The sequence below is a fragment of the Rhinolophus sinicus genome, linkage group LG13, assembly GCF_036562045.2.
Source record: "Rhinolophus sinicus isolate RSC01 linkage group LG13, ASM3656204v1, whole genome shotgun sequence".
In the NCBI taxonomy this organism is placed as follows: domain Eukaryota; kingdom Metazoa; phylum Chordata; class Mammalia; order Chiroptera; family Rhinolophidae; genus Rhinolophus; species Rhinolophus sinicus.
Window position 1 is genome coordinate 29,439,144 of NC_133762.1, and position 142,089 is coordinate 29,581,232.

Sequence of the window (142,089 nt, forward strand, 5' to 3'; positions counted from 1 at the left end):
CTATCAAGGTGACATGTGACATTAGGAAGAGGAGTTAACAATCGGCTCTCACCAGCCAGCTCCAGCACAGCCCTGGGTGAATGTGAGGCTGTGGCCTGTGGTGGCCAGTGCATCAGGGGAAATGGACCTGCTGGACATTTTCAAGTGCATCCCTTGCTTTTATTCTTTTTCAAAACAACACTTGCTTTGATGCAATTCCCCATGTCTATTTGCTCCTTATCGCTGGCAGGTTGACCAGAACAGGGCTCCATCTTGGACCCTGATGGTAGATGACAGACCTTTGGACCCTCTTGCTATTCTTCCGGATCTTTCCATCACCCCCTCCTTTATCGACTTTTACTCTCTCCACATACTGAGTAGATGGAATCAAGAGATCAGAGGTAGATTCTCACCTCTGCCTCTCAAGGAAAATCACTTCTCCAAGCCTTAGTTTCCCCATCGATAAAGTCTGGGGGGAGAGGGGAGTAACAATAATGTCTAACCTGCTTACCTCATGATGTGAAGATTAAACAACAATAATGGATATGAAAGCACTTTGCACACTGTAGAAGACTATCCGACTATTTTCATTCTTATTTCTACCACCTGAAAGGAAGAAAAGACACCCATCCAAGAACTTAGAAAACATATGTTCCATTTATTTTGCTTTATAAACTTTTGTTAAAACACACAAAGTAAGAAAAGTTTTTTGCTTCTTTTCCCTATTGGGTGGCAGTGACAGGGGCTCAGGTGTCAGCTCGGGACCACATGGTATTCACACCCACAGGAAGATGCTGATGGGTCTGACAGAACCCAGCCCATTTCCAAAATTACTTGATGTGAATTTCACAATTCATCCAAATCAGGGCAAATCACAGAGCAATTTGGCAAAAGTAATTGGCTTGCTCATCACAAGAAATCTAGGAGCATCCATTTCCAACCCTCTCCTCTCCTTTCTGTGGATTAGGAGAGCCTGTGGATTGTGGAAGCTCCTGAGAGCTGCCTAGGGAAGGGGTGACTCGGGGGGGAATGACAGAGTTCATGCTTGCCCTCCCAACCCTTTTTTAGTCCATCAGATTTTATGTTTTAGGACCATAGCTCAGGTAGACAAAAAAAATTCCAACGTGGGCTCCTCAGTTGAGAGTCGGAAAAGTAAACTTGTCTTTATTTTGTTTCCTGCATTCTAATAAAATTGTTCAAGTGGAATGGATTTCTCCTGCAGGAAGAGTTGATTTTGGCAGAAGACTGACCCTTTGCCCCAGAAAACTGCTACCATTAAAAGACACCGTTACCCTACTCTACCCCATGGGAAAGGTGTATCCCAACTCTGCTCCCATAACAGGTCTGAGCGACCCTGTGGGTAGAGGAGCAAACAGTGGGGCGACCATGATGCCCCCAATTCCCACTGGCAAGCGGCATTTTTCAAAATTTTCCCAATGCCAAGATTCTGCATGGATGAGGCGCTGGTTGTTCCATCCTGGGGTGTTATGGTTCCAGGATATACCTTGAGTTATGCTCCTCAGAGTAAGTCTCAAACCCAGACCTGCTCCCTGCGCCCACACAAGCGGTCCCAGTCCTGGAATGCCAGGCTACACTGGTCTGTCCTCCAAGAACAAGCGCCCTGAGGCCCCTTCCCCGGAGTCGGGGAGTGAGGAGAGCAAAGGGGTCCAAGAATTATGAATTCTCCTTGTTTACCAGCAAACAAGATTCCGGACCCTAACCGGACTTTAGTGTGTCCTCATGCCCAGCTTAGTCCTGGGTGTGGGCTCTTGGGAAGGATGACGTTTTGGCTCCTGAGGCTGGTGAAGGGGACAGGAAGGTCCTCAACTCGAGGAGAGTGGACAGAGAGTGTCCCCGTCACTGTGAGGACAGAAGGGCCCTTTCAGAGGAGATGTTCAGCCACCATGGTTAAGAGCTCCTGTTCTAATCCAGGCAGATCTGGAATCAAGACCTGACTTGGTCACTTACTAGCTCTGGAAGTTCCAGAAAAATCACTTAACCACTTAGATCTCAATTTCATCTTCTGTACCGATCTCTGGGTAATAAAGAGGAAGAAAGGGCCTTAAGACAGTTCTGGAAATAAGAGGCAGCTGGAGACAGGCCCTGGTGGCTAATTCCTCCTCGATATCACTCTAACCTGAGGAGTCACCCGTTTGTCTTTTCCATTCCCAAGCCTCATCTCTCCCAACTGGAATTCATCAGCAGCCCCCATCTGATCTTCCTGCTCCCCCCCAAACTTCCAACCTCTGCAGGACTATTGTCTTCAGCTTCTGAAAGCTCAATTCACTGCACAGCTACTCAACGGCCTAGGAGCCCAAGTCTCAGGGCCTCATTCAAAGTCCCCAGGCTGTCCAGCATGGCCACTCTGCTCCGGGCAGCCCTATCTTTTCCATTTCCTCCCTCCCACGCCCTTCCTCTGACCTCCAGGCCTTGCCCAGGCTGTTTGCCCTCCCTTGGAATGTCCTGTCTCACCTGCTCCACCTGCAGAATCCAACCCTTCCTGAAGGGTCTAGTGCATAGTCTGCCCCTTTCTGGATGCTTTCTCTGACCACTCCAGCCTTCCCTCCAAACTTCTGTTGCAGTTGTCCACCTCGGATTGTTCTCTCATTGTGGAAAGCCTGTAGAGAGCATCTCTCCGACCCAAGGGATCCACCCAAGGATCCCACCCAAGTCCCTGAAGGAGGGAAGAGCTGTGGTCAGAGGAGAAATGTGTCTTTCTTCTCAACAATCTCCTACTCAGTGCCCAGCCCCAGTCAGTGCTTTAAAAATGTTCCCAGAATGACTGGGGGGATTGTTGCCAAGTCTTCCTCAGCTTCTGGACAGGTGGCTTTGAGAAACTAAAATGGCGGAAGAAGGTGACTGTGGCAAGTAGAGAGGAACGTTGGAGGCTGGGACAGCAGAACAGGGGGGAGTAAGGGGTCACGATGCGACCCAGCCTCAAAGGGCCCTCTGTGTCTGGACACTGTGGAGCATGAGGAGAGAAGAAGAACCAGTCTGAGGGGGAAGGGAGTTGTATTTAAGTAAGGTCTCATGTTGCCTCCAGGCAGCAGTCTTTTGGGGGTGAAAAAGTTGGGGGTAGATATGGATGAAGGGGAAGGCAGTGGCTTCAGCAAGAGAAAAGTTGTCCAAGGCAGCAGAGGATTTTCCACATGGGGTCTCCCAAAGTTAAAGCCCCATCATCCAGAGCAGGGGTGGAGGGTGGCAATGGGATGTGGCCTGCAGCCCACGTTCCTGGGCCCTCTGCCCTTTCCATTGCTGCTCTGGGACTGGTCCTATTGTCACAGCCTTCTTCACTCTGACCAAGTGACCATCCAGGGGCTCTCTGAGGGAGCTGGGGTCCAGCAGAGCCCCTGACCCCCAGCGGCTTGCTAGATGACTTCTTGCTTGGTGATGGTCAGCTGGGGGATGGCAGAGGGGGGCTTGACGATTGTGGTGATGGCTCCTGGCAGGAGCTTGTAGGGCTCAGACCCAGAGCCACCTGGCGGTGAGGGCTGTGGAGTCTCAGGGGTGGCTGGAGGGACAGAGAGACAGACAGGGGCTGTTCAGAATTCCAGCCCTTTGAGGAATAAATGAAGAGCCCTGGGAAAGTTCTTCCCCCTCTCTGGAGCTTAGTTTCCTCTTCCATAAAATGAGTGACTAAAGCTAGATACTCTCTGAGGTCTCTTACAGCTCAAACCTTCTGCAGCCCGTATTGCAGTGTAAGCGCCACGGAACTTTCCTCTCTGGAAAGCTGTGGCTGGGCCGGGTTCTGTGGTCACAGCCTTTCCCAGGTCCTACCAAACCCCATCTCCTCCACCATCTGATACGGAGATGTGGGCTGCTTCTCCCAAACCAGGGCCCAAGTCTGATTCTCCCCAAGGACAGTGGGGCATGTGACAGGAATACCCTTCGTTGGAGAAAAGGAACAACAGTTGAGACCCAAGGGTTTGGATAACTGGCTTTAAAAATTACCATTTCTCTGATATTTCGGCAGGTGAGTAACAGACACTAATTGGCCTCACCCCCATCATAGGTTCAGAAAGTCACTTTGACCACGACCCACTTGGCCAGTTTTATTCAATGGGCAACTTTCCCAAAGAACAATCTCAAGGAAATGAAATCTCATTTCAGCGGACCGCCTCATCCCAGCGACAATCTTACTCTTGGAAGAACTTTGCCCAGTGACAAACTCATGTGAGATTTCACCTCACTGGGTGGGTGGCCATCCCCACCCCAATGAACAGTCTTACCCAATTGTCTAATGGACAGACTTACCCAATGGAGCAGCCTTACCCAATGAACAATTTTACCTAGTAGACAACGCCTAATGGAATATTCGCCCCAGTGGACGTCCTCGGCCGATAGGCAACCTCGTCAAGTGGACTCCCTCATCCCAAGGACAGCGTCACTCAGTAGAGGCTGTCCAGCACCTCGCTGACTAACAGCCTTAACAAGTGGACAGTCTCACTCCTTAGTCCCTACCCTGGAGCCCAGATACTGTTGTCTCGTGGTTCCCATCTTCTATACCCAAACTTCTCCCGGCTCCCCTCTTAGGTTCCAACCTCACCCCTTCCTGGGTAGAGCCCGAGTTGCCCACCTGCCTGCCCCCTGGGTCGGGGCCACTCACACATCTGTCCATTGCTGAGGTGAGCAGGCATCGTGTTGGCAACGATGACATTGGTGGCCATGTGTTCTTGCATCAGGTGAGGGTGCAGGGGGTGATGGGCATGAGTTGCATCACTGGAGGACCCTGCAGGGAGAGGGGATACTCAGTGAGGATGGAGAGTCTGGGATAAGGACCATGGGCCTTGAGGCACCATCTTCCTCAAGTGTGGCCGATCAACCCGCCCATCCAGTATGACGGTGCCTGTTGGGTTCCCACTCCTTATTGTGCTAAGGCCTGGTGGATAAAAGGAAGTAGAATGTACAACAGTCAAGAGAAAACCATTCCTGGCAGGAGTAACTAATGCAAAAGCCCTGAGGCAGGAGAGGTTTGTGTGTTTGAGAAAGAAGGATAAGGTTGTGAGACGGGGGGAGTTGTATGAGCTGAAGGTGGAAAGTGGGCAGAACCCAAATGATGAGCATGGGTTAGTAACCTGGGGCTTGCCGTTGCCGTCCATAGGCTCTGCGGTGTTGAGAGGCCCCAACAAACTAAGAGAACAGAAGTGATTCGAAAGAAACAAGGAGCATGTTAGGAAGCTCTGAGACCATTTAAATATTACAATGAGTAGTGTACGGACTGCGAGTTAATATAACGGATTGAATCGATGGCTCTCACAGCTCCTTGGCACGCAAGTCTTTCAACCATTTGGTCCCAACTCACCGTCCAGTCTCATCCCCACATGTCTGCTTCAGCCAAGCTGACCTCCTTACAGCATCTATGTTTCTCTGTACTTTCCTGTACTTTGAGATCGCTATGCTTTCGCTCATGTGTTGCTTCTACTAGAGATGCCTTCTCCCCCTTCCAGGCCCACAAGTCCTAATTCCAGCTCACATGTTTCCTCCTTTGGGAAGCCTCTCCAGATTCTCCCCACTCCAGTAGGAAGTAAACCTCTCCTTCCTTGGAATTCCCATAGTAATTTATCTGTAACCCATCTTTTGGGCACAACCATTTCTTCTGTCTGTGAACATTATAATTACAGGTGTATTTTTCTTCTCTCTTTGAGGGCCAAGAGATGTGTCCGGAGCATAGTAACTGCTCCTAAAAATGTGTCAGAGTGATAATACCATATAGGGTGTGGCTAAGGTCACTAATACAGCAATGATGGACACGTGGCTTGCAAGAGTCCTCTAAAGTATACGTGTCTCGATAATAGCTATTAATTATTGAGCATCTATTATGTGCCGGGTACTGTTTTACAGAACTTTTCATGTTTGACATAATTCAGTCCTCACAATAACCCTGTAGGGTGGGTATCATTATCATTCCAGTCCCCAGATGAGATTACGGGCCCAGAGAGATTACTCTCTCACCCGAGTTTATCCGGCAACAGAGCGCGAGCTCCTTCCCCACTCTGATCTCAATGACACCTGATACCTCATACCCCATATGCACAGGATCAAAGTGAAGATGAAATGAGTTACCACATGACAGTGGTTCTCAAGGGAGGGAGACTTGGGCCCCTCAGGGGACATTTGACAATATCTCAAGATGTTTTTGGTCACTGTTGGAGTGTGCTACCCATTTCATGGGTAGAGGCCACGTGGCTGGACCAACCAATGCACACAGCAGCCCCCACGACCAAGTAGGATCCAGTCCCACAGATCAGTAGTGCTGAGGGCGACAAACCCTGCCCGTGGCCATATCGTCACCAACAACGGCATCACCTACAAAATCTGAGTCTAAGCTTCTTTCCTGAGATCCCATCTCCCATCCTTCCAGCTCACTTCATCTGTTAGGTTGGTGCAAAAGCAATTGTGGTTTAAAAGGTTAAAAATAATTGCCAAAACCGCAATTACTTTCGCACCAACCTAACAGTACCATCCCGGCCAAAATTCTTCCACCCTGCTGAGGCCACCAATTCACTGACCCCCACTTTGCACTATCCATCACCCCGTCTTTGTTTCTCTTTTAGTCCAGCCGAGAGTCCGTAGTCCATCATTACAATCACTCCCTTGCAATCATCCTCAATGTCCTCCTAGCTCTTGTCCGTAGTAAAACGTTTTCAAAGGGTTGTCTACTCTTGTTCTCTCCACGTCTTCACTTTCCCACTCCTCACTCTGTAACACCTCCCAGTCTGCTTTCTTTCCCACGGTCTTCTGACACCGTGCTTTTCACAGCTGCCAAGCGCCTCCATGCTGCCAATCCAATGGACAGCTCCACCCTCCTCTTGTAGAATTTAACATCATGAAATGCTTGGTCCTCCTTAAAACACGCTCTTCTCTTGGGTTCTGGGATTTCCCTGGCTTTGCTCCTGCCCCCCTGGCTAGTCTCCTTCCAGGCACCTAATTTCTGGCTCACCATGGAGCAAGCAGCCTTTCCTCCTGAGCTTTGGGCTTGTGTTTGAGCAACAGACCTAAACATCCAACTGCTGCCTTGATAACTCAACTTGGATACCTAGTCGTCATCTTAACTTAACTAACATCTAAAATAGATCTCTTGGTTCATCTCTCACCACCACCACCATAACCCAGCCTCAAACAGGTTTGGTTTTGTTTTGTTTCCATTCTTCCCCATCTCAGCCAATTACCCCACCAGCATTCCTGTTCCTCAAAGCAAAAACAGGTTTCATCCTTCACTCTTCCCCTTCCCTCACTCCCCACATCTGATCAACCAGCAAATCCTGTGGGTTCTTCCTCCAAATAGACGATCGAGTTGGTCTCTGCTGCTAAATTTCCATGATGCCCTAGTCCAAGCCTCCATCGTCCTTCCCCTGCCTGGAGACAATAATATTCTCAGGGGTCTCCTGCCTCTACTTTCTACCCCACAATCCAGAGAGTAATCTGTTTCAAACACTCGTCTGATCTTCACTCTTCTTGCAATAGTTGCATGAGAATAAAATCTCAATTTCTGACCAGGGCCTACAGAACCATGAGCTGATCGTTTGGTTTCTGCCCCATCTCCACCGTCATCTCACACAACTCCTCCCGTCTCATAGCCTTATCCTTCTCTCTCGAACGCCCTAACCTCTCCTGCCTCTGAAATTTTGTATTAGTTATTCCTGCCTGGAATGTTTTTCTTTTGACTTTTAAATGTTCTGTTTCCTTTCATCTGTCAGATCTAAGTACAAAAGCCACCACTTCAGAGAGGACTCCCTTGGCAAATCTTTCGGTTACACTCTATTGTTTTATCTGGCTATTTGAAATTCTGTAATTACTCTCTTTATTATATACTTCATTATTGTCTGTTCCCATGAGCCCTTACACACACATGCACGCACACACACTCATACATTCACACACAACCTCCAGGAGGGCAGAGACCATGTTCTCTGCTGAATCTCCAGCACTCAGAATAGTGACTGACACACTCTAGGCTCTCAGGGCTTAAATAAATGGACGATTGTCCCCATTTTCCTGATGAGGAAACTGAGGCTCTGGTACAGGTCAAAGGATTTGCCCAAAGCCACAGAGTGAGGAAGTGATGGAACTGAGAGGTGAGTCTAGGACTGTATGAGGCTTGCGTCTTGGGGAGCCCCTGGCCCCCGCCCACCTCGCAGCCCCTCCTGGGCCCGGCACGGACCTCCCAGCAGCATCTCCTGCAGCAGGTTGTCGATCTTGGCCATGCCGAAGAGCTTGATAAACTGGATCTGCTCGATCATCTGCCAGGTGATGCTCTGCAGGGTGGGCAGCAGCAGCAGCAGCTCGCCGAAACGGCCCCGCGAGTCGTACTGGCGGTCGTTGATGTAGTCCTCCAAGCTCACCTGCACCTGGGAGCGCAGCCGCTTGATCTTGCCTGGGTCGCTCAACCCCTTGGCATCTGCAACGGGAGCGGGTGGGCAAGAGAGGGCAGCAGGGCCCAGCTGCAGCATCTGAGGAGGCAGGACCCTGACCTCCCCTGACTCCTGGGGCCCTGACAGGGGGCCTAGTGGTCCAAGGTCACATAGGGTGTCCTCAGCAGTGCTGGGATGAGAATTCGGGGTCCCCAAGAACCAGGGTACACGAGCGCAAACTGTAGCTTCCTGGACGCAGACTGAAAAGTGTCTCTGTCACATTTCCTAAGATGCAGAACCAGGAGAAGGGAGTGGGCATGGAGGGCAGGACTTCAGGAACATACCCAAGAGGGCACCTAACAACCTCCTCATTGCACATGGGGAAACTGAGGCACAAAGCAGGGAAAAGACTTGGCCCAGGTCACACATACAGTTGTGGGCAGATTTAGGATGTGGACTTGGGGCTCCTGACTCACAGTTGGGGTCCCACTGTCCAGACCTCAGCACACTCTGCTTCTGCTGCCTTCGAGTAGTCTCCCTGCTTCTTTGCTCCTTTGTCTATCATCTTATAGTCTCAGCTTCCGTTTCACCTCCTCCAGGAAGCCTTCTCCATTTCATCCACCCAAGTCTGCATTATCAGTGTCTATCTTGTCCCCAAATTTCTGTACCTCTTCCATGACTAGTGACCACACAGGATGCAATTGTTTCTTCCACTAAACTGAGCTCTGTGCAGGTAGACATATGTCTCATTTGTCATTTGAAACCTAGCACCATGTATAGAATAGATAAATAGATAAAGGGATGGGTAGATGGATGGAAGGATAAATGAGTGGCAAAAAATATCAGTGGATAAATTCTAGATCCTTAACCTCAAGAAGGTCATCCAATAGATAATCTCAAACTTCATGGAGGTAATGCATTTATATCCTAAAGTGAGTGGCCGAAAGAGAATTTCACCCACATTTCCAGTCCAGGGCTGTCTCCACTGAACGATGTTTGTGTAGTCTTTTATTCAGTCAATGAACATTAATCGAGCACCACCTACATGCCAGGCCCTTTACTAGATCTCTTACTCCTCCACGCCAGGTTGCTGACCCTGACTTGAGTCCTGCACATTTTACTGAGCAAGTAGTCTGTCTAACCCCATGCTGAGCACTGCAGGGGAAACAGCCTGGGCCAGGCTCTCAAGGAAGCTAGAACTAAAACTCTTACCCTTTAGAAAATGGGGAATAGTGAGTGGTGGGTAAGAACGTGGGCTTGAGCGTTGCATAGTCTGAAGTTCAAATGCGAGTTCTGCCATTTCCTGGTTGTATGACCTTGGGCAAATTAATCAATGTCTCTGTGCCTCAGTTTTCTAATCTGCAAAATGGGAATACTAACAATTCCTATCTCACAGGTATCATGTTGCAAGTAATAAATGAGATAACCCACATAGAGTGTTTAGAATGGTGCTTTGGTGAGTGTTTCACAAATGGTGCGCATCTTCCTCTTCCTTACTGTTACTACTCGAGGTGATCTGCTTGCAGGGGAAGCCTAGCACTAAGGATAGTGCCTGGCACACAGTAGGTCTTCTCTAACATGTAAGAGGGAAGGAAGCAAGCAAGGCTTTGGGGGCACAGGCATCTTGACAGTGAGAAATAAAATCAGACTTTGCACAAAGACATAACCAAAAGGGTATTTTTATAAAAATGAAGGTGGAAAGTCAGTAGGTGGAATGGAAAGAAGAGAATCGAGAGCTGAAGGAAAAGGTGGGAATGCAATACAGTAGTCCCCCCTTATCTGCGGGAGATACATTCCAAGACCCCCAGTGGATGCCTGAAACCACAAATAGTACTGAACCCTATATATATTATGTTTTTTTCCTATGCATACATCCCTACCTACCTAGCCTGAAGTTTAATTTATAAATTAGGCACAGTAAGAGATTAACAAAAATAATTAGTAATAAAATACAATAATTATAGCTATATACTGTGATAAAAGTTATGTGAATGTGGTCTCTCTCTCTCTTAAAATATCTTATTGTGTTATACTCACCTTTTCACTTAAAGGAAGCACTTTATGGCTTCTCTTTGGCATGTCTGAACTGCCAGCATCACTACGCTTGTGCTTTGGGGCCACTATTAAGTAAAAGAAGGGTTAATTGAACACAAGCACTGCAGTACTGGGACAGTTGACCTGATAACTGGGTGACCTGAGAACTAAGTGACTAACAGGAAGACAGCATATGCAGCGTGAATATGCTAGACAAAGGGATGATTCACATCCTGGCAGGATGGAGCAGGAGATTTCATCACGCTACTCAGCACAACGCATAATTTCAAACTTAGGAATTGTTTATTTCTGGAATTTTTTATTTAATATTTTCAGACTGAGATTGACCGCAGGTAAGTGAAATCACAACAAGCAAAACCGCGGATAAGGGGGACCACTGTATCTCCATCCAACTTAGTGAAGGGTTAGAAGATACAGCCTACAGTTGACAGGACAAGAAATAAAGGCATAAGCACATAACAACATTATAAAGACAATCAATAGACACACTAAAATAGCCATAAAAATATATTAAGAGAATGAGGGAGAGAGGATGGGAATGGTGGTAGAGGAAAGTGAAATTGTCCACTAACACAAGAGGAAAAATACAATCTAAAATAGATAAATCAAGAAAGAGCAGGCTTAGCTTTTTATTTAGAGCTCAAGTTAACTGCCAGAAGAAACCATTAAAAGAATCAGAATTGGTTCCCCCTGAGGAATTGGCTTTAGCAGGAAAAGTAGGGTGGGAAGGACTATTTGCATTTTTAAGTACACACAGATATTATTTTGATAAAATGTTTTGAGGAAAAGATGAAAGGAAAGGAAAGACAAGGAAGGTAGGAGGTAAGGAGAGAGAAGGAAGGGAAAAGAGGGACAGAAAAAAATCCAAGCCTCTGGAGTCAGTGTACCCTGGCAGGTCAGATCATCCCTTTGAACCTTGATTTCCCTCATCTGTTAAATGGAGCTAATAAAATGACCTTTCCCAGTTGTTGTACTAAAGAGATGAGGTTGTGAACTCAGGGTATGTAACTCAATAGAAGTTCCAGAGGGTGCGGAGCATCAGGGATGGGTGGGCGTGTGGACTGTACCTGGGTCAAAGAAGATGATGGCTTTGAGGCAGGCGTACTCATTGTCATCGATCTGTAGCTCCTGGAAAGGCAGCACCAGCTCATCGAGGATGCGCATGGACACTCGGCTCATTTCTGCCAGCTCCGGGCAGTGCCGCGGGATGATGTAGTCATTGCCTGGATGGGTTGGGAAGGAGAGGGGCTGGGGAAGCCATCTTGGGTGCACCCCTTGACCCTAGCTTTGGACAGGCCCTGCCCTTTGCAGTTACTGTGCAGCCCATGGGAGGAAATGCCCCAAGGGGATTGCCATGCCCATTTTACAGATGATGAAACTGAGGCCCAGATTTAAAGGAATGAGTTGCCTGAAGTCATTGGACTGGGCTGGATCCTGGCTTTCTAGGACCCTTTCACATCATCCAAGCTCCATTTCCAATACAACCCACAAGACTGATGACATTCAGGGCTGACTTGGGAAGCACCAAAGCATCAAGGGTAAGGGCCCAGATTCTGGAATTACACTGCCCAGGCTGAACAGTGGTTATACCACTAACCAGCCACATATATCTGGATAAATTACCTTCTTTACCTCAGTTTTTTCATCTGTAAAATGGGGATAAATAATAGAGATTACCTCCCTCGTAGGGTTGTTGCACAAAAGGAGTTAATGTTTGTAAAGTATTTAGACTAGTATCTGGTCCATAATGTGATCTACATAAGCATTTAGAATAATAAATGAACATGCCATGAAGGCATAAGTGACATAGACTGAGGTTTGTGTCGTAACTGGCTGCCTCTTATTTCTACTCCAGAAAGCACATCAGAATGCACGGTTCATTCCAGGGACAACCCTGATTGTGCTTGAACTTCAATGCTGGGAAACTTCAATTCCTTGCGTCTTATATTTCCTTGCATCTGAGTGGAGTACCCAGTTGAGAACACTAAGGACAGGGCCATTTTTGATCTGTCTCCGTCGCCCCTGCATGACACCATGGACCTCTCCTGTGCCCAGGTGGCTTCCACACTGGGCAGGTAGCCCCCTCACCTAGCAGCAGCACGTCCTTGAACACCATGGATCGCTTGGTGGCTCCAAGCAGCAGGTGTTCACCAGCATGGGCTCTGAGCAGGGCCACCTGAAAGAGAGAAGGGACGGGGTCTGGCGTCTGCACCCCTGGAAGACTGCTCCCCGCCAACTCAATGACCCTGGGCAAGTCAGCTGCAGGCTTCCCTTTGCCTTTACCTGTCTGCACTATAACATGGGCATCAGAAAACTGCTGCCTTCTTCCCATAACTGATAAAGCCAGGGACCTGGAAATGATTCAGCAGGAACCAGAAGGGGAAAGAACATGTACTCAGAGATGGGAGACCAAATGCTGACTTTGTCCTTGAACTCTGGTGTCCTTGGGTAAGTCACTGCTCTCCTCTAGTACTCCCTTGGGTGCCTGGTGAAACTGTGACAGCATTCTGGATGTGTTTTTTCAGGAGAGGCTCAAAGGCTTTCATCAGACTCTAAAGAGGGCCTATGACCCCCAAAATTCTGAAAGCTGCAGGTCCAGAATTCCTACCCATGGACCAGGTATGAAAGATTATGAAGAGTGTTTCATACAAATGCAGATTCTTAGGCCCTCCTACCAGGGACTCTAATTCTGTATATATGGCATGGGCCCAAGGATCTGTATTTAACAAGCTCCCCAGTTGATTCTGATGTGCACTTATGTTTGGGCAATCACGACTGCAAAAGATCTCTGGGTCATCTGCCCACTTGATATTCTAAGATTCTAAGATTCTGAGAGCGAATTACAAGAATTTGGACATGGATGTTGGTTCCCAAGGCCAAGGCAGGAGCACTGGTCCTTGGCAGGGGATGAGAGTGACAGACCCCTTCCCTTGCCTTGGAAGACAAGTCCGAGGTTGGAGCCCAGCCAACTCATGGGAGGACATCACCTGCCCTTTCAGAACCATCTGCTTCAGTGCTTGCGTGAGGACCAAAGGACGGGCTGGTAAAAACAGCAGGAGGCTGGAAGCCTCCAGGGTCTTATCTGCAAGTCTAGGTTAGGGGGTTTGGAGGGTTTTTAGCAGGCGACACTATGAAGTAAAAATGCTTTTGATCATTAATTCATTTGAGTGTTCATTCTTTCAATCATCACGTGTTTAGTGCCTACTAAGTGACACAATAGTGAAAGGAAAAACAAGGAGGGAGGGAGCGGAGGAGGGAGACAGAAAGGGAAGAAGAAAGGAAGGTGAGGGTTATTCGAGTATAATAAAGAGCAATGGGGCAGGAGGGACTACATTAGATGGGGAAGTTAGAGACGGCCTCTCTAAGGCACCTAGGAAGCATTCAATAAATCTTTGTTTGAAGGAAGGCGGGAAGGACTGAGTGAATGAACAAAGTACTTAACGTCCTCTCCAGATCTAGTCCCTCCTGGGCATCCACCTGTCCTTACCTCACCTGTTCTTTGTGGGGATGACAGGAAAAGAGGAGAAATGGCAAACAGCCTTGGAGGTTAGAGTCTACTTCCTGTGAGCAGAACAAAGAAAGGCCAAGGATGCTTATGACGGGCGCTTTCTATACCCCAGGGACGGGGCAGGGCCCTTGTCACTTACCCCAGTGGCTCTCAAACTGAGAGGCCAAAGACCTGGCCTCAAATCCCAGCTCCTGGCCACCTTGCTCTGTGACCTTGGGCAAATCACGTTCCCTCTCTAGGCCTCAGTCCCCTTATCCAATGCTACCCAGACTTCTAGGTTTCAACGGATTGATGTCCAGACAAATCAAGAGGCAAACAAACTTGGAAGGTCGTTCCTGGGGCAATGTCAATAGATTTGGGGTATCCTTGGGAGAACAATGCCCCCCCAATTTCGTAGTGTGCCCCACCATCTCAGGCAAGACAAGCTCCTTATACACCATGAATGGGGAGCTGGGAACCCTCCTAGCCCCGGGTCCAGCCCCCTGACATGGTGGCTATTCTGAGGGCGGGGAGGTGGAGGGGGGTGTTAATGATTGTCTTGTGTTTTTGGCCACCCATCACTGCTCTCTGAGAATGCTCTGAGCCCTAGCCAGGGAGGTTTGGGTGGGAAATCGAGGTTAACAATTGCTCAGCTTGGGGGTATCTTGTTGCCCTGCTGAGCCCCTGGGAAGGAACAGGGGGGATTAAACATTAATGTAGACTCTCCAGCAGAGGGGACCAGGGCCAGAACACGAGGAACAGGGGAGAAGGCAGGGGCAGCTCGGCCAGGATCCCTGCCCTGTCATCCCTTCCAAACCCAGAGGAATCCATGTGAAAGGGTGTCTGATCCAGCCGCCAGCGCGAGGCTGAGGACCAACCACACCAATGTTTGCACAGCGTGTCCCACTGTGAGATACTAATAGGTGTTTCAGGAGAGTCTGGGCATCAAAGGAGTTTCAGAAGCCCTGAGTCCCACAGAGTTCAACAGCTGCCTTGCTTGTAGGACTTCTCAGAAACTTTAATAGACTGAGATGTATTGCTAGTCTTTTGTGCAAATGTGCAAAACCGAGAAGCAAATGCCCGGGGCCTGTCCACTTGTGCCCCAGAGCGTCCCTCAGAGCTGAGAAGGTGACCCAGCCCCGCTATCCTTTCCCAGATAGGGAAAATGGCTGCAGAGGCCACAGGGATGCCCTGGGCAGGGGCTATCATTTGCAGTATCTCAGAAACTCATTTGTCCTCGGACTCCCCTGCCTCCCACCAGCCCCCTTGTACCCCCTGGGACATTTTTGGGATTCTGCAGAATGTACTTTGAGAAATAAAATGCTGAGTTAATCCACCTTGGTGGGATATAAGGAAGAAACTGAGTTAGGGAAGCCAGCTGTGGCCCAAGCACTGTGTAGCTGAGCACTACATGACTTACGCTTTTCAAAATGGTAATGTCGTCAGCCCTTCCAACAGCTTTCTGAAGCAGGTATTATATAATTCCCACTTTACAGATAAGAAAACAGACTCAGAGACAGGGAGTAATTTGTCTAAGATCACACAGAGAACCAGTCTTAAAACAAGGGCTCAAGCCCAAATCTCCCGATCCCTGGCCCTGGGCCCATCAACAGCCCCCCAGAGAGGGGTCCTGTGCAGTGGCACAGTGGCTAGGAGCCTGAACTTTGGAACTTGCCTGCTTGGTTCTAATCCCAGCTTTGCTGGATACTAGCTGTGTGACCTTGAACAAGTTACTTAACCTCTCTGTGACCCAGTTTCCTCACCTATAAGATGGGAATAATAATAACACTACCTCAGAGGGGTGTTGGAGGGATTAAATGAGTTAATATTTGCAAAGTGATTTAAACAAATAAAATCAAACCAGTCCAAGGTTATATCCCAGGTGGCCAGTGTCCCCCCTGCCTGCAGTCCATTTCCGCCCCTCACCTGGTCATCCAGGGGAAGCTCGCAGAATGCCGGGATGTACTTGGCCCACTCGACGAGCACCAGCAGCTGCTCCTTCATGGACTCGCACACGTCTGCAATGCTGGCAATCTTCTTGGCCCGAATGTCTCCGTTGATCCCAGAGACAGGGGAGGTGATCTGGGGGGAGACAAAGGAAAATGCTGGAGAAGGCCAGATGCTGCACAGAGCCCCCTCCCCAGATAATTGCCCTGTCTGGAAAAGGGGAGATGGGCTATGGGTGCCTTCTCAGCTCTGGGGGAAGTTCAAGGGAAAATGGACAGAAGGAAGGAGAAGACAGATGTGAGGGAGGAGGGCTCCCTTTGGGCCTTCACCTGCTGCCTGCCCCCACGCCCCCCCATCTCCTTAGAACCCCAAGGAACCCCTCAGCCCTAGAGGAGAAGCAGGGCAAAAATCATCATCCTCATCTAATAGATGAAGAAACCACAGAGAGGTACTGTGACTTGCCCAAGGTCACACAGCAAGAGCTTGGCTGAGTCCCAGTTTGCTACCCTGTCCACTTATTCACCGCTGTTCTCTTGGGGCTAAGCTGATCTCAGGCCCTCGGTGAAAGAAAAGATCCTGCTTGGCCTACACAATGCAGGCCACAGGATGACTTAGAAAGCACCCCAAAATGCCAGACCTGGGTTCATTTTGTCTTTGCTATTAAACTGGCTGTGTGACACTGGACTCAGTGTCCCTTCTGTGAGGCTCTGCTAGCTGCTGCTCCAGGACTTGGCTGGGGAGGACAGGATGGAGGTGAGACTCCTCTTCAGTGTGGGGGTTCCCCAGGTAGGTGGAGGGGTGCCCTGGTACCTGCTGGGACAGGACCTCGGCCTGCAGGAGCACATTGATGGAGGGCAGGCTGCTGTCCTCATAGCTTGACCTACGAGTGCTGATCCGGTCCCGCTCATTTTGGACGGCTGTGAGGATGGCAGAGAGAGGTGAGGAGGGAGGGCAGACGTGCAGCAGACAGGAGAGCTGCCACATAACGGATGAGGCGCGGGTGCGGTGCAAGGGGAGAGAGTTCAACCCAGAAAGAGATTCTGTGGGGCTGTTCTGCAGTGAAGGGGGCACAGTTGGAGGTGGGAGTAGGAAGGGGGACTCTAGGGGACAGAGCCCAGATGAACATGTGAGAATCAGGGCAGATAGACTCTAACCCAGCTTGAGGAAGAACTTTCTAAGTGCCAGGACTGCCCCCAACACAACGTGGTGAGTGCAGGAGTGACCCACCCGTCACTGGAGGCATGCAAGACCAGGAGGACTTGGCAGAAGGTTTAAGGTAGGTCTTGAGCATTGAAGAAGGGCTCTGTCTAGATGACTGATTTCCAAGCTCTGTTTTGGAAAGGGTTCCTTTCTTCCCAGATGAAAGTGTGTAAAACAAGCAAAATAATTCCTCTGAGTGATGCGAGATGGCTCAGGGTTTCCTGAACATGGAGGCAGAAGGCCTGGACAAGGTCTGGAGGCCCCCACCTGCCCTAGAGGTCTCATCCACCAGCCGGAGCTGCATGTGCCCCAGACTAGCCTTTTCAGAGACAGCAAGGGAAAGCTGCCTCCCTCCTGCCCCACTGCTGGGCTCTCTCCCAGGAACTCAGACATCCGGGCCCTCTGTCCACAAGGGCCCCACACCCCAGTGCACGTCCCCATCCGGGTCAGTCCTAGCCTTAGATGTAAGATGGACCTTCTGCTTGCCTGGCCCTGGCCCTTGCAGTCTGAGAGGCCTCAATATGGAACGAGGCCTGGGTACAGCAGGAAGGAGGGAGGACGAGGCGACAGGTGACCTGGTTCCTGTCCGGAACTGTCCCTCTCTCTGCATGCTGATAGGAATTACCATCTCTCTCTGGGCCTCAGTTTCCTCACCTATAAGCTTGTCCCGCCTATAAGTCTTTCCCTTCTCTGGAACAGGCAGGTTTATTCTCCCACTCCTCAACCGGAAGTCACGTTCTACCTCTATTTCTGTCACATACCACCTCTGCTCACACCCCAAATGCTGTCAGGAACCTTACAGAATCGATCCTTGGCTCCCACTCTGTCGGGGCCCTGCTTCTCTCCCTGGGAATGGTCCAGGCCCTCCTCACTGGTTCCTGTGCTTCTGGCCTTGCCCCTACCATCTGGGCACCTCTCAGAAGACAAAGGATCTGCTAACACGGAACTCAGGTCATATCCCTCCATGAAAACCAGTGGCCTCCCCATCTCACAACTCCTCCCCGTGGCCGCTCCTCTCTGGCCTCCTTCCCTCACTCTGTCCCCCAAACCTGCCCCCCCCTCCGCTGCTCCTTGGACACACCTTGTCACTCTCCATCAGGCCTTTTGCCGCTGCTGTTCCCACTGCCCGGAATCCTCTGTCACCCATGGCTTAGCTGCTTCTTCATGCCACTCTTGTCTCTGTGCAAATGTTACCTTCTCACAGCCACCCTCTCTGACCAGCCTGTCTGACGTGCCATTCCCTCCCATGTTCTGCCCTTTCTCCTGCTTTACTCTTCTGCTTGGCACAAATTGTAGAATTCTTCGTTCACGTCTTTATTCTCCCTCCCTCTGAGAAGGAAAGCTCCAGAAAGTCACAACTTCATTCCTCTTATTCACTGTTGTGGCCCCAGCGACTAAAACAAAGCGTGGAGCACAGTAGGTGCTCAATAAATATATGTTGAGAGAATGAAAGAAGGTGCTGGAGGAGACAAGCTCTAATGCCTGGGAGCACCCTCTGCCCTGTTCCTCGGGGGAATAGTGACATCCCAGCTATTCAACTTTTTCTGGATTTCATATAGTGTTGAAATCAGAGAATGAAAGTCAGACAGTCTAAATGGAGCCAGGAGTCAGTGAGACTAAATAGAACTTCCCAGGTAAGAAATCTCTCCTGAGACCCACTGCCCTGCATGGGGCCAGCTCCTGGCACCAGGGCTCCCAGCCGGAATCCCGCCCTGCCCTGCCAACACCCCTCCCACCGCGGCTGTCCACACCCGCAGGGCCGCCGAGTGGAGGCGGGCCGAATAAAAGGGCTGCTGTCAGCAGCTGCGGATTGGGTTCCTCAAGGTTAGGCCGGCCTTATCAGTGCCCGGCGCGAGCTCAGTCACGGAATGATGTTTTCCAAATGTTTGCTCAGTATTAGCAGGGTCGGGGACCTAATGTAACTTCTATTGAATATTAACCAACCTGGGCAGAGGCGGAGAGGAGGATGAGCCCGTCTTCTCAGAGAACCCCTGATGGGGGCAGGGCTTCCAAGGAAGGGTCCACCACCAACCTCCACCTCCTGCACCCCTGGCACTGCTTCCTGAGCTGGGTTTCTGATGCCAGGAGCTTGACATTTGTCCTGGCTCCACCAGCTGAGGCCCAGGTAGGTGTCAGGTTATAGGAAAGAATTCTCGGCCTGCTATTGGACCTTCTGTTGGGCCCACTGACCTCCAGATTTCTCCTCAGGGTCTGTGTCACTTTGGGGAGCCCACTTCTGACCAAGACTTACAGGCCTATGAGATTTGAAGCCCTTCCTTGTGGTCAAAAGGAACTTTCGAGAATCTGGACCCGAGAAGATGCCTCCCATGCTGGTCCCACCCAGGTTCACTCCCCAGAGCTTGGTGCCTGCCCAGCTCTAGGAACCTGAGCTCTAGTCCTGACTCCACCCTGGACCCAATCACATCACCTCTCTGGCCTTAATTTCCCCATCTATAAAGTGGGTAGATTTGATGAACTCATATATACCTGGCTGGTCTCTAAGTTTTATGTTTGCAGCCCAGGCCTTTGTGTCCTCAGGGATTACTTTCTAATTTTAAATATACATTTCAGGTGTACAACACTATACTTTGACATCTGTATACTCTACAAAGAGGTCATCCTCAAAAATCTAGGACCATCCATTTCCACACAATGGACCCCTCAGGGACCACTCTAGGGATTCAGTGCCCACATCCAACTCAGGCCCTCAAGGAAGAGAAAGGAAACCTTGTGCCAATTCTCCGGGTCCCCGAAGCTTCCACTGAGCAGCTCTCTTGGCTTTGGGAACGTGCCACCAGGCTGCAGAGGGGTGGTGGGATGATAAGACTTAGGTAGAACTAGTAGTACCCTCACTTCCCAGAGCCTGACCACCGTGGCAGCTGACACTTTGCCATCCTGGCCGATTCTCAAAGCAACCAAGCAGTACGTGCACGTGCCATGGTCCTCCCGTTACCCCAGGCATGTAAATAAGCACCAGCGTTTACCAGCCTGCACTGACTTGACATCTACCAGTCATCCTACCCTCCTGGCATAAGGCCACCTTCCCTGAGCCAAGCAGCAATGGCTTTTTTCAAGGCTAAGCTACGGTAGAATGGCCTAGGGCTCTCACTCCCCTTCCAGGGCCTGTGCCTCCTTGGCAACTCAGGGGGAGGAGCAGGGAACAAACACACATGTCCCGGTGTCTGTGGTGAGACTCACAGAGCTGGGAGGGGTCACTACTGACCCCCTCCTCCCATAGGTGGGAAACCTGGAGTCCAGAAGGGGCAGAAACGTCCCTGAAGAGACCCATGTGAAAACGACTGTGGCTGTTTAATACAAGACATGTAGAAAGACTGACGGACCAGGCTACATACAGCCTAGGAAGGCTGCCAACCTTTTTCTGACCTGCCTGTCACAAGGTGTGAAATCTTAACACGAGAGATGCATTCTCTGGAACCTAAAATCTTAGGCTGTTGGGGTAATAGAATCACTATATTAGAACCATAGACTCTTAAACTTTAGTTCTCAATCTTTCTCTTGCCGCCAGCTGTGTATCACATGCCCATTTCTAACATTTCTCACTCCAGAGTGGTTCCCAGCTTGGAGGTGAGAAAGGCTCAACCCCAGTGAACAATGGATTGGGGAGCGGTGGGGGGTATTTGCCCTTTGAAAAAAGCCCTTGCCCCACTTTGAGAACCACTGAAATCTTGAGGCTAGAATTGTGGTGTTGAGAGCAGGAAGGGCCTTGGAGAGCATTCACTCCTTCATTGGGGTCAGGAGGACCAGATTTGTCAATAGGATTCATGGGCTCAAACCAAGGCCCTGTCGGGAAAACACAGAAGGTATTTCCTAGGGAGGCGGCAGAGAAAACAGGGGCTCAGAGGCAGAGACAGGGGAGGGTTCCCCTCCTTCTCAGTTGACTCAGGCAGGCTGGGTCCCAGGTGCCTGCTGTGGGGTGGGGTGGGAGGTGCCCAGGACTGGACCAAGGGTTTGGCTGGCGTGCCACAGCTGCGGGCAAGAAGGGAAGGTCTGGGGACAGGTCCCAGAGCTGGGAAAGTTGAGTTGAGGGGAGAGGAAGACGAAGAGATTTGAAAATGAACTCAAGTTACTTTGGGAAGCAGTTAAAGGACTTTTGCTTCTTGAGCTTGGGCTGAAAACATTTTAAACGTTCCTGAGGTCTTGGAGGGCCAAAGTAGGCAGCATGGAGGTATAGTCGAACAGCAATAAGCTCAAGTCTGCAGCTCTGGATTCAAACGCCAGATCTTGCATTGATCAGCGGTGAGGCTGCGGGCAAGTTCCGGAATGATTCTGGGCCTTAGTTACTCCATCCATGAAAAGGGGGAATAATAATTGTGCCAGCCACACAGGGTTGTCAGAAGAACAAAAGGAACTATCCATCAGGGGAAAGGCCAGCCCAGTGCTGAGTGTCTGCTGGCAGCAGGAGGCCTGGAGAGACCGTAATAAATGTTGTACCCTGGTCTTCCCCTCCTCCTCCACCCAGGACGAGTCTGGTGCCTTGTTCCCGTTCTCTGGAACGTGAAAACTTTGGATCCCCTGATACTCAAGAATGAGAACTGAGGAACTGGGGCACTTGTCTCTGGAACAGGAAGCAGAGGAATAGAGCCTCCCCCCAGCCCCGCATCCATATTTGCTCCGTCTGGGTGGTGGGTACATGGATATTTGTCATGTCCTCCTCTACACTTTTCCTAACGTTTGAAATAGTAGATGAAGAAAAACCCCCCGACTTGGTCGTCTTGTAGTGGGGAAGGCAGGCAGGAGTGGAGGTGGCTGGGAACCGAGGAGCTCAGAGTGGGAGCTTATCTCTTCAAATTTTTCTCAAGACCAAGCCCAGCCCCTCCCTATGGTCAGATTTCCAGGCCCTTCCTCCTCTCAGCCATCAGCCAGTCACCTTGGGGCCTGTCACCAAGTCATAAAGTTGTGGCTGCAGCTGTAAATGACTGTGGGAGCTGTGGGTGCAGGTGGGGCAGAGGGGCGGTGGCGGGAGGGACGAGGCTCACCTTCCTTCTTCATGCCAGCCCGGAAGCACTTCTTGAGCCTGCAGTAGCGGCACTGGTTCCTCTTGTCTTTGTCCACAACGCACTGCCGACTAAACCTGGGGAGGGCTTTGGATGGTTGGATGGGGAAGGGACAGCCCACCCCTCCCATTCCCAGGATTGAGCTGGAACCCTGGCCACCTGGTGGGCCCCCAGCCTCCTCACTCTAACCCTTCATTCCAGGAGTTCTCGTGCTAACCAAAAGCAAGGCTCTATAGACTCTGTAAGAGTCCAACCCTTCCTACTGAATGTGAGGAAACTGAGGCTCAGAGGGGCCACGTGTAGACCCGGATCACTCAGCCTGGTGGTAGAGCCAAGTTGGGGATCACAGCCCTTTGAGTATCAAAGCACTGCAACTTCCACCACATCCTGTAACAGCCCAGAGTCCAGAGTGGGCACCTGGTTATGGCTCAGAGTAAACTCTTGGTCCACATGAGCCACTCTGTGGAGGGGGATATAAGCAGAGGCAATGCCCGCAGTGGTTATGGGTGGGGCCCTGAGCATCAGTAGGGTTTTGCCATTCATTCAAGCTGGGTGACCTTGGGCAATTCCAAGTCCTGTCTAAGCCACCGCTTCCTCATCTATCAAGTGGGAAAAATAATAGCAACCACCTCAGTGGGACGTTGACAGGTGAAAATGAGATAATACGCGGATGGAGATTGGCACATATCTGCACATGGCAAGTGCTCATAACTAACAGCTGCTATTATTTTATTATTGTTGTCACTCGGAACAGGAGATGCTTTGAAGGGGGGATCTCTGAGGCTTTGAGAAGCCCTTGGGGTAGGTGAAAGGGCCTGGGGCCAATGCCCTATTTGCCCTAGAAAAAGCACCATATTGGAGGATGCACCCCATCCTCCAAGGCTTCGGAGGAGCCTTGATCTTAAGCCTCATGGATCCTCATTTGCTAAATAGGAAAAATAAAATGGGGTTGTAGGATCAGTTAAATATATACATGCGAAGACTTACGATGGTGTCTGCATATAGAAAGTGCTCAGTAAAGGGCAGCTGATAGCTATATGATCAGTGAATGAGATTCCTAGAATAATTGTTCCCATCTGGATCCACAAGGCCTAAGAAACCAGAAGAGGCTTGAAGGCCTTGAAGGGCAGATGCTTCTGAGACCTAGGCAGGGAGAAGACAGACCCTGGGGAACATTAGCTTGACTGCACCCATTTTCCAGCTGGAAAAATCAAGGCCCCGAGCAGGGGCTCCTCACCTGCAGGAGTACATGTGGTTCTTTCTCACGCTCCTCCGAAAGAAGCCCTTGCAGCCATCACAGCTTGAGGCACCGTAGTGTTTGCCTGTGGCCCGGTCCCCACAGATGGCGCACAGGGCGCTGAGACCCAGGTTGTTGGTCGCGTTGAGATTGGCACCTTCTGATGGGGATGTGTCTGCATTAAAAGAGAAGAGCAAGGTCTCAGGAGTGACAGAAGGTCACCTTCCAGAGGCCCTGTTCATCTGGTGGTTTAGATTCACAAACCAATATGAGTGTTGTGGGGATCTCCCTAGGGCTTCAGCCTCAGCCAGACCTGAATGTTGTTCCAACTCCCTCAATGACCTCAGGCAAATCCCGTGACCTTTTGGAATCCCCCATTCTGCATCTCTAACTTAGGGATAGCTGTGACAGTGACTTCAGAAAGTCGTTCATGAGGGTCTGCTTCTGCCCATGGTGAAGACTGCTAGCCCAGCTTTCTCTGAGAAGTAATGAAAACCTGGCTACCTTCTAGGATGCATCCGACCCTTACAGACCCTCATGGACTGGGCAGAAGGGGCTGTGGAAGGGACAAATACTCTCCCAGTGTCTGCCTGGAATCAGGTCCTGCCCTTCATTTCTCATTGAGTGACCAGGGTCTCAGCTTGGTACCCAGGCGCCCTGCCAACTCTCCTGGGAAAGGAGAAGACATGCACTAAGGGCAGTGGCTCACCTGCCCTCCTGGGAGGGTCATGGCAAGGATTTGGGCACTTCTTGAATACCTCGTGTCCCAGAGGCAAAAGCTACTGCATCTATATAAATGTGAGGAGGGGGATAAGAGGAAGGTGGCAAAGATCTTGGATTGGGTGTTGGGGATCTTGGGTCCTGGGTGCTAGTGCTGATGCTGCCACTCACTCACCTGTGACCTTGGGCAAGTTCCTTTTCCTTGCTTCAATTTCCCCTGGGCCCGAGTTTCCCTAGCTATAAAGGGGAGCCACTGATCCACTTGTTCTTAATTTTTTATTTTTTTTTAATTTCAGCAGCCAAACCCTCTTTTTGTAAGCAAATCTTCCATAAAGGATAGACCTCTTGGAGAAGATGATAAACACTATGGCCCATCTCCCCCCACAATGCCAGCATGTCCACACCACACAAAGTCATAGACACACACACGGGTTCTCATAGAAAGCCTGAATCCGACCTTGAATTTCTAAGTTAAGAATTGGAGAGGGGCATGGCATGGCAGTTAAGAGTACAAAGTCTGGAACCCTGCTGCCAAGTTTAAATCCCAGCTTGCCCACTTCTTAACCCTGTGATGTTGGCTGCATTAGCTTACTTCTGGCCTTCATTTCCTTGCTTGTAAAATAGGGAGCAGAATAATCCCCTAGGGCTGTTTTGGGGATTCAGTGAAGTACATGGCACATGATAAGCACTTTATCAGCATTTGTGAAATAAAAACTTTTGTGCAGAAGGAAACTCTCAGAGCAGATGGCTTCCAGCCTCCATGTGCAAGCAGACACCGCTGCATTTCAACCTGCTGTCGCCTGGCTGAACATCTCCTAGACTCCTGAAGGTGCCCAGGAGTGCAGCCCCCTCCACTTGGTGAATTATTCCTGGAGATGGGGATAATTGTTAAGCCACGTTGGTGCCCTTTCTCCCTCAGCCTCACCTCCCCGGACCCCTAAGAAGAGCTGACCCCACAACTCCTGGCCATTCAGGTGGAGGCTGGGGGAAGGGGCATTTACATCCTGGGTGCTGTCAAGTGGTCCTCACCCCTGGGGTCAGCTGATCAGCCCCATTCTCCAGGTGAGAACACCAAGGCTCAGAGAGGAGAGGTGCTTGCCCAGGATCATCACACCTCTGCTAAGTAGAGGAGCCAGATTTCTGGCCCAGGAGTGTTGGATGACAGTGGCCAGTGTTACCCTTGCTGGGGTTTCTGCTAGGGCGGCTGAAACTAGAACCCGCTGCTGCTGCTGCTGCTGCTGCTGCTGCTGCTGCTGCTGCTGCTGCTGCTGAAACGGGACTGGGGAGCAGGTCAGGAGCTATCCTTGGAGGCTTCGAGCTACCAGCCCAGGATGTGTGCCAAACATAACCCCAACTCTCAGACCACTTCAAATTCCACTGGGGAACATAGACCCTTACAGATGCTCAGAGTTCCTGAGACAACCCATGTGGGTCCAGGACCAATTACCAGTGCTAAGCTCTCAGGCGCCTTGTCTTATTTAATCCTCTGATTAGCTTGGGGGAGGGGGGGTGTCAAGAGCTATTATTTATTCCCATTTTACAGATGAGGAAACTGAGGGTCCAACAGGAAAATGGCTTGCCAAGTTCACACAGGTAGGAAGGATCTACGCCAGAATTCAAGCCCCGATCTTTCTGGCTCCAGAGCTGGAACCTGTCCTGTCTTCATGCCATCCAGTCAAGGGCGTTGGCCTCTGCCTCGGGGGCACATGATCCCTGGGAGCTGGAGGCGTGGGCTCTGGAGGGGTGATACGGCCAGCCCCAGGGAGCAACCCTGGCTGGGCAGTGGCCAGGAGAGTGACAGCACACGTTGTCCCAATGGGGTCACAGGGCAGCAGCTTTTTGTTTATCATTTCCTGTGTGTTTTTCTCTCAGTTTCCTCACATGCTCCCCAGACACTCCTAAAAGCCCACCAGCGAGCAGGTTTGGGGTGATGAAACCCATTTTGTACAAGATACAGAGGCCAGCAGAGGGGAGGTGACATGGCTAAGGTCACACAGTGAGTGGCAGGGACAGGTGAGCAGCTGGTGAGACCAACCACAAGCAGTGCCCACTGACCACGGGCAGGGCAGTCACCTCTTTCTGGCTGAGCCACAAGTCTTACGGGCCTTGGCTGAAGCTGCAGAGCCATGGCAGGAAGGCAGGTGGCAGGCTGACCTCTGCTGGCTGCCACCCACTTCTCCTCTGAGGCTGACCTACCACCACTTAGGGACCTTCCCCTCCTGAAACCTCCTGGCTTCCAAACCTCCTCCTTTCCCCCACCTCCTTGGGAAATAGAACCAACATCATCCTCTTCAGATGTGCTCTGGGTGACGTGGGAGCGGAGGTGTAAACCTGGGGAGAGACACACGTGAGCAACAGAATCTGCTCAGAGTCAAGGGGACATGTTGCCGATTTGACAAATGGCAACGTCAGAACCCTGCATATCTTGTCTGCGTAACGGTGTGCACTAGAGAGCACCGGTCCCCAGGGCAGGGATGTGCACACATACACAAGCGGGTACAAGCAGGGGCACGAGACAGAATGCCCATGCAGGACATAAGGAAGGCCCGGGGCACACTCACAAATCCACATCCACAGCACATGTGTGCAAACAGCCACAGCCACATATACACACACTCACTGCCGCTTACGTAACATAAACAAGACAAACACAGGCCCCTCTGGAAACACCAGCCAACACAGACCCACTCAATGAACAAACAAATGGAAATGGACACAGAATGGGCTCACACAAATGAGCACACACATGCAAATAGTTCATGCAGGCATACGATTGCCAATACAGTACAACACCCACCTACCCACTTACACGGAAACGCATGTGTGCACAGCAAGAGGCAGCCACGATCACACACCAACACACAACGCACACACTGCTGACTGGTGTCTTTTAGTAAAGCTTCCCTGAGAACTCCATTTTCTCTAAGTGGGGCATTCACCCCAGGAAAGTCCCAAAGACACCCTGAAACACAGCTGTACCTCCATCTGCTGTCTCTAGGGTCTGGAAACACCTTTCCCTCTCTCTGGACCTATACCCAAGCGGTTCAAGAAGGAGCCATATTGGGCCCAATTACTGACACTGGATGCCGTGAGGGAGCTCACCATCACGTCCCGCTCCCAGTGACACACTGACCGGGAATGGCTTTGAGCGACGAGGGACCAGAAGGGCCTGACAGGAATACCTAGGCCCTACTTTTGCTGGAGCTCTGCCTCCTCACTCCTTCCCTCACGCAGAATGCCTCTGGTCACTGTACCTGGGCACATCCGCTTCACCTGGCAACCCCTGTGCTGGCCTAAGGACCAACCTGCCATTGTCTACCATTCTCCTCCCAACCCAAAACTGAGTGCCACCGGCCTGCTCCCGTCCCTGGGCATATGTGCCCCCAAACTGGCACACCTGGGCGCACCTGCCCCCACCTACCATTGCCCATCGCCAACACCTGCACATTCTCAAATTCCAGGGTAGTGTAGGCGGGGTCCAGCGCGGCGCTGTAGTCAGCCATGTCCATGTCCACAAGGGTTTTGGAGAGGCGCATCCTCTCCCTCCAACCTCGGCCACTCGCCCTGCCCAGGGTGCCCACTCTGCAGGCTCCAGGCCGAGCCCTGGCCCCCGCCTTCCACCCTCCCACTGCCTCCTCCCAGGTGCACTCTCTGCCTTCCTGCCTTTCAAACTGTCCTCTGGGAGGATCTCCCTGGAGGCTCTGTGAAGGGGTGGAGGCTCTGCTGGGGAGGGGTGGGGGTTAATGGTTAATCGGCCCCCCCCACTGGTGGATTGTCGGGGCGGGGCTGCAAGGATTTGGCTGTTTGTTGGTTTCTGGTTGACGCCCGGGGTGCTATTACAACTGTTGGGGCCTTCACTCACCAATATGCAGTTACTGACTCTGCAAGATGGGAAGCCTAGCTCACCAGCACGCATGTGACCCCTGACTCAGCCACTCTCCAAGTCACTGTCACCCCAAGTCAAGCATTCTAACTGACACACTCTGACACGGACAGCCCACCTCCAAGACGCCCTAATTCAATGACTTCCCAAATCACTGACTTCTACCCTCAGTGCTCCTGCAGAGATAAAACCGTCTCTGTCAGTTCTGGGATGGGGCTGGGGGGAACCTCATGGCTCACGAATAAAAACCTAAATCCCAGGCCCCAGACACCAATCTTCTGGATCCTGTTCCTGGTTGCTCCCTGGCATTTTCCCACCTCCCCTAGGGGAAGAATGGACTGGAAGTTTGGGAGGACCAGATTCACCTCTGGTTCCCCTCTCTAGCTCCCATGACCCCCCTATGGCCACCATCAGCCCGTACAGCATCCAGCTGCTCAGGCCCAGACAGACACTGTCTCCCATTCCCTGTCCCATCCTCCTGTTTCCCCACCCCACCCCGCCCCCAGAACTGGCAGAGACAGGCTTGCAACCCCACAGACCTGGGTTTACTTTTAGGTGCCTACCACCTACTAATCGTGACTTGGGATAGATGAGTCTCCTTTCTTAGCCTCAGTTTCCTCCTCTATAAAATGCACAATCAACCTCAAGGTGGTGTGAGTGTTTGATGAGATGCATCAGTAAGACCCCAGCAATGCTAACAAGCATCCTTCCCTTTTCCTGCTCCCTGGCCCCCCTTTCTGTCTCCCTCATTTCCCTCCACCCTTCAGAGTGAGCATCAGGGGGGCGCCACCTGAGCAGCAGCACAGAGCCCCACACTTGGGTCCCGTGCTTGGTTTACTGCTCTGCAGTTGCTGAAATTCTTTATGATTTCTGAATACAGGGCCCAGAATTTTCTTTTTAGACTGGGCTCTAACATGCAGCCAGTCCTGCCTGCCTTCAGCTCATGGCTCGCCCAGTTCTCACACGCTCCATTCCTCATTGCGCGCTCTGCAGACACCTCCAAGAGCTCCCAATCCGGCTGGGGAGGTAAGTAAGGGTGACAGGTGGAAGGTAGAAATCAAGGGCAGAGGTTTAGAAGGACCGGGGACTTGGAGGCCTGCGAGCCTATCCTCCTCTGCTGGCTGGAAGGACCAGGGTGGCAGGATTTGGTAACACCATGAGCAAGAGCAGGTGAATTAGTGAGAGAGTGGATTAACGAGTGAGGGGGTGAATTAGTGAGAGAGTGAATTAATGAGTGACTGGGTGGCTGAATTAATGAGTTCCCTGAGAACTCCATTTTCTTTAAGTGGGCGTTCACCCCAGGAATGCCCCAAAGACACCTGAAACACAAAGTGAGTGAATTGGAGACAGGGTGAATTGATGTGTGAATGAGTGAATTAATGAGTGGGTGAATTAGTGAAAGAGTGAATTAATGAGTGAGAAATGGGTGGGTGAATTAATGAGTGGGCAAATCAGCGGGAAAGGTGTATGTGTCTGAGGGGTGTGTGAAGGCATCCTACTCATATTCTTTCAATTATTAGAAGCCCTTTCTCTGCCCTGTGTAGCTTTGTTCTCCCCCCTCCATCATCCTCCCCTAACCCAGCTGAGATAACTGGGGTGGGGGTGAGCGGAGCAATTGTTCTGGAGGAGAAGAAAGGCTGTTTTTGGCGTCAAGAGACCTGGGTTTAGGAATTAGCTCTGTCACCATTCAGATAACTGTTTGAATCATATCTCTCTCAGGGTCTCAATTTCCCCATCTGTACAATGGGGAGCAGATCCTGACCCATTTGTTTGTTGGTCAGGACAAGACCCTGAGGGAGGGAGCGTGCCCCCCCACAATTCACACTTTGAGATTTCATAAGTGCCTGAAGTGAGAAGACTTTAACTGCTTGCTCCCATGCCCCCACCGCCACCCCTCCCTGGAACATCTGATCCGGATTCCAGCGACCTTGGGGGCTGTGCTGAGCTGGGCTGGGTACCCTACTAAAGGATAAACACAGAGGAACAGGAGGAGCAGCTCTGGGAGGGGCCTCAAAGGGCTGTCTCCAGCTCCGACCACCTGTCTGGCACCTATGACAAGCCACACACTGCAACTCTCCTCACAACCCGGCAATACGTGGCCTACACATACGGGCGTCTCCTCAATTCTAAGAGGTACATTCCACATTTCCAAAGTGAAGCGTGATTGTTGGCATGTCAGAGTTTAATCGGTAACGAAAACAACAATCTTTCCATCTCTACAGGTGATATCTTAGTTTGAATGAACTAAGGTCTCTGATCAACTTAGGTGAGCTATGTCATGCCACATACATGACCCATTGTATATAAGCACTACCAGGTGGACAGCCCACACATGACAAGCTGCCAAGTATACAAACCATGACATACACACTTAACCACGTGTACAACATGCATGACCCACTGTCTATGAAGCGCTTTCCAGAAACCCATTTCGTACCCCACTCATGTCCCACTCATCACAACCTACCCCAAGAGTAAATCTACCCACTCATGAACTCCATAAATTACACCTGTTATATACACGATTCACCCCACCCTTTGCTGACCCCAAACAATATCTTCTAGATACACGTCCCTCCTATAAACAACCCACCACCTATAAGATCTACTGTGTGTTCTCAGGCAAATTATTTCGAAGTCTGGGTTTCTCCTTCTGTAAAATGGGCCTAACTAGTCCTCCTTTCCCACCCCCAACCCCAACCTCTTAGAGGATAAACCACAGACCTAGAAATCAGAAAGATCTGGGTCAAAATCCAGGCACTGTCAACTTCCCAAACCCCGTGACCTCAGGTTCTACCTCTCTCAGCCTTAGTTTTGGCATCAGATAAATGGGTTGATACTTTCTTCACAGTGACAGTTTGGCATTAAATGACCAAGTGCAGGCAAATGGTGCAATAGTAGCAGTTGTCATTGGTGGTTGACTCTTTGACCCACAGGCCACATAATCTGTCGGAATCAGGACCCCTGCACAGGAGAGCTCCTAGAGATGGCATGCCCAGCTGTGACCACACCCTGGCCTCCATGCCATCGGCTCAGCAGCCCTTCTTTATCTCTGCCCCACCCCCTTGGGCTGTCAGACCCCAGCTCAACGTGCAACAGCTCCCAGGGCATAACAACTGACCCTAGAACTCACCTAGAGGTCCAACTCCTTCACGTTGTAGGTGGGGAAACGGAGGTCTCGACCCAGAAGGAGAGGAAGGGTGGCTTTGATAGCACTGCCCTGGGCAGCCCGGTGTCAGGGGAGGGGTTGCCGCAGACCCAGCTGTGGACGGGGAGCTCAAGCCCCTGGTGTGGACAGTGGCTCAGGGAACTGCTGCTCTGAACCACTTCATTTTTCCTTTAAATGGCAACAATGGCTAATGTTGCTGGAGAGATTCTGTGCTAGGCCCAGAGCTAAGAACTTTCCACTCTCCTCAGTTTATCTGTCCCACTTTACAGAGCTGAGACTCAGAGACTCGAAGTGACTTCCCTAAGGCCACACAGATCAGGACAGGAGAGGCTGTGATTTGACCTTGAGTCTGACTCCAGAGTTGAGGGCTTCACCCACTACATGCTACCTCCCTCCTGGAGGCCCAGAAAAAAATCCTCAGAATTCTGGAACACTGAGCCGCTGGGCCCACCATCGTGTTATTGCCGGGGAGCTCAGGGATCTGAGAAGGGAAGGAGCCTGTCCTGGGCACGTTCAAGTTCAGAGGCATCCTCCAAACCTCCTGCCTTCCCCCAGGCTGCCGGGTGTCTTCACTTCCCCTGGGTGCTCACCACCCCGCTATCTCCTGTCTCTCCTCCCCCACCCACCGCCCAGGGAACAGTGCAGGAACCAGGGACTTATCAAGACAAAGAACAAAAGTCGTGGGGGAAAGAAGCCAAGAGGCATCTCCACTCTGGGGTAGGGCCCTTCAGTTTCGCCCCTTTGAAATTTCAAATTCCAGTTTGTGGACAAAGTCCTAACTTTCTCACAATATAGGTCCCCAACCACTGACCAAACTCCAGTTCAGACAGCCAGCAGGCCCAGGGACGCCGCCTTTGGCAGCTCCCAAGATCCGGGGGGAAGGGTCCTGGGCCAACTGGGGTCTGCCAGGCTATCTCTGCAGCCTCATCCCACCCCCACAGGCACCCCTGCCTCCCCTCTGACAGGACAGCCCTCTTCCAGGAGCTGGGAGCTGACGCTCACTGATACAGACAGCGGATATCAGGTAGGCCTCCTCCGTGTCCTGGCCATCTTTTCTCCCCCTTGACCTCCTAAGACACTGCTCCTACCACCTTCCTCACCCTGGGTACAGGCCACGTTGGCTTAATCCAATCATGATCTCACAGAACTTCAAGACTGGAAAAGGTGTCTCAGCTAACCCCCACATTTGGGAGTGAAGACACTGAACCCCCAGGGGACTGGCAGCTGGCTACAGGTTGAACCGTAGACCCAGGGCCCTCGCTGAGCCCCAGAGGGTAGAAGGGACATGTTCAAGGTCACGCGGCAGTGGTGGGGAGCTTGGCCTTCACAAGGAGGCCGTAAGCTCTGAGGCCCCCTTTGCTCCACCATAGCCCTGAGGGCCCTGGCACTGCCTCCTACAGACACGGGATGCTGGTGTGTTTGTTCACTCGGTGATGGATGGCCACTAGGTTGCCATGGAAGTACTTCTGCGAGGAAGATGAGGGAGCTCGGGGCTGAAGGCCAGGGGGTTTGGAAGGAAACAACATTCATGTGGTTAACTGATAACTGAGCCCCATCCTTGGGCCTCCGAAGCCTCCTTCCTCCCTGTCCTCAGCACGATTAAGACGAACTTACCTGCCTGCTAATCATTGCTGAGCCTGTTGATTTTGCCTTAAAAAATTAACTGGGCATGAGTTTGCGGTTTGCTTCACCCCTAACCCTGAAAAGGCCGGGGTGGGCAGGAGGCCACCCGGGTTATGCAAGAGGCCGCTGTCCTCCCCACGCACATCCAGTGGCCTCCTATGCTCGCCCTCCAAAGGGGAGGTTTTGCTTAAGAGTCAACAGTCTGCTTGTTCCCCCTGCTCTGGGTCCTGAGCAAATTTGCTCTGTTGCCAAAGAGAGATAAAGGCAGCTGGGGGGAAGCTTTCCAAACAGGGATGCGAAGCGGCAGCTTTTGAGCTTGGGATTCTAGAATCCTGCAGTGTCCAAGCCGGGAGGAGATGGCCTGGGGCTTCAGACTGGGTTCTGAGGTTCCCAGGAGCCAAGGGAGTGTGTGACATGCCCCACTTTACCCAGTGCCGGCCTCTCGGGTGTGCTGCTCCTTAATATGTCATTTGAAAGGCCGGGCTGGCTGCAGAAAATGAGAACCGTGAACCGCTGGTCCAGACTCATTCCCTCACTCATTGTACAGATAGGGAGATGGAGGCCCGAGGCGGGAAGGGACTCATCCAAGGACAGAAGGTCACCCCAGGTGTCCTGGGTCTCCAGCTAGGACAGGGAAGGCAGGGGCTGTCTCTGGGACCCAGTGATGTGTTCTGGACATTAGTGAACAAGATGGCACTGAAACGCCCTCCTCCACCGTTCAGCCTCCCTGCCAGGGCTGGCTGGAAGCAGAGTAGTGCCTGAGAGCCATCGGACAGCCTCGCTCAGGGAAATTCACCTGGCCTTGTGTCCTGTGGGTCCTCCAGGAGCAGCCATGAGCTGCAAACCAGAGGCTCCAAGCTATAACCCATTTAGCCACGTTGTCTCTCTAGTGACATCAGGCCATACAGGAAGAAGCCAAGCCCTGCCCTGACTCTCGACTTCTCTGTGCCTCCGTTTCCTCACCTGTAAATTGGGACTGACAATCTCTAACTCACAGGGTTGTCGTGAGGATGAAATGGACTGAGATACATGCAGTGACAACCATGCCGATGTTTACAGAGCTGTTGGGGGCGGGGGGTGGTCTTTCCATGTGTTAACTCATTAATCCTCACAACCACTCTGTGAGGTAGGTGATGTTTTTATCACCATTTTACCGAACTGAGGCACAGAGAGGTTGAGTCATATGCCCAGGCTCACACAGCTTATAAGAAACGAGCTGGGATTCCACCCTGATCAGTCTGGCTCCAGAGTCTGTGCTCCGAATCCTGAGGTTACCCTTCCCTTCCAGGGCTGGCTCACAGCAAGTGCTCAGTGAACGTTGGCCAGTAAGACAATAAAATAAGCTTCATCCCAAGGTACATGAGGGCTTTGTGTGTGGGCTGTGAAGGCGGAAGGCAGGAGAAGGAAGACATATCTCTGGGTTGGAGTGGTCAGGTCACGGATGGATTCCTGGAGGAAGTGGCAGAGGAAACGTCCAGAAGTGGAGAACATGGTGGGTGACGGTGGAAGGGCATGGAAGCTGCTCTGGCCAGAAAGCAGAGCATTGTGGGAGACACTGACCACAGGCTCGAGTTAAAGTAGAGGGGCAGCCGGATGGCTCAGTTGGTTAGAGCGCCAGCTCTCAACAAGGTTGCCGGTTCAATTCCTGCATAGGATGGTGGGCTGCACCCCTTGCAACTAAAGATTGAAAACGGGAACTGGACTTGGAGCTGAGCTGCGCCCTCCACAGCTAGATTGAAGGAAAACGGCTTGGAGATGATGGGCCCTGGAGAAACCCACTGTTCCCCAATATTCCCCAATTGAAAAAAAAAGAGTTAAAGTAGAGAGTATGATCTGGAAAGTGACCAGGAAGGAAGCCAGAAGGACTTAGGTCTGTGTGGGCAGGGTGTCCCTGCAGGCTGCCTCCTGCCACGTGGCTTGTGACTTCTGGCTGAAGCTGTGGCTGTTGCTGTCCTGTTTATGTTCCTCGCTCCTGGTTATGATCCTGTCTTTATCTGCAGAAGTGACCTTGAGAGTTAGATGGGGCCTGCCCAGCCCCTGTGGGGCCTGAAGGATGACAGGGAGGCCCTGCCCGGCCCAGGCCCTGCTCTTGGGGGAGGGGGGGGCGTATTTTACTTATTTTCACGAAGGCTCCGTGTGAATCCTGCTCCCGCTATTTCCAGCCACTGTGTGACCTTGGGCAAGGTCATTTCCTTCTCTGACTTTGGTTTCCCATTAGAAAAGTTGTCTACCATACAGCAGAGATTCAACCCTGATGGTGAATTAGAATCACCTGGGGCCTTTCAAAAATACTGATGCCCAGGCCCATCACAGACTGATGATCAAATCTTGGGCTAGGGGTGGGGTGCGTGAGGAGCGTCAATAAAAAGTTCCCAGGTGATTCTGATGTTCATCCACTATTGAGACCCACTGTATGTAGCAGGGCTTGGAATTTGGAGCTGGAAAGGCCTAGATGTGCATCCAAGCTCTACAACTTACTAGTTTGCAATCTCAGTGAGTCTCAGTTTGCCCATCTGTAAAATGGGGACAATGACAGCGTCCTCCTAGAGTCAGAATACCAATTCAATGCGATGATATTTAGACAGTGCCTGGTACTGTGGCCGGCATGTGGGGAGCTCCTGATTCTTGGTACCAATGACCATTATTGTGCTACTGACAAAATGAGATTGACTTACACAAAAGGGCCCATGGATTCAGAGACTGGGAGTCGGGTTTTCTACACTCCTTCAGTTAAGTCCTAGTGTGTGGGTCTCAATCTTGGCTGCACACCTGTCATATTATTGAGGTATGTGTGATGATTATTATTATTTGATATTTTTTCCTAATTGGTTAAAAAAATTTAAATTTATTTTTGAATTGGTACTACATTTACATGGTTCAAAAGTCAAAACAATATAAAAGCTGCACTTTGAGCAGTCTTGCGTCTGCCTGTCTCCTGTCCACTAGTCCATTCCCCTCTTCACCACAGGTAACCAGTTCGCTTACTTTCTTACGTATCATCCAAGTTTTCTTTACATAGATGCAGAGCAGGCAGCATCTAAGATCATATATTATCACCCCACCCTAACACTGTTCTACCCTCGCTTTGCTCATGTAATAGCATAGCCTACAGATTTTTCAGTAACAGTTGCAAGCAAGCTTTGAGGAAAGAAAGGTTATTGCCCCCTTTACCAGTGAGGAAACTGAGGCTCAGATTGCTGAGTCAATGGTATTTGAACTCTCTCTCCCTGGCTCCAGAGGCAATGTTTATCCCCCTGCCCCAGTGTGGCCTTCCAGGAAGCCTGACAGAGAGCTTTGGAGCCTGGCCTAAATCTCTCCAGGGCAGGCCTGGCAGGAGGTGGGGTGGGGGTGGGCTCTCAGGGCCTCCACTATGTCCAAAGTCACAGAAGGGCTAAAGCAGGAAATAAAAATGTTTAAAGTCATCCAGATAGTAATCCAGTGAGGGGATGTCCCCTGGATGGGACAGGGAGGTCCTGGTGGCCATGCCCTCCAGCAGAGTGGACACTGCCAGGGACTCTCTGCCAGCCTCAGGCTATGCGGGTGGCAGAAGAGGGGAAGAGGGGAAGCAGGGAAGGAAGGGAAGTGTGGCTGATGGGACAGGTTGAGGAGAGAGGGGACTGAGGGGACTCCATTCTTGGAAGTCAGAGAGGAGGATGTGGAATTAAAGGCAGAGGGGACAATGACATTTTTAAGCAAATGTTTTCTGCTTGGGCCACCTCAGGTCTCCCTCTGGATTCTTGACCTGCTTCAGTACACTGACTCACTGACCTTGGATAAGTCACTCTCCCTCTCTGTGCCTCAGTTTCCCCAAAGCAAAAACAAAGGCGATTAGGTAGCTGGTCTTTAGGTGGCTTTAGAGTACCCCTAAACGACTCTGTGAGGCTCCCCCTCACCTTGTTGAGGAAATCTGAATCCTACCTTGATCAGAATGGGGTCAGCCCCATAAGGCCCTGGATATTCCAGGGGTGGGGGCTGGGGGTACAAGGTCACTATACTGCTCCAAAATCCGGACTCCATCCCTTGGTCCTGTGAGTTTCTCCCGCCACCCTGTCTTCCTCTCCAGGTAGGTGTGGAGTCAGGACCATACCTGGGCGGTCCCCGGGGAAGCCCTGGCCCCAGTCTGACCTCCTCCTCCTGGTGCTGTGGGGTCCCGCACAGGGAGCAACCTTTTCATCCTTGAGGGAGCTCCCACTGCCACCCAGGCATCCGAGACCCTGTGAGGGCTGCTGGGCAGAGTTAATCTCTTAATACTGGTCACAATGAGATTTCAGGGGTGGTGGGTGGCAGTCTCCATGGTAACTGCAGACCAGCCCCGGACCCATCCAGCCCAGGGCTCAGCAAGGGGGTCCTAGAGACCCAACCCAAATAGGAGTGGGAGACACAGTGGCCTGGACTCCTGGACTCCTTGGCCCTCCTGTTGTCTCTCTGGAGGGCTTGAGATAAACCATACGCCTCATACTGCTTCAGTGTTCTTCTGTTAAACTAGACAGCCATACTCACAAGGAGCACCCTGTCACCTTTCTTGGCCTCAGTTTCTTCATTCTCCAGTTGGGGTGATAATCCTTAACCCAGAGGCTTTTCCAGAAGAGTGCAAGCTTCAGAGTCTGTCAGACCTGAATTTGAAGCTAGGCTTTTTCCAGACTGTAAACCTAGCCCAGGCATTTCACTTCTCTGAGCCTCAGTTTCCTCATCTATACAATGGGCACAATCACTATTATGCCTGACTGGTAAGTACTGATGCTCAGTGAATGTGAGTCTCCTTCTCACCTCTTTCTGAGCCCCATCCACACTGCACATCTGCCCCCACCCCCAGCCACTTGCCACTTTCAGAATGTCACAGCCCCTGCCTTGTCTCTGGACTTTGCTCATGCCAAGCCTTCTGCCCACAGCAGCTATCACACCTGCTTCTTCAAATCCTCATCGTCTAAGTCCCACCTTAGTCTTCTCCCTTTGGGCAGTCCTGCTGGCTCAGACAGGGTCAGGGCTCCTTCTCTGTGCTCCCACAGTCCCCAGCACTTTATATCATCCAAGTTTAATCAAATGGTGGTTACTGGTTATTTGCCTGCCTCCCCTGTTGGACTGTGTCCCGTTTTACCCTTATATTCCCAGGACGCAGCTGGCACTTAATATAATGGGTTGGCTGAATAAATGAATGAATGAAGGAAGGAATTTGTCCATGCAATCATTCAACATTTTCCAGCACTTTCCATGTACACTGTTGTGGGCGTTTGAGCAAATAAAAACACAGAATACCCAATTAAATTTGAATTTCAGATAAACAATGAATAATTCTTTTAGTATAAGTATGTACCAAATAATGCATGGGACGTACTTACACTTGAAACATTTCTATTGTTTAGCCTCAAGTTCAAATGTAAGTGGTCCACCCTATTCCCTCCTTCACAGAGCTTACATTTTGATGGGGAGGTGCGGTAGAAACAGTAATTAAATAAGTTACAAGTAAGTAAATAAAAAAGAAGAGAATCTCAAATAGTGGTTAACACGAGACAGCATGATGAGACAGTGCCTGGGGACAGACACAGGGGGCATCTCGGATAGGTGATCTCTGAGCTAGTGGCCTTTACCCTCATGGGACAGCTCTAAGCTCCAGTGAGATGCTGCTCTGTAAAAGTCCTTTGAGGATCTTAGAGGGCATGGTGGCTGTTAAACTTGAGAGAAGAACTCAGAGGCGGGCAGAGGGCGCAGCCGAGGGAGGGAGGCGGGCTGCTGAGTTTCACTTGACAGACTCCACAATTTTGTAATTTGGAACGGGGCCTTCACCAACCTTCGCGAACCCGCAGCCCCACCCCTTGGTCAGCCAATGTCGTCTGCGGGGCTGAAAGCCAGAGGCAGGGGCCACAGGGGCTGTGCAGCGAAGCGTGGACACCTGGGCAGGAAGGAGCTGGGAGCCCTGGCATCGTCACCCCCACCCCTATCCCTGTCCCCGCGGCTGCCCTGGGGCGCTGCGAAGAGCCTGAGGACGTCGGGCAGAAAGCCGCCCAGAGGCGTCGCCGCACGGCGTTTCGCGTGTCTTGGGCTCCTCGTAGTGGCCAATGCAGGAAATGGCTCGCAGAAACTTTTAAAGAACCACACGTGCTTTACTAATCACAGCGAAGGTCGCATTACAATGCCACCAATCACAGGCCAGACGGACGACTTCGCTCCAAACCCAGTGGAAGACAGCTGGACATCAGCACAGATCACAACTCGCTGGGTTTAGTTAAAGGGCAAGCTGACTTCCCTCTAATCGCACACCAGCACACGGCCACTGAGCAAATCGAACGCGAGATTTAAAACCAGTTCCCCAAGGCCGGCACCTCAAGGCACCCCAAGGCCTGCCATTCCACCCATCTACGAAATTTATATCCCCAACACCCGGTAGCAACGGGCAGGACCTTTTAAAGAGGATCCCAGGCTTTATGCTGGCTCCGTGTGGAATCTCACGTTTGCATTCAGGGGCATTTATATATTTTATTATTTAATGATAGTAATAGCATTAAATAGCCTACTCCCCGTTATAAAAATTAACGTTTGATTCCGGGAGAGTGGGAAAAGTATGACCTTTGGAGTTAGACACACCTGAATTGGAGTCCACTTACTAACTTTGTAAAGTAGGGCAATTCACTAGCCTGCCTCAGTCTTTAACAGAAAAGGATAATAATAATACCTATGTTAATTGTCATATTCCATCCTCCCACATCTTGAACAGCCAAAGTCCTGGAAGTCACCATCTTTGTGTCCTTCCTCCCATCCTTCCGAGCTCAGCAGATAAACCAGTTCTTGCCACCTCTGACAGTCTCTCCAATTTTCCCCATCCTTTCATGTCCACCACAGCCAGCCTTGGCGCCCTCACCATCAACTCTCCAGGTCTGCAAAAGTCTGTTCACTTCTCTTGTTCCTCCGCTCTGGGTCCCCTACCATCCACTCTTCACCCAGGGGCCAGAGATGATCTCATACAAACAGACTGGATCAGTTGTAAAAGTTAAACTTTTACAGCTTTCTGTGCATTTATAACAAAATGTGAAAGTCAAACTTCCTATGGACGGTGAGACCTGTCTGACCTTGTTTCTATTTCTCTACATTTCCAACCTCATTTCTTGTCACTCAGCCCTACCCCAGCCACACTAGCCTTTTTGTTTGTTTTTCTTTCCTGTCTCAGGACCTTTGCGCATCTCCTCCACCCCATTAAGGAGCTAATCCTTGTCTGTTGTATTCCCCAGGGTGCACCCCACATCTTGAACAGTTTAAAATGAAACACATGGCATAATACGTGCTTAATAGATATTTGTTGGATGAATGACTGAAAAGATTTTTGAGGAGAAACTGATATAATATACATGAAACGCTGAATACATACTAGATTTTCAATGAAAAGGATTCTAGGCTTACAGCAGAAAAATTAGAAAGTAAAATAAATAGAGGAGAGTAAAAATCATATGTGCTCCGACATTTGGAAGGGATCAAACACTTGTTAACCAGGGTTTCTCAACCTTGGCACTGACATTTTCGGATGGGTAATTCTTTGTTGTAGGCACTGGGCTGTCCTGTGCATTGTAAGATGTTTAGCAGCATCTTGGGCCTCAACCCACTAGATACCAGTAACACCCCCAAGTTATGACAGCCAAAACTATCTGCACACATCGCCAAATGTCCCTTGGGGTTCAAAAATCACCCCTGATTGAGAACCACTGTGTTAGGCCTCTAGACTTACAGGAAATTTTCTCCTATAATTCTGTGTCTCAATTTTCAGCATCCACAACAATCATCTGCTATCATTATTCAAAATTTAGATGCCTCAGGCTCGACCTCCAGGTTCCAGGGTCAACAGTGGGCCCAGGCATCACACATTTAATGAGCTTCCAGGATGCTTCTGATACTTGGAGCCCTCAGACCCCACTTTGAAAACTCTTCCAGGGAGCCTCCCTGAGAACCAGATAACAGCACTGGGTGAGACCCCCATCTCCCTTAGACTTTCTCCTTGAATTTCTCTCCTTTCCAATTACCCATCTCTGGATATCTCTTCAAACTTAGTGACAGAACCAAATCCTAGCTCAGCCGAAATCCAAACTGCCTCATCTACCATCAGGGAAGAAACAAACGCTGGCCACAGTTCAGCTGAACCTGCTTATGAAATAACAGCACCCCCAACCAAAATGAACCCTGAGGTACTGCTTGGGAGAAGTATCCGCTTAACAGAATGGTGCTGTCAGACTGTCTTCTCCCTGGGGGACCACAGTCCCTTCTCTGAGAACAGGTGCTGTGGTGGGGCTGGTCACAGTGGTCAAAGACCATCCAATGAGTCATGACTCTGTCTACCTTTCTAGACCCATCTTTCAGCCTCCTTTACTCACGGTCTCTCTGTGGGCTGTTCTCAACTATTCTATTTCTCTTCTTTCAGGCACATGGCAGGATGATATTCCTACTTTCTTGTCACCTTTGAAGTTAGATGTGACCATGTGACTTGAATTGGCGAATGAAATGTGAGTAGAAACAATCTGTGTCACACCTGGGCAGAAGGTTCAAGAGCCAGTGCTGCAGTTGTGGTGGAAACAAGTGCAGATAAGGACTCACCAGGATGAGAAGAGCATCCTGCCGACCTATGACGAGCAAGTACTGTAAGTGAGCAATAAACGTCCATTGTGTTAAGCCACTGAGACTTGGGGCGTTTTGTCACTGCAGCATAGCCTCACCTAACGTGACTGAACACGGTCCTTCTAAAGGTTCACTGCTCTTCCTAGGACCATTAGGATTTCTGTCGTATCTGAAAACCACCTATGCTATTAATGTTTTTCTTACAGCAACTCACTTATTTTAGCTGAGATTTATTTTAGAAGGAAACGTTATCACTACCAAGTGAAACACCGTAAGTAGGAAGCAATGGGAAAACAAACAGAATGAAAAAACTATTATATTATATTCTGCCTTAATACTGTTGTCTTTCAAAGTCTCTGAGCCCTTGGTCTTACTTACCTCTCTTTCTTAAAATAAATAAATAAATAAATAAATAAATAAATAAATAAATAAATAAATAAGAGGTACCTAAGTGTGTGTCAATCTTTTGGATCCCAAAAAGCTGGCTGAGATTATCAGGTTTGCAGGCAGCATCATATAGAGGCTGAGAGCACAAATTTCTGGGCCTGAATTCTGGTTCTGCTATGGACTATCTCTGGGATCTTGGGCGAGTTACTTACCTACTCTGTTATTTTGCAAAATAGGGACAATAATGATGTGTATGTCATTGGGTTGTTGTGGGAATTGTTTGCGTTAAGATATAGAAAGGGCTTAGAACTGTGCTGGCACACTGAGTATTAGACAGGTGTTAGCTCTAAAATAATGCCAGCATCAAGCTCCAGATGCCTTTGGGGAGATGTTTGAACTCAGCAAAAAGGAAAGAAAAATCCCTCACATTGGTTAAAAACCAGTGTGGAGGGGAAGAGTTGCTCTAGCGACAGGAGACATGACCAAGTCCTAGAGGTTCTACTCGGCGACAGGTACCCAGACCTCTAGCCCAGTCTCCTGTGTCATTGATTGCTTTGTGGAGAAAATGTGATATACCTTACAAACCCAGCATGTAGTTGTGTTATTAACTGAATTCAAAGTACTCTCCTTTGGAAAAGAGTACTGACCTATTCTTATAGTACCAGAGCACAAACCAGGACCAACAGATGGATGTTGCAGGGAGGAAGGTTTGTGCTCAAAATGGAGACGATTTTCCTACCAAATATAATAGCTCTACCAGGGGGAAAGCTGCTCTGTTAAGTAGGGAGAACCCTATCACTGGGAGTATCAAGGCCAAGCTGAATGTCAGGGAGGATGGTGATAGGATTCTAGCAATGGGTTGGAGGTTGAATCAAAGGAGCATCTCCCAGGTGCAAGAGTCTTACATAAAATACAATCAAAACCAAATTCATGTTGACTAACTATGGTGTACACCTGAAACTAATATAATAGTGTATGTTAGCTATATTTTAATTAAAATCTTTTTAAAAAATGAAAAACAAAACCAAATTCATGCTGGGAAAACTGGATAGCCACATGCAAAAGAATGAAATTGGACTCTTAATTTACACCACATACAAAAATTAACACAAAATGGGTTAAAGATCTAAACATAAGAACTAAAACTATAAAATTCTTAGAAGAGAACATAGCAGAAAATATTTATGACACTGAATATCCAAGAGTCCTACTTCTTGGATATGCCACCAAAAGCACAGACAACGAAAGAAAAAATAGATAAATTGAAGTACATAGAAATTAAAAACTTTTTTATGCACAAAAATATACTATCAACGGACTGAAAAGGCAACCCATGTAATGGGAGAAAATATTTACAAATATATATCTGATAAAATGTTAGTATCCAGAATATATAAAACCTCCTGTCACTCAACAATAAAAAAATAAACAACCCAATTTTAAAATGAGCAAAGGACTTGAATAGAAATTTCTCCAAAGAAGGTATACAAATGACCAAGAAGGACATGAAAAGATGCATCTGTTCATCTGTCAATTGACACTTGGGTTGCTTCTACCTTTTGGCTATTGTGAATAATGTTGCTACGAAATAGATGTACAATACATAAAGCTGTAACTGCACCTTCCTATATGGTAACCACTAGCCACATGGGGCCCTCAAGCATTTGAAATGTGACCAGTTCAAATTGAGATGTGCTGTGAGTGTAAAATATATACTGTATTTTGAAGACCTGGAATAAAAAAGAATGAAAGATATCTCATTAATTATTTTTATTGATTAGATGTTGAAACGATAATATTTTAGATCTATTGGGTTAAATAGAACATTAAATAATTTTAACTGTTTCTTTTTAGACTTTAAAAAAATTAAACCTTTTATTTTGATATAATTGTAGATTCACTCACCTCTTTTTTTTAAATTGTTTAAACATGGCGACTAGAGATTGGTAAGTGGGACAGTATTGAGAGCCTAGAAACAGATCTACATGTATTTGAAAATGGGATAAATGTGACGGCATTGCACATTAGTGAAGAAACGATGTCCTATTTAATAAATGGTGCTGGCCCGATTGGCTATCCATGTGAAGAAAAATGCAATGGCATGTCTATTTCATACTAGGCACAAAACTCATTTCCTATGGAATAAAGACCTAAATATGAAAACTGAAAATGAAACATAGAAAATACTTAGCTAATATCTTTATGATCTCAGGGCACTGGAAGATTTTAAAGGCAAGATACTAAAAGCACAAACCATAATGGAAAAGAATATTACATTGAATGACCTTACTTATCATTTAAATAAAATGTAACGACATTACAGTTTCAACTTCTGTACAACAAAAGATTCTCTAAAGACAATGAAGAGACAAGCTACAGACTGATCAAAAGTATTTTCTACAAAAATAACTGAAAAAGGATTTGCATCAAGAATAAGTAACTTCTAGGGCGGCTGGATGGCTCAGTTGGTTAGAGCGCGAGCTCTGAACAACAGGGTTGCCGGTTCAATTCCCACATGGGCCAGTAGCTGCGCCCTCCACAACTAGATTGTAGATAATGACTTGGAGCTGATGCGCCCTGGAGAAACACACTGTTACCCAATATTCCCCAATAAAAACTAAAAAAAAAAAAGAACAAGTAACTCCTTCAAATTGATAAGAAAAGGTAAATAATGCAGTAGAAAAATGGGCAATGGATATAAACAAGCAGACTCACAGAGGAAACTCAAATGATGGAAGGGCCTCTCCCTCTCTAGTAACAGGAGAAATGCAAATTCTCCTTTTACACACACTCATCATCTTTCAGAATCAAGTGCTGCAACCAGAGCAACCGGATCCTAGACACAACTGACTCAAATGGTAGTTGGTGGGCAAGAGAGAGTAATTTACCAATATCTCATCAAAGTGAAGACGCCCATTGTCTGAGAGCCAGAAGCGCAACTCCTATAAAGTATCCTAGAGAAACTCTCACCCACAGGTATAAGAACATTCTTTGTAGCATTGTTTAAAATAGTGAAAAACTGGCAGCAACTCCACTGTCAAAAACCAGAATAAATGTACTTGAGATATTCATACACGGCATTTTAAATGCGTGACCTAGGGCCGGCCCAGTGGCTCAGGCGGTTAGAGCTCCATGCTCCTAACTCCGAAGGCTGCCGGTTCAATTCCCACATGGGCCAGTGGGCTCTCAACCACAGGGTTGCCAGTTCGATTCCTCGACTCCCGCAAGGGACGGTGGGCTCCGCCCCTGCAACTAGCAACGGGACCTGGAGCTGAGCTGCACCCTCCACAACTAAGACTAAAATGGACAACAACGTGAAGCTTGAATGGCACCCTCCACAACTAATATTAAAAAAGGACAACAACTTGACTTGGAAAAAAGTCCTGGAAGTACACACTGTTCCCCAATAAAGTCCTGTTCTCCTTCCCCAATAAAAAAAAAAAAAAAAAGGAAAACATATCACCATGAGAAGATCCAAAAAGCTATTATGTGAGTGAGCAAAAGGCAGTTGCTAAAGGATATGTACAACATCCCATTTAAAAATTTCCAGGTATGCAAAACAATTTTACATATTGTTTTTGTAATTATGTATAGGAAATGTATAAAAACATGCTTGCAAGTGATAGACCCCAAATGGTGACAGTAGTCACCTGTGAGAAGGGTGGCAGGGCGATGAGCTTAGGGAGGGCCACTGGGGGAGGCAACTAGTGCAATGTTTCATTTCTCATTTAAAAAAAAAAAAAGAATCCAGTAAAAATTGGGTCACGCAGTAGGATTTGACAAAACTGAGTGATGGGTACAGCAATATTCAGTATATTATTCTCTATATTTTTCTGTATGTTTGTAATGTTTCCTACTTTAAAAAAAAAGAGAAAAGAAATTATGAAAAAAAGTCATTGTCTTTCTATATACCAGAAACAGAATTTGGTAGTATAGTTTTTTAAATCATACTATTTAAAATATTGATAAGGTTCCTTTTTGAAAAACATCTAGGACTGTAGCTAAGCTATAGCATTTCTCTATTAGGGAGCAGGGAGAACTTTAATGGGTGTTAATGTTTTTCAAGGGGTTCTGTGATGAACTAATGTGGGCACCCTGGAGGCTTCTCTTGGAGTGGCCAAAGAACTGCTGCGTGTTAAGCGCTCTGAGAAATTTTCTGATAATGAACTTTGTACAGCTTTCTTTAATCCAGCATTTTTCAAATGTCTAACAATAGAATCCTTCTTGTCCGAGTGGCGTCACCTTGGAAAAGGCTGACCTCGAAGTTCCCTCCCAATTCTCATGGTCGCCATTTCTAGTTTTGGCTCTGCCACTAACTTGCTGTATGACTTTGGCCAAATCACCTTTCCTCTTGGGGCCTCAGTTTATTAAGACATGAAATGGGTGTGTGAAGTTTAGACGCTCAGATCTCTTACTTGTTTCCAGCTCTAAAACCCCAGGTGGGAGCCCAGAATTAGGATGACATTTCCACTTAATTGTATTCCTCCTTTCTCAAATAACTTTATTATTTAACTAAAGTTGGTTCATGGTAGGAGAAGTATAAAAATGCACAGAAGTAAAATTAAAAAAGAATTACATTTACTCCACGTACCTGTGGGCCCTTTTTCAAAAGGTTTGATGATGATAGATAGCATTTATGGAGCATTTTATGTACAAAGATAGGTCTATTCTTATCCTCACTTTACAGAAGAAGAGACTGAGGGTCAGATAGGAAATGTCCCTCGTGCAAGGTCATACAGCTTTCATGGTTCTAACGTATGTCTTCCTGACTCTGAACACAAGTTCTCAGCCTCTACCATAGAAAGCCTCCCCATTTGACGGGGGTCTTCATCCAGAGAAGCTGTGGATATTATCTCTTCCAAATACAAAGTCAGTGTCTTCACTGTAGCAGGGCCTGTGCCCCTCTCCGAAACTCAGTCCACCTTCACCTTATCTCTAGAAAAACTATGACTTGCCCTGTAGAGGGAGAGAAAAATAAGCCTCTCCCCACCCCAACTCCACCCCCGAAATCACTGGATTTGGGGGAAGTTCAGCAGGCTGGAGACAGAAGAATGGGTATGTATTTAAGTGTCACACAAACTATTGTCTTATGTGAATGTCTGATAAAGAAAACACAATGGCTGCACGATGGGGGCTAGGAGGTGACAATTCCTACTTGGAGTCTTCCAGAAGATAGGCCTGGAGTTTTGGAGCCTGGGTCCTTCTCACAGACAGGCAGACAACCAGAATGGGGACACCACAGGTCATTGTGGGGTGGGAGAAGACCCAGCTAGGGACACCAGCCCAAGAGGTTTGGCTAGGACTGGTCTATTCAGAATGGGAAATGGAGGCAGCATGTGTTGGCAGTGAACTTGGTCACTGCTATAGAATCCAAGGGGCTAGAACAGCACTGTCCAACAGAAATATAATATGAGCCACATATGTAATCACATACGTAGTCACATTAAAAAATAGTAAATCTGTGAAAGAGATTGCTCTCATAGACGAATTCCCTCTTGATCTTAGCAATCAGGGTCCCAAACTCAAGTGTCCTCAATGCCCAGATAGGTGACAGAAATACATGGAATGGATGGAGTATAAGCAAATTTCCCATCTTCCTATAAGGAAAACAACACAGCAAATATAGTGGTTTATGTTCTGTTCATTCATAAAACTTCAGGGTAGGGACACTAAGGAATGGTGGGGTCTGTGGCAAATTAGAGACAGCACACCCAGTCTAAGTAAGTGCCGGTGGCTTTTGCCTCATGGATATGGGGAATCGGTGTTGCTAGAACTTCGATTTTTTTGAAAGAAGCTGGGATTTTTAAAGGTTAGCAGTCAATTCAAATTTTATTTTTAAAAAAACAAACAAATCAAAACTGAATGGGCTGAATCTCAACCTCTGATCTCCTTTAAACCCTTGACCCTGTTTTACAGAAGAGGAAACAGAGGTTCCGAGTGGTTAAAAAATGTTCCAAACTCACAGCAAAGACAAAGAACTGGCTCTTCAGGTCATTTCTGTTACGTCGGCCAATACTTTTCACTTTCCTTATTGAAAATTTACTAGGTGCCAAGTTCTGTGCTGAACACGTGATACCATGAAGGCAGTACTATTTATGATGCCGGATTCAGAGAGGGGAAACACAGGCCCAGAAAGGTGGCGTAATTGCCTAAGATCACACTGTGGGGCTTCAACCGGGGTCTATATTTGATTATAAGACTCTAGATGCCTCCTCTGGCTACACTCCGTTTCACCTCACTGCACTGAAGAATCAACCTCAGAGACCAGAAAACCTGTGGGTTTTCATCCTGAGGCGAGTCCAAAGGGCCTGGGGCTGCAGACTGGGCAGCTTCCTGCACCTCCACACTTCCTTTACCCCCACTGCCTCCATCGTACCATCCCTGTACAGAATTGGCTTCTGGGTAAGATTTTGTTTGAAGAAAGAATGCCACTGCCTTTTTTTTTTTTTTTTTTTAACATTTGGAAACCACTGATCAGACACTGTCCTTTGGTTCACAGGAGAGGAAACTGAGGCCCAGAGGTGGCAAGGGCCTCAGGTCCCTCTGCAAGTCAGGACCGAAGCTGGAACTAGAACCAGATCCTGGAGGCCAGGCCCTGCCTGGGAAGCTGCCCACTGGGTGTGCCAGGGCCTCCGTCCAGCTCCTCTGGGCGCTGCCCAAGAAGGGCCAAGTGCTTTCTCTGTCTCACCACCTCCTCCGCCCTGCCTCACGCCTGTTTGGATAACTTTTTCACCTGTTCCTTCACAAGCTCTCCCTGAGGTGTGGCTGCCTCCGCTGCTTGTACCAGGGAATCCGAGGACTTGGCAGTGTGGCAGCCCAGGCCTGGCTGGTCCCACGCAGACAGTTGTTAAACAGTGGCTGTCTGGGCAGAGGAAGGCCTGTTTACCCAGGGCAGGGCCCAGGCAGAGGCTGCAGCTCCCTCCCCACGCCAATGGCCCATCATACTGACTCCGCTGTCCCCATCTGTTTTTGCTCATTCCATAAATATTTAGGGAGCGCCTACTGTGTGCCAAGCACTGTTCTACACGCTGCGGATGTAACAGGGAATAAGAGCGCCAGGTTCCCTGCTCTCATGGAACTTACACTGTAGTAGAGGAGAGTGATGATAAACCAGATTCCAGAGCAGTAGAGGGAAACAGGATTGACAGTGATGGGTCAATCTTAGCGTTCGGTGGTCAAGGAAGGCCACTCTGAGTGGGGGAACATTTGAACTAAGACCCAAACTGTGAGAAGAAATCAGTTATGGGAAGATCTGAGGAAAGGGTGTTCCTGGCAAAAGGAGTAGCAAGTCCCAAGGCCCTGGGGCAGGAGTGATTGAAGGACAGTAAAGAGATCAGTGTGGCTGAAGTGGAGTGAGCCAAAGGGAGAAAAACAAGAGAGTCCAACAGGGGGGCAGCCAGAGTCAGATCCATGGGGGCCTTTTTGGTCAGTGGAAAGAGCAAAGGTTTTCTGTTCAGTGTGACACAAGCTGTGGGAAGGTATTCAACAGGGATTTTAAACATGACTGTATCCTGAATTCTTCCTCTAACTTTAACTCTGCTTTTTCCTGTGGCTTTCTGTCTCAGGACTCTTGTTTTCAGATACACTTGAGTGTGTGAAATACTGTTTAATGATACCCTTTTCCTTTTTAATTGCTTTTCAAAAATTTAATCAAAGATAGATACACAAAGCTTTGGATACACAATTGAAAAACAAAATCAGAAAATACTTCTACAAAGCTGATGGTAAGTAACAGTCATGACTGGCCTACTCTTGCCTGAACCTGACGCCCACCATCCAGAGGCAACCATTCGCAACTATTTAGCCGGGTTTTTTTCTCCCTGGTGTTTTCCTCTCTATTTCTAAATATCACGATTATACTGCTACTTTTTGATTTTTCAGCCTTACATGTAAAGTGTTACTTTGCTAATAGGAAAGATCCTATAAACTATTTCCCGATTTGGAGAGAAGTCAATATTTATTGTTTCATTTGCATAACCTCATTACTATTATTACTATTATTCATAGCTAATGTCATTGTACATGACTTAAGACCCTTCCATGGGTTTTCTCAGTTAATCTGCACAACAGTGTAAGGTAGGAGTTGGTCAACATAACACACTTTACACCCAGTGAAACTGCAGTTTGCTGCAGGCTCTTGCAACCATCCCTTGATCTGCAGAGGTATCCTGAGAGGTAAGCAGAACTGGCACTAATGACTCCATTTTCAGAGCAGGACATGGAGCCCTGAATGACAAAGAAAATTCTACCTATCACAGTGGCATCTCGTGGTTAAAATAAAACCCATCTTCCAGCCAAGATGGAAGTGGCTGGGGTCCCTGTGTGAAGAAGATAACTCTTCTAATTTACACCTTGGCTGTGCTTGTTGCATCAGCTAGTATTGCCCTTGCTGATACAATACCTGGGTTTGAATCCTAGGCTGTGTGGTTCGGGGTAAGTTATTTAACCCCTCTGGGCCTTTGTTTCCTTTTCTGAGAAATGGGTATGATGACACTACCTACCTCAATGGGCAGTTGTGAGGATTAAAGGAGGTAATTTTTATAAGGTGTTTAGAACAGTGCCTGGCCCATAGTAAGCACGATATAAGTGATCAAATAAACCAAAGCTAGGAAATGAATGAGCCAGAACCCATATCTGAGCCTTCTGATGCCAAGTTCAGTGTCTGACCCCAAAGCCCTAGACACTTACATTCCTCTTTATGATTTTTACTATATCTACCTACCGTGTTTCCCCCAAAATAAGACCTAGCTAGACAATCAGCTCTAATGGGTCTTTTGGAGCAAAAATTAATATAAGACCCGGTCTTATTTTACTATAATATAAGACCCAGTCTTTATAATATAATATAATATAATGTAATGTAATGTAATGTAATGTAATGTAATATAATATAATATAATATAATATAATATAATATAATATAATATAATACCGGGTCTTATATTAATTTTTGCTCCAAAAGATGCATTAGAGCTGATTGTCTGGCTAGGTGTTATTTTCAGGGAAACACGGTATTACCTGTACTTTATTTACCTGTAATTATTTACTGGATACATTTCTTTCTTATGAAGACACAGACTGATTTTTTAAGAGGATATCTTATATTACTGCTTTAATGTGGTAGTTATAAATTTTTCTAACACACGATCAAATAAATTCAGTATAATTTAAAAAGAGTTCGTCCATGTGCTACCTAAAATCGGCCTCTGTGGGTACACCAAAGGGTGTACACCAAAATAGACCTATTTTTAGGTCTATAAAGAACCTTTGGGAACATTCTGTCCAGTGGCTTTTAAATCTTTTGACCATGACCCTCAGTAAGTAACACATTTTACATTGCATATTTTATATACAGTGGCAATAAAAGGGGTAGTCAGAATACAGACTCTGCAGCCTGACTGCCTGGGTTAGAACCCCAGTCTTACCCCTTAATGCCTATGTCACTTTCACTGAGAGACTCAACCTCTCTGTGCCTCCATTTTCTCATCTATAAAATGGGAGTGACAATAATAGTACTTACCCCACAGGGTCATTGTGCAGATAAAGAGTTAATATGTGTAAAGCCCTAGTAAGTGTTCTATAAATTTTTGCTATTATCACAACCCCAAGCACAAATCCACAAACAGACAGAAATGAAACAAGAGTTTCACACATGCAAAAGTTACTCTTATTACATGAGATGCTCTATGAGGTTTTCTATTCTATTTTAGCTCATTTAATAAAATATGGTCATCTTTTGAAATTTCATTAGTCTATTTGTGATTTATGATTCATGCTTTTTCTGATGAACTTTATGCTTCAATAAAAGTATTTTTTAAATAGTATATTTTTATTCAAAAAAAAGGCAAGAAATGAAAATGAAAGAAACCAGTTAATAACGTGAACAGCAAATGTGCTAAAATTAGTTTGTCCAACATAGTGAGAGCACATTAACAGATTTGGGTCCCAATCGGCTTGGACACTGATGACCCGTAATTTCTTATGAAGATTGTTGAATTACACCCTAGGAATAATACGAGGATGTCGGCCTAAAACCAAAATATGTGCTTCAAAGGCTTTTTTGAAGATAATATTGGATATGTTAAAGCAAAAGTCAGCAAACTACAACTCCTGGGCCAGTTCTGGCCCACTACCTGGTTTTTGTAAATAAAGTTTTATTGGAACAAAGCCACATCCATTCACTTATTTATGCCGATGGCTGCTTTTATGCTACAAGAGCAGAGCTGAGTAATTGCCACAGATCCCACCTGGCCTGCAAAGTCTAAAATATTTACCATTTGGCCTTTTACAGAAAAAGTTTGCCAATCCCTGTGTTAAAGTTACAATTCAAAACTCTCGAGCTTAAATTGTCTTATTCTATACTAGTTATTAGTCTAGCAAATTTTAACAATTACATTTTCCCCAACATTTTACTTTGAAAAATTTCAAACCTACTAAAGGTTGAAAGACTAGTATAGTGAGCACTCACGTATCCTTCACTTAGATTCACCAATTGGTAGCATTCTGTCACATCTGCTTTATTGCTATCTATGTATCTATAGATCTCTCTATGCACTTTTTTAACGGAAATATTTGATGTGAAAAAATTGTATATTCACGTCTGCTATACATCTTTGGCTGTATGTGTATGTGTGTGTGTGCAGAAGCTGTCAACTGTGGACCAAAAAATTCATGCTCCCTCTCCCATAGTTTAGAGCTATTCCTGGAAAACAGGTACCCTGCTAGGGACCACATATCCCAGAATCCTCTGCACTTGGCCAAGGCCACGTGACTAGTTCTCATAATGGGATGTGAGTAGAGGTGATGAGTGTCACTCTGGGCCGGGGTCACTTCTGGGATCCCTGAGTAACTATGTGACAGGGGTAAATTTCTAAATTACATTTTGGTTTTGTTTGTTATGTTAGCTAGTATGGCTCTAACTAACTCAACCCACTAAATTGTGTGACCCATTAATGGGTCAAGATGGCAGTTTGAAACACAGTGGCCTGGTCTTTTGGTTCTCTGAACATTTTGAACCATGGATTCCTTTCATTCAATGTTTCATGCAGAAGTCAAAATGGAGCTTCTCTGGTTGAACCAGAGGTTGTGGGGTGGGGAAAGCTAAGTGCTTGGTCCATTTGAACACCACTCTCACCCCACCCCCCACTGGCCTCAAAGGGAACCCTGAGGCATCTTTCCCAACTCATTCAGTGAATATTGTGTAATGACCACAGAGCCAGGCACACACCTCCATATCTCAGAAGGGGAGGTGGAGTGCTAACGAGAACTGGAGTGAGGCCACAAACAGCTGCCTGGGGCCAGAGCCATTTCCCAGGTCTGTGGCCAGTGCAGGTCTCTTCCCTCCATTCCCATGCCTCCCAGTTGCCCTACACAGGCCCAGGCTCACGGACCAGGCCCTGAACAGACCCCAGGCATCTGAGGGTATCTGAAGGCTTATAACTCAGCTTTGTTCTAACTCTCCAGCTGGACAGTTGCATCCTGGAACCAGTTACATAGCCCTCGTTCTGCTTGTTCCATAACAGCTAAATAATGCCTAGTACATAGTAAGCATTCCGTCCCTTTCACGTAGTGGGTATAACAACAGCAATAATAAATAAAAATTGACATAACACTTTCTCTGTGACAGACACTTAGCACTTTACAGATATTAACCTCATTTAATTCTCACAACCCTATGAAGTAGATGTTCTTATCAGCCAATTAGATGAAGAAACTGAGGCACAGGAATTACATAATTGACCCAAAGCCGCACAGCTGGTAGGTGGCAATTTGAGCCTAGGCAGTCTGACTCCAGCGTCTGAGCTGCTACCCATATTATACAGCCGCTCAGATGCTATTATAAGAGGTAACAGTGTAGCTAAAAGAATGAATATTTGGTATCTCGTAAATCATTCATGAAACAATCAGAAAAGTCCCAAGATACTTTTAGTAAGGATCGAATTCACTGTGGTCAAATATAAATAAAATCAGTACAGTTTATGGCCCGGCTCTGGGCCTCTGCGTATGCTTTTCCTGCTCCCTCTCTTCTGCTGGCTGAGTCCTGCTGCACTTGAGGTGTCCGCTTAGACATGAGTCTACTCCTCCAGGGTCTGAGGTCTCTGACCCCCGCCGCTCCTCCCAAGTCCCTTTGTGTTGCCATCGTGTCCTGTCCATCCATATCATGGTGCTCTGTCTTTGACTGCTGCTGGGTGTTCTGTCTACCCCACCAGATTGGATGCTCTGCAAGATCTGAAGCCACGTTTTATTCGCCTACCTTCCCCCAGTGCCGAGCAGAACGCCTGGCATACCATAAGCCCCCAGTCGTCATTCGATGAAGAAATGAACAAGCCAACAATGAATTCGTGAAGGCAGGAGCCTTCCAGGTAGAGACAAGAGACACTCTGGGTATCCATAGCCTCCTTTTATAAAGTGAGACAGAATAAGACAACGGTTTCCAAACCCCAGCTGACCTAATAGCCAAAATCACATGAGGAACTTAACAAAAAATTAAAGATTCTTGGGACTCATCACAGGAAATTCTGATTCACTAGGTTTGCGGGGAGCCCCCAAATATGTCAGTTTAAGAAAGTCTCAGGCAGCCAGATGGCTCAGTTGGTTAGAGCGTGAGCTCTGAACAACAGGGTTGCCAGTTCGATTCCCACATGGGCCCGTGAGCTGTGCCCTCCACAACTAGATGGAAGACAATGAGCTGCCGCTGAGTTTCCGGAGGGGCGGCCAGATGGCTCAGTTGGTTAGAGAGCGCGGGCTCTCAACAACAAGGTTGCCAATTCAATTCCCGCATGGGATGGTGTGCTGCGCCCCCTGCGACTAAGATTGAAAATGGCAACTGGACTTGGAGCTGAGCTGTGCCCTCCAGGGAGCTGATGGGCCCTGGAAAAACACACTGTTCCACTGTTCCCCCAATATTCCCCAATTAAAAAAAAAAAAAAAAAAAAAAAAAGAATGTTTTTAAAAAAAAGTTTCCCATATGCCAGGTTTGTGAACCATTGAAGCATAGGGACTGACATTGAATTGAGGTGGGATGGGAAGATGATGTGGACAGGGGAGAAAGAGGAAAATGGTGGGAGAGTCCATGGTTTGGGAACAAAAGGTGGGAACTGCCATGCCTGATATCTGACACAGTCCCGTAGCCATCCAGTATCTGGGGTCCTACCCAACTTTGGGCCCATCAACCCTTCAAGGAGACAAAGCACTTTGAAGTTTATGATACCTTTTCTCCTTCATCAACTCATGGAACAGTCATAACAACTATTCATCTGATGGATGAAGAAATTGAGGATCAGAGAGCTGAAGCAAAGTGCCCACCCCACACACATTTAAGTGGGAGAGCCACTTCACCAAACTGCCTCTGACAACAGCCTCTGATCTGGCCTGAGGCTGACGCCTTTGGTCAAAAGAACTAGGCCTATGACCCAGGAAAAAATCAAGCTCGTCTGGAACTTAGAAACAGATATACTGTCCTGATGGAGGATTGTTGACAGTGGCCAAATCACCCTGTCTCCCTATTTGTCCTGTTCTGAGCACTTTCAGGTTCTATCATACCAGCCCAGCCTGGCCCATGTCATCCATCCATCCATCCATCCATCCCTCCACCCACCCAATTATTTATTCACTTATCATATTAATCCACGTAGTTCTCCACCCATCTTATCCATCTCACATATCTACTTACCCATTCATCCATCATCTACCATACCCAACCATCCACCCATCACATCTATTCATTAATCCATCCACCTGTCTACCCATTTACCATCTTCTCATGCATCCATTTGTTCCATCCATTCCATTCTCATCCACCCATCCACCCATCCACACACCCATACATCTACCCGTCACATCCATTCTTCAAACCATCTACTTATCCATTCACCCAGATATCCATGAAAAAAAAGTACTTTAAGGAAACCCCTTCAGACACCCCTGCAGATGTGATACCTGAAGCTGTGACAGCCACCGTTGGTCCATAATGAGACAAATCAAGAACCAATAGTCAATACAATGAGGATGGAAGGAAGGAAAGAGAGCATGGATCTGGCTGACACTGTTGACCATTGTCATAGGGCGGTTTCTTAAAACCTTCCTCAATTCATTCACCCAGCAAATGTTTATTGAGCATTTATTCTGTGCTAGTCACTGTGTGAGATATGCAAGGCTGAACAAACCACTGAAGTCCCTGACCTCATGGAGTTCACGGTCTAGTGGAGGAGACAGATACCACAATGCCCACCAACTATTTGATCAGAGTAATGAGAACTATAAAGCAGAATCCAGTGCCAAGAAGACACTGCAAGTCCAAGGGAAGGTCAAGTTCACCCAGCATCGCCACACCAAAGGTCAGCTCATCAGAGACTGTCGTACATACTAAGGTTCAGAAACGTGAGACAGCAGCTGAGATACCCTGTGCCCAGCACTATTCCAAGCACATGTGATCCTGACCACAACCTTGTCCCTCACTGCCTCTCCTGAGCTCGGCGAAGTGCCATGTTTCTTCCCTAGCAACTCACGTCTTCGGTTGTAACATATGGAGGGTTATTATTAGCCCCATATTAGCCCCATTAGAGGACCCAGGAGAAGGGGTTTTCCTAAAGCACTTGTTTTTTTTAATTAGAAAGTACATCTTTCCCAGAGCCTCACAGCAGACTTCCCCGGCTCATTTTACAGATGAAATATCTGAGGCTCGGAGAGGGGTAGGCCATGCAGCTAAAAAAAGAAAGGCAGATCCAGGATGCTAACCTCAATTGATTTTACCTGAAAAGCAGGGTCTTCCTTATCTTTCTTAGTCTCTCTCTCTCTCTCTCTCTCTCTCTCTCTCTCTCTCTCACACACACACACACACACACACACACACACACACCAGCAAATGCCCACTTTCCCAGGACAACAGTGTTCTTTTGTTGGTGCATGCTTCAAATCTGGCCACGGGAGCCCTCCTTTCTTTGCCCAGTCATATATGTGGCTTAGCCAAGAGGGTCATCATAGATGGATTATGTCAGGTCTGGAGTCATATGATTTTTTTTTAACAATCCTGAACTTCAATTTTCTCTTCTGTCGTTGGAGACAACGATGTTATTTATCTGAGACAACTATTGTGAGAATAATGAAGTAATAGGCATAGAACATTCATCCATCCATCCATCCATCCAACCATCCATCATCCATCTAGCCTATCATCCAAACAATGTTTGTTGAATACTTGCTATGTGATGAGCATTGCATAGAGGCTGGGATGGAGAGACATGAGAGGATATCCTACAGAGTGAATAGACCTGAAATGCGGTGAGTGCCTGTCAATTTATATTATTATTGTTATATTACCTTTTGGGAAGAGCTTTATGGAGCATTCTGTTCACCCCTAGCCTAGGCTTGTGGCTTGGGGGTCTCCTTCCCCAGAAGCTGACTGTCTGGACCCAGTGGAAAACAATGAGTCTTCCTCCAGCCAGACTTAACCAAGTCTTGTCATTGTGTTTTAATCTTGGATGAAGCACCTAAAGCATGCCCAACCCTTTAGCTCTGCTATCTCCTCTAACTGCACCACCCTCTGTGAGATAGGTCCTCTTGTTCTCTCCATTTTAAAGATGAGGAAATAGATTCAAAGAGGGGAAGTGACTGGCCCAAGGTTACACAGCTGGTGTGTAGGATAGAGCCCCAGGCTGTTTTGGATTCTTCACCTTCTGCTAGTTCCACTGCATCACAGACTCCCACTTGATGGTGGGTCAAAGAAAGATCTTCTTGACCAGTCGGGAGACCAGTCCCTGATTCCTTGAGCCCATCTGTCCTCAACTAATGAGGATGTTATATAATATTTATTGAGCCTTTACAACACGTGTCGTGCCAACTGCTTACACCCTAGCTCTCCTTTAGTTATCCAAGACCCTAAGATACCCTATCTCAACTTCAGAGAGAAGGCAACCGGGGCACAGGAATGTTAAATAGTCTAAAATCACAGAACTAGAACCAAGATCTACTGGATTCCAGAGGACAAGCTCTCATGATTTAAGTCAGTTTATAAAATGCACCTAATATTTAAATATCAAAAATGTGCAAAAAAACCAACAACAACTGAAACAGACATTCTCTGGAACCTCCCCTCTCGGAAACAAAACTGTTACTGGTCTCTTTGTGTCCTTCCACTCATTTTCTATGCAAATACAAAAGCGTGTGTACATATATAGGCATACATCCGTTTTGTTATCGGAAATGTAATATGCTATACACAGTTCAGCTCACTTTTTTCACTTCATGTTACTTGGAGGTCCTTCTGTATCTTCACCCAGATCTGCATCTTTTTTTTTTTTTTTTTTTAAACAGTGGGATAGAATTCCATCCTAAAGATGCATCGTGCTTTATCTACCCATCCTCTACTGTCGGACACTTGGGTTACTTCTAGTTTGGGAATCACCCCTGAGCAGGAGAGGCCAAGCCCTTCACCATCAGTAACACATGTCCCTAACCTTGCATCTAAGTTGCACACGTCTAGCATGAGCTCATTCTCATTTCCAACGCCCCACACTGTGTTGCTTTACACCACTTCCCCTTGCTGCGTTTTCCAGAACTGATGGCCGTCATCAGAGGGGCCAGCACCTCTCCCCTTGGGTCCCATCCCACCTAGACCGTGACTCAGCTCAATCACCAAGTCCAGCAAGGCTCTCCACGGGCTTTACTTTGTCCCAGAGGCAAAGTGGGGATGATGCTTCCAGCCCCACCCCCTGTGAAATTTTGGAAGGGCCCCCGGGATGCGCGCCCAGGAAAGCTGTGTGTCGGGGCAGGAAATGAGCCAACCCTCTGGGTTACCCCCTCAGCCCCTCCTAGCACCTCCTATACCAAATCCACATGCCCCCATTTAGGAGCAGAATGAGGCAAGCAAACGCCTTTCCTGCGCTTTCTGCCATTTTAAAGGAGCCCTTAATGGGTCTGTGGTTCCCTGTGAAACACATAGGAGGTGGGCGTCCCATGGTCCCCCAAACTTGACCAAGTCCCGCCCTGTCCAGTCCTCCCCCAGCCCCACCTGCTGGCTCCACTCACCATAAGGACTCTCCACTGAAGCCCCGAGGGGCGCGTTCACACTGACCATGGCCAAGCCCACCCAGCCGGAGACCCGGGGGCATGGAGGAGCCGGGGCCCCACAGGCGGCAGCGGGAGCCAGTCCAGCAGGAAGGCAGTGAGTGCAGCCAGCTGCCACCGACTGGTTATCTTATTGATTCTTCTAATCACCCAAGGTGGGTGGATACGTTAAAGAGTAACCAGTCACTTAGGGAACCTGCGGCTAGGGACTGTTGCTACAGCAACAGCAACCTGGCCAGACCCGAGGTCCACTTGGGCCCCCAGTCCTGCACTGTGGGGTTGGGGACACCTGGAGCCAGATGTAAGGGACGCCAGCTTCCCCACCCCCAACTTGAGGGAAGCTACTGGCCAGGAGGGGATGGGGAGGTGAGAGTCCAACCTGGGTTGGGTTTTATGACTCCACACACTGGGTGTGGCACGAGCTGGGAGGGAGGGAGGGTAGAGGAGAAATGGAGGAGGGTGGAAGACTATATGCATTGAGTGCCTACTGGATGCTAGGAGTAGCATACAGGCATTGCCGCGTTTAAATTAAACCTTGATGAGGAAACTGAGACACAGAGAGAAGTTGCTTGCTTGGAGTCTCCCAGTTGGTCCTACATCGAGGAGTTGGAAATACAGCTCCCCTTCATCTAGCATATATTTATGGAATACCTCCTGTATACCAAGCCCTGTGCGAGACTCCAGGGCTGTAAAAATGAGCAAAGTAGATGTCATCTCTGCACCCATGAAACTTGTGGACTAACGGAGGAGAGGGGCATTAATCAGGTAACAGTAAATATATTATTACAAACTGGTGAGTGCTGTGAGGCACAGAGAAACACAGGTCGACTCCACGCCCACGACCGAAGGCACTCTACCCGCCCCCTGCCCTGGCCCACTGGTCTCCTTCCTCATCCCAGCGCTGAAATCTGCACTGTGGTCTCTGAATGCAGAGCCGTACTAGCCTTTCAGCTGTCTCGCATCCGAGACACCTGCTACCTGGTTTTGTGGGAAACAGTCCCATTTCTGTTGTCCCAAAATTGGGTCTCAGGGCCTGGCTCGGGATTCTGAAATCAAGGTCTTCGTCATGTTAGAGAGAGCGCAAATGAGAAGCAGCAAAACTTGGGACTTAGAAGAATCACAACACCCCAGCTCCCCCATTGTGGTGCTGCATGGGTTTTGGTAACGGATCTCATTTCCCTAGAGTAACACTCACCGCAGGCATCGCCCCACTGTGAAGATAGCTAACTGATGACTCCCTCTCTGTCCACATCTCTTTTTTCCTGTGTTCTTGTTCAGTCACCTCCAGGGGACTTCTGAAGCCCCTCCCCCTTATTTTTAAACTTAAGCAACTTTTTTGTTTAACTTTTATTTATTTAAATGTGTTTTTCCAGGACCCATCAGCTCCAAGTCAAGTTGTGGAGGGCGCAGCTCACAAAGGCCCATGTGGGGATCGAACCGGCAACCTTGTTAAGAACACTGCGCTCTAACCAACTGAGCTAACCGGCCGCCCCTTCTGATCCTCTTCTGATGGACAAGGGAGTGGTTTCCAGTCCTTCATTCCTTCTATTCTCTCCCTACCTGTCACACCTTCCTGTCTTCTTTTCCTCCTGTCCAATTTAAAGCCACAGTCTATTATCTTAGTTTCTCTCTTGCTTCTCTCCCAGTTCCTTTCTTTCTAACCACCTGACGAAAACCCAAGCCTGGATGAATCTAAGTGCCTTGTGTTTTTCATGCCTGCCCAGCAGCAGCCAATCACTGCTGAGAAGAAAAAAAAAAAATCACTTAGAGGACGTATGGGGGCTGCCATAGATTAATGACCACCAACTTCCACATGGCACAGAGCTCTGCCCTGTCTCTTCTCCTTGCTCTTCTATTCTCTACCTCTATGTCAAATCTTTCCTCTCCTCAAACCTTTTCTTCTCGTCCTCAGTAGGATGAGACTTTACCTTCTTCACAGAGAAAACAGAAGTTGTCAACCCCGACCTGCCTCAACTTCTCACCAAAAGCCACCTGCACTTGCACTTTTCCCACCATCTTCCGTTCAGATCCACCCGGGGCTGCACCCTACCTCTCAGGAGCTCCACAGGACCACGTTTAATTTCTCCTATATATTCAACCTCTCCCTCTTTAGACTTTTAGAATCAACTTTATTGAGGTCTAATTTACATATAATAAAAATGTACCCTTTTAAGGGCACCGTGTTATGAGTTTGGGCAAGTATATACGCCCAGGTAACTATAACCTTAATCAAGACGCATAATATTTCCATCACCCCCCAAAAGTTCCCTTGATTCCTCTGCAATCAATCCCCCAGGCACCTCCCACTCCAGGCAACTGACTACTGATCTGTTTTCTGTCACTCCAGATTAGATTTGTTTTTTCTAGAATGTCATGGAAATAGGTCAGACGGCATTCATTCTTCTGTGTCTGGCTTCTTTTGCTCAGCATGTGTGTGAGCGTCATCTACGTTCACGTCCTTTTCTCTTGCTAAGTAGTATCCATTGGATGGATACACTGGAACGTGTTCCTCCTCCCACCTGGTGGTGGACATTGGGCTTGTCTCCAGTGCGGAGCCATTATGAAGTAAGCAGCTATGTATATTCATGAGCAAGTCTTCATGGAGATATAGGTGTCATTTCTCTCAGTTAAATTCCTAGCAAAGGAATTGCCAGTCGATATGGTATGTCTATGTTTAATCTATAAGACACTCCCAAACGCTGGTCCAAAGTGGCCGTACCATCTTGCATTCCGGCCAGCAGAGCAAGAGAGCTCCTATTTATTCCATGTTCTTATCATCACTTGTTATTATCAGTCTTTTTAAGTTTAGTCATGTGATGTGATCTTTCCTTTTGCTTTTGTTGGTGTTAAATGAGTTTTATAAGTGAAAAAGTAATACCTTCACATGCTAAAAATGAGAACTGTACAAACAGCACATAATGAAAAATAAGCCTTCCTCTTACGTTAGTTCCCACACTTTACTCTATTAACCTTTTAAACAAATTCTTGTATATATTTGAAATTATACATATACACTCACATATACACTGCTATGGACTGAATCGTGTCCTCCCAAAATTCGTATGTTGAAACCCTAACCCCCAATTTGTATTTGGAGATAGGGCCTTTCTAGAATTAAGATTAAATGAGGTCATAAGGTCCTGATCTGATACGATTAACGTCCTTATAAGAAAAGATTCGAGAGAGCTCACTCTCGACCACATGAGGACCCAGTGAGAAGGCGGTTGTCTGCAAGCCAGGAAGAGAGCTCTCACCAACACCCACCTACACTGGCACTGTGATCTCAGACTTCCAGCCTCCAGAAGCATGAAAAAATCATTACCATTGGTTAAGCCACCCGGGCTATGGTATTGTGTGATGGCAGCCTGAGCTAAGCCATACAAATGTAAACGCACATAAATACCTGGGAACATATTAAAAACACCCTTCTGCCACTTGCTTCCCCCTCCTTAGTATCTAAGGGCCATCTCCTCCATATCAGCACACCTACTTCATTCTTTTGCGTAGCTGTGGAGTGTTGCACGGTGTGAATGTCCCATAAACGGTTTTACTGGTGTCCTGTTGCTGGGCATTGAGGTTACTTCCAGGTTTTCCCACTACACACAGTGGCTGTCTTCATACATGTGTCTTGACCCACATGTGGGGAGTCTATCTGTAGGACCAATTTTTAGAAGAGGAATCAATCAATATTTAAACATGCTGTATCTTTTACGAAAAGAACGAACAAACCTCCCCCAATAGCTTCCTTCCCCATCTCAGCGATCTGCTCTCTCCGTCTTTTGCTGCTGAACTTTTAAAATAGCTGTCCACACTAGCTCTGTTTTCCCTACCTATATATATAGCACCCCCTTCTTCCATCTGGCTCTGGTCCACCCACGCCCCACACACACACACACACGCACACACGCACACACACAGACAACTGAGTCTTCACTGGAGAATTAGAATGACTCCACGCCTAAACATTCAGTGGACAGTTTACTAGCCCCCCGGCAGGATTTGACAGTTGACTCCTGCTCCTTTTAAAGACTTCTTCCCTTCGCATCCATTCTGCCATAGTCTTTTGGTTTTCTTCCTTCTTGACTGTTTTTTTCTCCTCTGTCTCTTGAGAGTTCATGGTTTTCTACCTGTCCTTACATAGTAGAGTCACTTGGGACTTAGCTCTAGATTTACCCTTTTCTCAACCTATTATCTCTCGTCCCCATAATCTCATTCATTATGACTATGGCTTCAATGACCATCCATGTACCTGTGACTCTCAATGGTGTATCTTTAACCTGAATTTCTCCTCTGGAGCCCAGATTCATATACCCAACTGCCTCCTAGATAGCTCCACTTACATGTTTCAGAGACATCTCAAATATGCCCCTAACTGCATTCCTGCTGTTTGCTTCCATCAAAACTCCTTCCGCTGTACTCCTCATCTTAATAAAATGGTGCCCTCTCCTACTCCATTTCCTCTATACACAACCATGACAAAAGTCCCCTTGAATTCTACTTCCTGAAACATCTCAAGAACGTATCCACTTCTCTGTTTCCAATGCCACTGCCTTGGTTCAAGCCACCTTCGTTTCTCACCTGGGTTACCAAAATGGCCTTTTTCTTGGGCCCCAGCATCCACTCTGACCCTCGTTAAATCTTCCCCCCATTAATGCAGCCAGAATTATCATTTCAAATGCAAATCTGACGTGTCATTCCACTGTTAAAATCTCACTGTGTCTTCCCATTGTCCTCAATAAAGCCCTAAGATTGTTCATGATTTGGCCCTTCCCTCGCTCCCAGGGTCATCTCACTGCCTTTCCCCCCAACAACCAGCAGGTCTTCTTTAGTCCCTGATACTGCATGCGCGCTTTCCTTCAGCTTCTGACCCTCATTGTCATCACTGCCTCCGAGCGTGACCAGCTTCTCTTCTTCATCAAAAAGCATCCCTCTGCAGGAAGACCTATTCTAGTTTAGAATGCACTCGTGTAACTCCCCGTTCTTCTCCTAGGCAGCACTTCCTTCCATTATAATAGTGTATTTGTATCTGTCTTCTGTTGAATGTTGGACTGTCCCACTAGAATTAGAAGCTCTGGGAATACAGGAACCCTGTAAATCTTAGGGGTTGACAGACTTTCTGTAAAGGGCCAGTTAGTAAATATTTTAGGCTTTGCGAGACATACAGTCTTTTGTGACTACTTATGTCTGCTACAGAAGCATGACAGCAGTCATAGAAAATACATAAAGAAATGAGCATGGCTGTGTTCCAATAAAACTTTATTTACAAAAACAGGCTGAGAGTCGCATTTGGCTTGTGAGCCAGTTTGCCCACCCCGATATTAATGACCACTGGCAATTTTATAGCACTCACTACTGTATGTGCAATGCACTTCTCGAAGTGGTTCCCACGTATTCATTCGTTTCATGTTGTGAATGACCTCAAGGAGCAGATATTATTAGTGTCCCCATTTGCAGGTGAGACTGAGAGCTCACAGTAACTTACTCAAGCACATCCAGACACTAAGTTCAACTTGTAGCTAAGCAGTCCGGCTCCAGAGTCTATGCTCTTAACCCTCTTGCTTGGTGGGTGTATGAGCAAATGAGTGATCAAATGAGATTGGGCTATAAAAGCCTTTAAAGAGTATAAAATGCTGCAGAGGTTTGAAAGCTGTTGTTACTGATTTCTTGCAACAAAAGTTTCCCTTTGGTTGGAACAGAGTTTAACAAGCCAGGATACTAAATACAACTTTCCTCACCCCGGGTCTTCACCCCTAGGTAAGGCATAGCCAGCAAGAGCCGGCCCATCTTTCTCATTTCCCTCCTGGCATGGGCTCTTCTCAAAGGCAGTATCAGACATGGGGAAAACGCAGCAAGTCATCTGGAATTGCCACCCTACCTTGCGTGCCATTTTTTTGCTTAACTGTCTCAACCTTTGTCCAATTCCTGAGTTTCTCCCTTATCAGTTAAGAGGCTGGAGAATTAACAGATTAAGACAAGGGGCTTTTGAGTCTTATTGAGCAGATTCAAATCCAGTTTCTTCAGCTTCAGTTTTTATATCTGTAAAATGGGGATAGAAACTACCTATCACTTATGCTAGTTGTGACAATTCAACGAGACTAAGAGTGTCCTACGCAGTTCATAAAAACCAGTGGTTGTTATTCTCATTACCAGGACACAGGAAGGCAAGGTGGGCAGTCAAAACGACACAGGATTTGGGATCACATGAAGAAGAATCTCACATCTGCTTTTTATTAGCTATGCGACCTCATGCATATAATTCAGGGGGTCATGTGCCACTTAAATTTCCAGAACATTTGGGAAATTGACACCGAGTTGGCAAGCCTTCCCCACGCCAATGTAAGGACATTAATAATTGTCCTAAATATCTAACATTAATTATCACCATTGTTCTATAAATGAAAGAACATTTTACTACCCCCACCCTAAAGAAAGTAGAAAGGATATGAGAATAATGAACTCACAACAGTGTCCTTGTTTCTCTTATTTCTCTCATTTCCAGCATTTGAAAAGGGGCACTCACCCCAAGCCTCATTTTTCTCATCTGTAAAATGGAGTAATAATATACACACATGCACACGTGCACTGATCTAGCTGATGTGCCTGGAGCAAAGCAGGGACCATGGGGCTATTAATCTCCCCCCTTGGTCTTTCTCTCGAGCTGATTTTCCCCTCACTCCATCTCCCCTCCACTCAATGTCCTCTCTCCTTCCTGGGAGCTGAGAGAGGGAGGGACAAAAAGAACCACTGCACGGGATCTCAAAGGACTTTATTGGGGGCAGGGGGACAGTGGTAGTGGTGGCGCTGGTGGTGTTGACAGGCACAAGTTGTGGCCTAGGTGGGGATGACCAAGAGAAGAAAATTCACTCCTTCCAGAAAAATGTAGACTCTGGGGAAAGGGAACTGTTTCTATCTGCCAGGCAGGGAGTGGGCCCCAGATAGAGGGCAAGGTCTGAGGGAGAAATTTTACTATCTCTGGAAACAAAAGGGCTTTTGTGTGTTAATGGTTTCTGGGGAGGGTGGGGCAGGGAGAGGGGAAACGGTTAATGGGAATGAGAATAAGACTTTACAGGAGAAATAAAGAGCAAGAGAGATAGGGATAGAGCTGACATGCAGATGAAAGGGAGACCAAAGCAGAGAAAGTGGTTGAAAGCAGAAAAGACAGGCTCTGAAAGCGAGCTCCCTCAGGCCAACTTTGGTTTTCTCCGCTCAGTCCTGAGTGCTCAGATGGGTCTAAAGGGGATGTCCGAGCTTCAGCTCTGACCTGGGTGCCTTCGCAGACAAGCTGTGCAGCCCCTAGGAAGGCACACCCCTTCACTGAGCCTCAGGGTACCCGTCTGTGAAAGGGGGTCCTGGGCCCTGTGGTGGCTCCAGTAACGTGAACTAGGAATGGGGTGTCCATAGCTAATTTCAATGATTTTTTAAAAGCCTGGACCTGAAATGTTCCCAGCTCAGGAAGGGGACCACTGATCCTGAAAGGCTGCCCAGAAGCTGGTTGGCTATTATTGGATGAATGAAGGTGGGTTGTTGGCAAAAGACTTTTTAATAGATACCTTTTCTTGGATGGACAAAGACTAATGAGTTTGAGCCCTGAGAGTCCAAACACTGCTGCCATTGCTCCTTCCAGCTGGCTCCCTGAGAACTGAGTCCATTAAAGACACAGGCCACTTTCCTAGAGGCCGGAGAAAGAAAGAAGCAACCGAGGAGAGAGGAAGGCAAGGAGGTTGTTTTTTCCCGGCACATGCTAGACATTTAGAAAATGGAATCAGGAGGGAAAAATCAGATGAGTAGAGTGAGCCCAATTCGTGTCTTAAAAAAAGAAAGCTTCTTGACCTGGTCTTTGGGGAGGGACCCTTGGAGGGCAGGGCCCAGCTAGAGGCCCACCAGAGTCCAGGGCAAATTCAGAACCACAGAAGCCGGTTGGATTTGGGCCCAGAGAAGCACATGTTATTATTGCAGCTGCCTTGGTAGCTGGGGGGGCAGGCGGAACACGGCCTCCCCATCTTGTATGGTGCCTCGCCAATCCAGTTGCCCCTGGAAGAGAAAAGGTCCCCGGAAGACGGGGTCAGGGCACAGAGGAGAGTTACGGAAGCAAGCTTCACACAGCTTTCCAAATCTCAGCACCACCACAGACTGGCTGTGCAACCCTGAGCAAGTCATAGCTGCAAGCCTCCGTTTCTTCATCTGTAAAACCAAGAGAAGACCTCCCTCCAGCTCAGGAATGCAATAAAGACAAAATAACGGAGCCACGTGTACACGCACCTAGCACTGTGCCTTGCAAATGAGTGACTCCCCAGTAAGTGTTGATTTTCTTATTCCTTCCCCCCAACCCCAACTCAAGTAGATCTATGTTTGGGTCCTGGTTCTAGATTCTGCCACCTGCCAGCTGGTGACAGAATAAACCAAACCACCTCATTTCTTGAACTTTGATTTTTATCCTCTGAATAAAATAAATAAATGAAATGGTGTTTGTAGGAATTATGTGAAAACAATGTTTAACTTATGTTGTGCAAATGAGAGCTAGAATAATTAGATGATGAGTGTGATTCAGTCATGGGGGGGGACATGCCCATGAACTTGCATCATGGCCACTGCTAAGTATTAATTTCTTTAACGGCTGCATCCCAAATCCATCCCACCTGCTCCTGAGTTCATCCTTTCAACAGATCACAGCCTTTGAAAAAGTTTTGGAAACACTGTGAATGTAATTAATGCCACTGAGTTACACACTTAAAAATGGCTAACGTGGCAAATTTTGTTATATACATTTTCCCACAATTAAAAAAAATTAATAATGTAATATACCGAACCTCACTGAATTGTAACCTTCCAGTGGGTAAGTTGTATGATATGTGAATTCTATCTCAATAAAGCTGTTCAAAACAACAACACAAGGAACGCTGAACACCACCTTCTCCTGTTCAAGAACTTTTAGTGGTTTCCCTAGGCAGGAGTTGGCAATTTTTTTTTGGAAAGGGCCAGATAGCAAATATTGAGGCTTTGCAGGCCAGAAGTCTCTATCACATTAAAGTAGCCATACAGAATATGTAAGTGAATGGCGTGGCAGAGATTCAATAAAACTTTATTTACAAAAACAGGCAGCAGGCCAGCTTTTGGCTAGGGGCCAACTCCTGGTTTACAGAATCACTTCTACTGCTTTCGACCAGGCACTTCAGAATGCATCGCGGTGTGTGGATCCAGCTTTCACACATCATCAGCACACAACTCTTTCATTCCAGCTCACAGATTTCTCTTTTTCCCCGTTTCTCCTCGCAAGGCCTGTAATCCTTCCCCCAGCTCTTTCTTACTTGTTGGCCCATAGCGTTAGCTATCTTTGTAAGTCCCGGTACCTTATTTTCTCACACTTCAAATGAACACTCTTTGTGAGCAGAAATGGAATCTTTTTTCTCCAAGTGATTGTTGAATGACTGTGAGTAAAACCAGCCAACGTGATTAGAAAAGCGTGCACACGTCTGGTTTCAGATGGGCCCTTGCATTCACCCATGCGACCCTCCCAGAGCACCTACTGGGCGTCAGGATTTGTGCCAGGTGTTGTGAGTATACAGTTTTCAAAAAGTCTCCTGGAAATTTGGGTGTAGGGAGAGTAAGACACCAGGGGTGATGGAATCAGAGCAGTTTTTTTGCTTGTTTGTTTGTTTAATTTAACCACTTGGAAAAATATTCTACTGCTTAAAAAAACCAAGAGTTGACATCACTGTAGTGGAAGGATATAGAAATGAGTAAGACCTATTTCCCACCCTCGAAGAGTTTATAACCTACTGATAATCATGGCCGTCACTTATTTACCATGTACCATGGGCAGCAGAGCACTGTGATCAGGAAGCATTTGCTATTTTAAAGAGAGGACTGGAGAGCTAAAATGACTTATGCCAAGTCCTCAGTGTGAATGAAACCCAGGTCTGGTAATGACAATAAGAACCCACACACGTCCTGAATTTCTTATGAGCCCGGGGGAAGAGGGGTGGGGAGTTGTTGCATGAGTCATGAGTCAGCTCGTTTAATTCTCTCAATAACTCTAGGAGTAAAACAAGCATCCATTTTGCAGATGAAGAAACAAGCCTAGAGAAGTTAAGTTACATTGCAATTCAAACCCTATCAGTCTTGACTCCAGAGTCTAAAACTCTTATTAACGATAGTTAAAAATATATACTGTTCATACTCAATGCTGCAAAAATTCGATATACCAGCAAACAAATTGGAACAGTCCCTTAAGCTGTTTGTAATGGAATTTGGTGGTTATATTTTTCCCTGATAAAGCGGGGCTACAATACCTTACTTCGCCGATAGATGTGACCATCTAACAAATGAATACCTAAAGACTTTATGTTCAGGCCACCAACGACGTCCAGAACATCAGGATAGTATAGTAGACACACATAGGACTTGGAATCAAAAAGCTTGTTTTTCAGACAGCTCTGCTACTTCTCGGCTTTGGGACTTTGGGTAAATTATTGAACCATCTCTGATTCTCAATTTCTTAATCTGTAAAAAAGGGAAAATATTTTCCCAGTGTCCCTCCCTTTTTCCGTTTCTCTCTTTCATATCTTCAATGAAATACCAAAGTGAGAGTATTTTATAAATGGTCGAGGACTACGTGAGAGCAAAAGGCAATTATCATTATATAATTGGGAACTCTAAATATCATGCTTCCTGAGAATTCGTTCTTGATTCTGTATAAGGATCTGTAATGCTTGCAAGTTTGTATCCTGTTCATTGGATGGGGACTTCCATTTCCCTTTCTCCATGTTTCCAAGAGACTCGCCTGTGAAGACCACCTGTGACCTGCCTCTCACCAAGCTGACTGGAGAGTCTGGAAGAGTCTGACGAGCTTAACACGCTCACTGTGTCCCTCCTTTCCTTTGGGATCTGCCTGCCTGCAAGGAGCCTGTGTTCCTGGCTGCTCTGTTTCTCGGGATAAGCTTACAGGGGCTGCCTCTGCCTTTGCAGGACGAGGCCTGTGGTTGCCCAGGGCTGCCTGTCCATGGCCATGCAGGCCGAATCCGACAGTGAGACATTTGCAAGCCCACTTGGCTGGCAGATCAAAGCCACATTGTCCGCTGCCTGTCCACCAGCCTCAGCCCTCTACCTCCCAAAATCAAATTTCAGTTGATTCTGAAATTTGGGTAAAGCAAAGGGTTATGAATGGACTCTGAAACTACCACAATGTATGGTACTGAGGTTACTTAGAATGGAGGCAGGCGGGATGTCCTGTGTGCCTTCCTTTTCTTTGGCTTCTGCCCACCCCACCTCAGGACCCACCTTCCTGCCCCAGAGCCCCGCCTGTCTCAGCACTGTACTTACTTAATGGCATAGTTGCAGACCAGGAACACTGCCTGGTGCCAAGTGCTGCCCCAGACGCTGATGCTGCCACAGGTGTGGATGGCACAGCCCAGCCGATTGGAGGATGCCCACACCATCTGAGGAAGGATAAACACAGAGAGGCTATGAGAAGGAATCAATGGGACCCAGGGTTCCTTGGGGTTGGGAGGCTCCTGGACTTGCCTCAGGGTGGGTGTACTAAGGGACGTCTGCCTGTCTCACAGTGAGGGCGCTGGAAGCATATTGTGCCATAATGCTTCTAAAACTTGTTTTATTTATGTATTTCTTTTACTACAACCAACAGTAAGGAATACATTTTATATTGTTACCCTGTGTGCACGCACACACACATACATACACACAAATTGGAAAAGAAGTTTTACGAACCAATATTTAATCTTATGTGTGAAATATGCTGATATTTTCTGTATCATTCTATTTTATGGGGGTTTTTTTGTTTTCTTTTTCCCCCCTAGTAATCTCTGTTTGAAAATCATTGTTGTGTTGGATATTAAAATACAAACTTTAGAGTTAAACAGTCTTGGGTCAGAATCTCAATTTCACTAGCTGTGTGACTTTGACCAAGTCACTTAACTACTCTGTGCCTCAGTTTCTTCTTTGTCAAAATGGAGACACTATTTCATGGGATGTCAGGAAGGGCATTTGGTTTAGGCCTCATATTTCCTAGAGGGTCTCAAATTTAGATTTTTGATATTAACTCCAAACAAGTCACAGAGAGACCAACAGGACTGAGAGAAAATATCTGTCATACAGTTGGAAGTTTCTGTCCTATTTCTCGCAACATTATATTGCATTGCATTTTTATGTGTGTTAACATATTCAATATTAGCACTCAAAATATACTATGATTTTTGTAACCTTCCCTTGGCATTTCTTTTTTTAAGATAGTGGGAGCCTTACACAACAGAAAATACTAGAAAACGTTTGGACCTATTGAATTCAAAAGCACTCTTGAACTTGTCAGACCACACATCTCTATTCTGAGGTCAGACAACCAGGTCAGCCTACATAAGACTCTCAAAACCAGAGCTAGTTCAGCTCAATTCAACTTTCCGGGAACACGCCGACTATGTGAAAGCAAGTCCATAGGGGGCTCTGTTTCATTTGTAACTTCTGTTCCACCACATTCTTTCTCTAAGGCACCAGGATTTGTTCTCCCACCAGCCCTTAGTCCCGACAGAGGGGTACCTGGGTATAATGGGAGCAGACCGGACCACTGCAGCGCCAGGGGCAGTGGGGGTTACAGTCCTTTGGGGCTGGAAACGAGTAGTGCCGCTTCTCCTCGGACCAAGACTTCATGAGCTCCACCACAGAGCGGTAGCTGAGGAGGCAGAGAAGATGGAAGACGCTGGGTGGGAGAATGGAAAAGTTGCTCTGCCACCAACCAGCTTGGTGACCTCATTGAATGAGTGAGTGAAGGAAGGGCAGAGGGTCACTCACCGGCCCGAATGGATGGAGAGATTCTGGCCCATGTATCTCATCAGCTGTGAGGGTCCATGGGCCCAGATGCACTGGGTGGCCCAGGTCTCGGCAGACCTGGCCAGCCGCTCGTCCCAGACCTGGGGAAAGAAAGGCCGTGAAATTCCCTGGGGGACCAACCATCACCATCACAGTGGTGTCCAGAGATGCACAGTTACCTGGTGCCACTACTCCCCCATCCCTTCGAACCTTGCAACAAATCCACTTAGCAGCTTAGAAAACTGAGGCTCAGAGAAGGCCTATGACTTCAAGGTCAACAGCAAGTCCTCATCAGAGCCGAGATGCACACCCAGGTCTCTGACTCCTACCTAGTAGGGTCCCTCATTGGACTTCAAGCTGGGGCACTCTGCTCTGAGCGGGGTCTCAGGGTATTGGTCCACGAGTTCTCAGCAGTCCTTAGAAGTGGCTGAGCCCAGGGTGATGGGAAGATAACGTATTTTATCTTATTTATTGTATTTTTTAGATGTATTTATTTTAACATTAAAAATATTTAATTCAAAGATTTTGTTGACTAATGAACACATGCACAAGTTTAATATGTTAAGTTATCCAAAGGAGGATAAGTGGAAAATCTCTCATCTCTGTCCTCCACCTGTCCCTCCAGCCACCCTGCCCCCTAGAGGTAACCATCAGTGGAAGTTTCTTGTGTCCTCTTCCAAAATACTCCACACCTGTACAAGCATATACACACACATACATAGGGTGCCAAAAAAATGTATACACATTTTAACTATATATATATATATATATATATATATATATATATATATATATGCCTTTTTATATATGGTTCATTTATAATTGTATAAGATAAATGTGTATATATTTTTTTTCTTTAATTTTTTTTTTTTTACAGACATTCTATTTGGCACCTTTCCTTTTCACTTAACAAGATAGGTTATCTTGGTGATTATTCCACATCTGTATGTAGAAAATACCCTTCTCCTTCTTCATTACAGCTTCATAATTTTCCAATGTATGAATGCTCCAAGTTTTATAATCTGAAGAAAACATCGCGTAAAAAAATACTAACTAGCTCCCTTTCAGTTCTGACTTCCTGGGATTCTCCGAGGCATTATCTGATTCAGCAGATATTGAGCAGTATTTCTAGGCACGGAGGACTCATAGTCTAGCAAGGAAATGAGACCTGAAGCAATCATTACAACCCTGGTGGGTGTGAGACTATGACATAGGGGACCGGAATGTTCTTGGGGCTGTGGGAAAGAAAGGATATCCTTGAGCAAGGATGTCTGTCCTGCGGGCAGAAGCCAGCTAGCGAAGAAAAAACAGAGGCACCAAAAGAGGGGTACAACCATCTCCCCAGAGTTGTGGGACTCACAGTCTTCTAGGAAAGCAGGAGAATGTGTCCTTCATGCTACAAAGGGGTAAACTGAGGGAAGGAGCATGCTAACATCAAACTCACACTCACTGACTGTCCCCGAGGTCCCTGGTGAGACATCTAGCGCTCTATGTCCACACTACGTGCCATAATTAAACACCCGTGAGTGCCTTGCACACAACACTGGTGCTCAATAAATGTGTCACTTGTTTGAAAATGGAGGGCCTTCTTATGTGCCGGTTGCTGTGTTAATAAATGAATGAGTCAGTCAATGAACAAATAAGTGTCCCCCACCTCCAGCTGTCTGCCATTCCTGCTCCTCTTCCCACCCTTCCCCACTTATCACTACCTGACACTATATTCTATGTATATTTTGTTGTTCATGTTTGTTTTCTGTCATCCCCACTGATATGTGAGCTCCATAAGGGAAGGGCTTTCGTCCATCCTGTTCTGGGCGGCGTCCCCGAGGCTTAGCGTGGTACCTGAGTCTACACAAGCGTTAGTCTGTAAGTGAGCGGACACGCTGCAAAAGAATTTTCAGGCTGTTGAGTAGCAAGTCTTGGAGGGGCTGGACTGGCAATCTCTTTCCCTAAAGAAATCTGTGGGTGGGCTGAAAGTGTGGCTCTCCAGGCTGGTTTGGGACAATGGCCCCAGAGAAGGGGCCGTGATAAAGAGAAAGGTTCCCACCTTCACTCCGGGAATCTGGCTGCTGGGAGGCTGGGGTGACAGCCACCAGCTCTGTCTCTTTGAGCGCAGACATCCCAGCTTCGTCTGATGATCAGCTGCTGGTTTTCCCCAGCCTGAGACACCCCCCCCCCCTCAAGCTCCAAACTCCACCTCCCCAGGCTTGCAGAGGACAGTCTGGGGGTGTCTATCACACGCCTGGGGCAAAGAGACAATAGCATGGAAAGCTCCAGCCACCCACCTGCTGCAGGTCCCCAGCGGGGAGCCAAGATTCTTGGGCAGGGTATTGTGTTGGTTAAGGCCACAACCTTTAGGGGCAGGCAGACCTGGGTTGGAATCCCTATGGGGTGACCTGGGGCAAATTAACTGGCTGCATCTCAATTTATTTACTTGGAAAATGTAGATGACAGTTCCCACCCTGAAGGAAGAGGTGTGTCCTCAGGGTCATATGGAGCACCTGGCACAGTAGCTGTCCTCTGTCTCTGACTCCCCCTCACCCTCGGACCTGTGCAAGTGCCTTAATGTTCTCATCTTTAAAATGGGCAGACTAATTCCTGCCCTGTCCACAGAGTCAAGACACCCAGATACTGGCTTGTGGGGCCGGGCTGGTGAATAGTCCAGCCCTTCCAGGACACGTTGAGACGAGTGGCGTTTGCTGGAAGGGGCACTGGGGAGGGCACGGGGACTCACCATATGCTCCATGTTGGCAGCAGGGGGTTGCACGCTGGCCCTGATGTGGTTGTGATAATCCAATAAGGCACTCATGTCCCGGGCAGAGATGTGGCGCTTCCGCCTGTAGCGGGGCACGCCCAGGCCACTCAGGGGCCATACGGCTGTGCCCTCGGTCCGGGTCAATGCCAGGGTGGCATTGGGCATTAAGGTGTTCACCGTCTGGCCTGCCCAGAAGAGCAGGCCTGCCAGGCCCACGGTGCCGGGCAGCCGGGGCATAGCTGGCTGGAAGGCTCACTCGTCTGCCTCGTATAGTAAGAGCTGGCTGCCTAGAGGGGGTGGGCATGAGGGCACCAAACCTTGAGTGTTCTCGAGCATTGCCACGCCAGAGGATGCTAACCCTGGGAACGTGGAGCCCAGCACCCCGTCCTTCCCACCCCAGTGGGCAACAGAGAGAAACGCACAGACAGAGGCTAATCTGGACCAGGACGTGGGGTGCGATGGGGTTACCACTCCAAGGCCAGGCCTCCGTCCCCCCAGCCCTGGAGACAGGCCCCAGTCCTCCCCAGCCTGGACACCCTCTTCACCCATCCTGCTTGAAGTGGGCTCCCTCAACGCCCTCAGAGGGGCAGGGCCAACCTTCCCAAGGTTGAGTGAGGGCAGTCTTATCCCTGAGCTGCTGCACTTTCAGGACTGAGAGCGAGACACAGAGAAGCAGATGGTGGAGAATGAAAGACGGAAAGAGAGAACCATGAGAAACAGAGAAAAAGAAAATGAGAGAGACCAAAAAGGAGATACAGAGAAAAGGCATGAAAGAAATAGAAAGGTAGAAAGATAGAAGAGAGAATGAGAGATGATGATACAAGGGGGGGGAAGAAAGAACGAGGGAGAGAGAAATAGAAGTAGAAAGAAAGACAAAGGAAAAAAAGAACAGACAAGAGGGAGACAGAAATAGAAGTAGAGAGAAAGAAAAGGAAAAATAGAACAGAGAAGAGAGAGAGAGAAACAGATTTAACGAGAAGAGAGCCAGAGGGAGGCCCGGATGTGGGAGCCCAGGCGGCAGGCTCCCCAGGAGTGCGTACCCAGGACAGGCAGCCCAGGCGGGAAGCAGAAGGCGGCCGAGACAGGGGACCTCTGCAGACACCCTGGCCCACCTGGCAGCACAGCGACTTTAATGGTCCCCTGGGAGCTGATGGCATCTGACATGCCCAGCCCCACAGCCTCCTCCCCCTCCAGCCAGACCCGACTCAGACAGGAGGCTCCACCCACTGCCCACTTGTAAGCTTCCCTCTCCCGCCCTCTCTCACTTCTGCTGTTCCCGCTTCCACCTGGAGTGTGCAGGGCTGGGGCTAGATTGCTGGTCAGGGATTCCAGGAGGAAGTCCCATGCCCCTTGGGAGACCCCTGAGCCAGATGCTTCTCTCCGCCTTCCAGACCTCACCACATTAAGGCCACTTTGCATCCAGAGAGTATTTCCTGACTGTTTTCCCTACAAAGCCCTCTGGCCTCGGAGCAGGCACTTATCATGGCCCCATCTCATGAGCACCTACTATGCGCTAGGCCTGGGCTGAGTGCTTCACACACACAAGCTCAGCCAACTCTCAGAGAAAGATACCACAGCTCCCCATTTTACAGACAAAGAAACCGAGTCCCAGAGAGCTGAAGGAACAAGCCCCACGTCAAGCCAGGCTGTCCGCAATAGAGTCAGATTCAAATCCAAGGCTGACCCAGGAGCCCTACGTAAAGAGCATGGCCTTTCGGTAGCCAAACCAACATAGATGCACAGGGGAAAGCCCAGGAGCGTGTGCACGCTGGTGCCGCTCACACCTAGCACCACGTAGCCTCATTAGTTAAGCCCACGGAGCTGGTTCAAATCCCCCTTATTTCACTCACTACCTGGGTGTCCTTGGGCAAGTTACTCAACCACTGCGTGCCTCAACTGTCAAATGCGAGTCATATGGCACCTACCTGGAGCACTGCTGGACTAGACAAGCTCACATCGGTGGAGCACTTGGAAAGTGTCTGGCATACAGTGTATGTTGTATGTGTGTGTGCCTGCGTGAGTACGTATGTGCGTGTATGTTATATGTGGGTAAGCACACACATATATATACACATGCTTATGGTTTGTCTGTCATGTATATACATGTATAGATGCATGCACGAGCATGCAGGGTGTGTATGTGTGTGTGTGTGTGTGTGTGTGTGTGTGTGTGTGTGTGTGTTGTCAAGCCCCTTTGGTCTCTGAGCTGCTGTCCTTCTGGGTTAAGAAAATTTAATTTTCTCCTCTCTGATTGATCGTATTCTCCACGAATAACAGTCAATACTTTTGTAGCGAGGGAGATAGGCTTACAAGAGGCATGGTACATAAAAAAACCAAGTTGAAGCATTTGTAAGCCTTCAGCCTCCTCCTCCGGTGACCTCTGAGAATCCTCAGGCAGACCAGATGGTGATTCTCCAGCCCAGCGCTGGAGGCTGGGACTGGGCTACCGGAGTGGGGTCCTCCCCAGACACGTGGAAGTCCCACCCCAGGCAGCTGCCCAGCCTCAGCCTCCGCAGCCCAGACAGTGTCTGCTGCCAAAGCACACACCTTCCTGTTGGAGTAGCTTCTCCCAGCCCAGGCTGGATGCTGGGGGAGGTGTGGCAGGCAGAGCAGTGAGCGGTGGGGGCTGCCAATCCTGACCTCTGCAATGTTTTCCCACCACCCCAGATGGACAAGAGACTGGCTCCACTCTAGCCCCATCTCTGCCTACAGTATGCTGGGTGTCCTGGGGCAAGTTCCTACCCTTCTCTGGGCCTCAGATGTCCCAATAGAGAAAGTGGACTAAGGGCTCTTCTGCCTACAGCGGGCTGGGATCCATGGTATGCCAGGGGGAGCTCTGAGCCCAGGATAGGAGGACACAAAGAGCCTTGGCACTTAGGAACCAGGAGTGTCAACAATTATGCGCCCCCCTCAGAATGCTTACCGTGAAACTTCTCCCATGTTACTTACATTGATTCACTTGTCCTCACATCCGCCTTTGAGGAGGTAACTCCATCCACTGTACAGATACAGTTTCTGGGGCACATGGAGCCTCCGTAACTTGTCCTCAGGCCTGTAGCTCCTTCGTGTGGTACCCGGGGTTCTGGAAATGAACATCCTTGCACATTTACCAAATGCACACAAATCCACGGTGCACAATCCACACACTTGTGTATGCACATGCGCGCGCGCACGAATGTCGAACTCCCACCAATCACAGAGACCGCCCACTCCCTCCACCCCTCAGGTCTTTTCTACTGTACACCCTCAGGTGCCTTTGCATAAATATACAGAAACCCATTCTTTACACATTTAATCGTACCTAGCGCGGATAAGCTGTACGGATTTGCTCCACCTCAGTGCCCAGCACGATTTTAAGCACTTTACGTGGAGGAGCTCATTTAGTCTTCAGAACAACCTTATTATTGTCATTATTTCCACTTTAACATACATGAGGAAATCGAGGCACAAAGAGGTGAATCCTTTGTCTGGGGTCACAAGTCCAGTGGGTGGTAGGCTGGCTGGTTACACTCTCTCTCCATAGAAACAGACAGACTTGGAGGAAGGTACAGCCCCTCAGCCCAGCCACACGTACAAATCACCATCTGCCACCCCACACGTTCACACGTCCACAGAAAGCCAGAAATCGCACTGGTGGCAAACACACAGGGACACGCCAGGCCGCTCCGCCAGCTGGGACCTTCTCTGGTGTCCTCATTGACTAAGGCAGGTTTCCAGTGGATAACAGTTAGACGGTGGGGGCAGGAAATAATCAGGGGCAGCCCAGATCAGTTAATGCCCTGGCTAGGCTCTCACTTTAGGGTCAGAATACTTTCTCATCCTGAATTTTATCACCCTGGATTCAGCTACGGCTCCATCCTCAGCCTTTCTGGAATTCACTCTGGGCATGGGCCAGTGGAGGGGAAATTATAGTAGACGGTAGTTTTCGAGGTGGTATAGCTCGGTGGCTAACAGACGGCCTAGGTCTATGACCCACCTCTGTGGCTTACTAGCTGTGTAACTGGGGGCAAGTTACTTAACCTTCTGTGCCTCAGTTTACTCATTGATAAAACCAGGCTTCCTAATGGCATTAGTGTGGGCATTAAATGAGTTAGTACATCTTATAACGCTTGACACAATGCCCAGCACAGAGTAAGCAATCAACACATGTTACCTATAATAATAATAGCTAATAAGAATAGCAATAATAGTCAACATTTGTTTAGCACACACTAGATGCCAGGCACTAAATGTTTTAGGAACATGATCTCATTTAAGCCTTGCTCCAGATTCATGGGTTAGATATTAGGATCCCCACTGTAAAGACGATGAAATGGAAACCCAGAGAGGTTAAGTCACTCACCCCAGTTCACACAGTTAATCCCAGTGGAAATTGGATTCCAACACTAGGTGTCTATGATTCTTACCCCATAAAGTTGCTTTTGAGAAGAGACTGTGGGACAGGAGCCTGGTGTTTGAGAGAGAAGACTGGAAAAGGTGGAAGGTCCTTAGAAATCTCTAGGTCACCCCCTCATTTCTCAGTTGAGAATAGAGGTTCAGAGAGGTTAAGTGATTTATCCAAGGTCACACAGCAACGGGCAGACTCAGAACTGCAACCCAGATCTATGTCACTCCAAATCCAAGTGGAGGAGGGAGGGAACACATAAAACTTTCCAGGTCAAATGCTCCAGGTTCTTCCAAAAGATAAACTGTAAGAAAACCAAAGGGATGGAGGGAGAATCAGTCAAGACTTAAAAGACACACATTTTTAATATGGTCAAGACTAAACTTCACTGTTTAGGGATGTGTACTTGGGCGACAACACTATAAAGAAACACAAAGAAATACTGTAAAAGTCAGGCTGTAATTGAGGTGGGACATTTGAGAGGCTTCCTTTTCCTGATTTGACTGGTTCGTTCATCGTTATAAGTGGTTCGTTCATCTTATTGGGTTCCACATTTGTTTTATGTGACTTTCTGTATTTGTGTTTTGTTTGACCATAAAAGGCTTTTTAAAAAAGAACAGCTGTACTAATTTATACAGTGACACCTTCCATCTGTTACTGCCTTAACCACGCATGAGTATTTTAATCTTCTTTTAACAGTTTGAGAACACAGAGGTTCAAAGAGGGAGGCAACTTGCCCACAGTCACACAGCAAATAAATCTGGGAGACAGGACTCGACCCGTGTGGCTTGGGGTGTCTCCACAGCACAGAGGTGGTTGGGCTGCTCTGGTGGTAGTTCCTGGCCCAGCAAAGGGGTTGGAGAGGTCACACGACAAATACAGAGAAACTGACTCCTCAGAAGACAAAGCACATCTAGAAGCTCCTCGGGGTACCCAGCTGTTCTCTCTGCAGCCAGACAGCAGTATCAGCTCTTTGGCAGGGTATCCAGAGGGAGGCAAGATGGCCTGATGAACCAAGGACCAGAGCTGTGGTGTCAGATAGGTGACCCGGGGCAAGTCACGAGCCCTCTCTGAGTCTCAGTGTCCCCATCTGTAAATTGGTCACAATAAATAGATGCTACCTTATTTGGCCATTATGGGAAATTCAGGGAGATATAGAAAGTGTTAGCACACAAAGCAAAGCTTGTTCAATGATAGCTATTAACGTCCCCAAACAGAAAAACTGCGATTCCACTGGCAGAATGCTCAAGAACAGGCAAAACTAATTTAGGGTGATAGAAGTCAGAGCAGTGGCTACTCTGGGAGGTGCTGACTGAGAGGGGACTTGAGGAAGCTCCCACTGAGGGTGCTGTGTCTATTCCATATTTTGACCTGGCTGGTGATTACATGGGTGTACATGTGTAAAAATTCATCTAGCTGTATACTTAAGATTTTGGCACTTCAAAATTAATGTATGCCTCGATAACAAAATTTAGAATCATTTATGGTTTAAAAACAAATCTTTTAAAGATTTCTTTCCACAAGTATAAAATTCAAATCCCACATAAGAAAAAACACACACACACCGACAGAAATGTCCCATTCCAGTCCCCACAACGCACACTTCCCACCCAATACACACAAATAACTCTCCCCAGTATACCCACTAAAACCCCCAACACTGTACACACAGAGCCAAACACCCCGATATTAAGACAAATAGAAGTCACTGTCCACTAGAGCACACACACCTGTACTCCCACTCCACCCCACAGCACATCCCTCTCCAAATATAGATGTTTTTCCACTCTGGGTGCACAAGAACACACCCTACATGCAAACACAAACAGAGACACACACAAACCAAACCCATAGACCAAACGGACTCAATTGGCAGATTCGCGAGTCTCACAGATGTGGGTAGGGGTCTTGGCCCCATCATTTCCTCAACCTAGGACCTGGGTCAAGTCATATCATTTCTCTGAGCCTCAGTTTCCTCATCTGTACAATGGGCCCGATAAGATCTTCTCTCATAACATGAATGAAGTAAAAGTAAAAAGGAAGACCATGAGCAAGACAGCTCTCTGAGGGAAGGAGCTGTGTCTAATTTGTCTCTGAATCCTCTGACTCACATCACGTCATTGTAAGTAGTAAACGTGTGTTGTCAGTTCTCACCAGTGTAATCTATAGATACAATATGATCTCAATAAAAAATCCAGCAAGGCTTCTGGAGGAAGTTGGCAAGTTGATTAAAAATTTCATGTAGAAGAGCACAGCCTAAGGATTTTCAAAACCCTTCATTAGTCCTATTAGTAATACATGATGATTAAGAAAAAACCCCAAAATTGAGTAGTTTGCTAGGTTGAAGGAGAAGCTGGGGCATTAGGGGTGAGCCTGTGAAGACAGCAGTGCCAGGAGAGGGAACAGCATGGGCAAAGGCTCTGAGGCTGGAGGGAATTTGGTTCATTTGAAGAACTGAAAAAAGGCAGGTTAGGGAAGACATAGAGGGTACAGCGAGAGTAAGAGGTGGGTTGAGAGATTGGGTCAGAGGTAAGCAGAGGCCATTTCTTGCAGACTGGAGGCCTGAGTGCCACATCAGCTGCAGGGCTGGTGAAAACCTAAGACACTTTGTGCTTTGCCCAGTTCGGGTGGGCGGGGAGCTGGAGGCTGGGGACTGGGAGGGAGGTGGGGAGACCAGACCAGAGCTTAGCCTTTCAGGGAAAGAGAGCACTCCAGTCCAACCCAGGAGCTGATTTTCCACGGAACCGCAGAACCCTGAAACCAAGGGGTGTCCATTTCCCCGCTCCCCCTCACCCTAAGAATTCCCAGCAGAGTGTTGGCAGAGGCTGAGCCAGGGAGCCCCTCACCCTCCTCGGTGTCAGAGAGGTCTAGCCCCAATCCTCCAAAAAAAAGGTGGTGGGAGCTGGAGGGTGCCGATGGCCAGGAAGGACGGCTTACCCTTGAGGGGGCACCCTGTGCTCCTGTGCCCCGGCCCAGCAGTCCAGGCTGTGAGGCCACCAGGGGTCAAGGCTGTGCCCTCGGGGGCCAGCTGCCAGAGGACTGGAGAATCCTCGTCCTGGTCCAGCCCGGACAGCTGCACGGCCAGGTGTGGCCGCGGAATTTGCTGTGTCGTCTGCCCGCGCAGCTGGAGCGGAAAAGCCTCGGTGTCAGCGCCCCCGCCCCCCAGCCTGGCCACCGCATTCCTGCGCAGGGTGCGGAGCGCCGGCCCTGCGACCACATGCCAGCGCAAGACCCTGAGAATTCAACAGAGAGGGGGCCGGAAGGGACCCGTGGGACCCTCTGAATCGCCTGGCTTCTCAGTGGCGGGAGAACTGAGCCAGACTTCCCATCTGTTAAATGGGCACGGTGCTACTTTGCCTTGCCTAGCTAACAGGCTACAATGAGCACCAAAGATGAGCATCTTTATTTGAGTGGTGACCATCTATTGTGCGCCTGCTGTATGCCTGACACCTAGTAAAATAAGGTTTCACTTATTTATCTGGGCAATGAAGTTAGTCTGATACCATTCTCACTTTTTAGGTTAGGAAACAGAGAAGTGACTTCCTAGGTCACACAGGTAATAAATTCTGAATCTGCACTAGAATCCATGTCTGTGCTCTGAACCAACGAACTGCACGGACCCTAAACCCTATCAAGGGTGACTTGGTCACCTTGCAGAGGGCGACGACCAGGAAGCCGTTCTTTCCGGCAGGCAGGTGAGGTCACGTGAGGGCTGGTACTCCCCAGACCTTGAGGCTGGGTGGGCTAGGGGTTAAGCACTTTGCAGGCTGGGGCCTACCCAGTCTAGTTTGAATCCCAGCTCTGCTAGATGGCTAGCTGTGTGACCTTGGCTAAGTCACTTTCTTAGCCTCTCTGCCTCAGTGTTTCCATCTGGAGAATGGACTAATAACAGTGCCTACCTGTGGGGTTGTTGTGAGAAGAAAAGAATCAAATACAGTTAGCCCCTGAACAATGTGGGTTTGAACTGCACGGGTCCACTTACATTCGGATTTTTTTTCAATACATACACACATACAGTACTGTAAATGTGTTTTCTCTTAGAATTTTCTTTAAAACATTTTTTCCCTAGTTTAAGAATACAGTATAATACATATAAGATACAAAATACATGTTAATCAATTGTTTATGTTATAGGTAAGGCTTCTGGTTAAGAGTTAAGTTATTAGTAGTTAAGTTCTTTTTAGAACCTAGGCATTTTATCCCTGGTTTGGTGTTTTACATATATATATAGAGAGAGGGTGCCAAAAAATGTATACACATTTTAAGAAAGGAAAAAACTGTATTAAAATATTGTAACTCCATGAATTAGCCACCCCAATGTGAGTGTGTGAAGAAGAAGACGAGCAAAGAGATGGAGGGAGGGAGAAAGAAAGGAAGAAAAGTGACTTCTGAAAAGCATTTGAAAGCCTCCTAACGAGAAGAAATAGTTCTCTTTTAGTCGCACACGGGTGGTGATGCCCCCCCACCTCTCCAGAGATGTGTGATCTTTCAGGGACCACCAGTCGCCTGGTAGGGGGAGAAGAGGGACCAGAAAGCAGCTCAGCTGGATATGTCCTGTGAAAGTCAGCGATGGCAAAGGGCAATCCTCATGTCCAGCCCAAACTCCTGGGCTCCTAACCGACTTGCTAACTCCACTGGCCATCACTGGAAATGCAGATGCCAAGGAGGGAGAACAGAAACCAATGTCAGAAGCCAGGGTATAGGGTAGGGTTCTGCAAATCAGCCAGGAAAGTAGAGGCAAAATGGTGGGTGAAAACTAAGAAAGGAGCTGACTTAGAAACAAGGACTGCTAGTTTGTTTGCCTACATGGGGGAACCAGCAGGACATATATATGCTCACAAGCGCGTGCACACACGTATACACATAGTGCCTGAAATGTAATAACCAGCTAATACATACCATGATTAACTAAGGATTGGATTAAGCCTAAAAAAAATATTGTAACTCAATATACACTGATAACAAAAGATGAATACAAGTCACGTTTGACTTCTGCAATTACAAGAGGTGCTCAAAGTAGTTACCATCAGCATAATTTTAATACCTTTTTTTCCTTTCTTAAAACGCGCATACTTTTTTTGGTACCCTCTGTGTGTGTGTGTGTGTGTGTGTGTCTGTGTCTGTGTGTGTATAATTTCATAAATTATAAAATAAAACAAATGGACAAGACTTCTAAAATATAGTTTAATGAATATTTCAAAAGCAAACACCTATACGACTACCGCCAGGTAATGAACATTGCCTATGCCCCCAAAACCTTCTTATCCCAACGCCCTCCCTCTGTCCTACAGGTCGCTGCTATGCTGACCCTGAATACTCAGTCTCCTGCTTCTCTTCCTAATTTTACCGATGCTCTTTCAGGCAACAACAGCTCCCTCCTCCCAGGCCTCCGCCCTGTGACCGCCTGAGACAGGCAGGTCCGAGATCTGCAGGAGACAGTGGCCAGAGGAAGGAGCAGGAGGGGCCTCGAGGCTGCCGGCGATGGTGTAGGGTCCCCCACAGCTCCTTTCAGTGGCTCTCCTGTTCCCTGCCCTCTCACACCAGCCCTCCTAACCTTGTGCCCAAAATGAGCCCAGATATTGAGCAGCCTGGGAACAGCCAGTGGCTACAACCCTCTCCCCGTTAAGCAGTCAGGCAGTCTGGCCCCTGGCAGACACCAGCTTTGCCAGGGAGCGTCTAGTTGTCCCCTCTGGCTAGAAAGAGAGGTGGCCAGAGGTTAAGGATGGGGGAGGCATTGCAGAGGAGAGCTCAGAAGAAAGGAATTGGTGCTGGGGATGAATACTTCTGCTGGCTGGCCAGGAGCTGTAGACAAAGGCCACCCGCTGGGAGAATTACTGGGCTGCCTATCTGCCCTTGCCACCCGGGGTGAATTATTTCACACACTCTAGTCAACAAAAGGGCACCTGCTGCTTGCTCTTCCTGGAATGCCCTCTTCCCGCTGTTCCTCGGGCCAGCTCCAGGCCAACCTTCCAGATGTCAGCTTAGATCAAAATGATCCCTGAGCCTCCCTGTCCCTAAGCACTCTTCTCCGCAGGGCCCCAGGGATACTCTATTTAATCCATTATCATTCAGCATCTTTGAAACTGGATGGGCCACAAAACCCCTTTCACAGTGATTTAGAATCAATTTCTCTTCTGTTTAGAAAGAAGCAATTTAAATTTTAAAATAATTTCCTTTATAGCAGCATATTAACAATGATTCTTTAACAGAACTTTTTTGTTTGTTTGCATGTTTAGAAGGTGCCAGGCATAGTTCTGGACACTTGGGATGCATTAGTGAATAAAACAAGCAATGTTCCCTACCCTCTGGAGTTGACAGTCAAGTAGGAGAAACAGAAAATAAACAAATGAATACACAAATTATAATGTATATTTTTAAAAGACTCTTGGATGATATGCTTAATCCATAAAGTCCTTCTAGTTTTGGCCATTTAATAAAGTGATCTAGGCCAATTCACTTTAAAATAGACCAAGCTCATTGTCAAAATAGAGATCTCTTTTCCAATGGAAACACCTTTTTTTGTATTCTACCCTAGCAGAATTTAATCTTATGAATCGTGGCATTAGAATGTAATGTGGTTGTAAAAATGAAAAATTCTTTAGAGAAGGCAGCAAAAACTTACGTTTCCTTTTATTTATATTTACTTCACATATATTTATGTTGGGCTTGGCCAAAACACAATCGTAACTTCAGAAGAATTTCATGCAACTATTCCTCTAATGATTTTATATTTTTCAAAAAACTTAAACCACTATCCAAATAAAAAGACAAGTGATTTCCAAAAAATTCAAAAAGCAGAATGTTTATTTGTCCAAGAGAAACTCAGACTGCAAGATAAATTCTATAATCTCCAAACTCTTGCTACAAAAGTGGCATACATATAGGGTTTGCTTATAAAATTACATTTAGCATTCAATAAGAAAATGTTACCTTTTTGTAGCAGACATATTTTTGGCTCTACTTCTCCACTTCTGTAGTAAACATGAAGCCATGTACTTCTGTAAAATCTGACTCTAAGAAATTTATAATATAAAATTCTGAGCAAAGGTCAAAACTATGATAATCTGATTTAAAAATTTTAAACCTTATATGATGGATTTTTAGAGATTTAATTTAAAGTGCTCAGTATTTATTAAACTTTTCTTTTTATGAATATCTGCAAACTGATTCTCTTTTTTAATGAGAATCTGACTCACTAATATTTCAAACTAACATTTTTTCCTCCCATGTTACATGTGGTGATATTCTAATTCTCCATTTATTACTTGAGAGATTTCTTTAACAAAAAACTCTACTCTTTGTTTATTCAGTGGTTCAGTTCCCATAGGAGAGCCAGGAAAAATGCTTGGTTCTTTCCCTTTATTTCCTAGTTTTCAAAATAATGAGTTGATTTCTTCACATGGTACTTTTTAAAGTACCATTAGGAATCTATGGATTTAAACATTTGTGTGTGTTTCCATCCATTGCAGTTATTCTTATTTATGGTCAACTTGTCCCATCTTTGGCCTGTGGGAGCCTTTCTATTGGCCCCTGTGCTTTCCTGAAATGACTTTACCAGTCTTTGATAGCTTATGGCTTCCTTGCTCTCAGTTTGACAAGATGGTCCAGCTTCAACATGTACCTTCTGCCTCAAACCTGGGAAATTGTGTTTTGAAAAGGTGATAAATCTGCAGTTATTAAGGAAACTCACCTATCCGAAACATGGGAGGTCCTAATATCTAGCCCAATGCTTGGTGCATAGTAAATAGTTAATAAATATTGGTTGGCTGAATAAGTTAATGATTATCACCCTCACTAGATTTTAAGTTCCCTGAGGCCACAGACCATACGCTTCTAACAAGTACGCATATTTGTTGAATAGATAAATGACGGACTGAGAACCAACAATTAGGTGGTACCACTGAAGTCTCAGGCAGGGCAGAACCCTGGTATTTGTGGTCCTCTACCTCCCTCTGGTGGGGAAGGACAGAGCATCATCTTCCAATGCCTGAAAATCTAGCGTGGTGTTTTTCAAACTACAGATCTCCACCCACTAGTGAGTTGTAAAATCAATTCAGTGGGTCATGACCAGCATTTTTCATTGAATTTATAATTGGATAGAAAATATCAGGGTGCCTTACGTAGAGGAGAGGCAAATTCTGTCATGAACTGTCATAAAGCTATATTTATAATTATATCTATATATCTATTGGCATATTCACTTATATGCTACATGTATATTTTTATGTGTGTACTGGATCATCCTCCAATGATTTGTTGATACATGTTTAACAACTAGTGCCCTAGGGGAACATGTATACCATATATATGTTTATTATAAGTTTTTCTTAATATAATGTGTAGCACATAATTACAAAATAATGAAATACACAAATGCTCGTTATTGTAAATTCTACATAGTGAAATGATTCTCGCAGAATGCTTTCATTGATTTTTGCTGGACTCTTCTATCCATAGCCAACCTATAGTTTCAATTCAACCATGTTTTGACAAATGGAGTTGCATTCCAATCTAATAAAGCCCTGGTTTGTAGCACTTGCCAATTCCCCTGACGTCAAGCTTCCAAGGTGCCGTCACTGAGCACAGAATTGGAAGAGTTGCACAGTAGCATATTACATAGATACAATAGATGTAAGTAACCCTAACAGCATAGATAATAATATAGTAAAATAATTAGAAAATGATAAGTTTTGAGTAATTATTTTGAGTTTAATTGTTAGTTATGTAATGTAATTTTTAATAATGGCTGTGTTTAACAATTAGCTTGCAAAGTCTTGAAAATGTAACAATCTGCTCTCACAGGCCTGGATGAGTTGCCTCCACACACCATTAAACTATAATATGTATTTCCTAATATGGGTTGAAGTTAAAAAAAAAAAGATAAAAACTTGTCTAGACACCTACAATTTTTCAGCTGTGGGTTAAACCCAGCCTTCAGAAATCTCCCGAGATGAAGCTGTATAGTCTCAAATGAAACAAATCCATTTTCTTTTTGACAGAAATACAAACCCTGAGACATTCAGGAGGTATATTTTTTGATTGCTCCTCTGGGTGATGTCTAGGGTTTCTGTCACCCAGCACTTTCGCCTTTTTTGGGGGTGGGGGATCAGCATCTGGATTTTCATTGGAGGAAACACTTAATTAATAATGTCCGATGTACTTTGCTGCTCTTAATTGTTATGCAGCTTGCTATAGAAAGTAATAATAATTGAGGACCTGTCAATCTTCAGGAGATACTGATGGTTTCAGATACCATCATAATAACATCTTTCTGGCTGTGTAGTTTTTATTCTCAATAACAGAAAGACAAATTGGTATAATCACCACTATATTTTCTTTTTTAAACCTAGCTTTTTGAAGGCCTGGAGACATCTTGCTATATAAGAATTCTGATCAGTTAAATGCAATTTACAGATATGAAGATCATCTTGAGATGGTTTTAAGGAATAAATACTTTTCTTCTCATTAGTTTATTTATTTTTTACGATTTTTTTTTTTATTGGGGAAGGGGAACAGGACTTTATTGGGGAACAGTGTGTACTTCCAGGACTTTTTTCCAAGTCAAGTTGTTGTCCTTTCAATCTTAGTTGTGGAGGGTGCCGTTCAGCTTCAAGTTGTTGTCCTTTCAGTCTTAGTTGTAGAGGGCGCAGCTCAGCTCCAGGTCCAGTTGCCATTTTCTAGTTGCAGAGGGCACAGCCCACCATCCCTTGCGTGAGTCGAGGAATCAAACTGGCAACCTTGTGGTTGAGAGGGTGTGCTCCAACTAACTGAGCCATTGGGGAGGCAGCTCAGCTCAAGGTGCCGTGTTCAATTTTAGTTGCATGGGGCAGAGCCCATCATCCCTTGCGGGACTTGAGGAATTGAACTGGCAACCTTGTGGTTGAGAGCCCACTGGCCCATGTGGGAATCGAATCAGTAGCCTTTGGAGTTAGGAGCATGGAGCTGTAATCGCCTGAGCCACCGGGCCGGCCCTTCTCATTAGTTTATTGATTCATTCTGTACATGGGGGATTTTTAAACATCAGTCCATTATAGGTGTAAATCAGGCCACTGGTTCCCAAAGGGTGGCAGCTATCCTTGGTATGGGTACATGAGATTATTTAAGGCAGCTAGAGATGATGAATGTTTCAATAGAAATGTTTTATTTGTGATAGAAGAAATAAAACTGGCACACAGAATCCATGATTCCATGGATATTTTTGTCTGGGAGGCTATTCAGTAGGTATTTAAGTTTTAAATAAGTATTGTTTAAAGGAAAATGTATAGTAAATAATAGCATTGGTATATGGACAGAGCAAAAGCAGTTAAGGTGGCTGTCGCAGATTGAATGGTGACTCCCAAAAGTTCTGTCACTGTCTTCACCCCTGGTACCTGACAATGAGACCTTATTTGCAATTAGAGTCTTTGCAGATATAAAGGATCTCAAGATGGGATTATCCTGGATTTAGAGCGGCCCCTAAATCCGATGACTAGTGTCCTAATAAGAGACAGAAGGAGAAAAGAAACAGGCAGAGACACAGAAGGCCCCATGAAGACAGGCAGAGATTGCTGTTATGCAGCTACAAGCCACCAGAAGGCAGGAGAGAGCCATGGAAGGGATTCGCTCCCAGAGCCTCTTGAAGGAACCAACCAACCCTCTCCATAGCTTGATTTAAGAATTCTGGTCTCCAGAACTGTCAGAGAATCAATTTCTGTTGTTTTAAGCCACCACGTTTGTAGTAATTTGTTATGGCGGCCCTAGGACACTAATACAGTGGAAAAGAAATGAGTCGAGGTTGGGAAATGCTGAATTAGACTCCCATGACAAAAAAGCGAGAAGACAGCTCTGTGATAAACCGAGTGACTGCGTCTTCAACGCCCTCATGTGATCTCCATTAGCTCCCTCCTCCAGCATGTCCACGCAATACACACAGGTGTTTTAAAAGGAAAAATAAATCTAATAATTTAACATTTAAATTTAATAAATATTTTACGCTTTTATTTTCTAACGAAATTTGATTTCATGTCCCCATACCTGCATCCACATAATGAACCTCGAGCTCATAAACTAACTTTGGGGAAGGGGCTGAGCTCCTCTTGTCTCCCCATTTTACAGAAGAGAAAACTAAGGCTCCGGTGGAGGCGGTGTCTCCAAGTCTCAAAGAGAGACTAAATGATGCTGTGACTACTGCGCCCACGCCTACGGCGCTACATTGATTCTTTCCCACCTCCAGCAAATACTCCCACGAGAGCTGATTCCCAGACCAAAGCAAGACGCACAGGCCGAGATGCGTACCTACCCCACTCGGAACGTGTCGCGGGTGGCAGGACTCAGAGAAGCCACAGGAGGGAAGAGCGACGTTCGGAGAGCCGCGCGCTGCGGGGACGCCAATGGCCAAGAGAGGGAGCGCGAGCGCTTCTCAGGGGCGGGGCCTGCGGGCGGCGCGCCTGCGCGGGAAGGGAGGTGGCGGCGCGGGCCTGGGCGAGGAGCACAACGGTGGCCGAGAGGGCGCGGGGAGCCGGACGGTGGCCGACGAGGTTCGGCATGGAGCACCTGGAGCGCTGCGCGCGGGTCCTCAGAGCCACGCTGGTGCGGGCGGCCGTGCGGCGCTACCTGCCTTGGGCGCTGGCGGCCTCCATGCTGGCAGGCTCCTTCCTCAAGGAGCTCTCCCCGCTGCCCGAGAGCTACCTGAGCAACAAGCGCAACGTCCTCAACGTGTGAGTGCGCCCCGGCTCCTTGCCGTCCGGTCCCCGCTGGAGCCGATCCGCTGTCGCCTCGTCCAGGGAGCTGGGGGTTAGCTACTGTGATGGACCAGTCATTGGCAGGGGGAGTCTTCCCGGTCGTGATAGCATGTGCACGCGTGTCACGACCGAGGGACCTCGGAATAGCTAGTGTCACTAGCAGTTCGTGTGTGTACCCCCAAACCAGACAGCTGAGCCTGACTGGGCAGGGAGTGGCGAGCAGGGTTGTGTGTATGTGTGCGTATGTATGTAGGGGTGCAGGGTGGGACGGGGGTACGAACCAGCCTATGTCGCTGCTCCCTGCACCTCCCCTTAGAGTTAGGAGTTGGCCCATGCCCTGGGGGAGATGCCACCTCCCTCCTGTTTGCATGTGTCATTCCCCACGCCTCCATTGTAAGCCCCCTACCCCCAGCTTGTGACAATCCCGTCACTGCCTGTGAAGGACCTGCCTTCTCTACCCCCCCAGCACCGCCCTCCCTCCCCCCACCCCCGACCTTTGAGAGCCTTGTCCCAGCCTAGGATAGAAACCCCACACCACTGCAAGATAATCTCTCCTGGGAGTGGAACCCTCCAGTCTATGACCTTTTCCCTGGATTTCCTTGGACCTTCTCAGCCGCTCAAAGTTCATGGCAGTGGACCAGGAAAGCAACCCCAGCGGGGCTCTTTGAGAAATCTCCTTAACTTCACCCACTTCTCTCTCTCTCTCTCTCTCTCTCTCTCTCTCTCTCATCGCCTGGATTTTAAGTTTATTGCATGAAAACACTGTTGCAGTAGTAAAGGGAAACTCTGAAAAATAAAACTTTGTCCTTGATGTGGGCCTGGATTCTTCTTTAGAATTACAGTGTTGCACTATCTCCTAAACAGCAGCCCGACTTGGGTTATCTACTTCAAACCCTGGTTTCTCTCCCCAGCAGCTTCGTCAAATGCCTGACAGGTCTTGGCTCTGGCAAGATCTTTGCGTATTAGTCTCAGGGAGGAATTTTAGGACAGGCCCTTGAGTGGTGTCTGAGAAACTTTTGGAACCGGGGAAAGAGTCGTTCTGTCCTTGGCCCACCTTCCTTCCTCACGCACCATGGAGGCTAGGCTAAGAATAGATCATGAGAGTGGTAGTAACCCCAAGCCTCTTGGATGTGTGTTTACCGCAGCTAGTCCCCAGGTCAGCCACCTTTGATGAGTGCAAAGGAGGCAAACGAGGCAGCTGCTGCTTTATCTGGCCTGGGGAAGCTGGGAGCCAAGCAGCCTGGCAGACAAGTCCCTGTTGTTTGCTGATAGCCCTGGATCCTGGCGTTTTGTTCCAAGCCTCTGTGTGCTAATTCGTGGAAGGGAACTAGTGAATCATTGGCTCTGGAAGGGATTTAAAAAGTCATTTGGTCCTTTCAGTGCTGTTGAACAGCTGAGGAAATAGGCCTAGAGAAGCGTGTTAACAAGTCAGAATCAGGATTTGAAGCTGGGTCTGCTAGTATGAAGTCAAGCTCTGTTCCAAGATCGTTTCTGCCATGTAAGAAAGAACCACGGTGTAGAAAAAGCGTGAGCTTTGGGGCTGGCCAAATCTCGGTTTAATATGTGTTTGCTGATTGTGTGAGTGTGACCCTGGGAATCTGAGCCTCAGATTCTTTATCTATAAAAGGGGCAAATGATACCTTCCTCCAAGGGTAATTGTGAGTGTTCTATGGGAAGATGAGTGTATGAAAAGCTCTTGGCACTTGGTAGATGCTCAATTATTATTACTTTCCTAGACAAATAGCATAGTGCTTAAGACCACAGACTTTGGATTTGAATCCCAGCCCCACCTCTTATGACCTCCACTTTAGGCATGCTCCTTCTCTGTGCCTCAGTTTTCTCATCTGTAAAATGGAGGTAATAACAGTACCTACCTCATACGTAGAGTTGTTTAAGGATTAAATAGATAATACATTTAAAGTACCTAGTAAGTTGTTATCTGTAGCTTTCATCAGCTTTTCTCATTTTCCCTCCTTTGAGAGTCTATAGAGACCTGAGTCATGACATTGTTTTTCCTCTCCACCAAGTGTTCTTCACTTCCACTTTCCTCCTCTGCCAGGTATTTTGTCAAAGTGGCCTGGGCCTGGACCTTCTGTCTCCTCCTGCCTTTCATTGCCCTCACCAACTACCACCTGACAGGCAAGGCTGGCCTGGTCCTGCGGCGGTTGAGCACCCTCCTTGTGGGCACGGCCATCTGGTATGTCTGCACAGCCATCTTCTCCAACGTTGAACACTATACAGGCAGCTGCTACAAGTCACCGGCTCTGGAGGGGACCAGAAAGGAGCAGAATAAGCAGCAGTGCCACCAGGAAGGAGGCTTCTGGCACGGCTTTGACATCTCAGGCCACTCCTTCCTGCTGAGCTTCTGTGCCCTCATGATTGTGGAGGAGATGGCTGTGCTGCATGAGGTGAAGACGGACCGAAGCCACCACCTCCACACTGCCATCACCACCCTGGAGGTCGCCCTGGGCTTCCTGACCTTCGTTTGGGTGTGCATGTTTCTGTGCACGGCTGTGTATTTCCACGACTTGTCCCAGAAAGTGTTTGGCACCCTGTTTGGTTTGCTGGGCTGGTATGGGACATATGGGTTTTGGTATCTGAAATCATTTTCCCCAGGACTTCCTCCCCAGAGCTCTAGTTCGAATTTGAAGCAGGACAGTTATAAGAAATAAAAGAGAAACAAAAAGGGGGACGGGAGGACAATGGGTAATATATTTTTCTGAGTTATTTGTCTAAATTATTGATGCTACTACAGAGACGAAGCTTACCAGGCAGTTTTAGTGGGTGATGGTGGAGGCTGGGAGCTAGTTCAGTCCCCAGACTGTTCTTGGTGGTGTCACCCTGTGTCATAAGCACCACCATTCCCAGTCAGGCACTTTTTGTCCCTGGCAAGACTGAATCTGGACCATCCCTTTTGTCCCTAGAGGGCAGAGCTCAGGCTCAGTGAGAGGACAGAAGCAGGAAAGCCTCTTGTGTGGCTGAAGGGGAGGCCAGGGCCTCAGGACTCCTCTGCTGCCGCCTTCTCTCTCTGATTCTAGTTGGCTTTTGTTTTAACGGCTGTTAAGGCTGTTATTTAATAGTATTTCCCTCTGGTCAATTTTGCATAAGCATTTATTTCCAGCAGGGTTCTTTATAAAACTACCAACCATTGCCTGAAAAACACTCTCTGGTGTTAGTATTTGTTTTATCCGTGGAATGTTAAATATTACAGCTGGCTTGTGATTAGCTACCAAAACTGACAAACTGGAGTGCCTCTGCGACCGCGTATTGGGTGATTTTTATGTAATGAACACTGATAATTTTTCGTCTGTGTTGTCTATTTTCGGAGCAATTGTTCTCTGTCAACAGAACTGAAAATAACTCTCAGCTCCACTGCTTCACTTTGGCACATGTGTCGATTGCTTTGAGGTTTTTTTGTTTAGAACACTAACCTACTTTTTATAAACCAAACTCTTGGCTTATGATTTTAAATTCCACCTCGTGGGGTTGTTTTCTCTGTTAAGAATAAACCCCCAAAAAGTAGGCATTTTCATAATAACTTGATACATTTTAAGCTGAGGGTAATTTTACAAAATGCGGAATTGCACTGAAACTTCCCTGATCACACGTCCACACGTCCTTGGGGTAGACTGACCAACCAGTGCTTCGGTCATACGATAAGTACCTTGATCGGTCTGCTGGGACCCAAGGCGTTCTTACCTTTTGGACAAGATTATGATAAGTCAGAAGGAAAGGACAATGACTTCCTGTTGCCTTTGATGGCAACAAGCTAACCTGTTGGCAAAAATGTCCTTATCAAATGGTGTCATGACATTGACCCCACCCTCCTCTTATCTGAACCACAATCAAAAGTAAACCAAACCCAAGTCTAGTCGGCTGGTCTTGAAATCAGCCTTTTCTGTCCGCTTTCCAACACTTCTCAATTTCCCAGCTTGTCAGTCAGTGGTCTTCAATGTGAGAGTGCTGGAAAGGGTTAGAAAACTGTCACCTCCACCTCCTCACAGAGGCAGTTCTGTGCTCTGTGATGAGATACCCCTCACCTGCCTCGGGCTGTCTCCTTAAGCCTTTCAAAGCATATCTCTCTCATTTTGGATAATCATCCTTGAAGCTTCTTTGATGCCCCTCCCTCTGGTGCCCCCCCCCATTCAAGCCTGATAATAGCCTTAACTGATAAGCGCCACACTCCACTGGCTTAGCTCAAGCTTAGATTGTTTTCTTGAGCTCTGGAAAATTGTATTTCATATAAAGATCTATTTAAAATGTGTAGTTGTATCCAGTTGAGCTGCAAGTTACCTTGTGTTGATCAAAATATGAGGTATGATACTGTGTTTCCTTGAAAATAAGACCTAGCCAGACAATCAGCTCTAATACATCTTTTGGAGCAAAAGTTAATATAAGACCCGGTATTATATTATACCCGGTCTTACAGTAAAATAAGACCAGGTCTTATATTAATTTTTGCTCCAAAAGACACATTAGACCTGATTGTCCAACTAGGTCTTATTTTCAGGGAAACAGGGTACCACCTACTAGAAGAAGGTGGCAGAAACACGGGCAATGAGATTTCAGAGGGGTCACCATGGTGCTTTGGGAGCATTGGCATGATGCGATGGCCCCCTGAGATTTCTTTGCCCTCTGGAGTGGAAGTGGGGTGGGAGCCGGGGGTGGGGTAGGTGGCAGGAGTTTGTTGAAGGCATTGAAGTCTCTCCCAAGTTTCCTGTTTAGCACCAAAAGGCATCAAGCACAGGGTGACTCCTGAAGTTCATTTGTCAGACTTAAACCTCCAGACATTTCTGTCATTGGGTCTGATTCAGGCTTAGCATTCAACTGACTCATTACCAAGCCTTGTACATTGATTAGTCTTCTACCCCTTCCTGTTCATTCTTAGCACCCTTGCCTTTCTCTTGGGAACATGCCTTCTGTCCCTGTGTGAGACAGCATGGCGTCGCTGAAAGAGTTTGGGCTTAGGCAAATGTGAGATGTGGGTTCAAATCATGGTACCATTACTGAGAGCTTTCTGACCGTGGGCAAGCCTCATTTTCCTTATCTGTAAAATGGACATGATGCTATTAGGATGAAGGGAAATGATGCATGCAGAATGCCCAGCACATGGGCTTAGCAGGCCATAATCCCCTGTCCCCTTTTTCTGGACTAAGCCTTTAGAATCTTTGGGCTCCTCCAGAGAAGGCAGAGAAACTGACATCTTTTGAATGCCATTTGGGGTCTGGGTCTCCTGTTGAAATAGCCGTGTATTGTCTTTTGAAAAGTGTCTGTCGTCCCCAGGTGCTGAACAAGGGGCTTTTGAGGGCATCTGTGATCACACAATACTGCCAGGCTTGTTGTGCCTCTCCATGTCGAGGTTCATTCGCTGGTGCCTCATTTTCCATGTGCATCTGTCATAGTCTGAGAACCAGATTGTATTTAGAGAATGGCTCTTGCCACTGTTATATACACACAGATCACGTGTATGAGCAAGCAAATTAAGTAAACTGGAGATAATGAAATACCACATTCCAGCGTTTCGTGTGTTCCTTTCTATTACCCTCCATGAAGTCCAGAACCAGAAAAGCTCTGTCCACTATGAAAGCGTAGTTCTTTCTTGAGCTATTTGTTACATATATAGAGTATTTCATGGCTGTAGTTACTTTTCCTAAATCCTGTAAACTATTTAGTTTATGTTCAGTTATGTATTTCTTAGCTTGATTTACTCCTTCCCTCTACTATGTCCGTGTCTTAGAGTCCTGGGGTCTGGATCAGCCCGATTTGGGAGTTTTCTTGGCAGAAGGAGAAGAGGTAAGCCTTAGTTATGGAAGTGATACTGAAAGGCAGTTCCACAGTCCACTCCAATGAGGTCATGCTTGCAACTGCCTCATAGCCCTGGAGGCCTAGACACGTGAGGGCTTTTTTGTGCCATTTAGTGCCCACTCATTTGTCAGCCTGACATGCTTGGCAACTCCAGGTATTGTCTGTCAAAAGCTGAATGGCTCCAAGATTAGAATCTCCTCACACAGCAAGAATTCCCTGTTCGGATTCCTTGGGCAGCAATGAACCCTTCTTGAGTTCATAATGTGAGCCAGGAGCTGGGTAGGATGATAAACTCCCTCCCTCGTGGAGTTTGTGGTCCAAAGTCAGTCCCTTCAGAGCCTAAGGTGTGGGCTGGGGTCGCAAAGGTGAATTTGATACATCTATGCATTTGAGGCATTTTCTCTTAGTGCGGGGAAGACACATGAGGAACCAGCACCACCAGAAAGTGTTCCGAGGGCTGGGGCAAGGTCTGGGCCTGGGCCCATAGAGCAGGGGACAACCAGCTGCCCTGGGGAATTAGGGAATATCTTCTCAGAACCTAACGATTCTTTTGGGGTCTTAAAGGGTGAGGAGGACGTCACGCTGTTAGAGAAGGGCGTCCAGGAAAGTGAGAACAGCAGGCCCAACGACAGATAACGCTGCCATAATGTTTATTGAGATGTCCCTTCTCCAGAAACCTCACTTTTCCATCATTTTCAAAAGCGATGGAGATTGAAGAAAGGCGTACAGGACTATCAGTGTAATAATAATATAAAGAGCACTGAGCTGGAAGTTAGAATACCTGGCCTTGAGATGAGTTCTGCCACTGCTGTTTCTGCTTTTCTCTGTGACTTTGAATCAACATCTCTGGGTCTCAATTTGCTTATTTGATAAATGATGGTAGCAGACTGGATACTCTCACCATCTCTTCTACTCTATTCTGTTCCTCTGTTCTGCTTGATGAAAAATTCTTCCCAAGCTGGTTAGAACTTTTATTTTGGGAAACAACATGAAAAGAAACTCCCACTCTGTGCTGAGGTGGCAGCTGGTTTCCTAGTGAGTGATGGAGGAGCCGACCTCTGTTTGCCCTTTCTCATACCCCCCTTTTTTTCTTTGTCAACAGCCTAATGTAGTTTAGACCCGATTGCATGGGTTCACCTGGACTTATTACAGATGGGGAGCTGAAGCTAGTTCCCAGAAGGGTGAAATGCAGAAACCTTAAAAAACAAACAAAAAGGTCTCCAAAATCAATCCATTTTTGATAGCTGTTAGGAGAAGGTAGGTTCTATTAAGAGAAAACCTGTGCAGCATAGTCACCTTCAGAAATTGTCCCAGAAACCCCTAATATCTGCCAAGTTGGGGGTGGCCAGTTGGCTCAGTGGTTAGAGTTCAGTGCTCATAACACCAAGGTCGCCAGTTCGATTCCCACATGGGCCAGTGAGCTGCGCCCTCCACAACTAGATTGAAAACAACGACTTGACCTGGAGCTGAGCTGCGCCCTCCACAACTAGATTGAAGGACAACAACTTGACTTGGAGCTGATGGGTCCTGGGAAAACACACTGTTCCTCAATATTCCCCAATAAAAATTTTTTTAAAAAAAGGTATCTGGCAAGTTTTAAAGTTGAACACACACAGCACTGAAAACAGGTCCTCCCAAACCTTGGGGGGAGGGAGGATGGTAAACTGGTATTACCTGTTTAGATGGTAACATAGTAGCATCCAAACTTGAACAGTGCAGACCCAACAATATGAGTCTAGGGATTTGGGTTAAGAAAATGCTCATAGAAGTGGGCAAAGAAGTACAAAGATTTTACAGCAGCTTTTTGTAATGGTGAAAAATGGTCAAACCCACAAATACCCATCAGTTCAATTATGGTAACTCTCTATTAGGAATAGAATGCAGTCACTGCAAAGAATTAAATGGTGTTGTATTTAGCATGGAATCTGGTGGCAGAAAGTCTTGGGTTTGTGCTGACTGACTTTCAGCCATGTGCCCTCGATCAAGTCGGGCTCTCAGCCTGCGTTTCTGAAGCATAAGATGGGGGGATCATGCCTGGCCTCATTGCAGGTTCCCCACCCTAATGGTGGAGGAGAACTGAGGGAACCAGGCACAGTGTTCGTTCAAAGAGACGTGGTGCCTTGAAGTTTACAGTCTCCCTGGGCACAGACAATGAATGAGAAACTCCAGTGTGCCGAGTGTCGGAAGCAGGGTGTTCCCCCAACTGGCCCGAACATTGTCACAGCTCAGGCAGAGATGATTGACAGTCTTAGAAAAGCAAAGGAGGGAGGAGACTAAACATGGACTCAGGCCAGATTACCTGCCTGAGTTCTAATTCTGGCCACATACACTGGCTGTGAGCCCTTCAATAGTTCCCTGACCTCTCAGCCTCAGTTTCCTCACCTGTAAAATGGGGGATAACGTAATGACCTACCTCATGGAGTTGTGAGGATTAAATGAGTTGATGCTTGTAAAGTGCTTACTGAGAACAGGTTCTAGTGCATGTGAGGTGCTATATAAATAAATGTCTTTCAAGCGCACAGTAAGTTCCTAATGTGTCTTCGTTACCAAAACTACTTTAAAATCAGGAGAAAGAAACCCTATTCATGTCAATGTCTTCATTTTGACCAACTCAGAGGTGGTTAAAATGCAGTCAATGAATGTGGACGGCCCTGTCCCATAGAGTCCCGGAGACGGCAGCCTGGTTTCAGGGTTAAGTAGGAGGTAGAAGAGAGCAAGGGAGGTGTTTTCCAGGAGAGCCAAAAGGAAAAGACATCATGGATTGGTGGGGTCTTTGAGGACAGGGTAAAGCAGGTCCCCCTCTTTGAGGCGCTGTGCACTCAAAGCAATCCAAAGTCTGCCTGACCCTGGTTTCCAGGCTGCGTATTTTCGGGGCCTGAGCTGGGAGCCTTTCCGCGGTGCCCTGACTTCCCCTGTCTTCTCTGCCAGGGTGTGGCTGCCTGGCGCATGTGTGGCTGCCTGAGTGCCTGGGAGGTGAGTAGGTGGGGGTTCCTGAGGGCCACCCTGATTAGCATCTTAATTTCTGGAACAAAGTTATTCAGGCCTCGCCCAACCAAGCTGCTGTGGCCCATTTCCCAACCACTGCTTTCATCCCTTCTTGCCTTCTGCTTGCATTTTCTGAGCATGCTCTATCTGTCTGGTACCCCATGCTGCTGGGGACTGATGAAGGGGTGAATGGGTGGGAGCATGAACCGACTCTCATCTGGATGTAAACTGAAGCACTGTGTCCAAGTGAGGTGGGTTTATGTCAAGGGCAAAACTGCAAAGTCTATCCAGCAGCTGAAGCCGTTCCCACACTTAGCAACTTGAGACCTGAACTCGACCCTTGCTAGCTCTTGTGGGGCCCTGAGTCTGAACCACGTGTCTCCACCCCTCTAGCCCCAACCTTTGGAAATGAGAGCTAGATGGACAACGCAGGTTTAGAAATGAAAAGCAACTGCTTCTCCTGGATGCTTTATTGGGGACTTTCAGTGGTTTCTAAGCATGAGTGGCAGTGACACCCAGACTCACCCAACATGCAAAAGGCACAGGAAAGTGAGACATGACCAGGGCAGGCAGCGTGGCATGGTGGGGCATGAGGGGAGCCCCACAAGTGATGGGAAAGGTGGGCATTAAAGGAGATGGCTTTGGCAGAGGCTGGGAGAGGGACTTGAGGTTTATCCCCCTCCAGACCCACCCCTGCACTCGGGCCGGGACTGACCTTCTAAGCAGGTCAACATGGCTTTTACTGAAAGTCCACTTCACATGGTGGGAACACTCAGCTCCAGGTGGGAAGAGGATGATGGATGCTGCCTTCAGGGATTACCGGGAAAATGCCAAACCAAACTCACTGGCCACGTCAGGAAGGGAATGAGGCTGTGCTCATGGTGTTGCTCCCCGTCATGGCCTGGTGGTTGGGTGCCACTGTCCTGGCTCGAGCCAGTGCTGTCTCAGTCCATGTCCAGGAGAAGAATGAAGCCCCTTCCGATCTTCAGGGGCCTCCCATGGGGTGTCTGGGCCTCCAGCCCTACCTGGAGGCTGGAAGAGTTGAGTCTTGATGTTGGCTTTGTCCTGTGGAAGAGTTCCCTGGGCAAGAGGGAAGGGGAGGCGAGGGGTCAGGCCCTCTGAGCCCCCAGCACCTCCCAGAATCTGGGCCATGGTGGGTGAAACAGCCTGGGACTCACCTCAGATCCTAACCAGTCCCCACAGTTCCATCTTGAAACCTTGAATCGAAAGAAAAGGCATTCGTGTTTTGTTTATGATCTCTCTCTCTCTCTCTCTCTCTCTCTCTCTCTTTCTCTCCTTTAGTAGAGCCGTGGCCTCAACTCACGGCATTGGCAACGTCTACTTCTAAACTATGGAATGTTTTCACATTGACAATAGAATTACTCCGAACAAGGGGCAGGGAAAGGCTGTCCAAGTTCATGAGACAGTGCGTTACTGAGAGCTCATTGGGGATCACACAGCACAGAGACACTGACAGTCAGACACCAAGCCCAGGCCTGGCTCTAGATGTATTTTTTCTTGAGGTACCAGTAGGCAAAGTAGCCCATCCCGCCCAGGGAGCCCATGAGGAAGGAGGCCCCAAAGAAAGATGGCGGTTTCCGCTTGACCAGCCGGAACGCGTTGGGGATGACGGCTGACAGCAGCGTGGTGTGGATGTCACCAAGGACTTTCCGGAAGGCAAAGCGTTTCTGGACCCTCTCGAAGAAGGACTGCAGGTTGGGCCGGCTGCCATCTTCCCAGTATTTCTTGGACAGTCCCAGGAACTTGAGGCGATGCAGGGTGGCTCCCAGAAGGACGTCAGCCAGGGTGAAAGCACAGCCGCACAGCCACAGCTCACATTTCTGTCCTAGTGGGGGAGAGAGAGGAGGGGGAGGGGGGTTGGGTGCGGGAGGCATCAGCTTTTCTCCCCCCACACACTCACTCTTCTCTCATGGACTCCTCTGGTGTTGGTCTGCCTGCCATAGCATTTCCCCAAGGTCATTCATTCCTGTACAACTTTAATGATTTTGGCCATGTCCTTACACCATCCCTACGATCCTTTTTTTCATTTAAATCAACTGACTTTTTATATGTGCAAGAACTGAGCTTTGGGAGTTCAAGATTTAGATACTGGGCAACAAGAGAAACCAGTAAAGGAGCATGAGAAGGGGCAGCCATGGAGGTGGGAGACAACCCAGGACAGTGGGGTGTCTGGAAACCAAGATGAGAAAGTGTCCCAAGGAGAAGGGCATGCTCAGGTGGGTTCAAATGCTGCAGAGAGGTCAGGAGGCAGCCTGAGAATGGTGATTGCATTTGGCAGCCGGTGACCTTGGTTAGAGCAGCTGGCGTAGATGCTGACAGCAAAAGCCTGGTTGGAAGGACTCCAAGAGAGAAAGGGACAAGAACTGGAGATGGCAAGCAAAGATCACTCTTTCAAGGAGTTTTGTTGTCACGGGAAGGATGCACTCAGAATCTGAGACACGTCAAGAGTGGTTTTGTACGTTGGGAGGAAAAAACCAGCATGTTGGTGGGAATGATATTGCGAGGGGGTAAATGATTCTCCAGGAGAGAGTGGAGAGAATTCCTGTGTGATGTCCTTCAGTGGATGAGCATGGAGGGCATCTAGTACACAAGGACTAGTCAAGGACAGTTCAGCCCTGGTGATAAGAGGGAGTGTGGGGTACCATAGTGCATCAAATCAAAGTCGCCATCAAATGTAAGACATCCACCCCAGATGTCTTACAGAGAACAAGTGAGTACAGTGAAGCAAGAGAAGGGCGGGGGAGTGGAAGGGCCAAGCAAGGGGCGTACTTGTGACGGTCAGGGAACCACCACTCGGTACAGGGAGAGGTGAGCATGAGGGGGTGCAGGGCAGTGAAAGGAGGCAGGATCAGGGGTGGAAGGCCCCAGCTATAGACTGGATGAGTGTAGACAGATTTGTAGAGCAAGGACTGAGCCCCAGGGCACTTCAAAGCTTAGATATTGGGCAATGAGAATCCAGCAAAGTTTCATGAGGGGAACCCTGTGAGGCGAGCGTGGTGTGATTTCCTTAATCCTCACAACAATCCTGTCTGGTAGGTGCTTTTATTATCCCTGTTTTACAGATGAGGAACCAGCGGCACAGAGAGGTTCAGTAACTTGGCCAAAGCCACACAGCTGTGTGACCTTGAGCAAGTCCCATCTCCCCGAGGCTCAGTTTTTTCATCTGGAGGATGTACATGCCTTTAACTGTCGTATGTATTAAGCTAGTATGTTCCAGGCGCTGTGCTGAGGGCTTTTAATTTTTACGAGTCCAACAAGGTGGGGTTAAGGTTTTAAGTTGCATTATTATCATCCCATCTTGCAGATGAGGAAACTGAGGCCCCAATAGGGAAAGCACCTTGTCCAAGTCACACAGTAGAGGCAGCAACGCTAAAACTAATGCAAATCTGTCTGACTCTAAACTCTTTTAGAACACTGTGCTCCATGACATTTCAATATACACACAGTAGGTGTGTGTGTGTGTATGTGTGTGTAAGCAATGAGTGTAGCAGCATATGTTGCATAGGCTCCATAAATTTGCAGAGTTGACTAGACAAGACTAATAGGCTACCCAAAACAGCAATGGGAAGGTCCAGGATGAAATTTGAAGGACCGTGGCAAAGATGGAATGTAAAAGGAAAAAGGAGCCGAGTGGTGTGGAAAGGGTGCTCCAGCCTGGAAGAACTACAGGAGCAAAGGTGTGCAGGTGGGAATGAAGCTGGCATGCTCAGGGTCCAGAGAAGAAAGCCACTTGAGAAAAGGAAGAGTTACGGTCAGAGTCTGGGTGAGCCTGGGTGTCTGGCTGCAGCATGAAGAAGCCACAACATGTCCTTAAGCAGGGCAAAGGTCACCATCACCACCACCACCATCATCACCTTCACTAACCTTTATTAAATACCTACTATGTGCTAACTGCTGATCTAAGCACTGTACGTGTATTACGTGTATTATTTCATACAATATCTCAGTGTCTCTCTGAGGTAGGTCTTATTACTATCCCCATTTTATAGATGGAAACTGAGGTCCAGGGAGGTGAAGTACCTGACCGATGGTCACTCAACTAGTGAGTGGCCAAGCTAGGACTTAAAGCTAGGTCTGTCTGACTCCATGGCCCATGATCCTAACCACCTGGGAGGTCCTCTGAGATCTTGGAATAAAAGAGGTTGGTACTCGGCAGGGACGGGGGGGCTGGATGGGACCAGCACCCACCTACCCCAGGGCTGGTACCCACCTTCGTTCTCAAGCTTCCTCTTCTCCAGCTCAGCCTCGATCTGGTCCAGCACCATGGCCAGCTCCCCGAGGATCTTCTTCAGGTAGCTCACATCGTCATGCTCCAGGATCTTGGCCTGGGGGGCAGGATAGGCAGGAGCCAGAGGAGCTGAGTCGGCTTCACTAGAACCCGGATGACCAGAGCTTGGCCCAAACCCCTCTGCAAACCCAGCCTCCCAATATCCCGCCAAGAGTATAGGGTGCTCCGCAGTTACAAAGCACCCTCATCTGGGGCTCACAACACTCCCGTGAGCTTGACTTCCTGCCCAGATCCCTTTCATGCGGCTTGTACTCTCAGACACCAGCTGCTGTGAGGGATGGTTGATAGCAGCTCATAGCTGCCCCTTCTCCGGAGAATTGCCATTAGCCAATGAGGAGCTGCCTGGAGACACTTGGGAAGTTATCCCACACCCCCCACCAGGCAATCGGTAGCCAATGACTGACTGGGGTATGAAAGGCTGGTTGCTTGCCTGAAGGTGGATTGGCTTTGTGGTCCCCCTTATGCTTCAGAGCTTCCTGTGGGGTCAGGTGAACTTTGCCCCTTCCTCCTTCCTGCCCCTCCCATCCTTACCAGTGTCTCCTCAAGGCCACACTCACCCAAGGACCTCTGTCCAATGCTCTGCTATTAGGGACACAGCCCAAGACATGGGGAAACTGAGGCTCCAGGGGACAGTGGCTTGTCCAAGGTCAGAGAGCCAGGAAATGACTGAGAGGACGGGGTTGGAAAAGCAAGCCAGGGAATTTTCCATTTCGTGTTATCCACTGACCCCCTTCTTAGAACCAGTTTTCTCCCAGTGGTTCTTTTCCATGGAAAAGATGGTGGGAAAGAGGACTGAGCAGGCCTGGAGGCACTCACCATGAGCTTCTTCTGTTTAGAAAGGTAGGGCTCTGAAAGCTGGGGTTCCTCTTCATGGTCCAACTTCATGAGGTCTGTCGTGGCATTGGCTAAATGTCCTGGGGAAGGAATAGGAAAGGTCCTGTCCTTTCAATGCCCAGCATCACCCCATTCCTTTCCTCACAAACTTGGTCCCATCCAAACACTGGTCTGGGAAGGAACCATAGCAAAGGCCAACACTCAGATGCCAAACTGCCCGAGGCTCAGGATAGTGGGAAGGACAGATACAGAAAGAAATCGCTATGACACAGCATGGTCGATCCACAAGGAAGAGTGAACAGAATGCTGTGGGATCCACAGGGCCACCCGACTGGGGCACAGGCATCCAGACCCCTCACTGAAGACAGCCCACTTTGGAGGATGAGTAGGAATTTTCCAGACATGGATATAACACTGAACTTGGACACACGCGTCCTTCAGTGATTGTCTCCCCCAACCCCCTTCTGTAGAGGGGCTAAATAACGTTCCACACTCGTAAATGGCAAGCAGGTTTTGAACCTGGGTCTGTTTGATTCTTCATCTAGTGCTCACTCACTGTACCCCTACAAGGAAAGACTTGGTTATTGCAAGAAAAACTGTAAGAGACCTTTGGTGTCTTGAAACTTTCACTTTGGGTGAGGCAACTTCCCTGGGGATTTAGGGACTCGATGACGCATCTTTCCTGGGAAAACTGGCCTTGATGCCAAAAAGGCAATGGTGACAGAAAGTGAGTCAATGATGGAATTCAAGCCAGCATCTTGAGAATTATTCTTAATGGGAGGGAGGAAGTAGCCTATAATGTAACTTCAAAAATCGTTGAAAGTCTAACTGTAAACAGGGTTTTACAAGAGGAGGTGGAAATATGAAGTGGTATAAGATCTTGGGTACTAGTCCCTCATGGGGCAGGATTTCTCTGGAATTCTTGGTCAGTAAGTCTGGATAATGGTGGGTCCAGTGTGTGGTGGTGCCCCAATCCTGCTCTGCCCTCTGCCGTGAGCCCAGCTCTACTTTGACGTCCCTTAGGCTTCTCGAACACATTCTGGCTCATCTTCCCCGCTGCACCTGCTCCTCCTCTGCAGTCTCCCCAAATTGCAGCATCCGTCCCCCACACTAAGCTAAGCCAGATGCCTGAACCCCTCCTTCTCCCTCCTTTCCACCCCAAATCGGTCCCAGGTCCTGCTGATTCTTCTCTGTAATCTTTCTCATATTTATCTTCAGCTCTCTGACTATCCCTGTTCTTCTGTTGCCTGGTTCATTTTGACTCACCGTCTGTCTGTCTGCACTCTCTCCCCTCCAAGTCTTTCTCCCCACTTCTGCCAGAGAGATCTCCAAATACACACTTGACCATGTCACTCCCTACTTAAAACCCATCCCTGGCTCCTCACTGCCCTCAGCTAATGTCTAAGCTCCTTAAAAGACCCAGCAGGACCCATCTCCTCTCCCATCACAGACTCCACTTTCATTGAGTTCTCCCAATTGTCCCTGTCTCCAGATGGGAACATTTTAGCCACTCCAAATGTTTGGCATTCCCTGAATGTGCTAGACCATTCCAAATCTCCAGGCCATTGCTCACATTCCTTCCTCCTGGAATAGCCTTCTCCTGTATTCCTGAAAACCCCCTTGCAGATCTAGTTCAAGATCATCTCCTCCACTGATCCTCTAGGAGGTCTGACCACTCATTGCCTTTGTCCTCCAGTGTATATTACAGATTTCTGCCAGAGAATGCAAACACACTAAGAGGTATCATTGCACAACTTCATTTACATTTTAGTCTATGCGAAAATGCCCTTTGGATTTGTGCAGTGCACAACCTAGATTGCTGTATATGGAGATTTTGCTGCTACTGTACTTATCTCTGGACGTATGTGTCTTCCACTATCTTGTTTCCCCGAAAATAAGACCTAGCAGGATCATCAGCTCTAATGAGTCTTTTGGACCAAAAATTAATATAAGACGTGGTCTAATATAATATAATATAATATAATATAATATAACACTGGGTCTTATATTAATTTTTGCTCCAAAAGACACATTAGAGCTGATGGTCCAGCTAGGTCTTATTTTTGGAGAAACAGTAGAATCAGAGCTTCTGGAGAGCAGTGGCTATGTCAAGTTCATCTCTGTTCTCTTAAAACCCAGTACTGACCTGGCACAGAACAGGAGCTCAGTCAGGGTTGAATGAATGAAGGAAGGAAGGAATGGAATGAGTGAGTGAATGAGGGACCACAGTTTTTCAGCTCCTCCCTCTGAGATTTCACCATTCACTGCCCTACCTCCTGGCCTCATAAAAACCCAATAAACACATTCCCAGGCCTTGCAGCTTCAGGCTATATTAAGCCTCATTGATGTTTCATGAACGTGAAGGTCAAGTACAGCATTTTCTCTCTTGCCAGTCACTGGGCTGCCCATGTGACTCTCTTGAGACTCCAGGAGGGCAGACGAAGCCAAGAGGGGAGACCTTGGACTGATTGGAGGGTCACTGCAGGGCGACTTCTGCGTCCCATGAGGTCTCTGCCCCCACTACCCCGCTGGGCTGGAGCCCTGAGATGCTGGGCCTACTGTGGCCCCCCCACTGCCTCTAGGCACCTTCACATAGCTCAGGGCAGGACAGGGGAGTGCCTCTGGCCCCCCAGCAACACTTAGGGACTGCCTCCTCCTAGTCCAGGCTCACCTAGATGACAGTTGGGACTCCTCACTGCTCCACCCACGCTTCTCAGTTGAGTGACTTTGTAAAATGAAGATACAATCATGTCACTGCCCATCACTGTTTCTCCGCTGCTCTTTGGATAAAATTCCAGTTCTGCCAGACCTGCTCCCCAGACTCACCCCATCAGCACGTGCTGTCCCCCTGGGCTACACTTCAACCACACAGAACTTCCTTCCATTCCCAGAACACCTAACACCCTCTCCTGCCGTTGAACCTGAAAGGAGTCTCCCTCTCTTTCCCCTTCTAACTCCTAGTTATCTTTGGACATTGCTGCATTGCAGAATCCTTCCAGGCCCCAGAGGCTGGGATGGGCATCTTCTGTGGTCCCCCAGCCTCCATGCTCCCCTTATCATAACACTGATTGATACTAGGTTAAAATTTTCTAAATCGATTTGGTTTTGAACAGCTTGTGCATGCATACTTATTTAAAAATTCAAACATTCAAGAATGTACAGGGAAGAGTTAACCTCTCTCCTCTCAACCTGCAGTCTCTTAGTTCTGCTCCCCCACAAGCAAGCATATTGGCAGCTTCTTGTGTATCGTATCCTTCCAGAAATACTCCTTGCTTTTGCAAGCATCTGTGTATCCACCTCACCCCTTTTCAAATATATTAATGATGGCACACTAGATGCATTTGTTTGCCTTTACTTTTTTTGTTCACTAATATATCATAGAGAGCTTTCCATTCTTCTCTGCTTATTTTTTTTAACAGCTGCACAGTATTCCATTGTATGGGAGTCCTAGAATTTATTTATCCAGTTCCCAACTCATGGGCAGCTGCGTATTTCCAACCTCTTGCTAGTACCACCTATGCTGCAATGAATATCCTTGTACATACTTATTGTGCACACATCCAAGTGTAACTGCAGGACCACCTCCAAGGTGTGGGCCTTCTTATGTTGGATACAGAGTGCCAGACTGCCCTCCTGAGAGGTTGTTCAAATTTACTTAGTCGCACACTGTAATTACCTGATCACTTATCTTTCTGCTTCCATCGGAACTATGACCCTGGGAGGATAGATGCTGTGTCTGTCCCCATCTGTCCCCAGCCCCCTGCCCCAGGCCTGGGTCATAAGAAACCTTGTAAATATTGTTGACTGAATATGGACAGGAAAATATAGATCAATCCTGCGTGTTGTTTGAGGGCACTCTAAAGGGACGAGATTGGGTTCCACAACCTGGCCCCTTCCCACTTCGAACATCAGCCTCATTCCTTTGAGAGGGTGGAAGTGATCATTTACTGAGCACCTATTATCTACTTAGAATCATCCCTTTTCCTCTGTTTATAGGACCCCATGGTGTTTGCACAGAGCCTGGACCAAAGTCTGTAACCAGTTGTTGATGGGTAACCTGATTTAATCCAACCCCCATTTACTGGGTGCTGGAAACAAAAGGATGAACTAGGCCACGGACATGTCCAGGCTGGCAGTTAGGATAGTACGTGGGTGATGCTTGAATCAGAAATCAGAGACCCCACGGGGGGGGCTTGCCATATCTGAGCATCCTTCCTTGATGACGGCAACTCTGATGTCACTCAGTGCCCTGGGCTGCCAACTAGAGCACTGACTTCCCTGGGCCCCAACTCTAGATGTCTGGGGCTGGGACTCCTGTGGGGAGGTGCCCCAGCTCCCCATGAGCAAGACAAGCCTCTGGGGAGACATAGCCCTGTTACCACTCTATGGGATAGCAAGACAAGAGTAGGCGCCAGGAGAGGGGAATGACAGAGAGACTGCCAGAGAGGGAGAGAGCGAATGCGATGAAAGGCCAGATAGAGTGATGGAGAGAAAGCAAGCAAGAGGCAGAGAGAGACACAGAGAGAGACACAGAGCGAGACAGAGAGAAACAGGGAGAGTCAGGAAGAGGGAGAGAAGGAGGGAAAAGAGGAAGAGACAGGCTAGTGAGAGGAAGCGGAGTAGGAGGAGGGAGGACCCACATTGAAAGGGAGAAGGTGAGCAAAGAACAAGGTCTCCCTGAGGGGGCTCGTGCGCCCCACCCCAGGCACTCACTGCGGATCTCGGCCGTGGCGTACTTGGGGATCATGGAGTCAGTGGTGAGCTCGGGGTGCAGGATGCAGCCATGCGTGTAGGCATCCATGGGCAGTGCGTCCAGCAGCTCGCGGTACTGCAGCACCCGTGCGTGCTGTGGGCTGCCCGCCTCGGGCATCAGGGCCACCACGTGCTCTGCAAGGCATAGCCAGGGGCTGGACTGGGGACATGGGTCCTGCCTCCACTGTCCACCCCCGATTCAGAAAGCCCAGCCTCTGGTACCCCAAAACCCCAATTCCAGCATCCTGGAATCCCGAAATGTCATGGCCCAGATGTCCCGGGCCCACGCCCTTTCCCAGACTCCTTGAGATAAAGTGCGGTCCAGCTGAAAGGGGGATCCTAGAGTTGCAGCCCGCCTACCTCTCCTCCTGGAGCCCTCCAAGCGGTTCCCTGAGGGGCAGGTGGGGGTCTGGGCCCCTTGTTGACAGACTTCAAGAGAAGCCTGGATGCTTAAAACTAAACTCCTTGCTTTTTAAATGTTGGCAACATACTCATATTCTTTTTAACCAGTGGGCCTTGATCCCCTCTCAGCTGCTGTTTGCAGCCTCTGCTGTGGGCAGTGAGCTCCTGAACAGAAGAAGCAAGGCCAGAGGGAGAGAAGGGGAGGGGACATAGTGTTCTGCAGGGTTCTGGGGTGTCGGCCCTACTCGGTCTGCAAGGTTCTAGGATATCTGGGCTCCTGTCTGTGGGTTTCCTGGGAGTCTATGGCCCTGGCTGTGCTTACAGGGTTTCAGGAGGCTGGGCCTCCTGCCGCCCTGGTGTCCCTGGGAAATCTGGGCCCTGTCTGTGGGGACTCAGAACGGGGTCTGGGTCCTGCTTGTGCCTGAGGGGCCCCCAAAGATTTGTGGCCATGCCTGTGACTCTAGAGTTCCTGGAAAAGGAAGCTGTAATCCCAGAGCTCCACGCAGGGTGGTGCTGTGTGGACCATACCCTTTCCTGGAGTACCAAGGGGGGGGGGGGGTTGTGGGGTCCCCGGGGATCTGTGGCTATGCAGTTCCTGGGGGGCATCTGAGGCTTGCCTGTAGCCCTGTGGCTCCTTTCGGGACAGACTGGGCCTTGCCCACGGCCCCAGAGCTTTCTCCCGGCTTGCCAGGGCTCTGGGCCCGCGCCAAGGGGTGCGGCCACCGTACCTCCCGTGAAAGTGCGCTCCACGTAGTCAATGATCTGGTCGTAGTCGCTAATGATGTTGTCGCGGTGGATGATGACGGGCACCTCCTCGCCCAGGTTGAGCCGCATGAACCACGGCTCCTTGTGCTCGCTCTGAGGCAGGCTCACGTCCCGCTCCTCACACACCAGGCCCTTCTCCGCGATCACCAGCCGCACCTGCAGGCGCCAGGGTCAGAGCGGGGAAGGCGAAGGCAAAGGCGGGCAGACACACAGGGACGGTCTGCCCAGGTGGGGGGGGGGCATGTGGGAGGGAGGTCAGAGGTCACTCACAGGACGGGCACGGTGGCTTCCAGCCCATTCTTGGGCACGTGAGGGGGGGTTATCTCCCAGGGGCCTGGGGCCTGGTGGTTACGGGGCTGGGTTTCACAGCTGCACATACACGGGATAGGACTCCTGGTTCTGCTGTGTGAGTTCGGGCAGAATCTTTAAACTTTCTGAGCTTCAGTGTCCTTATTTGCAAAATGGAAGTATTAATGGTACCAACCCAATGTCTGGTATATAAATGGCACTCAATTCACAACCAACATTATCATGATTGGACTCTCAACCTGGCCTTGAGGGATGGAGTTGGCCAGGAAATTTGCCGAAATTTTTTATCAGCAGCTAATTATTTCAAATTAGTTGAGAAACAAAATGAGGTGAAAAGTAATTTGCTGACATTGGTCAAGCCCTTTACTGCCCCAAACACCTTCCCCTCTGTTTTTTATGGATGCTCACAACAGCTTTCTAGAGGATGGCAGCGTGGGGACTATCTCCCTGTTTTTCTTGATGAGAACACTAAAGCCCAGAGAGGGCAAGTAACTTACCCAAAGTCACACAGCAATCTAGCAGCACACCTAAACCTGGAAGAACTGGTTCTTGACTCCCGGACCAGTGGACTCTACCCTGGGGGCTCCTTCCAGGGTGTCCTGGATCTGCCCCCTCCTTAGTCTTTCCCTATATCTCTAGGGGGTCTCAGACAAACATTTGAGCTGGTGGAAGCTAATGGAAAGCCTTGAGGCTGGGGCATGTCCTGACCCAGCCCAACCTTTCTGAGCTGGAATACAGTTAGTGACCACCTAGTTCAATTGCCCCCTTCCTGTGGACTGAGACTCAAAAAGAAGGTGGGACTTGTCCAAGGTCCCCCAGCAAAAAGAGAGTAAGTGACTCCACCTCTCCTGAGCATCAGTGTTCCTCCACACCCAGGTGGAAGCTCTGGGGACTGGACATCCCCAGCCTCTCTCCCAATGCCAGGAGTTAGAAGCCCATGGGGTCATGGGGTTGCATGGGGTCATGTTCAGAAACTTGGACTGGGTACCAGATTATGTCAGTTCAAATCCCAGCTCTAGCACTTACTTGCCAGATGACTTGGCTTTACAAATAGCCTTCCACTGTGTGCCTCAATTTTCTCACCTGTCCAATGGGAGTCCCACTAGCAATTCCCTCAGAGAGCTGTTGTGAGAATTAGATAATTAGTCACTGAGGAACAGTGCCTGGAATACAGTAGAGGTAATGTGACTTGGCTACTTGCATTAGACTAGGTTTTGAAGGCATACAGATCTGGATTTGAAGCCTGGCTTGGCTGTTTATTTGCTGTGTGACCTTGGACAAGTCACTTGACCTCTCTGATCCCTAGTTTCTGTGAAATGAGGAATTTAGTCCACTCCTTCAAGGCTGGCGCGAGGTTGAGATGGGATGATGTGGGTGAAGTCCCAGCACAGGAGGTTAATACATGGAGTCTAACATCACTATTATCTCACACACACACACATACACACACACACACACACACACACACACACACACACAGACTGTCCTACTCCCCCTGGTTGATGTCCTAGAGTGCTTCATGCCCCACGCTCACAGCTCACAAGAACACTCCCTTCTGTTTGGTGAACTGTGGGGAGGGAGAGGTAATTAGCCCCCAAAGCTCCAACACTCCTTCACAGATTCCTTTGCTTCGTTAGGCAAAAGCAGGTCCTGTAGACAGCACTGGGGGCAGGCACCCTGTCACTGCCATGGCAACGCTGTGTGACCTTAGAGCCATCACTGCCCCTTCCTGAGCCTCCTCTTTCTCATTATTAAACCAGGGGCTGCAGCCCTGCCGGGAGCTGACACTACATTCAGACCACGCAGGAGACAGGGCTGTGGGAGGGAACTGCTGGGTCTGTCTGAGAGACGGGGAGGAACGGTGGCAGAGAGTAAGTACGCGGGGGTGGCATCTGTTGGGTCTGGGTGTGTGAGTGTGCAAGTGTCTGAGTGCAAGTGCCTGAGCATGAGCGGCAAATGTGTGTGTGTGTGTGTGTGTATATATGTGCGTATGCGTGCATGAGTGTGGGTGTGTATGCATGAGTGTACCAGTAAGTATGAGTATTCAAGTATTGTGTGAGCGCGTGTGCATTAGTGTGGATATGAGTATGAATGAGCGAGAGCACCTGTGTATGTGTATATTTGAGCTCACAGGTGGTGACCGTACCCTGGAGAAGCACCAGAGCAGTTGAGGCTGGAGTTCATTTGTCTGCAGCCCAACTGCCCCATTCCCTTCCTGGCCTCCTCCTGCCTCAGAGACGTGGCTCTGCCCAGTCATCCAGCGTCTGGGCCAGCCTGGGGCCTCTGAATGGGTGGAAACAGAAACCAAACTAAACCTTTGCCCTTGGCATGTCCAGCATTTGGACTCTGTTTTGGCATGGCACTTGCCCCCAGGGACCACTCCTGGGCCATGACCTGGGACTCCAGTGAGGGTGCCAGGTGGGGCTGCTGCCTGGGAAGGGGACTATCTTTAGAGGCATAACAGTCCTGCTTGGAGCTGCCTTGGGTCACTTCGGCAAGCAGCCAAGGAGACTTCCTCCTTTCACTGAGCTGTAGGCCAGAGCCATGTGCCATCCTGCGGGGGAGGGGTACACGGGAGGAAGACAGGCCCAGGTGAAGGGCATGCAGTCGCCAAGGCCATCTGCCATCTCTGCCTCCTGGGGGCTGGACCAGACTCAGGTGGTCACCACTCAGTGTGAACAGATATCAACCATCTCTGGACAAACTGTGGTTGCCTGAAATATACTCACTGGTGTTTCATTGTCATGATCAGACACTGTCACGCCTCACTCAAGCCCTTGTTGATGAGGCAACTGGGATGGGTTGGGTCGGTGTCTCTTCTCAGCCATTTAGTTGCTGTGTGACTTTGGAAAAGATACTTAGCATCTCTAAGCCTCAGTTTATTTATCTCAAATACCTTATTTTAAATTAATAAACTTTATATCTTAGAGCAGTTTTAGTTTTACAGAATCAAATACCTTTTGTTTTATGTAACACCTATTACAGTTTATAAATTTGTCACTTTCCAACACTTATTTAGTCAGTGGCTACTCTGTAGCAGGTCCTGTTCTAAATATGGGAGACTCAGCAGTGAACAAAGATCGCTGCCCTCGGGGAGCTGACATTCTAGTGGGGGCAGACTGATAATAAGCAGTTAAAATGATAGGGTATGTAAAATATGATGAATGCCTCAGAAGACAGGAAAAATACAGCAAGGTAAAGGGAATTGGGGATGCCAGGGAGACAGGTGACAATTTTAAATAGGGTGACCCATCGCGGCTGGCCTCTCTGAGAAGGTAACCTTTGAGCAAAGGCTTGAATGAAGTAAGGGAGTGGTCTACAAAGGGATCTGGGGATGACTGCTCCAGGCATAGGGACCGCCAGTGCAAAGGCCCTGGGGTGGAAGCATGTCTGAAGAGTTTGAAAAGGCCACATGTGAGGAGGCCAGTGTGGCTGGAGCACGGTGGGTGAGGGAGAGGAGGGGAGAGGTCAGAAACGAGCATACACTGGAAACTTATAATCCAGACTCCCAGACCCAAGGATCCATGAATAAATTCAGGGAGTCCTTGAACTAGGATGGGAAAATTACATGTTTATTTCAGTGATCTCAAACTGACATTTAGCCTTTGAGTATAGGTGACAAAGTATGGTAGTGTTAGCAGTGCCTGTAACATTGTCACCACTGGATCAGATATTTTCATCACTTCACAGTTGTCGCAGTTACACTCATCGCGACTTCAATATTACAGTAGTTATCATTGCTGTCACTGGATTGTGTTATATAATGGGTTAATACGGAAACATATGTCATTAGGTAACAAATCTGTTTTAAAAAGTATGTCAATAGCTGTACTTGAATATGACTGGTTTCCTTTCCAATCTAATAATCCTATGTATTTTATTTTATTCAATTAAGACCATTGTTCTGAGAAAGGTCCACAGGCTTCCCCAGATTGATGAGGGGTCCATGACCCAAGCAAGGCTGGGATCCTGCATAAGGGCCTGAGGCCATTATGAGGACTCTGGCTTTTTCCCAGAGGGAACTGGGGAGCCACTGCAGGCTTCTGAGCAGAGTGGTGAGATCTGCAGCTCTCACCTGTGGGTCTCCCGGGGAAGGGGTAAATGGTCAAGTGCATTGTTATGTACAGGGCTGGGGGCAGAGCCCAACAGCTTGAAAGGCAAAGCCAGGGTGGGAGGTAGAGGTCATTGACTTCCCTCCTGCCATGTCTGGAAGAGGGCCTCTTAGAGACATGTTCCGTCTTGGGTGTCAGGGCCCAGACCCAGGCCTCTTACTCCTGGGGGCCAAAGGCTGGGACAAGGGCTCCCCACAGGTACATCCAAGACGAGGGCAGACCCTGAGAGGATGGGGCGAGCGAACCTTGAACCAGGCTTGCTGTGCGGAGGCAGGGATGGATCTCTGAGACTCACTCTGGTGGAAATAACAACAGTAATAATGGTTAACTCTTACATAGCACTGTTCTGAGAGCTTTACGTGTATTAACTCATTTAATCCGGACAAAAACCTAACGAGGTAAGTAATAGTAATATGCTCATTTTACAAGAGGAAACAGGCACAGAGATAATAAGTAACTTGCCCAAAGTCACACAGCTAGTAAGTAGCAATCTTGTTTTTATAAAAAAACTGGCTGGTATGCGGACAGGATGCTGAGAGGGCTAGGGGCACAGGGAGGTAGGGCAGTCCTTCCTGCCTGGGGATGGAGGGAGGCAGCTTGCATCAAACATCTAGTCCATTTTCCTGTTGTGGAAACAGGACCAGAGAGGGTCAGCACTTACTTGAGGTCACACAGCCAGTAAGCGGGAGTGCCAGCACTAGAATGATGGTGTTTGATTCCCTGCACTTTTTGCCCCTCTGAACCTCACCTCCCCAAAGGAGATGGGGCTGGGGTCGGGAACAGCCTCAGAAATACCCTAACATCAGTACCATGCAATTAGAGCCTCCTCTGAACCCCACGGCCCCAAACGATCACCTAGGATGGTACCTGAAAGTTCACTATTAGGGTGCAGTTTCTTAAGGCACTGAGCAAGTGTGTGACTGTGCATATCGTTCAGTCTTCACAACCCTCTTCATAACCCTCTGCATACTCCTAAGCATATGAGGGAGCTGAGACCTACGAGAGGTGAAGACACTTGTGTGACAAAGTCACACAGCTAGAAAGTGGCAGTTGGGGATTGACCTTGTGTCTGGTAAGTGTAGGTACACCTACTGAGTGCCTGCTATGTGCCAGGTGCTGTGCTAGGTGATTTATATGGAGACATTTGCTGAATCCTCCCAATGACCCTACTGGGGAGGGGAAGACACTATTAATATTCTCAATTTACAGATGGGATAACTGAGGTAAGGAGGTTAAGAAACCTGCTCAGGATTCCCCAGGTGGCCAGTGGTGGAGCCAAGATGGAAGCCTGGGCAGTCTGGCCCCAGAGTCTGGGCTCTGGATCCCTCACTGTCCTGCTGTCCTCTGGCTCTGGAATAGTCCCCAGATGCCCCATGGAGCCACCAGCATGCCTGGGGGTGGTCTGTTTTTGCTATCAATAGTTTATGTACCAGTAAGGACAGACTCCTCACATGCCCCCCATGGGGAACTGCTCCCTGCGTGCACGCAAGGCCCTTCGGGACTAAAGGGAGGGAAGAAAACTTACCTGCTAAGCTCCTACTACATGCCAGACACTTAACATACATCCATGTCCTCTCAATCCCCCAGAAATTCTGCAGGGTAGGATGCAAATGTCCCCTTTTATAGATGAGCATGTCAAGGCACAGAGAGGTGAAGTGACTTGTCCAAGGTCACACAGCCAGTAGCACTCAAGAAGAGACTGGAACCCAGGACCATCTGACTATAGAGCCCATGCCCTTTCTGCCAGGCTACACTGCCTCTAGAACCCTCCATGGGCCCCTGGGCAGGAGGAAGGCCTGGCAGGGGCGGCAGTAAGATGCCCAGGCTGGCTTGATCAGAGGCTTGGTCACAAGTGGGATTGTGGTAGGAGATCTCATCCCTGACTGAGGGACCATTTTAGCCCTGAGCTCAGGCCGAATAGGAAGTATTCCATAGTGGGAAGAGCAGGAGGCTCCTTCGGGGGGATGGTATTGGGGGTGCCATCCTTCTGCCTCCCATGCAGTCCCAGCCACAAGGGCTTGGCTCCTAAGGTTCTGGATGGGAGGAGATGCTGGCATCTGGAGGTCAGACTGATTCATCTCCAAACCTCCGGCCACGTACATAGAGCCTGGCACACAGTGGGTGTTCAGCATGTATGTGTAAAATTCATGGACAAGTACCAGTGTGACTTTGGTTAACCCGACCCCTCCTTTACCTAGCACTGTAATGACATCATAACATCCATTATTAACAGAGCCTCAACTCTGTGCCAGGCACTGCCATCTGCACGTTTTGTGCACCATCTCATTTCACCATCATAATAGCACTCTGAGGGAGGTATTGCCATTAGTTCCATTTTACAGATTACAAAACTGAGACTTTGGAGAGGCAAAGTGACCTGTCCAAAGCCCCACAGTAAGTTACTGGGGAAGACAGCTCTTCCACTGGGGATTGTCTGGACTCAGAGTCTATACCCTAAACTGGTGTTACCCAAAGGGAGATCGTTGGACCAGCTTCATCAGCATCACCTGGTAGCTTGTTAGAAATGCATCTTGAGCCAGACCTACTGAGTCAGAATCTCTGGGATGGGACCCAACAGTCCGTGCTTTAACCAGGATCATGCAGTGATTCTAAGGCAGTCAAGTTTGAGTAGTACCAATCTAGAACACTGATTTATACCGCCTCTTCAACCACCCTCTCATCCATCCTGAGCAGTGTTGGAATTAGAAGTTGCTATTATTATTATCCCATTTTCCAGATGATAAAACTGAGCCTGGGCCAAGACTCAAACACAAATCTTTTGATTCCAAGGCACCTTTCTCTTTACAGAAACGGTTTCTCCATCTGGAAAATGAGTGAATGACCCAAAAGGATCTTCCAGGAAGAAGAGGAGTCGGAGGGCCAAGCAATGGGGCCTGAATGCTGGGTCCTGGCCGTGGTGCTGAATCTGTGCCCCACGAACAGGTCAACCACCCAGGGCAAGAGATTGCGCCCCTAGAGGCACTCGTGTCTTATCAGCGCAGTGCCGGGTGCTCACCCCCAGGAAGCGGGAACCCCAATAACTCAGCACCAGGCTGGATTCCCAACTGCCCCCTCAACTCCCCTGGGTCTGAGAAGGGGCGGAGAGGCTATCTGTACCTTTAAGAGCAAAACAGATCTTAAGGCCCGGCAGGTCTGAGAAAATGAGTTAACTCCTTCCTTCTCAAGATAAGGGTGTGTGTGGGAAGGGGCGGCGGGGTGTCGGAGGGGGGTGGGACGCTAGAGACAGACCCTCCAAGCCCCAGTCAGAGGAAGGCCCCCCACCAGGCGGAGGCGCAGAGGAGCTGTGACCTGCGGGGGCCTGTAGTATCTAGGACAGCAGCGCAGAGGGAGGGCCTGCAGGCTGGACCCCAGGAAGCGCCCCTCCTCCCTCCCCGCAGCAGCCGCCCCCTCCAACAGGCCGCCTTCCCAGCGGTGCCCATTCCCTTCCCCTTGCCTTTCTTTGTCTCCTCTCAGCCCTCCAACAGACCGAGTCTTTTGGGAGGGAAAGAGGATGGGTATTCCTAGAACTGGGGACGATGCTCGTGGGGCCCAAGGCAGGGCCAGTCCCCCCCCCCCGCCCCCCAGGAGAGCAGCCCGGCGGCTCCCGTCCTCCGGCCCCGAAACCCCAGATTCCACCCAGCAGTCTCTCGCCAGCTCATTAGCCCCCTTAAGCCCACCGAGATCCCCTCCTCCAGCGTCCTAGCCACCAGGCGATCCGGTTCCCCTGCTTTCTCAGGCTGTACCTTCTGAGAGCTGAAGGACTGGGTCCAGTGGTACAGAACCAGGCTCTCCTTGGGCCAATGGGCGGGGCTGGCCGCCTCCGGCGCGTCGGGGGCCTCGGCAGGCTTGGCCGCGTCGCTCTCCAGCGCCGAGATGGGCCACCAGCTGCAGTTGGTGGGGGTCAGGTTGTTGGGGGTCGCCATGACAGCACGGAATCTGAGGGAGGAAAGCAGGAGGCTCCGGCAGTAGCGGCTCTCTCTCGCCCAGCATCACATGGCCTCGCGGAGCCTGTCCCTCTCCTTCGCTCCCTCCCTCCCTCCCCTCTCGGCGAATGTCATTACTCACTGGGCGAGAGGGGGAGGGGGCGAGGGGATCCCGGGAGCTCCTTCTCTCTTCCTCCCCGTGGCCCGCCCCTGGCCCGTGCCGGACGAGCCACCAGTCCTCCGTCGGGCTCCGTGGAGCCATGGGGAAATGGGCCGTGCCCCCCAAATAGCTCGTATCTGGCCGGTCACTGGCAGATGATTCCACCATTATAAACGCATTCTGCTTCTCAATCTTCTAAGAAGCAAATATTTCTTTAGGACAACTGGTGTTATGGATCCATTGCTTTTAAAATTAGTGTCTGTAAACAGCTCGTCTCTCTTTGAAGCTGTTATTTTCTGACTTTTCTCTTGAAGAACCACTAAGGGCAGAAGGGAACAAGCTGGCTTATTGTGTGTCCAGGCTCTGTTCTAAGGGCTTTACAATCATCCACTCATTTATTCCTCACAATAATCCTATTAGCCTCATTTTACAGAGGAGGAAACCGAGGCACAGAGACGCTACGTGCCCTTGCCCAAGGTCACCTAGCTAGTAAGTGGTGGAGCTGAGATTAGAACCCAGGCTGTCTGGCTCCAGAGTCTTAAACAGCAGCACAGCATACATTTATCATCCCAAGCACTTTACATGCATCATCTCATTTCATCTGCAAAATAATATTTCCCAGATGAGGAAGGTGAGACTCAGAGATGTCAGTCATTGGTCCAAGGTCACATCTTCACCCCAAGAGACTGAGGCCCAACTAGAAGAGCCCATAGGAACACCTTTGCTGTTACAGTTTATCCGAAACATTCATGGGACCTTTACATAAAGTTTTGTAATATACCCTTGCTTTCCTTACTATAAATATTGTTTTATTTACCATTGAGCAAATAGATGCTCCTGAAAAATAAGCTTCTCAGTTTGCGCCCCCCTCACCCTCGCCATGCTACCAAGGACTCTTAGGTACATCACTCTCCCAGACTGACAGGCATGGCTCTTGAGCAATCAGTGTTCCTTCTACCAGTAACAAAAGTTCTGTGGCCCAGGGGTTTCCCTTTTTGCTTTGGCTGCCAGGAAGCTTGCAACTACATTTTCTTTTAAGTCCTAGTTGCCGCATTAGCCTCCGTGGTTCAGCAAATTCTTTTTCAAAGTGTCTTGTGGTTCATAGTTTGATTTTGCAAAGAAGGATATAGTGTGTCGAGGGAAAATTCAAATGTCTGTGAATTCAGGGGAGTTTAAGACCTTAGAAATTTGATCAAGGTGGAAAACTGGCCCCTACCTTTGTCTTTGCTGAATGTATCCAGGGAGCCAAACTCATAGCAATCACACTCAAATGTGTATTCATCCCCTCAGCAAATATTAATTGTGCATCTACTATGTGCTAGGCACTTCGATGGCACAAGAGATATAGTGATACATAAGACAGACACTGGCCTGCTTTCTGTACTTTTCACTTAGCAGTACATCTTGAAAAGTTTCCTATCAGCACAGGTGTACTTTATAACAGTCTACATTGTATGGATGCACCATAATAAATTTAACAATTCCTACTGATGGACAGATGTGCTGTTTCTAAACAATGCTCTAGAGAATTATCTTTATTCATATATGAGTGAAGTCAGGTGGTTCTTGATGTTTTCTGTCTGACTTATTTCGCTTAGCATGATAATCTCAAGATCCATCCATGTTGTCGCAAATGGCAATATTACATCTTTTGTTATGGTCGAGTAGTATTCCATTGTGTGTATGTACCACATCTTCTTTACCCAGTCATCTATTGAAGGACACTTTGGTTGTTTCCATGTCTTGGCCACCATAAATAATGCACCAACAGACGTTTGTTGGGAAATTGCTCATTTTAAAATCTGCTAGAAAAAAAATAGAACACTGGTGCAGGTGTAACAAAACATATCTGTGGGTTTGTTGGTTGGATCTGAGCCCTCACATTGTCAGTTTGCAGCCTCTGCTTTAATAATTTAATTTTTGCCACCATCATGGAAGCAGTATGTTAGTTAACATAGCACTAGCTACTGTAACAGATAAACTGCCCAATCGCAGCAGCTTTACATAGAAGCTTATTTTTCAGTCACATAAAAGTCCAATTAGCAGTAGGAGGAGCAGAGACTTCTGTTAACTTTCCCATGTGTCTTCCCAGATCACCCACGCGTTGATATCCAATGGGCAGAGAGTGAAGAGAGAGCTGAGGACCACTGAGCACTCCTAATTCTGCCCACGTTCCACTGGCCAGAACGCAGTCCTGTAGTCGCCCCACCTAATGGCAAAGTGGAGCTGGGCAATGTAGTCCCTGGCCTGTGGCAGCCACTTTCCAACAACGCTATCCTGCGGACTACTGGGCACGTAGGTTTCTGAGGGATGGTTGCCCATCTCTGCCTCATGCAGTCATCATCCCCATTTTACAGATGAAGAAACAAATCTCAGAGAGGCTAAGTAAGCTGTGAGGACTCACACAGCCAGGGGCACTGTCTTTCCAACTCCAATCCCGGGGCCTTTCCTCGACCTCAGTGTTTCCCAATCTTGCCATCTCCTAAGAATCATCTGTGGCACTTGTTAGACATACATGGCCCTGGACCTTGCCCCAGACCTTGAATCTGAAGCTCAGGGCGGAGCGGAGCGTAGTAACCTGTATTTCCATCAAGAATTCCAGATGATTCTTACATCAGGCTCTACACCAGGGACTGTACCTTAGAATCATCCGGGAGAGCTTTGTGAAATGCTAATCTCCTGGCCCCAATCCCCAGAAATGGATTCAATTGGTCTGCAGGGGGGCCCCCTGACATCGACATTATATAAAACTCCCAGGTGACTGGTGTGCAGCCAGGGCTGGGAACCACTGCCTCTGCTCCCACATCAAACTGGACTATCCATCAGTTGTCTGTGGGAGCTTTTCAAACTAAAGCAGAGAGGGAGAGGAAGAGAGGGAGAGGGAGAGAGGGAGGGAGGGAGGGAGGGAGAGAAAGATCAATGAGCGAGTCTCCAGAAGACTCCGAATCAGCAGGTTTGGGTGAGGCAAAGTGTCCATATTTTCAAAGCACGGCAAGGGACTGTGCTACCACTGTCCTGGGGCTTTGCTGTTCCGAATGTGGTTTAAAGTATCAGCACATAACTGGGAACTGTTAAGAAATGCAGACTCTCAGGCCCTACCCTAGACCTGCTGAATCTGAATCCAGTTTAATAAGACCCCCCACCCCCCCGGAGATTAGCACACACCCACACACCTTAGTGTGAAAGTACTGATCTAAGGTACACAGGCTCTTTCTGGGAGGGCCACAGACCAGGTCCTCCAATCACAGCTGACTCATCTTCTCTCACATCCCCACCGACCTCTTGAAGCTGCAGAACCTTTCCAAGTGTCACGAGCATAGTCTGTCCTCAAGGGTCTGGGCCTCACTGCCCCCACGTGTGGCCATCTGTTCACGGATCCTTCACTGGAAGGTCTGGGCATGTGCACGGTTCGATGAATCAATAGGGGGCTTCCTGCCACAGAAGGACATCATGGACGCTGGGTATTGACTAGAGGGCAAGACCATGGGATTGGATGCTTCATCTGAAGATCTAACGCTCTTCAGACCTGCAGAGTGGGGAAGAAGACAGACCTGTTTGGTGAGGTTCTGAGACCAATCATGGTGGGGAGGTTGCAGTTTAATATAAGGAAAAGCTTCAAACAAGCAGGAAGAAGCCAAGTTGAGAGTCCTAAGCTTCCTGTTCCCTGAAAAAAACAAGCAGAAGTTGAATGGCCTTCATGCAGGACACCTGGAAGCAACCTCTGGACTTCCAGGTGAAACATGCAAGCCCCTCAAAGGCAGGGAGGCCGGGTCAAGGCATGAGAAGAAGGAGAGGGATCATTCCGGGTTTTACTGTGTCAATCAGTCACGAAGGCAGTTTGGTTAAACACACACTACGGTTCGTGCATGAAATAATTTCCGTGTTGGTTTCCACTGGTTTGAAAGCTCAGTGAGGGCAGTGGCTGGGCTACCTGTGGAGTCCATGACACCTGGCAGACGCTCTGGCATATTATAGCACCTGCCCAGTAAATACTTGTTGACTTAAATGTAAATGGCTGAAAATGAGCATTACTCCCTTGTCTCTCACTGGTAACTTCTGTGCACTGTAGGATAATGTGGCCTCCTTTTGTGCCTCTCCTTTAAAGTATTTCTGGCAGGTGTTCAAATTGTCCGTGTTTTTCTTCTTTTCTCAATCAGTTCTAATTCTTTTTCATTAAGCTTATATCTGCACAGTATTCTTTGTAATGGCTAAACAACTGAGAAATCCTGAATGGCCCATTAAAGGGGGTTTGTTTATTCAACCATTCAGGGGCTCTCTCCCCCCAAAGCCCACCCACCAATCCAAGTTAAGAACCTCTTATCTAGCCAGATCCCAACAAGATGCCAACAGCACGGTCTCTGAGTGGGTAGAATTATGGGGGTTCTCTACCGTGTTTCCCCGAAAATAAGACCTAGCCGGACAATCAGCTCTAATGCGTCTTTTAGAGCAAAAATTAATATAAGACCCGGTCTTGTTTTACTGTAAGAACTGATATAATATGTATAACGTAATATATGTAAAATATTAAATATTTAAATATAGTAAATATAGTAAATAATGTAATATATATTATATATAAAATATTTAAATATAGTAAATAATGTAATATATATAATATAATGTAATATAAGTAAAATATTATAGTAAAATAAGACCGGGTCTTACATTAATTTTTGCTCCAAAAGACGCGTTAGAGCTAATGGTCTGGCTAGGTCTTATTCTCGGGGAAGCACAGTATGAACTACTGTTTCCTTGGCTCTACCTTCTGACTTTTTTTTTCTGTTCTGAACATCTATTACTTTCAAGTAAGAAAAACTAACCAACTGGAAGTGGATTGTTTCTAAACTCTATTTTAAACCTCTAATTCACTTTAGCCAGCTTTATCTAATTGGCAGTGTTTTGAGAAAATTGCAAACTGAAAAACAGCGTGAACGCTTCCAATAACCACTTAGCAAGGAAGCTAAGGCCCAAAGAAGTAAAGGGATTTATCTGTCCCAGGGTGCACAGCGAGGCAGGAGTGGAGCTCAGGCTCTGACTTTCAGACGGCTGTTCTTTCCCTACTATCACCCTTTCCCTCCTCTCCCCACCGCACTCCCCACTGTGAACCCTGTACTGCTTTCTGAGTCAGCCATGTAGGGGTGTCTCAGGCAGGTATTCATGGCCTCAGAGATGGCAGCTCCATTCCACTGACATGCTTTGTGTGGATTCCAGAGTGTGGAGAGAGCCATCAGACCAGGCAGACTCCACATAAACCTTTGCTTGCTGCTGGAAAACCACAGCAGGCTGCAGATCAAATGCAGAGAGCTGCTGGCAGAAGTCCTGTTCCTGGCACCAAGGCCAGACCTGTCTGCCCACTTTCCAAGTCTGCTATTGGGTGATCCGCAAAGGCTGTAGGCAAGTCTATGCCACTTCTGCCACATGGGACATTTTCTTGGGAGTATCCGGGTATTACCGAGAAGTCCTCCCTCCGTGGACACTTCCTCCAGGCTGGCTCGGGCTTGCTCTGAGCCAAATGAAAGGAGCAGGACTTCTCCAGCACCCCCAACCATGCTGGGCAGGGCTCCACTCCTTTTCCTTTCGACAGGACCTAGTAGAGGAAATGTGAACATCAGAGCCTATGCCAGCAGCTCCAGGCTCCATAGAAACCCCAAGCGCTTGGCTCAGCTGTGACAGTCTGGGACACTCACAGGGTGAATGGATGTCAGGTTTCACCGCTGAGAAATGAGCAGTTTCCTGGTGTCTGGGCAGATGAGTCCATGGTGGGTGCTCTGGGTCAGCACAAGATACGTGTGGTTTGGAGCCCTGGTCTGCGGTGAGGAGTACCTCTCGGCTAAGACGATTCTCTGAGGTGGCTCCTGGGTCTGGGTGTCCACTGAGAGACGGTGCTTTGAAGGAGCAAGAGAGAAATTCTGAAGGCAGAGGGGGAGACTTGAACCTGAAGTACTGACGGTTTCTCAAGGCCCGTCCGTATTCAGGATTTCTTTCTACACATTATCAGAGAAAAACAAGCAGGCACCTATACGATTAAATTTTAAGGACCAACTGCACAGTAATAAATCAAAGAGGTATAGAGTTTTAAAAATCTTTAATGGCTTTAGAAAAATACAAAAGTAATACATATTCATTATAACAAATTTAAATAATATATAAAATAAGAAGTAAAAATTAACTCCATTCTCCTGAAAAGGTACAAAGTAAAGTATAATGTTTTCAAACTAGCTGATTGGCAAGATGAAAAAGACGGCAATCCCCAGCACTGACCAGGGTGTCGTGTAGGGCGTGTCAGCCTCGGCACGACTGACACAATTCTGTGTTGGGGAGAAGTGTCCTGAGGATTGAGGGTGGTTGGCAGCTCCCTGGCCTCTACCCACCAGATGCCAGTAGCATCTTCTTCACTACCTCAGGCTGTGACAACCGAAAATGTCTCCAGACATTGTCGAATGTCCCTTCGGGTGCGAGTGAGGGCCACTGTAGGCAAACGGGCACCCCAAACACCATTGGTGGGAGTGGAATCTGGCAGTTTGATGTATCTATCAAATACCAAAGTTTGTGTCACCCACAATTTCACTTGAAAATACAAGAGTACAAACCTGCTTGAGGAATGTGCTCACACAGCACCAGTGGTAACATTTTTAAAAACTGGTAATGATCCAAATGACATTGGTGGGAAATTAGTTTTATTGATATATATGTATATGCCTGGACACAGAAAAGAACTAAATAGCTCTGATGGAGAGGTCTTCAAGATAAAATTGTGAAGGGTGAAAAAGCAAGGTGCAGAAGTGTAGAGGACATGTCTGTAAAGTGTAAAGAACAGAACTGTATGTGCAAGTATATACATTGGGAAAAAACATACACACGTAAGTTTGTACGAATGGATATTTTGAAAACCTGGCAGGAGGTGTGCTCAGCTAGAAACAGTGGTCACCTCTCTGCACAGCAGGATGCAGGGGGAGTACATGGAACTTTCCATTTCTACCTTAATATTTCAGCATCACTTGAATCATTTTACAACAAGGACATTGTAAAATAACAAAGAAAAGTAGAAAAGGAGGAAAAGGAGAAAAAGAAAGGAACCCTCAATGGAGTCCTACCTGCCCTTTCCTGGAGGGGTTCCTTGGGCTTAAGGGGTTCCTGGTGCCCCGCACTTTAAACTTCCCAAGGCAGCGTCCTATGTACCACCTCACCAAGCAATTCTTCTAAGTTGGCAGAGGGGTAATTTCCATCTTGCAAAAAGCGAAACTGAGGCTCAGAGTGCAATGACGTGCCCGAGGGCCCACCAGCAGGAAGTGGTGGACAGCATGGCCCTGGAGAGCGCAGAGGGAGCCCAGGTCCCTGGCGTCCCAGAGACTTCCACCGCGTGTCCCCCCCCAGTTACGGGGGTGGGTCCAGCCGTGGCCCTAACGTGCGTGCCCCGCCCCAGCACTCCTACCTGTGACTCCTACTCCTTCAACTCCTCTTTGGCTCTTATTCCCTCCACCAAAGCCAGTACTCACCTCCCCAGAGTAATTCTCCCCTTCCTGCTCTCCTTTGCTGCAGGCATCGTGATTTGGGAAGAGTGGGGCTTTGAGATCCAGCTGCTGTTGCTTTGCAGACGTAATTCAACAAGAGGCTTCACCTCTCTGGGCCTCAGCTGTGAAATGGAGATCAACACACCAAACTCCCAGAGTTGTTTCAAGGATCAAAGCAATCATGTGTGATGCGAATGCATTTTATACAATATGGAGGACTTAAAAAACATTAGTTAATTTTAACAAAATAAGGTTCTAGCTCTTTCTGGGGGGTTAGAATAACACTGGTAGGGTAACTGCAAATGGGAGTACATTGAATGGAAACCGGAACTTGACATATGGCACAATGACTGGCAATATACGCTGAGAAGGCCACACACAGTGCAGACAGATAATGGGTCAGTCCATCTGAGCGCGTACTTTACCTGAGCCAGGTGCCTTTAGAACCTGTTACTGGGCTTTGGGACCTGTGCTGTCACTGGGGAGAGATGCCACAATGCTAAACATCTTTGGGCAGGGGGATCAGGGAAACAAGGAAACCCAGTGTATTACCAGCACCATGGGTTATATTTCCACCTACAGGAAAATGGGCCAGGGCCAGGCAGGAAGCACGTTAATATGCCCATCCAGGGTTTATGGGACTACTCAGTTAATCTATTTACATTAGAAAAAGTAACAAACGCAGAAGCACCTTGGGCATCTCCTACCAATCCAGTGAAATGCGGTGAAAGCCACCTTGTAACGGAATGGCAGCAACAATGGGCAGACTTCAAGCTCACCTCACTGCTGGAGAGGGAATGGCGAGGTGGACCCGGAGTGTGTGAATGGTCGACAACCCTTCCTTTATGCAATCTATTGGTGCCTTACTGGAGACCTTAAATAGTTCATACCGTCTCACCCAGGAGCTGCAGGTATAAATGCTATTCTAAGAAAACAACCAGACTCATGATCAGATGTATACAAATACACACACACACACACACACACACACACATTTTCATTTGTATATACACACACAAACAAGGATTTTCAGCTCAGTGTTCTTTATTATAGCACACACACACCCCACCACTGTCCATATTTTGAGAAATGGTTAACTACAGAAGAAATTATGAATACATTTAAATTATTGACTACTATACAATTATTAAAATCATGTTTTTGAGGAATATTTTGTGACATGGAAAATACTTATATAATAATAGTTCATGAAAAAATATATAAAACTGTATACACAGTTTATCAGCAATTAAAACATATACACTGGAAATAATAATAGTGACAGCAGCAGCAACCTTTATAGGACGCTCACTATGAGCCCGGAGGTGTCCTATCACATTAGCCACTCATTTCTCTCCAAGGCCTCTGAGATGGGTACAATCATCCCCATTTCTCAGAGGAGTAAACGGAGGCACAGGCGCTTGGGCACAGTGCCCAAGGCCACATGGAGGGGTGGGTGTGGTGAGGCAGGATGTCTAACAGAGCCAGTCTGGCTCTCAGGAACTCGGCCACACTACGGCAAAATGCTGGGGCTGAACGACATAGAATTTGCTTCTTTATATTTTCCAAATTTTCTCCAGAGGTCATTTTTGTTAAAATCAGTTTTTATTATAAAAATAATATATTAATACATTAAACATACTCCCAAAGTATGGGAAGGGTATTAATAACCTCGGAGCCAGACACATGGTGTGAGGGGGTGTGAATCAAATTCAATTTGATTTCATTATACTGAAAGGGACCAGGAAAGGCCAGAAGACTAGGCTTATAAGTTGCACTGTTTTTGCACCTCTGAGTAGTAGCAGGTAAAAGCTGACCCTGCCACGGGGGCCAACCAGAGCTTCTCTCCTAGGAACTTGAATCTCATACGGAGGAACACGTAAGGTCAGAAATGTGTGGAACTGGCGCACTCCGATGACAATGCCCCACGGAGGCTGCCTGGGACTTCCCAGCACCTGGGCAAGTCTCTGGTCCCGTCAGATAAGGCCTGGTTGTTTCACGTTCCCTTTTGTTGAGGAAGCTTTCTGATATCCTGCCAGTAAATTCCTTTTCCACTCAAGCGAATCAGAGTAGATTTCTGTTCTCTGACACAGGATCCCCCCCGGAAGTGAATGTGAGATGAGGAGAGTGGTGAAGCAGGCCTCTGAGGACCACCAGATGGGCAGGCGAGGGGCGTGAGGATGACTGAACAGGAGAGGCTGAGAGGACGTTGTGGGGTAGTGGCCACGGAAGCTGGAAGGAGAGTGAGTTCAGAAGGAGGCCACATCCAGTGTCACATTGTGCTCAGAACTCAAGCAACGTAAGAACCAACAAAGGGGCCACTGCATTCAGCAACAAGGAAGTCACTCATGACCTTGGCAAAAAGTGCTTCAGTGAGAATGGAAGTCTGGTTGTAAAAGACTGAAGGTTGAGAATTGAAGAAGTAGAGATATTGACTATGGTTCTAAACGGGAGAAAAGGACAGGCGCTTAGGGGAATCCGGGGAGGAGGGGGCTTTGTGGGTTTTGGTTTTGCAGGGTTTTTTTTCCATTTTGTTTTTTAAAGACGAGAGAAAACATGGTGTGTGTTTGCATGTATGGAAAAGATGGTGTGAGTGTCCTGAGAAGGTGTGAAAGATGGCGACCAAAGTGATGCTAGAGTAGGGGTTGGTCCTAGAGGGAAGACCCTCTATGGAAGAGAGAAGGGGGAAAGATGGCCGTAGAAACAGGCAAAGATGAAAGGATGCAGAACAAGATCTCATATCCAATGGCTTCCGAAGATACAGGTGTACTTTTCTGATGCACCTTTTTGTCTTCCCTCAGCCAGAATTAGATGCTGATGAATTAGATGTAACTGGCAACATTTGAGGGGGCAGATTGGTTTAGAGCACATGGAAGAATCCTTGGGGCAACGTTAGGGTGAGCCAGGAAACCGTGATGCAACAGTCCAAATGCAGAATAAGTTCAAGACTCTTCTCTAGATACAGCTTAATTAAAAAAATATAAGCCATTGTGAAATTGGCAGATATAAGAAGTACAGATGCCTAAAGGCTTAGCTCGGCAGCTTTAGAGCACGGGCTCTTTAAATTTTTGATTGCTGTTGCTTTATACACATAATTCATTGTCAGAATTCACAAATCAGAACACAGGTCCACATTCGGAAGCCTGGCTGCCCCTGCCCCACCCCCACCATTCTTTGAAACACTTCTCTTAATGTGCTGTGTATCTTTTCAGTGTTTCTTTATGCAGAATACAAGCAATACAAATATCTATTCTTAGCCTGCATCTTGCCTCTTTCACTTACTATATCTAGAGATCCTTTCTCAAGCCACAAAGAGCTTCCTCTTTTTCCAGCTACATACTATCTCAGAGTGCGGCTGCGCCAGTTTCTGTGCCGTCCTCTACAGATGGACACCTGGGTTGGTTCCAATCTTTAGCTATTACAACCAGTGCTGCAGTGGATAACCTTCCACGTAAGTCATTACGTGTATGTAAAATGTCACCTGCAGGGTGGATGCCACACTTGTCATTTCTCAATGCCACCAGCAATGTCTGAAAGCACCTGCTGCCCACTGCCTCACCCACTGTTCCAGCCCCATCCTGTGCGCTGTCAAACTTTGGAATTTGGTTAAAATTGGTATCTCCGTGCACTTTTAGCAAGCATTTATCTTTTGCTTGAGCATCTTGTCATATGTTTAAGGGCCATTTGTATTTCTTTCTATGTGAACCATCTATTCATGTCCTTTTGTCCACTTTCTCTATTCTGCTGCTGCAAATGCTCTTAACCTGGGGTTTGTGGCTTTCTCAGAGGATCTCGTGATTCAGATAAGGTTAATAATTATAGGGAAAAAGAGAACCACTCACCCTAATCTAATGCGTATCTTTGTTGTAAGTTTTTAACTTTTAATTGGAGTTTAATATACACACAAAAAAATGTCCATATACTACGTGTACAGCTTGTGAACTGAACACACTTCTAAAACCAACATCTTAACCAACATCAAGAAACAGAATGTCACCAGCACCCCAGAAGCCCTACTCAATACTCTCTTTCCAGTCCTTGCCATTTACAGAATCTTTTCTCCTGCAAATTACTGCTTGATTCTGGTTTTTGGCCCTAACACCTTCCTGATGTTATCATACAATTTAAATTACAAAGTTCAAATGAATGAAGACGAATTGAATTGAATTGAATTGGAGAGAGAAGGCAAGCAATGCAGTAACACAGGGTCTTCAACAGTTTTGAAAACCCACTACTGTCAAGGGCTTTACCACAATGAAGAAAGAGACTCTGCGATCCTAGGGCTCCCTCTGCAGGTGATCAGTAGCCACGAGGAAAAGCCTCCCATCGCCTCCTGGAGCTCTGAGGATTAACTTGAGTCCTGGGACTCCAGTTGCTTCAGACTTACCCCCAACCAGCACAGAGAATAGGGCCAGGTTATTTATCAAAGCATCCCAAAGTCCTCATTCATTCCCCACTGCGTTACCCGACATTTCAGGAAAACAACTATCCAATAAAGACCATAATAGCTATGAAGAGAACGCCAAGAGAGTGCAGTTAATCTCTGCCGCAGCTTTCACCTATTCATCCCCAGGAGACTGCTGGGAAGGGCTCTGTTGCTAAAATCAACTGTCAAAGGAGTCAACAGCCCCCAGTTTTGGTTCTAAAAAGCCAGTGGGCAACTGTAATTATTTGCTGAGTGCGCTGGATGATTGACTTACTGACGGACTCACTCATTCAGTACACACAGTGGCACACCCTGTGGCAGGTACCAGGGACACAAGAGGCTGCCCGGGCCATGATGGAGTAAGTGTGAAGTGCTGTAGGATCACACAGTGTAGGGCCACTTAACTTACACAGGGGCACAGGGACTGAGGGAGGGAAAGTCAGGGGGAAAATGTAATAGACGTTTCCTGCAGAAGCTTAGAGTCTAGCTGGAGACACAAGAAATGTATGGGTCAATGTTAAAAAATAACTTCAGGAGGCACCTGAAGAAGTCCCAAGTGATGTGTTTCTGGAGTCCTGGAGATGGCGGGCCTGGGGCTGACAAAGCTGGCCAGTGGCAGACAGAGGAGCGAGAGGCTCTTCAGTTGTGGTTATGGGCAAGAAACAGATGTCCAGGGAGGCCAATAGGCCACCAATTGGAATCTCATGGTAGGAGAGAGTGGGAAGGGTTACCACCACCCAGGGTACATCCTTACAATTGTGGGTCCAAGAACTCTACTGAGTCAGTCACTGTTGATTGATGACCTATAAACCAGACACCAGTTTATTAATTTGCAGAAGGCAATACATCCTTCACCTAACTGGAATGCTGTGCTTGCCTTCTAGGGTTCCCTTCATTTCTTTACTCTTATTATTTCCCTCCCTCTCTTTGGGGGCTCTTGCCTTCTGCTGCAGCTTCCACAGCCACCCGCATGCTGGCTCCACAATCTCTATTTCCAGTCCGAATCTCTCACCTGAGCTGCAAACTCATGTATCTTCTGTCCCATAGACACTTCCACATGGCTACTGCACCGCTCTCAAGTTCAGTGTCCGAACTGAGCTCATCACTTAGACATCTCATTCTAAGGAGGCAGTGGGAGCTCAGACTAGCGGGACTGCCTCGGTTCCAGTTCTAGCTCCGTCACTTACTGGCTGTGTGACCTCAGGCAAGTTATTTTACTTCTCTTTGCTTCAGTTTCCTCATCTGGAAAATGAAGATGGTAAGGGTAATCTCAGGATTGTTGAGTGGATTAAAGTGAGATTTCTGACACACAGTAAAAGCTTTTAAAGTACTGGATTTACTATTATCTTCCATTTAAATGTTATTGTTCTTGTGTTCCCTGTCAACTGGATTCCATAGAGTTACATTAGAAATAGGCAACAATACCCATTCAGTTGCTCAAACTAGAAAGCACATTGTCATTGTCCACTTTCTCCTCCTGCTCACATCCAATCCCTCATCAAAGCCTGATCTGTACAACTTTCAGTCTCTTAACTTGCTCTCCATTCCTACAGCCACCTGCTCTTTGATCAATGTGCCATCCAGGCTAAAACCAGAGTAATCTTCCTACAATAAAATGGTCATTTCTCTTCTCTTCCACAGGCCCCATAGTTCTTAGAATAAACCCCTTGACATGGTCTTTAAGACCCTTCATGACCAGATTCCTGCTTTCATCTGTACTTCAAGCTGCTTATGTCCAAAACTAAATTTGCTCCCCATTCCCCGTAACCTGTTGGCTTCCTGGATTCTCCTCCTTAGTGAATGGTGCCACCTACTAGCCTCCCAAGAGGGTCTGGCCTTCCAAATACTGAGTAATGAACCACATTCTCAGAAAGCATCTCTGTGATGGAGATATACTGACATAAAGCTCTTTAAAACATTTTGGTTTTCAGTATTTAATGCCATAATGGATGGAAAAAGGTAAAATGAAGAATTCATCAAAATTGTATTTAGTGCTTACTAACCTCCAGGAACTGTGTTAAGCTCTGGGAATTCATTACTGATTTAGGATGTGTGTTTTATCTGAAGAAATATTTGAAATAAAAGCTTAAAACACATATTTGATCTCGATGCAAATCACTGGGCAATTTCCGAGGGAAAAAATGCATCATATTTTCCTTTTTTATTCTTTTCTAAGAGAGATGTTGAGAGACAGGCAGCAGTGGATGGACAGGCTTTAGAGAAATTAAATCCTGCTTCAGTCATTGACTAGCACTGTGCGACACAGGACAAGGAGAGCTAGACGTTATCTAATCTCTCAGAGTCCTAATCATCCTCATCTGTAATATGTGTAAAATCACAGGACATTAAATGAGAGAACATGTACATAGCCTCTGCGCAATAGAGGGCAACCATTATTATTAGCATCATTAGGTTTGATGTTGGAACTTTACAATCAAGTTATTCTTTTATCCCGTCACTTATTGAGCCTCTGGTATGAACAAGGGGGATTTCAAGTTTTACCCAGGGCTCATTACATGCTTTATGTTTAACAACGGTATACATGCCCTGTAGATTCCATTCCCAGACATGGGTCAGGCATTCCAAGGTCCGGCTGCAGTTAAGTGGGATACACTAAACTCTTTTCAACAGCCTATCTAGTTAGGTGACTATACCTACATACTGGGGAGTGCAGGTGGGAGGGTCCAGTTTGGGCTCAGGTAACGACTCTCACCCTAGGTTGGGCCAGAACCACTTCTACTGAGGAAAGCCATCTTTTCCCACAAACTCGGATGTGCCCACTTGGAGCTGGGACATGGTGAGTGAGGAGAGGCACAGCTAGATCAGCAAAACCAGTCCTGATGGAAGGGGTAGCAGTGGTTACACTGTCGTCGGAGTGACCATCAGAATCATAAAAATGGAAAAACCCCTACAAATCCGCTACTTAGGTGAATTTAGGTGAACTGCCTAATCCTTTTTGCAAAACTTAAGTGTTACGTGCATTTCTCCGTCGAGAGGGTCTGTATTTCTCGTTAAATTCTCAAAGGAGTCATGCCTGAAAAAACCGAGATTCGCCGTTAGGATTCCTCAGTTAACAGATGGAGAAACTGAGGCCGAGGGACGTAACAGCAGTTGCCTCAAGTCAAACAACCGGGGCACTAAAGTGAAGGCTTTTCCTTTCCAATTCCGATCTCACATTCGTGACCCGAGCCCTGTCTGATACCGCCTCGCTTCTCCGTAGGCCCTGAAAGAAGGCGACCGCGGATGTCACGCGTCCTGGAGACGTCGCAAGCGGTCCAGATTTTAACGTCGAGGAGACTCGGGGGACGCGCTCAGAGGTTGCCGCGGAGATTCCCCCACCCTGGCCTCACCCCGCAGAATTGGGGTGGCTTGGTGACTCCAGGTAGAGCACCAAGCACGGGGGACCCCAGGAACTGGAGGCGGCTCCGCCACTGCGAGGAACGACGCCTACTCACTCACCTGACAGAGAGGAAAAAGGGCACGCCCCAAAAGCCGGTCGCGAACGAACCCACTGCGGATCAAAGAGCGAGCGAAGAGAATAACAGGAAATGACGTTGGCGCACGTGCTTCCGAGAGGGGCGGGTACGAGGCGTTTGAGAGGCGCGGCCATCTTCTGCGCCTGTGCAGTCGCCGCCTGCCGCGCTGCCGAGTCACTGGGTGGGAGGAGCATGAACAGGGGGCGGGGCGCGTGACCTAGTAGCGCAGGCGCAGTGCGACTCCGGGGGCGCGGGCTGCCCCCTCCGCGGGTTTGGATCCGGGTCGGTCGGGCGCTGCGTTCGAGGAGAGGCGATCGGAACCGTAGAGTCTGGATCACCGAGCGCCCCAGCTGCGAGGAGGTGAGAGTCCTGTCGCCACGGGGAAGAGTTTCGGCCCCGCGTCTCGGCCTCCTGGCCCGACCTGGCTGCGGGTGGCTTCCGCTGGGCCTGCCCGCCTCTGGTCTCGTCGTGCCCCGGCGCTGACTGCCTGGGCCGGGCCTGGGCCTCTCCGCGCCCCCTCAGCTGCTGCGGCCTGGCCCTGCCCCAGCTCCGCTCTCTCGCCCCTTCCCGCCTTCCTGTCCTTTCGTGGCCCCCGCCCAGTCCTGCTCCTCCGCCCTCTCCCGCCCGACCGTAAGCTTCCCCTTTTCGCTCTCCTCTGCCGCCCTTTGCCCCTTCCCGCCCTTTCCCGCTGGTTTCTGAGCCCCAGTCTCGTTGACTGCCTCCTTGGCTCCGCTCCCGCCTCCTTCTGCATCCCTGGCGCCTTGGCCTGACTCAAACCTCTCATTCTGGCCCGGGAGTATCCTGAAGGGACAACTTCCCACTGGAGACCCCGGGCGGCCAGGTTTAGGGTCCTGGACAACTTCCCATTGTCCGAGCCCCTCAGGTTCTGATCTTTTCTCCTGATCCTGTGTAAGGAGCGATCCAGGTTCTGGGTGAAAAGAATAACATCGTGCTTTGGCTCTAGCACCGGGAGTGTAGAGGTTGAGTGGGTGTCGTAGAGATGTGAGTATGTTTTGTCCCGGGAACTGATTCTTTCAATCTAGTCTTGTTGGCGACTTTGAGGATTGCTGGACGGGGTTTTCTTTCCCGGTGGGCTGGAAAAGTTGCTAAATCTTTAGAATTGTGATGACACGCTTACGTGCGGATCCTTTATTGATAATTCTCAGGTCTTTCCAGGATCCTGGAAATTTGGACCTAACTTGAGGTTCAAAGAGGTCTTGCTTAAAAACTGCAAGATATAACATTGTGACACGCATGCTATACTTTGAAAGTCAGAGAAAACCAGAAATTCGCCCTTTTGATGGAGGAGCTTAGAAGAATTTTGTCAGTTTTGAAAGGTTGGGGAAAATCCCAGGCAAAGTTAAATGCCTGGTGTGATTTGACTTAATACAAAGTAACTTCTGATAGGCCTTTAAAAGATTGATCTTTTGGGGGATTGTTCAATTTCAAGAAGTCAGTGCGATGAAAAGGGCAAGAAAATATTCCACAAATTTAATATGAATGAAGAGGGGCAAACCAATTATATGTTTCCTGGAGTTAGTCCTACAGTTCCTGATTTGAGTGAATGGGAAGCTAGGAAGACAGGGGAGCACAGTAAACGTTTTGTAATTACAAACATGCTCTGATTTATCTCCTAAGGTCATACCTAAGACTCAACTTTGCTCTGGGTTAATATAACTGAGGAAAAAGATGAGTAATCAAAGTACTGCATGTCTGAAAATAGTTGAGATGGAATTTCATTCCTAAAGTTTTAGTCTGTAACTAGTTTTTATTTTGGTTTTTAACTTTTAGTGTGTTGACAAGAATGTTAACTAGGTTTGTATTAACATGTAGAGGTCACCTGCAGTACCATTAAGTCAACACCATATAATTAAAAGTTAGATATGTGGGTACAGAGCTTCTTAGCACAGTGTTAGGGCAGGAATGAGATTCTAGTCCTTACAGGAATGGGGTTCACAGTCCTGGTATGTGTCAGGTTCACCCTTATATCCCTAGCACGCAGTTTAGTGCTAGAGCCCATGGTAGGAATTCTATAAGTATTTGTGGAAGTAATAATTTAACTATAAGGACCCGTAGTGTGAGCTTTTGGTCATAAAGTAATTGAAAACTGTACGTCAAACTTTATTTTAGTTCTGCCAACAGGAAGAATTTGTTTACATCCTACAATAACACCCTTTTAGATGCTGTGGAAGTTTAAAAATATTAGAATGTGATCTTTGCGTAAATATACGGGACATTATTGTGTATGTGGGGGAAGGATCCTCCTCTAAATCCAGAAGAATTAGAAACCAGTGATGTATGGAATTGATAATGTTTACTCAAGTTCATATACAGGTTAAATAAACCAGCAAAATACATGTGGGGAGTGTATTTAAATTTTTGTCTTAAGTTGAAGTGAAAGCTAGCTGAAGTCTTTTGACAGTTTTCAGTGTTCAGTGTTTCAATCCAGAGAGAGAACTGTCTTAAAAAAATACCTTCCTCTACACATAAATTACACACACACACACACACACACACAACTGAATAGTCTTAATTTCTTGTTTCTTTATTCTGCCACTGGTACTATTATGGTTATATTATAGCCAACATATTATGACATCCTGACCTTTGGAATATTAGAGGTCTCATAATAACATCAAACCCACCCCTGAGGATGAGCAGGTAGGATCCAGGGGGCCATAGAGAGAGGCACTGCTCCCTCTGAGAGTGCCTAAGGGGGGTGGAGAATGGGGTGGGGGTAGCAGGTTAGAAATAAAGAAAAGGTAAAGTGAATCCTTTGCTTCAAAAATCCCCCCTCTTCTATTTTTTTGTTTTACTTTCTGTTCTTTCTGATTCTCTGATATCATAGATACTAGTTTATTTTTTGTTCAGGATTTGGTATTAACTAATACTTTATAATAATTGGGAAACTAGTTTCAAAGAATTTATTAACAGGCTTCTCAGTTGTATCTCTTCTTGCTTTGATTGGTTCCCCTGCTCCTTTGTTTAAATATAATTAGGGTGGAAGAAATGGAGAACTTTGATTTATCAAGCTAGTTGAGAGAAGATCATTTAAAGTGAAGGTCATTTAAAGGCTCATCTATAGAACAATAATTTCTATTTTTTTCTTTACTTCTCACCTCTTTCTTTTGGCTAAGTTTGTTCTTTTTATTTTTTTCAGTTGCAAGTATAGTTCATTTATTTTTTTTCTTGTTTAATAATTAAAATCAAAGCTATAAAAAATGAAGGTATCAACCTTACAGGTATAGAATAATCAGTAACCATTGAAACATGTTTGTAATCCTGCTTTAACAATGGTAACAGCTTGATATCTGGGTATGAAAATTGATATGCATATTGATGTTTGGGTTCGGATTGCTTTAGAGAAATGCTATGATGTATCATGAAGTTACACTTAGGAATTTTTAGGGTTAAACTAGATAAATAGTAGCATTTTAAAGAATCAGAGTGCTTTTTGTTGAGCTTTTCCCTTTTAATTTCTGATGGAAAAGTCATTTTATCTTGTAGGTTTCTAGACCTCTACAACTGCAGAGATTTTTTTTCTTCCTGTTAAAAAGTATACTTAAACACAGACTTTAGGTGATCTAGTTTCCAAGACTGTGTAATAGGATATTGACATCAAGTATTTGGGCAGTTTAAATTCTATCATAATAAATACAAGAAATAAAACTTACAGTTTCCTAATTATCTACACTGAAACTTCCTTTTAGAAATAGAAATTTGTCCCCGGCCCCAACAAATAACAATAGTATCAGGAATAAAGAGTTTAACAAAAGGTATTCTTTTGAACCCACCTGTTTTCATTTGGCTCATTTTATTTTGATTTTCTTTTTTAGTATTAACGGGACCATCCATAGTAGTGGGATAACTTGCACAATGAAATCCGAAGCCAAGGATGGAGAGGAGGAGAGTCTACAAACTGCTTTCAAGAAGTTAAGAGTGGATGCATCGGGGTAATTAAATACGAAATATGCTATTTGGGAATTGTTTACTAGCTTCAAATAGGCTTTTTCTCTGAAGAGCTCTTTCTCTACTAAAATTTCTCATTATTTGTAGGAGATACAAATGCTCATAGTGTGACAGTCTACCAAATTCTGCACAACATTGTATTACTTATGACAGAAACTTTTCTGTTAAATTTTGAAAAGTTGCAGCTTATTTGTACTGCAAGTTGGGTGTTTTGGTTTTCCTTAATTTTGAGGAGGGTTATCCTGCTCTCTTTTTAATCTAACATCAAGCAGTGTCCCATCAAGGATTTCCTCATACTAGGGAATCACAGCATTTTCCACTAAAAGTGAATTGGCTCAATAGAAATCTGTGTAGACAGTGTCGATTTCATGGGCTCTGTTGGTGAGGCTATCACTATGGAAACCTCTATTCATTAGGGTTCTGTCACAGAGATCAATAATCTTGGACCCTGTGGCCAAACTAATTAGAGCACCTATAGACCAGCTGCTGTCTGAATGTTAATAATTCACCCTTTGCAAAATGTTTTGTGTAGGACTCTGTTCATCTCCATTCTTTGCCCCAGGCCAGAAGAAATCTCAAATTTTTAATGGCTATAAGAATATTTCTTTTCATGAATGGAAACCAAACACTGGAAACTCAGAGTAGAACACTCCACAACATGTAATAATAATAATAATTGCTAAAATTTATTACTCACTATGTCCTAGACACTGGCTTAACTATTCTGTACAAATTATTTAATCCTCAGTGCCAACTTAGAAGATAAGATACTACTGTTATTCCAGTTTACAAATGAGCCACAGTTGAATTGAGTCACTTGCTAAAGGCCACATTGGTAAAAAGTGATAGAGTGGGATTTGAACCCAGATAGTTTGTCTCCAGGACCTGTACTCTGAACCATTCCATTATGTGGTACCTTGAAAACAACATGAAGAAACGCATGCAGTACCTGGCACATAGTAAAAATTCAGTAGATGTTATGTTAGTTACAGCTTTCTGCTTATTGCTAACACTATCTTGGCCTACCAAGTGAGAAGATTTATACTAATACTGACTTAAACTAAATATATCGATTGCACAATAGCTGTTACAGGTGCTCACATTTGCTTCCATGGTACTTAAAATAAATCTTTCTCCTCTGAGTGGTTTTTCCAAAATGGTGGTCATCCTGCCATTACAATTGATCAGTGCTTTATAAGCCATTGTGGGAAATGTAAACAAAGCAGAGAAACAGTTCAGGTTGTGGTCATAGTGTAGTCCATCGTGATTTGTGGTATAGAAATAAATTTTTTTAAAGTAGGAAAATACTAGGAATGCATGTATACACACACATACACACACATAAATTTCTTAGTTTATAAATTTATATAAGTAACTTGATATACAGACTCTTACTGGTATTTTAAGAAGTTGGAACATAAGTTAAGCCATTTCAGTACCCCTAAAAATTACTTGGAACGTTTAAAAAAAGCTTTCAAAATATCTGTACAATATATGGCCAAATATTATGTATTTGTAGCATGTGATCTGCTTTGAGTAAAATTATAGAAAAAGAAGGAATAGTGGAGAGCATTTGAGAAAACCAAACTAGTAGAAGGGGTGAGTCATTACCATGACTAAGCAAAATAAGACCTATATAGCCTATCATACATTTTTAGTTGTTTCATATTGTTGCCAACTTACAAATGGGACGTCTGAAGTACTGACTCATAAACTAACCAAGCCATGCCAGGAATTTAGCATGATCTTGTTCAACAGGTTTTGATTTCTAATGGTATTTGTCTTATCAAGACAGATCTCTATATATTTATTTTAAAATAATGTAATCCTTTTTATGTGGCTGTAAAATAACACATACTTATTAAAGAAGAATTCACAAAAATAGAAAAGGAAGTAAATATCACAGTTTACCATAAGTACTGTTAATATCTAGACCGTCTGTATATAACACGATACACTTTTTTTTCCATAGCTGAGATCATAATGTATGTGTAGGTGCTTATCCATGCTGTTTCCCCTTAATATTATAAGTATTCTCTCATGTTATTAAAAGTTCTTTGTACACTTAATTTTTAATAAGTTCCTAATATTCTATTGTATAGATGTGCCATAATTTATATAATATAGTATTTTCTGTTATTGGACATTTAAATTATTGCCAGTTACTTTTTATTTTAAATTATTTTTCAGTGAACAGTTTTAAATTTTACTTTAGTAGATTGTCTCTTTCTAAAGTATCTTTATCAGTACCACAGCATGTGTGGTAGGAGCCCAGTGTGTGTGTGTGTGTATGTGTATATTGAAAGGAGCTGAAAGGATTTATACCAAAATGTTAATGTTGGTAATCTCTGGGTTGTGACATTATAGATGATTTTTTTTCTCTCTTTTAAATTTTTTCATCTTTACAGGGAACCCCTAATTTCAACCTGCTTAGACTTAACTCAGTAATATTTCAAGTTTAGTAATTGTAAAAATTAGAATATTTTTCTAAAATGTTTTGTAATATTTGAAAATGTATTCATTTTCAAGTTAGATTGAGTCTCCTAAAGTTTTTGCTCCTAAACTTAGTTTCCGGCTCTGGTTTTACCCACATAAAACAAGTAGGCAGTGTCATTAGCATTCTCTGGATAAGGCCTGATCTGCCCCAGATAAACAGCCGAAAAGTCTATTTATATCCTGCTGCTGGTTATACTTAAGAATCATTCTTTGGCTTGTGATTTTGCAACAGTGGGCTTTTAGGGATTCTCTAAATTTGCACTAAAGGAGGAAACTTTTCACTAAAAGCTGAGCAATTTTTGAGAAACTCAAACTAGAAAGAAAATAAATTACATTTGGATTGGTGAGAGCAGTAAGTTCTCTTTCTTACACAGTTTTCGATAGCAGTAAACTTTGTTCTTGTCTTCAGGTCCGTAGCATCTCTGTCTGTCGGAGAAGGCCCAAGTGTCAGAGCGTCAGTCAGAACAGCGGCAGATGATGCCAAACCTAAAACCATATGTGCATCTAAAGACAGTTGGCATGGGTAAGAGCTGCTCAGTGCAGATGATTTTTATCCCAATATCTTAAAATATTGTTGGATTTTCTTTCCAAAATATGCAGAAATGAGTATGTTATGATACGGAACCCAAGACCCAACGATTAGACAAGACCCATTCTTCCCAATTGTGAATTTGCTGAGACTTGCTGTGTGGCGTGATTCCCAGTCAGTTTCTGTACATGTTCTATGTGTGTTTGAGAAGAATGGGTCTTCTCTGATCATTTTTAGTTTCCATATATGTCCATGAAATTAAGCTTTTAAATGTGTTATTTGAATCTTTTTTTCAAATAATTTTTGTCAGCTATCAATAATTGAGAGAGGTATATTGAAATTTCCCTCATGGGAATGCATTTGTCTATTTTCCCCTTTAGCTCTGTATTTTTGCTTTATGTATTTTAAGGCTATATTTTTAGGTTCATACAGCCTAGGTTCGTGCCAGTTGAGAATGTTTTCTTTGTGGTGAATTGAGACTTTTATTATATAGTGACATTCTTAATCCCTTATAATGGCTTTGTCTTAAAGTCTATTTGTCTGGAATTAATGTCTCTAGTCCAGTTGTTTTAGTATTTGCCTAGTGTATCTTTTTCTATTATTTTCAACCATTCTGTGTTTTAAATATTTTGGTGTGTCTCAAATGCATATGGCTTGTTTTGTTTTGTTTTATTGAGTCTGATCATCTTTTGTAACTGCTGAGTTAAATTAATTTACATATATTTTGTTATATGATATATTTGGACTTGTTTCTGCCGTCTTTATGCTATTTGTCATGCTTTTTTCTTTCTCTTCTTACCTTCTCTCCTCCCACCCTTTAAAAAAATTGTTTGAAATGGGTTTGTTTGTTTGTTTGTTTTTCCCTCTGCCATTTTTCCTCCTGCTAGTTTGGAGATTGTGTCTGTTGTTTCTACGTTTTTAGTAGTTAGCCTTGAAATTTTA

General features: G+C 47.3%; 5 protein-coding genes and 1 long non-coding RNA gene across 15 annotated transcripts in view; 3 read left to right on the forward strand and 3 right to left on the reverse strand.

Moving 5' to 3' along the window:
* Window positions 1–617: 617 nt before the first annotated feature.
* On the reverse strand, window positions 618–58,734 carry HNF4A (hepatocyte nuclear factor 4 alpha). 5 transcript variants are annotated; one of them, XM_074317191.1, is made up of 10 exons: window positions 58,671–58,734; window positions 23,272–23,446; window positions 22,017–22,111; window positions 16,630–16,736; window positions 15,799–15,954; window positions 12,474–12,561; window positions 11,453–11,608; window positions 8,111–8,377; window positions 4,556–4,708; window positions 618–3,490 (listed from the first exon to the last, which is right to left on the reverse strand). In XM_074317191.1, exons 1-10 carry the CDS (start codon window positions 58,717–58,719, stop codon window positions 3,348–3,350), a joined length of 1,389 nt encoding a protein of 462 aa, XP_074173292.1. In that variant the 5' UTR covers window positions 58,720–58,734; the 3' UTR covers window positions 618–3,347. The 5 variants fall into 5 exon arrangements, with proteins under 5 accessions (XP_074173292.1, XP_074173290.1, XP_019604196.1 ...); XM_074317189.1 differs by lacking the exon at window positions 58,671–58,734 and adding an exon at window positions 27,413–27,680; XM_019748637.2 differs by lacking the exon at window positions 58,671–58,734 and adding an exon at window positions 27,413–27,675 and having other exon boundaries at window positions 8,141–8,377.
* R3HDML (R3H domain containing like) lies at window positions 23,316–75,051 on the reverse strand. The gene is made up of 7 exons (XM_019748504.2): window positions 74,260–75,051; window positions 71,508–71,626; window positions 71,256–71,388; window positions 70,029–70,144; window positions 66,540–66,740; window positions 62,200–62,361; window positions 23,316–23,446 (listed from the first exon to the last, which is right to left on the reverse strand). Exons 1-5 carry the CDS (start codon window positions 74,515–74,517, stop codon window positions 66,608–66,610), a joined length of 759 nt encoding a protein of 252 aa, XP_019604063.2. The 5' UTR covers window positions 74,518–75,051; the 3' UTR covers window positions 23,316–23,446; window positions 62,200–62,361; window positions 66,540–66,607.
* Window positions 31,860–41,704, forward strand: LOC141568019 (uncharacterized). Its single transcript, XR_012491035.1, has 2 exons — window positions 31,860–32,067; window positions 41,065–41,704. It is a non-coding gene; the product is annotated as an uncharacterized LOC141568019 (long non-coding RNA).
* Window positions 75,052–90,095: 15,044 nt separating the features above from the next.
* FITM2 (fat storage inducing transmembrane protein 2) lies at window positions 90,096–95,893 on the forward strand. Its single transcript, XM_019748684.2, has 2 exons — window positions 90,096–90,360; window positions 92,444–95,893. Exons 1-2 carry the CDS (start codon window positions 90,188–90,190, stop codon window positions 93,054–93,056), a joined length of 786 nt encoding a protein of 261 aa, XP_019604243.1. The 5' UTR covers window positions 90,096–90,187; the 3' UTR covers window positions 93,057–95,893.
* A 3,736-nt stretch (window positions 95,894–99,629) lies between these two features.
* GDAP1L1 (ganglioside induced differentiation associated protein 1 like 1) lies at window positions 99,630–134,266 on the reverse strand. 6 transcript variants are annotated; one of them, XM_019748663.2, is made up of 12 exons: window positions 134,137–134,266; window positions 131,690–131,919; window positions 126,237–126,373; window positions 124,428–124,625; window positions 124,193–124,327; window positions 118,401–122,266; window positions 110,200–110,392; window positions 109,031–109,204; window positions 104,300–104,397; window positions 103,406–103,520; window positions 100,353–101,020; window positions 99,630–100,206 (listed from the first exon to the last, which is right to left on the reverse strand). In XM_019748663.2, the coding sequence occupies exons 6-11, from the start codon at window positions 118,578–118,580 to the stop codon at window positions 100,677–100,679; spliced, it is 1,104 nt and encodes a 367-aa protein (XP_019604222.1). In that variant the 5' UTR covers window positions 118,581–122,266; window positions 124,193–124,327; window positions 124,428–124,625; window positions 126,237–126,373; window positions 131,690–131,919; window positions 134,137–134,266; the 3' UTR covers window positions 99,630–100,206; window positions 100,353–100,676. The 6 variants fall into 6 exon arrangements, with proteins under 6 accessions (XP_019604222.1, XP_074173293.1, XP_074173295.1 ...); XM_074317192.1 differs by having other exon boundaries at window positions 99,630–100,254; XM_074317194.1 differs by lacking the exon at window positions 131,690–131,919 and having other exon boundaries at window positions 99,630–100,254; window positions 134,137–134,263.
* Window positions 134,267–134,362: 96 nt separating this feature from the next.
* The window catches only part of OSER1 (oxidative stress responsive serine rich 1), an 11,860-nt gene continuing 4,133 nt past the window's right edge, over window positions 134,363–142,089 (forward strand). The window contains exons 1-3 of the mRNA XM_019748697.2: window positions 134,363–134,513; window positions 137,990–138,106; window positions 141,028–141,141. Of these exons, the coding sequence (XP_019604256.2) occupies window positions 138,030–138,106; window positions 141,028–141,141 (191 nt within the window). The 5' untranslated portion in view covers window positions 134,363–134,513; window positions 137,990–138,029. The remainder of the gene's footprint in view (window positions 134,514–137,989; window positions 138,107–141,027; window positions 141,142–142,089) is intronic.

Bases quoted from the DNA above. Each gene is read 5' to 3' on its own strand.
- R3HDML (XM_019748504.2), bottom strand. From the start codon at position 74,517: ATGCCCCGGCTGCCCGGCACCGTGGGCCTGGCAGGCCTGCTCTTCTGG. The intron at 71,389-71,507 runs GTGAGTGACCCT...CTGCCTCCTCAG, and splicing joins CTCTCCATCCATTCGGGCCG to CTACCGCTCTGTGGTGGAGC. The intron at 70,145-71,255 runs GTACCCCTCTGT...ATCCTTCCTCAG, and splicing joins TCTGCTCCCATTATACCCAG to ATGGTGTGGGCATCCTCCAA.
- FITM2 (XM_019748684.2), top strand. From the start codon at position 90,188: ATGGAGCACCTGGAGCGCTGCGCGCGGGTCCTCAGAGCCACGCTGGTG. The intron at 90,361-92,443 runs GTGAGTGCGCCC...CTCCTCTGCCAG, and splicing joins AAGCGCAACGTCCTCAACGT to GTATTTTGTCAAAGTGGCCT.
- HNF4A (XM_074317189.1), bottom strand. From the start codon at position 27,527: ATGCGCCTCTCCAAAACCCTTGTGGACATGGACATGGCTGACTACAGC. The intron at 16,737-22,016 runs GTGAGCCTCGTC...CCATCCTCACAG, and splicing joins GGCTGGCATGAAGAAGGAAG to CCGTCCAAAATGAGCGGGAC. The intron at 12,562-15,798 runs GTGAGGGGCGGA...TCTCTCTTTCAG, and splicing joins AGCTTCCCCTGGATGACCAG to GTGGCCCTGCTCAGAGCCCA.
- GDAP1L1 (XM_019748663.2), bottom strand. From the start codon at position 118,580: ATGGCGACCCCCAACAACCTGACCCCCACCAACTGCAGCTGGTGGCCC. The intron at 110,393-118,400 runs GTACAGCCTGAG...TGGCGCCTGCAG, and splicing joins AGTCCTTCAGCTCTCAGAAG to GTGCGGCTGGTGATCGCGGA. The intron at 103,521-104,299 runs GTGAGTGCCTCC...CCTGCCCCCCAG, and splicing joins CTAAACAGAAGAAGCTCATG to GCCAAGATCCTGGAGCATGA.